The sequence below is a fragment of the Simochromis diagramma genome, unplaced genomic scaffold, assembly GCF_900408965.1.
Source record: "Simochromis diagramma unplaced genomic scaffold, fSimDia1.1 OVJJ01000061.1, whole genome shotgun sequence".
Lineage (NCBI taxonomy): Eukaryota > Metazoa > Chordata > Actinopteri > Cichliformes > Cichlidae > Simochromis > Simochromis diagramma.
In genome coordinates, this window is record NW_024386945.1 from 1,800,639 (window position 1) to 1,922,534 (window position 121,896).

Consider the following 121,896-nt stretch of genomic DNA (forward strand, 5'->3'; position numbering starts at 1 on the left):
CAATTCCAGGACGTCCAGAGTCAGGTGGGTTATCATAAAGAAGTTCATGGTGACATTAGTATAAAAAGATTACCTCCAGGCATTGGGGAAAAAAGGAGCGAGACTGTTTGTTTTTTTTGTTTTGTTTTAATTATGAGAACAGTAGAATATGACTTAAAAAAGGGTAATGTTTTTAATAATGCTCTCCCAAGTTCTTCAAACTATTTTTCAAAAGAATGCTGCCGTCAGCCCTATTCTTTCTGCACCTTCTCCTATCAGATTTTTCCTTTCTATTGAAATGCTTTGATTCAGCATTCTGCCAACAGCCAGCCTTTTTATCAGTGACCTTGTGTGGGTTACAGGCCTTGTGGAGGATGATGATCACGATCATCACCTGAATAACTGTCACCCTTCCCTTTGTGGTTGCATGTGCTGAACTAGTCTGAATTAAACAGTGTATTTCTAATGTCTGAATAATAATGTATACAAACATGCAACTTTTATCCAGCGCTGGATAAAGACCAGTATTCATAAATATTATAGTAACACTGTCTCCTTCTCTCTGGGTTTTGCACAGCTGTGACTGTTAGCTAGCTAATGAGCTAAAGTCAGCGATATAGATAACTGGGAAAAGTGAAAACTTCATGGTTCATGCTTCAAGGTATAGACAGGAAGAAATCATTCTGGGACTCTAATAAGTTCTTTACAAAACAGCAACACGTTAACCCCTACTGTTGAAGTTCCTGTATGAACTGAACAACTCTAAATTCAAGGAAAAGCTGAATTTGTTTTCTTTAAAGCTCAGATGGAACTTGATGGCCTGAACATTCTGACTGCATTGTGGACTTTGTCATGCTGGTACATGGAGAGAGGCACTGAGAACACGTGTGTGTGCACACACAGCATGTCTCTTCATGCTTGCTCTTCCCCTAGCCCAGTGGTTCCCAAACTTCTTTTGCTAGGCCCCCCTTTGTTTTACAAGAAAAATGTTCGCGCACACACACACACGCACGCACACACAAATGGCTCTGCGCCCACCCCCCCACCCCCTAGGCGGGCCCCACACCCCCTAGGCGGGCCCCACACCCCCTAGGCGGGCCCCACACTTTGGGAAGCTCTGCCCTAGCCTCTTGTGTCACTTAGTTTTGCCTTATTATCGTCTTATTTGTTGAAATTCTTGAAATGTAGAGTCTGTGAGCACAAGAAGAGGTTTTTGCTTGAAAAGTAACTGTGGCCTCTTTTTCAAAGGCTTCTCTAATATTTAACGGTCGTGAAATATGTCAAACTTTTCTTCTCCTCTTCACTTAGCTGCTGTTTACAGTTTAAAGTTGTCATCAGGACAAACACTTCTAATTATACTTTGCTCCTCATTTTCTTTAAAAGCAAGAGAAGACAGAACAGATCCAGTAAATCTTTAAGTTTGGTATAGTAATCTGTCTTGATCTATTTTTATTTGAATGTTTTATTCTGTGTTTTATTTATTTCTTATATGGGAGAAAGTCTTGCCAGCCTTGTGCTGAGGGCTGTGGTCACCCATCTGTTTTGCTCCAATAAACCCAAATTTCAGGGATACCTTCTTTAGATCTTATTCATATAACATTACTTAACAGTAAAGAAATCTTGTTGAAGTCACTTTATATGGTAGGATAAAGACCCTACAGTGTTAATCTAGGTCAAATGTTCACTTGGGTTCACTGATGAAGTAAATGCAATTTGGTGATCAAAGGTGAGTTGACTATATATGTATACTCTGTCATGGTTGGACAAACAAGGATGCAAACCACAACTTAACTGTTTGGCTGAGACAAAACAACAACAAGGCAGTGATCATAGCTTAAATGTACTCAGGATATTGTTAAATATGCAAATATTGTTAAATATTGTTACATTTTCTGTCAGTCTTTGCCAGGTATCCTGTTTGAAGAAAACACTTTGGAGCCTCTTGAATGCATGTTTATGAACATATTTGAAACTGATTTCAAGGAAGATAAAAATGCTAAGATTTTAAAGATTGCAAGTTACTTTGTTCATATATTGGCTGTTTGATCATTTTATGATGAGATGGATTGTGTCATTATATTTAAGTATAGTTTTTGAGGTGATGAGAGTAAAAGGATATTTAACTGTAATGTAGCAGCACTGTTATCTCAGATTAATTTAATTTTAAATTCAAGAATTTTCAAGTAAATCATGTTTTAATTATATAGAAATGTGTGGTTAAGGATATAAAGAAGTATTTTAAATGAGTTACAGTGAAAAGAAGTGTCTGTAAATGGTAATATAAACAGAATTTTCCATTTTTCTATTAACAGACATTTGTTATTAAAGGTAGTGAAAATATACTGTAAAATCTACAGAATTTTCCATTTTACCATTTACAGAATAGTCGTGAAGTTTTTCTACAGATTATTTTTTTTTTTTTAACAGTGTAATATGATGTGCCACTGGGACACATAGGAAGGGGAGTAAGCCAGAGCACTGTCAGGAGAAACCTGACATAACAAAGAGAAACCATATTTTTTCGATATTGGCCTCTCTTCAATGGCTCCCTGTTAAATACAGAATGAATCCAATTTAAAATCATTCTCACATACAAGATCTTGAATAATCATGCTACAAATTTCAGGTACTATAAGGTCCTCAAGATCTCACGAGAGCACTTTGCGCTGAGACTGCTGCTTCACTTGTGGCTCTTTGGATATTTGAAAGTACAATAGCAGGTCGACCTTTCAGCTTTCAGGCCTCTCTTCTGTGGAACCAGATTCCAGTTTAGATTGGAGAGTCGCCTTTTCTGTTTTAATTTTTTTTTTTTAAGTTTAAAACTTTCCTTTTAAATAAAACGTATAATTGGGGCAGGATCAGGTGACCCTGAACCCTCCTGTAGTTACACCGCAATACACCTAGGCTGCTGTGGTCTTCCCACGATGCTCTGTTTCTTCCTCACTAACCTCTTTTCTGTTTTTGTGCATTTATATAGCATCTTGTTGTTATTATTAATCTCTGGCTCTCTTCCACAGTGCAGCTTTTGTCCTGTCTTCCTTCTCTCACCCCCAACCGATTGTTTCCCCTTCATGAGCTTGGTTGTGCTCGCACTGTTGACAAACTAGTGGAGGAAAGTATTTTTATGGTGGATAAATTCTATAAAATTCTATTAAACAACAGTTGAATTCTTTAATTAATTGTGATTTGTAAGCATTTATAAAGTTAGTTTGTTAGATCATTGTTCCACAGAGTGGACCTCATGCAGCCCCTGTTTTATAGCAAGGAGTTTTACAAATAACATATGGACATGCTTGTTGCTATTTGTCTACTTAATGCGGTTTCCAGGGCTCCGTGAGAGCAGTAAAGGACCAGATGTTCCTTTGCACCATCTGAAGGTCACCGGCATCAGTCTAGTGGCGTTGGTTGTGATCGAGGGCAGATGTTCCCAGGGTTATCCATTCCATATGGCTGCCACTCGTCCACTGGCCTTTTCACAGCACAGCGCTTGTAAACACGCTTCAGTTTGCTGTTCTCTTTTTTTCTGACCCTGTAAAACATGTCCTAAATCCAATCACCTAGTCCCTTTAGAGGGGATGATGTTGATGAATGGAAATGTGTAGTGGTAGTAGTGACCTATAAGCCCCTATTGAGATTACAGGCAGGCAAGCAGCCAGCCAGCCAGGCCTGGTCAGACCACTGGGAAACGGCTAGAGCTTAAAGAGGGATTGTTTAGATAGACAATAGTGTCTACCTGGTTTTAATCCCCGCTCAGAAAGAGTACAGAGGATTGGCAGAGTTTAATAAATGAAAGTGCTCCTATAATCAGGATTTGCCAAAGTGCCCCTTTGTGTTAATCGGACATTTTTTACAGCATGGTTTTTGACATCTGCCACAGCAAGTGGTGTTAACCCTCTGCTGCCCCAGCTGTACGCAGCACATTTGCACCAGACTTCATGCAGAGAAAAGCAAAAAGGGAGAAGTAAGTAAAGTTACACCGTTTAGTGTTCATGCACATTTCTGTTCTGTTCTGTACTTTAAGAGATGGTACAGAAATGTTTCTTCATAGCATCTTTATTCAGCAATTGTTGTTTAAAAAAAAAAAAGCCTTATGCAGGTGTGTTGCAACATCCCTTTTTTTTTTTTTTTACCTTATAACGTATTCATATTTTATAGTGTGTCATAATGTACTTGCATATACTCTATAGGTTTTAGCCAGATTGCAGCCATCATGGCACAACCTCATTACTTACTTAGCAGAGGCTAATAGAATGGGGATGTGTAATTACTTCAGAGCTAAAATAGAAAGCTGCATTTTATTTAATTAAAGTTCAGCGCATCAGCAGTAAAGCATAATAAAATTGTTTTAAAATCAAGGATTACAACAGTAAATCCCAATGGGCCAGATGTGAGAATGGGAGGGGCCGCTGCATTCTGGGACCAGATTAAACAGAAAATCCCACAGGGCCGCACTGTCTTTTTCCTGCAGCTTAGGGGCTTGTGTGGATTCAACATGCTGTAATCCACCGATTAGCTGATATAATCACCTGTAAATACACCTTGGCCGGGACGTTACTCTCGGCCATTAGGCTCTGGTCTAATGCTCCACATGTTCGTCGGACCGTTTACTGTTGAGACGGGTCGGATTTCACCTCATCTGAACTTTCTGGGAATTTGAAGCAGACGGTCGGCCCAGACAGACAGCTGTACTCACTATGTGATCCAAATGAGTTCTCAGAAACTTAACTGGAAAATATAAATGCTCTTTGAATCCAAATTAAACCCAAACTAAGTAGAATATAAGTGGTTTGAAGCAGCATTGTAATTCTACTTTGTCTATTTGCTCAAAGCACATTTCAACACTGCATGCTAATACTTATAATTACAATAAATGTTAACATTTTACATTCAAAACTAGTTCAATATTTGTGCTTTGCCATTATATTTATGGTACTAAACCAAAGCTGAAGTTACAGGTGAAAAGGTAACGCTTACACGAACTTCAGAGAAAAGTAATTCACGCAGTAAATTTTGGCCTTGTGCTCTAATGGAGGTCGCTGGGCAGAAATGTCAGCACATGTTGGCAAGGCCAGAATAAGTCAAATAAACTTCAGTCTGTGACCTTTCTCCTGAGATGTTGCGTACGTTTTGGTTACGCAGCTGTCATAAAGATATGTTTTTGTCACTATATGATTTTATGAAATATTTAAAACATGAACGAAATTGATGTAATCAACTCTAAAGCAACTACAGCTTTGGGATAAATGTACAAGAGTCCCTTCTTAAATGTATTACTGTAGAAGTACAAAATAGTGTGACTGAATTTAACAGTGTGTTAAAAATAACTGGTCTCTAGAGATAATTTTACTTAGGTATTATAATTAATTAGCACTTCTATTTTTAAAAGTACTATCGTTTAAAAACATTTCAGAGTCAGATAACCTCTTAGTAAGTACTTTTATATTTCTGTTATTTGCTTTGAACAGTATTATTGCAGTGTGCCTGCAGTGCAGTATTTTTTGTAGTGTGTCGTTGCACTGTATATATTTAAGTTCTTACTTAATCTAAATATGCCAATACATCGTCTGCCACTGCTCTTACTCACTGCTCTGCTGATCTTATATCAAATAAGTTGATCTAATGAATTGCTGCCACACATGGTCAGGTCGGTCTGGTGTAATTTGCCCCTCAACGTTCTTTCGCCACCTGCTGTCTGTTCACGGTTAAGAACACAAGAGACGGGAACAGTCTGACCAGTTCATGTTGTTTTAATGCCATGCCGTTCAGATTCAGCCTCTCTCCTCAAATCACTCCATTACATTGGATTAAACCATTAAAAAGAGGGATTGTATCTGTATTTGAGCCTCTGTTGAATTATTATTTTGTAAGACACTTTATAGTCATTACTGAAAAAGGAAACACATTATTTTGGTTCATAGCACATTAATGCCTGGCAAGGAAAAAAAAATATTAAGACTAAATTGACCCAAAAAAAAAAGAGAAATCACAAAACACAGAAGCAAACAATATAAACAATATCTTATATATAAAACAAATGAGTCATAATAAATATTACATAAACACACAAAAAACTAAACACTTAACTTATTTGGTTTGGGCAACATTTTGAGTAAAGTCCGTAATTACTGATCTGAAAAGCCAAACATCAGTGTGAATGTTACGTTTGCTGTTTTTTTTTCCTTCCCCTTAAATCTCCCAGAGAACACCATTCATCTAAAATGAGAGTCACCACCCCAAACTTTTTATTTAGCCTCCTCTTTCTAGCAAGAAACACAATCACGTGTGCACTCCTTTTGTTTTTCCTATAAATCAGTTCCTGTGTGTGCTTGCAAGCCATCCAAGCCTTTATATAGTGCAGAAAATTCCACAAAACAGCTTTAGTCACCCATGTTCTGTCTATTTTTTAGGAATATCTTCTCACTAGTTCAACCTATAATCAAATAAAGAAGAATCAAGTCTTTATGAGCTGACATGCGATTGGCTGCTTTGGACTTGCTTTGCCTTTTTGCACTTTTATTTATTTAATAATTTTTTTTTGCTGGGAATCTACCAGCTCTACAAGTCTTCCATCTTTGTGTTTGTAATAGAACGGGAGCAATTTTGGTTCAGTCAGGATTGGACTCATAAGTCAAATGTAGACATTCATTCACAGTCACACACAGATGTCTTTACAGCAAACACGTACAAATAAAAATTCATTGTGACTGTAAATGTAAATTCACTCATTAGTGATTCTTCTACTTAACAAAGATAACTGTGCAATTTTTTTTTTTTAACTTTTCTGAAGCAAACCAGGACTAGTACAAGTATCAGGAGCTCGTCTTAGGCGCCGTTTTCTTATTCAGCCACGTGTAGAGAAGATTTTCAAGATTTAGTGTTCCCTCTTTTCACCTCAGGAGAAGGGAGAAGTGCAGGACTCGGCTCCACCTTTTCTCTGGTGTGGAGTGCAGTAATGAGGTCTTAAGGCCTCCGCCGGGATGCCTCCTGTCTGTAGGGGCTCCTTACGTACTCCGCCCAAAGTCCAACTTAAGGTTCCAGCCCCCATTAATGCTACTTCCATTGCAAAGTGCAAGCAGTTAATATCTCTCTGCCCCTCCCTCCCATTTGAGTAATTTGGAAACCAATGCAACAGCAAAATCAAAAACACAAATGGATTGCTATTGTTGTGATGTTAAAAAAAAGGGACAGTCATTGTCCAAAAAGCAACAGGAAGGGAGAGGGCAGGAAGAGAGCGAGTGCATTTGTGTGTTCAGTCCATCCTCATAAAATAGGGATTCTTCCTTGTAATGTCCATATGCCACCAGTCAGCATTTGGAAGAGCTGTTATACCTCCCTGGGGGGGAGAAAGGATAACATTAATACACACATACCTTTCAGGAAAAGTACCTAAAACAAAATTTAGGAGCATTTCCTCACTTCCTTCTTTGAGATCAAAAACACTCCTGTATGTATAATAAATATGCAGCTGAAAACAGAAGGGCACAAGGAGCCTGGCTCTGTGAGACTATCAGTATCCACCCGCAATACATGTATAACATTAAGTTTCTTCTCAAACTATCAGATTTTTTCTTATATAATAGAAGTAATGACTTACGATGCTGTCAGTGTGGAGTTCAGGACAAGAGTGGTGCGTATCCTGTACAGCTGAGCCAGCGTCAGCTTCTTGTGTTGGCCTGGAGATTTTCTCTTTTTGGGCGATGCCTCCCCTGAGTCACCGGCCGCTGCTGACTTGGCTTTCTTATCTAAGCAGGCAGAAGGAGTCACTTCCCCATCTGAGCTGTTGCTCTGAGAATCGTTATCCTCGCATTGTCCGTCGGGCGCCCCGTGGCCATGCCTGGCTTCCGCCCTCCTCAGGGTGGCACTGAGTTTGTCAGAGGGCAAGCTAATGCTCAAGCAATCGTCAGACTGGTCGAGGTCAGTGGAAAATAACTCCTTGTTTTCCACTGACGAGTTCTGCTCCAGCTCGGACATGCTCTTACTGTGCGACAGCTTTGACGTGTCCATGTCTCCGCACAGCGATTGGTCCTGCGTCTCAGAGCTGAGGGAGTGTGTGTGGGAGATGGGGTGGTTACCGTGAAAGTGTTGCAGGAGGTTGTCTTCGGAGCGGGATAGAGCCAGAGAGGACAACCCCAGGAGGCAATGGAGTCGGGGGTGTACATGAGGCCGCCGACGAGGTTTAGAGGACAGGACAACTGACACCTGAGACCCTAATGAAGCATCCTCCTCTTCTTCCTCTTCTTCATCCACTTCTTCTAATTCTGTCTCCTGACTCTCCCTGTCTCCTTCTTCCTCCTCAGTCTCCTCGCCTTCACTTTGGCCAGGCTGTGGCTGCAGTTCTCTTAGGAGGGATTCAGGGGAGAGGGTACCGTAGGCGCTGTCCATGGAAAGAGAGCGGCACTGGGGGTCCAGGTCCTCACTGTCTGGTCCCGTGCCCTGATTGTGCTCAGTGTAGATGGCAGAGTGGACTCTGAGTGGACTTGACGACTTCTGACCCACAGACCTGTCAGAAAGGGAACCCACAGCGCTATCCAAGTCTTTATTAGCGCTTTCCTGGAGGTTCATGTTGGAAGCAGGAATTTCTGAGTGCTCGCTGGGCTCATCAACATCCATCACTGATAGGGTCTCAGTGGAACCGTCTGATTGACTGAAAGGAGAGTTTTGGTTGAACGTTAGACTTAAAAAGCTCACCAGAAAGAGTGTAAGGAAAATATCAGAGAGTTCTATTCATGTTACAAAAGTGCAGCAGATTTTATTCTTTACACTTCAGTACCTTGAGTTTTGCTGATCCTTGTGACTCAGCAAAGGGGAACTTGTAGTGGAGTTGCTGCTCTCATCTTCCTCCTCCTCTTCTCCATCCCCCATACATCTCTTCTGACTGTCCTGCTGGCGGAGGAACTCCTCAGTGCGAAGCCTTTGGAGCTGGTTCTAAATTGAAAAGCACCATTTACATTAAATATGTAAATGACTGTAAAAATTAGTGCTTCTAAAGTAAAAATTAAAAAAAAAAAAAAAAACACACATAAAAATCTGATGTCTGGATGCTGTCCGATATTTTTTCTATAATAAAACATTGCTATCCTACCTGGACATTGCAGATTGCATCTATCCAACTTCGCCCCTGGGTGGCGCTGTTGGCTTGGAAAGTGTACGCTGCCACTGCACTCTTGAATTCATTGAGGTAGATGAGGATGAAAGAGCCTGTAGGAGACATAAAACGTGAAAAATTTAGTACTCTGTGGATTGAAAAGTCACCTATATAATTAAATAGCTTCTCAAAAGGTGAGAATTTCCTGGATTTTCTGCTTTATTAAAACAAAAAATATATATTATTCAGGAGTTAAAGTCAGTATTTGAGCACTCACCTGGGTCTTTGAGTTCCTTACAGATGACGTTGTGAATAAGGAGAGGCTGACGGATAATTTTGACTTTCTCCACTCTTTTCACCGGCTTAGTAATTAGCAGCAGGTCGGTGAACAGAAAACAATAGACCTCCATCTGTGGGGACAGTAAACTCATTTCAGTTATGGTAACTCTTGTAATGTTTTACACATCTGCAGTTTTTGTGAGATTTTACGTAACCGCAAAGGAAACATGAGAATCCACGTGTAATCTGAATATAAAGATAAGAGCTCATCGTGTGTTTCCAAGCAGTCACGCGAGTCAATCTTACCCTACTGTCTTTGCCCTCCTTCATCCTCAGCGCGCCCTCGAGATGCAGCTGTCGAGTCTCTTCCGGAGATACATCTCTCATGGGAGCCATGAGGTCAAAGTGGTTGTACTCCTTGAGGATCTGAGGGGGAAAAGATAAAGGCATGAAGCAGAGTTTGACATGAAGTCTAATTTTAGGGCACTGGGGTATTGTAAAGTGTTTCTTACCTTCTCCACTTCTTCACTGCTCCCCTCTACAGCCTCATAGCAGTCTATACGGGCAGAGATGGTGGCGAGCTTCTGTTGTTCTTGACGCTGTCGCATCTGGGAGTCTACGCTGTTGATAAAGCCCTCTACTGTGGCAACCTTAATTGGAAAACAATAACAAACGTACATTTGCATTCAGACCTCAGGCAGGGTGACAAGCAGTCAAAGCATATACTTTAGTGTAAATGAGAAAAACAGCACTTTCTAAATGTTTTCCAAGTTCTTACCATGCTGCTGACAATGTCACGGGTTGCTGGTTCATCTGTCTTCTTGAGAAGAATCTTCAGTAGGAGCGGGTATTTGGTCAGTCTCTGGTGAGGCTTTGCCAACATGTCGGCCAGCTTCAGACGGTTACACTGCTTATTGGTCTCTGCCCACTGAATTGAGTTAGACAAAAGCAGGAAGTCAGGCATCAGAAATGAGGAGAAAAGCCAAGGATGCGTTTTTGGGCATAGAGAGCATCTGGGATTATCGTAATGGTAAGAGAAACCTTACCGTGACGTAGGTCCTGAAGAGCTCATTGTCCCTGAGAAGCGTGCGCATGTACTCCATGCAACCCTCCTCCTCCATGCAATAACGGATGTAGGGCTTGAACATGGTGCCAAACTGAACCCACACACAGAAACAAAGACATGCGTCATATTTACTTCTGTCATCAGGAAAACAAAGACGTACTAGCTGCTAATTCACGTTTCTTATCCTATTTATGCTTAAAAATTGTGAAACAGCAAGGTTTTATGTTTACTGGCATCCAGTGCAGTGTACCTTTAACCCAACTAATCAGGTGAATTGATAAAACACCTAAACCTTTATATGAGTCATAGTTACATAATCAGTCACACTTTTATATTGAACATGTAGTTACATGGTAATTACATTATTTATTAAATATAAAACCCTGGATTTTTTGACTTTGGAAAGATGCACTCAATGCTTTAAAACAAGATAAAGTTTCTATACTATTTAAATTAACTAGATGTCTTTCTTTTTTGTTGTCTGGGGGTGCATGCAGGGTTTGGATTCTCTTTTGTTGCATCTGTGGAGTCTGAAACTAACCGTTCTGAAACCATCGTGAAGGTCAGTGGGGTCGAGCAGAGCCCGGGCTTGCCTAGCCTTCTTCAGGGCAGGCAGCATGACCTGGGTCCAAAGGGAGGTGTGGAGGCGGATGATCTCCTGAATATTGCTGAACAACTTGGCGGGCTCCACCTCCGTCAGCAGGCCGCTCTCCTGCAGGTTCAGCAGCCCACACAGGAACAACTGCAAGAAGGGAGACATAAAAAGAGCGTAAGCCCTGAATGTTACGACAGTAATCTGATGTAAGGCACTGCAGTTACGTCTAAACTTAAACTCCTTGTTTATTAGACAGCGATAAAGGCCCCACACTTTGTCAATGTCTAATGAAAAAGAGCTTCATTGTATGTCTTATCTTTTACACTACACAACCCTCTTCATCTTACACAGTATGCTATATATATATATATATATATATATATATATATATATATATATATATATATATATATATGCGTGAACAGACAACAAAAGCATTCTTTGCACTTACATCAGTGATGACTCTGAGTTTCTTTATGTAGGTAGCCTCTGTGTGCAGCAGCTCCCATATTGCTTCCTGCTGGTGGAACTGGCGTCTTGTCAGTGTCTGCGCACACACAGATTTTATTCATAAACATACACAATATTTATACGTTCCTCTCAACTGTTACAATATTGGCGTAAACTTCCTTTAGATTAGACATTTTAATCGCACCTCATTCCCATGTCAGAGTTTGGAGTACAACGATTACATCAGACATATAAGCTAAATACTAAAACTCCCCAACAATATTTCCTCAGAAACTGTTTACATATACAAACAAGTAAGAAATGAAATGACTTACAGGACAATTCCAAGAACTTTTAGTTATTAATAAATGAACAATTAACTAAATGTTCACTTTCAAAACAAATCAAGTTACTGATTGCTTAGAATAAGGATAAGTGGTACAACATGGTGTGAGCCTAACAAACCATTTTTTCACTTTACTCTTTAATTAAACACATCTTTATTATTTCTGCATACTTCCTTATGATTTCATGCTATAACGGTTGCTTATTGTCTTAAAAGTTCCACAGGAAATCTGTCACCCAACGCAACAAAAACAACAGTTGTTTCCTCGTGATGTTCTCATATTTTTCCACCGTAACTCACATCACCAACATTATTGTGTTTCAGCAATCAAGACAGTAATGTGTTCGGTGTAACTAACCATCAGAAGTACATTTACAGTACGAAAGACAGCGTATGTGTTGAGCAATAACCGCTAGCCCTGCTGATTGATCGTGGACTCGTTAACTCGTTAACATGTGCAACAACTCGGTGACTGCATGAGATGTGCGGCACAGAAATTCAGTTCCTTGTGGTAACATAATAGCGAAGTGCATTATAACCAGTATTTCAGGAAAAGAGGCTTCAGGTTGAGTGTAAGAATGATAGATATAAGGAAGTAAGAATTGTGCACACACCAGAAACCAGCATGCATGCAAGTAATGTCATGAATGAGAAAATTGTAATGCCAAACCATTCGTGGTTCAGCATTACACCACTGGAAGTTACAAATATCTGCATTGATTCTAGTAGGAAACTGATTTTTTTCCATTATGTCTGCGTATACACGACAAGACAAAAGTGGGTGTGTTTGTGTGGTTTGCTTATCTGCACTGTACCTCTGAGTTGTCCAGTAGCGTTTGCCAGCTGTCCTCTAGGGATAGGTCGATCTCCCCCTCCCCCTCCCCCTCCCAGGAGTCCTGGTGGAAGGAGAGCTGTCGTGGCACCTTTGGCAATCCAAACAATGTGTAGGTCTGGAGTTTGCTCTGGAGCTGCTCCAGTCGATCCACCTCCTGCGATCAGATAAAAAACAATTTCAAAAACAGATGTGACTATTTTGAACAGAAACATGAAGAGACGCAAAAGTAACTGTCCATTTGTGTGACTGTTTATTGTTACATTCAAACTGTAAGTAGAGAGGGGTCTGTGTATTATAAGCATACACAATCCCGTCCTTGCTGGCGCCGAGGCCGCTATTCAGGTCTTTGTTCAAGCTGGCAGGCCTTATGTAGTTATGAAAATGAGCTCCGTGCATTGAGACCATCTTAACAATAGGAGACGGGGAGTGGGGTGAGTGCTACAAAACAGTGGAAAGAAACGGAGCGGGAGGATTGTGCTTCTTGAAAACAGTCAACAAAAAGTCAGAAATGCATGGGGGGGAAAAAGATCCAAAGTTAGGACTTCTCGCTAAAGTTTGGTGTGAAAGCCGCTCAATGTTGTTTAACCCAACAATATGGAGGATGCCAAAGGTCCAGACCCAGGTGCAGGATCTCTGGCCCAGAGGGGATTTAAGGGGAACAAATAAATTGAAAAGGGATGGGCCCAGCAATGACAGGTGACTGACAGAAACTGTCTCCATTTGACATCTGCCACTGTTAAGGATGTGACCTCAGGGGATGAGATACAATGGAAGGCATGTTTGTGTGTGGGCGCGTGCCTGTCCTTCATTAGAATCAAAGTTGATTATCATTTTCAAAAACCTCTGATCCAGAAAGAGAAAGCCTTTGCTTAGGTTAACCTTGCGATCTTTAACGAGAGCTGAAAGGCAGACGGCGTTCCTTTTAAACAGAGCCAGGTTTACGCCTTCCCTATTTTCCATTCCTTATGATAAACTTGTTTATCAGCCATGTGATAAAAAGTTAAAAGTAGCAAATTTCCAGAAAGGATGGCGTTTTAAAAATCAAGATAAGAGTGGATAAAACTGAGTGCTAACAGAAGGCTTTTCCTCTACCTACTCATTTCCAGAGCTGCTGGGTGGAAAGTATGTGAGCCAACAAGTCAGGAGAACTTTGAAAGGAAATGACTTCACCAGGGCTCAAGGGGGATATGGCCTTCTGACCCCCTCCCACTGCTACTTGCTACTGTTCTGTTTGTTTTTTTAATGTTTTCTTAATCTCAGACATCGTCTGGGCAACAAGCCTGCCTCCTACAGCCCTTTATAGCCAAAAGAAAGTGCAGCACTTTCACTTGGAACAAGATTGCACTCGCTTCTGTGATCATGTGATCGCAACCCTGTCGGCATTACCTTGCCAAAAGACCCCGCTCCAGCGTTGGAACTGAAGAAGCCACTGAAGCGGCTGGCAGCACGGTTCTTCCAGCTGTCGGGCCCAGCCCCTACAGCAGGTAGAGAGCCACCGATCTGTCCCAGAGCATCTGGGGTTGGGATATTCGCCTCACCCAGAAACTCTGTTATGTTCTTCCTCCGTCGGGCCTGACCCTGCGAGACAGAGAGAACAGACAAAAATCAGTTACATGATAGACTGTAATAGGAGGGGAAAGGGAAAAAAAAGATCCAATGAGTGAATGAGGGGAATTATAACTGTTTCCAGCCAGACGCATCGAAAGAGACAATGACGAAATGATAGGACAAACAGGAAATCTGAAAGGGGAATTCTGAGCCAGGGATGACATCAACAGGACCGTTAAAACTATCCAAATGTCTGGACACAAACAGGAGAGGGAAGGACTGCCACTTCCTCGCTGTGTATGTTCACTGCATCACAAGGAGCAGGCGGGAGGTTGTTCCAAAAGAACAGACGGCCGAGTCTGGCCATTGTTCCCTGTCCATTGTTACCCTGTCAGCAGGCCCTGGCGTGCGCCCTCGCTCATGCAATCTCTGTACACTTTACGAGCAGCAGCAAAGCAAACAAACAGGGCCCACCTCAGTATCTGAGGAAGCAGTTGTTTTTGTCGTCGGAGTGTCAATGCTGAAGAATCTGCTGGTCAGGAGTCAGCAAGAGGCAGGACATCGACACCCCCCACACTTCAAACACAGCAAAAGGAACTCACATTCCTGGACACTGACACAGTTTCTGAAACTCGCCGTCCATTCCAGCGAAATTCTTTTACTCATCACCCCCCCCAGAAACACAAACAAGCCTACACAAACACAATGTGGTAAAAACACCAAGCTGCTGCACTGATGGATATCACAGATGCACTTTCCAATTCTTCTGGTCCAAAAGTGTCAGACTCGTGAAATTTCACAAAATAGTAAACAGCCAGTTTTAATTCATCACAGCCTAAAGTTTACTATTACAAATAACTGACATATAATTTGAGGACTATCAAATTTTAAAATGTACCACGGATTAAAGCAAACTAAGACTGCACTTGACTTTTACTTTAGGGGAAACTGCAGGAACAAGAAGACTAGATAAAAAGCCTTGATTACTTGTAAAATGTAAACGGTTTTCAAGATAAAGCAATGATAACGGCCTGTCACCATAAACGTTTCTAGCATGTATATGTTACACAATGGAATGTAAACTGAAGCTAAAAAATGAAAAACTCTGGCTGAAATGTTGCATTGTAAAGACTCATTTCAGGAGGGCCTTAATGGTACCACTTAACTACAATGAAGGTGCATAAGTGTCCTATACAGGGTTGCATAATGAGTAAGTAAATCTAAATTTTCAAGGGGCTTTTAGTCCTTTCATCTTTCAGGAGTTATTACCAAAGAGAGCAGTGACCTAACTGCAGAGTGACATCTTGGCTTTAAAACAAAAACTAAAGTGAAAGAGGGGAAAGGGACAAATTTGGAGGCGCTTTAGTTGAAAGGGAAACGAGCATGGAGCCATTTAGGGACTTTTTGTTGGTCCAACTGGTCAAGGACACAGGTGGTAGGAAGTGCCGAGTCCCCATGGTCAAACAGGGAAAATCTGAACCCTGTGCTACTGAGAGCGCACGACTGGTCAAACTGAAACCTGATTCATTTGTCTGACTTTGCTGTACGAGGCAATCAAAGAACAGGGTTTTATACATTTAAAGGAGGCTGTAATAATGGCAAAGAAAAGCAGCTAAAGTATTTCTACATATCAGATGGCATACATGAAGGAAACTTTGGATCAGAAATGAACACCGTGAACAGTTTAAAAACCTGTTTTTGAAGAAACCACTTTCATAAAGCCTCAAGGCCAGGAAGTTGTAATTATAACCACCAAGGGATAAATGCCATCAGCAGTTTCCCACCATATTAACAGTGCTCACCATTGAAGCCAGCGGCATGTCAAAAGTAACAAAAACCATCCTAATCCTTCAATTGGATTCATGGATCGCAGCCCATTCTGGAGCCAGCTGCTGCTCTCTGTCAACCTCTCGCCTCCTCTCTTTCCACTTCCACTGTGAAACACACATCCACGTCGTCCTCGCTGTTCAGTTCAGCCGATGCAAAGTCAGTCAAAGAAGTCGAGTGACAGCTACAACACTCCCACGTTATTTCACCATCAGAACTAGAACTTCAATAAGTCTGCAAACGCCTATTCCAGCTGACAGGATCCGGGTTACCCGCCACGTCCTGCAGAGTCCGATCGCAGCTTCTCTTTGAGCCGGGACGTATCTGTGTCCTGCCCTGCTGTTCCGACAGTCAGCGGTGAACCTACTCACTGAGGCGCCCAGCCTGCTTGCATTTCACACACGCACTGGCCAGAAGTCATAGCAACCAGGAGGATCCTGCCTCATTGTGTTGGGCAGGAAAGAGGAGGCACCAGAGGAGGCTGATCTGAATATTAGGAGGTGGAGCTTTTGCGGCAGCTTTCAGGGAGCTCCCTGGTTTGAACAAGCATCCTGGTACTTGTGGCGATGCCAAATGGTCTTTAGTCTCAACAGGCTGCTCTGAAGTACAAATAAACTATCAACTCCCTGCTTGTGAATCAGGCACACTTTGGTTTTCTTCCCTCCCCCAAAGGATTCACCCCCCGATTAGCCTTGCTTGTAGTGCAAGCAAATTGCAGTTTGGATACTTCGTTTTTTACTCTTATTTGGACGCAAAGCCATTATTCTTTGCCATCTTTAATCGCTGTTTTGCTTTAGAGATCCTTAAACAAGGCCAGGCAACGGAGTCAAAACAAGGAAAGAAATTCCCCAATAATGACAAAAAGGGAAATCCCCTTTGTTTACTTGCTTGTTTCAGCACATTCAAAATGCTGCTTATGCCAAGCAGATAAGCTCGAGCGGGCGCACAGCTTCTCAAAAAGAAAAGGCTCAGAACTTTCTAGATAAAGTAGATTAAGAGAGAATTAAGTCCAGAGATTGTTGGGGTTGTGTGAGTTTACATTAGCTATTTTTTTGTCAGTATCTCAGGATATTTGGGTTTTGGGCTAAAGATCAAACAAAAGTTGTAATTGGCACTTTGGCATACTGAATAAATCTAATCAGATTATTATAATTAGCATAACAAGATCTTGACTACAAGAACTATACAACAGTTGGTAACAACTCTAAACATTACAGTCAAAGAAATTATATTTATCTTAGTAATTACACTGCCCATTAGTCCTTCAGTCAGACCAAATATAGATGAGTCACAATAATAAAACCAACTAACATAGGTCTTCTTGTTACAACGCCTGCAACACAATGTTTTTTCTGGATTACTTTGAATCCTGGCACACACAATGGTTTGATGACACTCCCCAACAAGCACAGCTACACACCCTGCCATACTGCAAAACCTGGTGCTGGTTTGGTTCCCAAACTCTACAGACCCCAGCCATAACCTGCTACCAATAGGACTGAAAGGATCCAATAGCACCATCTTGGTACCAGACAACACAGACATATTCTGTGATCCTATGTTTTGGTGGCATAATGAGGACCTGGTGGCAAACATTAAGCCGCTCAACTCATTTCTGCCCAACTAATTATGTTTACAAGCTTTTCCTCGGGCCTACTGTGTAAACCTGACCTGAGCGGTCTCTGTTATAAAGCAACACAATTTGGGAACAGACTTGTTCAGCAGGTCTAGTGGGGGCCAGTCAGGTTAATGATATCAAGCACCGAGCTTGCCCACACAGCCTTATCTTATCACTGTAGTTTGTAGCATCAACCTTGGCCTGTAAAGAAGAACAATCATAAAATGGGAAGGGATTGTATTGAAGTAAGTGGTGACAAAGAGAAAAGTAGTGCCCCCCCCCCATTACTCACTGTGCCCCTGCAACTACCTTTATGCAACTGATAACAACTTCCCTTGATCAGGAAAGTTGATTAACGATGGGAAAAAGTGTGCACACTGACCTTCCTCAAAGCTTGAATACACACCAGCTTAAGCAGTAAAACACACATAACGTGTGCTTAACCAGGAAATTAAAGCTGAGAGAAACTCCACGTTAGTCAACACACATGTGCCAAATATTTGCCATTTTTTAAAAAAGCAATCATTTGATTAAAAAAATGACTCGATTATTTGTTCACTGCAGCTAAAAAACAAAAACATAATTTTTTTAGACAAAGAAAAGCAGTAAAAAAAATACTCATATCTTCCACTGCACTTTGACCGATCAACAGGCCTCTCACCTGACTCTCAGTTAATGTTGGTGTCGGTGGTTCAGGAATTTCCGTGTCCACATTCAGTAGGTCCCAGCTGCGCCAGGATGTAAGACGGACAAAACGAACCATTTTCCACAGGAAAAAAAATTTAATTAAATAAATAAGACCCCCGATTTGGGGGGGAAAAGGGTCCAGAGTAATCAGAAAAGCAGAGGCACTTCCAGTAAATTTAGGAATTCATTTCCAGGAAAGCACAGTCCTGACAACAGTGCAAGCAGAGTGAAGCATCACACTTTCTTCTCTTGCATAAGTCTCACTCTGTCTGCCTAAGCCTTCAGGTACTGTGTACTGAAGACCAAAGGTCACACAATCACAATTATAAAGGTGTGTGTGTCTGCCCTGCAGAAATCTCCTCCTCCGGGCATTAGGGGAAGTCCTTTGTCTTTCCAGCACACGAACACGCCTCCTCACCCTTCTCAGGTTTTGGCACCTCCCACACTATATGGGGAATTCATAATGGACTCTTAACAGCTAACATAATTACTGTAATTCTACAAAAGACATGAATCATCTAAAGTATTCACACAGAAAAATGAGCTAGTTTCAGCAGCTAATAGATCTAATAGGTCCAGATACACCATTACTGGGACTTTTTACAAATAATCTCAAGAAGCCACAAATGCTAACGATTAGTCTGAAATGTATTGATAGCTAAAATAGCCAATTTCCACTGGAGAATGACTAAAGATTATTTTTATTATCAGTGAATTTATCAATCGCTTCCTTGATTATTCACTTAACAAAATATCAGCGTCCTTATTGCGCACTAATAGGTCAAAAGGCAAAGCCATTGAAAAATAATTCATTATTCAGAGAGGAATTACAACTCAAATCTACAGTAAGATGTCTGTTTTTTAATAAGATATAAAGATATATAGTGATTAGTGATCTATTAGCTAGAGCTGATGTCACGAATGAAATGGCACCGTGTGCACGCAAGAGATCAAAGTCTAACATTCATACTTATCAGGTCAATCAGAGGCACTTCTCACCCTATTTTTTCAAACAAAGCGCTCATGTTTCTGTTCAGTTCTTAAGATCAATCCAGCAGTAATGACCCTGCGTGACCGCTGCTGATTGAAGCATTGTCATTCAGAATGATTTCTTTGTTAGATCAAAGCTGCCCAGTTTGCAAACTATCATACAGGTCAGACAGTGAAAGACGAGTCCTTGATGTGATAGTCTGAAACACAAGAGCACCACATTAACATCCACAGCTGTGTAACACGGGGACTGAAACGCACTGTATGACCTGATTTAAAAAGGAAATAAATAAAGACAATTGCTCCTGTCAGTTTCTCTTGCATTTCAAAACAAACGAAAGCGCACTGAGGGCACTGTATGAGTCGATTCCTGCAACACGAATACAGTAACAAAAAAACACTCTAAAGGTGACTAAAATGTGTAAAAATAAAAGGAGACATAACATTACTCCCAACTCTGTGTCATCAGCTGACAATTAGTCTGTCTACATTATCAAGTTTCTCAAGTCCTGAAGGCTTTTTTTGGCCTTTTGTTAGCTACAGCAATTCCAGAGTATTTTCCCAGCAACCCGTCTGTTATGAAACAACATTATCAACTGTGGCGGCATGGTGAATACCAGACTGTTACTCTTACAACCTTAAGACAAAGCTGGGAGTTTCTGTTCCTTTTGGAATTACTGTAACTACTAACTGTAAGTGAGCCAAACCTACGACACAAGATTTCCTTTCTTTATTTCCTTCCATCAGATAATAAAGCAACAAATCGTTTCACTCGAGAGGCTACAAAGCAATCTTCAAGAGTGGATATGAAACGTGAGGGTCACCAGCACTAATAAAAAATATCCTGTTTGAAATTAACAGATCAGATCAAGGTAATAGTCTCCACACACTCAATATAAAACTGTCACAATATCTAAAGTCAGCAAACACAACATGAGGCAGTGTAGTGGTTTACACATTCGCCTAACAAGCCCCTGGTTTGATCCCAGGAGGAGACGCAAATCCCTACAAACCAAAAATCTGACAAGTTAAACTACTCTCTGGGGCGAGCCCTTGTGAATAAGAGAGCTGCTTTCTCGAAACTCAAAGCCTCTGATGATTAAAAAGTGAGAACAGAAATGTAGTATGAGACAACGTGTGTCCAGCACATATAAGTATTAGTATTAATATTAATAAAATAAAGTATTTCAATGTGTTAATTACATTTCTTTCTGCAAAACTATGGTAGAAATGCAATTTTGTATGCCATAATGGATGCACAAAGGATATCTTTGAAATCCAAACTAGGATGCTGGTTTATATTTTGGATCGCTGCATCAATCATTTTCTTTTCTTAATAATTAGTCATCAGGCTGTGATGTGTTAAAGAATTATACAAAGAATTATAAAGCTCTAAAAACGTTGCTTTACACAGTTTTTTTCAATAGTGTCAGCCTTGCAGACTATGATAATTGCAGCTGTGGCTGCAAGCACAGAAGCCCAACACATCAGCTGTTCAAATATTATGTTTATGGAGCTCAGCCACTCAGGAGAGAGTTAAAGGACGCATTGCCTTAAAGGGAGAGGAGATAAATCGACTTAAGACAGTGAATAAACTGAGCTGCACCAAAGCGCACTACACAATAAATCAGGATTATTTTGATCTGTGAATCGTGTAAAACTACTCTAATAGAAGCTGGTAACAAAAACACGTAGCTGGTCATGAGCATAACAGGTTTCAAAACATCAAGTTTCACCAAAAATATTTACAAAGAGAAGCTAAACGTGTCAAATCTTAAATGAAAAGTGCTCGGATGTGGGACTGGTACATAAATTTCACCAGAAGCTCAGTGCCAGCTTTTTCTTCTGTGTCACAAAAGGATTACCAAATGTTTTTCCTAACGTGAGGGCAGAGTGCATTATGGGAGGCCAGAGCCCTAAAACACATATGGAGGATCCATTACCCAACACCAGCTCCCTTTGAAAGCTAACACAATCCAACTGCAAACTGTAAACCGAACCCCGACACTGGATTTGCGACCTCTTGATAAAAGAATAGTGTTTAAAGTTGAAAGATTTTTGAATTCTTTTATTCAGCCTGAATCACACCCAGTCAGAGGAGCAAGGCAAACTACCAGAGGTCAGCCGCTTCTGTGTTGTATTTACAGTTCTATAGCAACAAATGGACTTTATATTACAACGGTGAGAACACCAATCAGAGTTATCATCATCAATCATGTTTTTCTGACAGTGACAAGGTCCTGGAATATGGCTGCCTTATCTTTATGAGAGCTGTAAAAGTGAAAGATCTCAGGTTCTGTTGCAGGGAAAAGGGAAAACAAGCTTGTGACTCTGACTTTGCATCTCGAAGCTTCTGTTTAACAGTGAGAGAAACATTTAAACATTTTTTAAGTTTTCTTTTTGCTCAATTTTGATATCAATCTGGGCACTAACCCTTGGGATTAATAAGGTCACCTTACCAAATAAATGGAGAAGGGTCTCAGCTTCCAGAGATTTGAACTTAATAAAATTATGTAACTACAGTTTATCAAAAAAACCCAAAAAAACAAACCCTTATAAACACAAATGAATTAGCTGGACCTCGGGTCTTCTGCAGGTCAGAAGGCACCCTTAATCAAAGGGGATGTGGTGCAAAAGGTGCAAAGGGAGAAATAACTGGCAAATGGTGCAATTAAGTGCATCGCAGAGGTTGCATACAGGGCTATATGGAAACTATCAGCAGGGCTGGATTGCATCTTTCAGAATCAGCGTCATAAAACAATCATTCTCGATCACGAAAGCTATTTCTAGCCTATCACAAAAGTGCCAGGAACCATAATATAGGAACCATGTGATAATAAACATGAAACACCTCATTTAGACAAAAAGGCACAAGGAGGCTCCTCAGTGCTCAAACAAAGTTCCAAGCTACAGCTGACATAAAATACGGGCCACTAACCAAAGTGAATCACAGGGTTTCTTCCCTTTCTTCTAAATCATTAAACTGGCTTCCCATTTCCAGAAAATAGAACCCGTGATGCCGTGTCAGAACTGTTAGGAAAGATGAGGAAATGCTGACCACTCTGTTGCATCATTGTGTTTTAGCATTTGGGAAATAAGGAAACCAGTTCATGCAAATCTGAAACTGATTTCTCAGCATTCCTGCTAAATATAAGATTTCAGTTTCTCAGCAGGCTGGCGTCAGCTTCGCCATATTGTTCCTTTGATAATGCATCGAATGGCATCATTGTGGTTTTGCTAGGTCTAAAAACGTCTGAACAACAGCAGGTAATACATTTTTCTCAGAACTGTATATATTACAATTTTCAGCATCAGTTTTACCGTTACACGTGTGCAGGTGATACAGTGATAAACCCCCATATCAACACAACTAGATGGCCATCCACCTTCACCACCTTTGCTCTTTAGCCCACAGGTCGTGGCGCCCGTGATTTCTAAAAACCTCGGTCTATTTTACACCAGCTTGGACCCAGATAAGATGATCTTGTTTATACACTTTTTTTCTCTGCATAGTGAAGTCTGAACTGTGAACTCTAGGTACACCAAGAATTTGTGTTCACTGACAATGCTTTTCAGATGTGCTTCTGACACCATTCAGGGATTTCCATTATAGACTCAGGTCTGTTTTTAATTTGAAAGTTCTGCCCAAGGGGCTGAAGGTCAGAGTCATTCAGGGTCAGTTTTCATTTTTGTCCCTCATGTGAAAGGTTTTCCTTTTGGTACCTATTATAAAATATAAATAAAGAAATTCCCATATAGTCATGCCAATTAAAAAAAACAAACAAACTTTTTCTAAAGTTTCTAAACACTTTTTCCACTACTCAAGAGGAGTGTCTTAACATTTTGAGATAAACTACTGTGTCTTCTGGTAGAGCTATGCACTTTACTGCCACCCTGAGGACTGCACTGGGGTTGTCACTCTCATTACTCTTTCAAATTCAGCGTAAATAAGGCAGACGAGCATGAGCCCGCACCGTGGGTACTGAAGCTCGGTAGTAAGAGTCCTGTAAAGAACGCAAAATATTCCACTGTTCAACAGGTCAGACTGTATGACTAAAACTGGGTTCCTGAGCAACCTCCAGTGTTTATTTCACAGCTTGATGACTCGTCTTCATGACTTACCTTCACAGATTACCCATAAAACGCTTTAACCAAGCCTCTACCCGTTCTGCTGCCCAAGGCAACAATGACATCTGCTCACAGCGCGTATACGAACACACACAATCAAACTCGACTGGACGTGTCGACTTGCCTCTGGGATGATTAGCAACCAATGTTTGACGCAACTTAAATGACATCTGACAAAGCAAAACTGACTGAACTTGAGAAAACTACAAATGTAAACTACAGTACAAGTAGTATGTGACAAATCTTACTACACTGGTTCAGGATATGGGGTTACTCTCAACCAGTACACAAAGACATGCTACTAGACTGGAAAGTGATGACCACATTATGGGAAAACTTGAATATCTGCTTATAACAAACAAGCAAACACGACAGTACAAGTCACCACTCATACTATGTTGTTCAGAACATCAGTCAAAGCAATGTTATGGAGAGACTGCTTATAATAAGTTTTTTTTTTCTAAATAGCATCATCTAGAAAATCTTATTTAATTGTGTTATTTTCACTTTTAAGAGCAAATCAAGGCAGCGCAACCAGATACTGCACCAGATGATGCCGATTACAGTTTCAGTCATACAGACATATACAGAAATATCTGATCAGCCAATCACATGGCAGCAACTCAATACACAAAAACAAGTGCAACTTTTCTGAAAATTCCTTGTTGATGCCAGAGGCCAGCAGGATGACCAAACTGAGCTGATCAAGCTCATTACAAGAAAGGTAAGTAAGTAAGTAAAATTTATTTATAAAAAAAAAAAAAAAAAATAAAAAAATCACTAAGTGCTTTAGAACACAGGAAATGGAAATATAAAACAATATAACAGTAAATAAAACAGCAAATAAAACTATATAAAACTATAAAAACAGCATAAGAGGAAATTAATCAAATGCTTTTCTTCAGCTGTTTTTTAAAAGAATCAATGGAGTGAAGGGAGGCCAAAACTGGAGTGATATGAGATCTTCTCTTTGGTTGTAAGCACCGGGAATCTTCCCACATCCAAGAAGCTAATCTTCGGTACCTTCTCAGTCGCACCTGGACACCGGCCCTGGTTCCCCTACTACTTCTTTTCTTCGTGTTAAATCCCACCGATATGTACGGTAACATGCACTCAGGTGAGGAACACACAAAGGTTGGAGGGAAAAATTTCCTGTAACTGTCCCAGCTGTCAAAGTAGCTCTCCATTGAATCTTTGATATACAACAGTGTGCCCCGATCATAAGTATTGGTGGCAGAGACAAAATCAAAACACAGGACGGTAAAAATAATATTGCAAGTGACAATAGCGGCCAGTATAAAACTATACCAGCGAGCTGTACTAACGGCACAAGCGGCAAAGCCAAACACAGGCGCCATCTTGCTTCAACCACTCCCCTAGGTGCGAGTGAAGCTGAATCAGCTTCAGTCCGCACCAGGTGCCACTCCCGTCAGCTAAGAACAGGATAGTGAGGCGAAAATTCACACAGGCTCACCAAAGTGGCACAGTTTGGTACCAAGTGAAATACTACCTGATCATTGTTGCTGATCATGTCCATCCCTTTATGACCACAGTGCATCCATTCTTCTGATGGCTGCTTCCAACATTGTAACACAACATGTTGCAAAACTCAAATCATCTCGAACTGGTTTCTTGAACATGACCATGAGTTTACTGAACTCAAATCACCAGATGTCAGTCTGCTGGAGCACATTTGGGATGTGAAACTACTGCTACTACTAGCAAAGTGTACCTAATAAAGTAGCCAGTGTGTATATCTTAATATATTTATAATTTTCAGACTCTTGGCCAGACAAAATAGGCCACTGACCTCTCACCCAAACAACATTTTTTCTTTTAAAAGTGTCATTCGTGACCGTCACATCCACTCAAGGCATTCCCACATTTTTAAGCAGCGTCTGCATGCAATCACAGTTTAACACAACTCAGCTCTTTATGGGATTTGGGGACCTTTACTCTTCTCTGCAGAAGCTCCAGACAGAACGTGTTGGTACTTGTCTTTTAAGAACAAGACCCTTAATTGATGATCAGTCAGCTCTAAATTCAGAACAAGACAAGCTTTCCAAACAGAGACATGGAGCTAAGCTAATTTGCAACAGACAGTTGTTTCACGTGGCAAAAATCTGTGGTTGCAATTAGAAATAATAGCCTGACTTTGCCTGAAATGAAAAGCCCATTGTTTCAAAAAATCCAAAAGGTTCAGGGAGAAAAAATCTGCTACTGTTATTGTGAAGTATATCGAAAGTTTGGGACATGTCACAACATTGCATGGGTGGGTGTTTAGTGAGCAGCGTCGCTATCTGATTACATTATATTGCGTTCTGGGAAGCTGTTAGGAACATTTTTCATGATTTTTTACAGACTAAACAGTGTTTCAAGCAATAATCAAAAACATTTCACAGATTAAGGGAGGATTAGATACAGTGCCAGTGCTAAAGCCTGACTAATGTCTATTTGTGCTAAAAATCAAAGTTTGCATGCTGAAAACTGTTTCGAGAGCTACAGCAAGCACATTATTTGCCACAACTTGAACCCGATGACCGTCTGCACCATTTCCAAGCTGCGTGTTTGGCAGCCAAGTGGATCGGGATCCTGCAAGCCTCTATTGGCCTTTTAGCATCACTCATCAGTAACAAAACAGGCGCTTCCTGGTGCTGCAGGAAGAGCTGAAGTATAGCAGAGAGAGTTCCTGAGTGACTCATCATCATGTGAGATTCAAAGGTTCAGTCGGCAGTACGACGCGGCATGCACATGCATGCGTGTGTGCTCATAGATGCACGAAGAGCTGGCAGAAGATTTGACTCTGGCAGAAGGCTCAAATAGATGCCCAAGATTCTGCAGTGCCGATAACGCTAATGGAAGACAATGAGGTCATAATGAGATCATGATGAGATACTAGGAGGAGGAACCCATGGACAACAGAAACAGGTGATATGGAAAATGATAAAGCTTGTGGCGCAAAAACAAAACCAAAAAAAAGATGAAGGGCGTGTCTATGTGCAAAGTGTTGTTCACAGAGGTGGTGTTCGAATCTAATCGTTTTCAAAAATTAACCCGTTTGTCCCAAACGTAACTCACCAACAGATCTATGCTTTCGCGGCGTCCGAGAGATCCATGCTCCACCTTCTCACTGCCTGGCGCGAGGATGTAGGGGCTCTGGACTCCAGGCGGCTTCATGTTGGGCAGGCTGAGAGACCGCAAGTCCTTCACGCCCTGCTCCACCTTCAGCTCATCGCCTGGCCGAGCTACACACACACACACACACACACAAAAAAAAAAAAAAAAAAAAAAAAAAGGTCAAGCTGTGTGGAAGAAATACTGGAAAAGTCTTAAGTCATTATTTATCTTTTATAGCAGAAAAAATGCCAAAGAGTTTTCTCTTCAAACTGACTTTTGTTCTGAGTTTGGACTTTTTTTGAACTCCGACCAGCACCCAACAGAATGGGGTGTGATGGTTTTTCTTACATTTTTACAGCCTCTTAAAAACACAGTAAACGGGTTAATACAAATCAAATGTTGGGCTTAAATTAAACCTGCAGTAGTGTGTTTTTGGGTCACTTTGGGGCAGTGGAAACTTCTCACCTTTCAGGTAAATATCTTAGAAATCATGCAACAAAAACAAATATCCCTGGTGAAAGTGCGCAATTAAAGAGAAAACCTAAAACTAGTTCTAACTAAATTCATGTTAAAGCTCAGGAGAGACGGTGATTTAACTTCAAGTGTTTACAGGACCAGAACAACATAGATTCTCAGACTTCATGCGACCGAACAGCTGTGAACTGTTTACCTTTGACCTCTGTATATTTTTGAGACTGTATGTAACTCCAGTCTGTGGTCAAGAGGTGAGAGAGTGGGAGGGGACAATTTCAAAGAAGAGCAATTACTCGTGGTACTGGATCTCATTATGAGCGGCTCTAATGGGCCTTTCATCTAAAAGCGAAACAGCGGAGAAGGAGCCATTTCACCCAGTTCCCACCCTGGAAAAAATTAGGGAAAGTCTAAAGACTCATATCGCTGTTTAGTCAGTGAAATTTGTGAGAATTTTCATGAGACTTTTGGAACAAGATTGAACAGATCAGTGACACATTTTCCACGTGTAGTTTTAATCACTAGTATATTACAAAAGACGCAGTCCACTCCTTTTTCCTGCTTGTCAGAAACACGGGTGTGAGAGGAAACTGGCCAGCCTCATTCGTCTCGATTAACCATTGTTAAAAAGGTACAGAGGTAAGAACAGTGCAACGTCTAAAATACTGCTGCCGAGGACGAGACTGCTCGGTTTCTAGGAAAAACAACAAAAGCTCCACTTTTCCTGTGGGCCATTTCATTGTGCTATTGAAATTGATTTAAAGAGGTTTCTTACAGTCTTTTTTTTTTTGTCCAGCAACTGAATAACTGACCAAAAAAATATCCTAAACAAGCTGCGGACCTGCAGTTATGTCGGCTATTTTAAAGAAAAGAGGAAATAATTTGATTTGTTGATGAGATTTGCATGATCTTTATTTGTTTTACCGAATCTCATGCGATCAGCTCATGAATTTGAGACAAAATTCAATAGTCATTTACAGGTGAAGGGCTGCAAAATGCATCAAAAGAATGCATTTTCTGCAATTAAAGGGGAGACATTTGGCAACATTTGACTTTGTTCTGCTTATTATTGGGTTATTACAAAAAATAAATCAACCTGGGACAAAATTTTTACTGATTAGGATTTTAAAAGTATTGTACACGATGGATTTTGGTTGCTTCAGTCATATCACAGTGAAATAAAGCTTCTGCGTCTTTATGGGAAACGTATACTCAGGATTCGTGTCAGGGGTCACAGGAAATATGATGTGGAAAAATTACAGTATTGCTCTTTTGGCCTCTGTCGTGCTGATGATTAGTGGGTTTTTGTAGAGGATCTTCAAAATGAATCTTATAATTGAATACCATATTCTTCACTGCTCTTCCTGAACCTTCATCTGCCCTTAAACTCGCTCTGTGTTCAGGCCAGTTTCTCTTTGTAATAAAACACAGCCATAAATTTTAGTCTTGCATATCTAAAAAGATTTCATTGCTGAGAAGTTGTTTCATCTTCTGCAACAGTCGACAGCGATAAATCAGCCACAAGCGCTATTTGTACGAATCGTGACTCATAATTTGACATCACTTAAGTACTTGTTTGGTTTTACCTTTCACTTTGAGGTAGTGTCCTCCAAAACGGTAGGCCTCGAAGTTGAGGGACAGTGGCGTGTTAGACTGATCGAGGAACAAGTCCACCCGGGACAACTCAATGCCATTCCTTTCAAACACAGGACCTAGAACCTCTCTGGTAAGACGTGACGAAGAGAAATAAAATGTAACTGTCATATAAACTGTTTTTAAACACTTTTTAATTCAGTTTTTAACACAATGCTCACCGCAGTGTCTTCTTTTTCATAGCAGGTACAATTTCTGTTTTTATGTCCACATTGAGGTCAAACTTGAGGCTGAAGCACTCCTTACTGGGGTCCTGCAGGAAGAACAGAGGGACTGTGAGTTTACACAGGTGGGACGGGCTGTCCGGCTGTATGCAGGCTCTCAGCAGAGCCACAGGGGGGCTCCTTCATACTACACTGCCTGGCTCAGACAAAGAACAGCCTAGAAGGTGCTATCACGCCATATCTTGGTACAGAGAAAAATGGCAGCTGCTCTTTGTCTATATCATATAATCTTCCTGGACTCCTTCCAAGAACACAGCATGGGTTAAAGTGTTTGCATGACATCTTACATCAGTGTGTCGTCTCCGTGGTTTCTTTTTCACCAGCTTCATCCCCACTGTTTTACGCTCCCTGCAAAACAGTCAAACACATCATCACCCCTAACATGAAGCAGCACTTCAAAAAAGCCCAACATATGAGAAAGTGCCGTCTTCATCTGTCTGCATCACAAATTTTAATGAGATCTGACAGGCGACATGCTTTATGGCTCCAATTTATCCATTAGCATGCAGGGAATAAGAGAGGAAAAGAGGCAAGCAGGAGGAAAACTGGAACACTGGTATGACATAACAGAGGGTTACTGACCCACGGTCACTGCTCCCTTCATCCTCTTCCTCCAGGTCCGAGGGGGGGCTGGTCCGTGGGGGACAGGAGCGTGTGGATACGTTCCGAGCCAGGATGGAGGCTAAAGGTTAACAAATCACAGCAGTCATTCTCTGTGTTGTTTCACAACTAAGTTAACCTTTACTGTAACAAATTTTAATTTGCATTGTTAATAAACGGATAAGTGGTAGTTAATTCAACTTTTCTTAAAAGTTATTTACTGCAAAAGAATGAAAAGATCATTTTTCTGGTTTGTACAGGGCTGTCTGGATGATTATTGTAAAATTCTGCTCTCAGTCTATGTAAATGGTAACAGTTTTTACTTCAGATATAGAACAAAAACATAGCATCCTTCGACAAACAAGGAAGTTCAGTGACAGTTACCTGCAGTTCCTGCATTTCCACTACATCGTGGTTTCTTTTTGCAAAGACATATAAAACCAAACAAAACAAATCCCTACACTATAGATCACATAAATCACTGTTGTAACTTATTCATTCTTCCATTCACAGCACGTGTTAAAAACAATACAGATTCTCTTTTATATGGGCACGTTGCTCGGCCGTACATTTAAGGATGCATCCCTACAAATGTCCATTCAGTTCAATTTTATTTATATAGTGCCAAATCAGAACAACAGCTGCCTCAAGGTGCTTTGTACTGGGGTTGCACAGTTTCTACAAAATAACTGACTGGAACTTTGCTGGCACGATTGAAGCCAAAACTGTCTGCATAGAGTGGAAGACAAATTTTTACTTCAATAAAAGTAACAACGCTCACTCAAATGACAAAATGTGCAAATGTGGAATTTCGCGACAAACGCACGTTGAGCTGTGCAAGAGGAAAATGATTTACACGATCTGCCTTATTTAGACAATAACAACAACTCTGGGTCCTTGACATTTACGCAGCGATGGCCTGCAGCGTCATCCTGCAGCGTCATCCTGCTCAGGGAGGGATACCAAATAAAGAAATCATGCAAGTCTACCTTGAGGTTGCAAGTCAAATCGGGGGTGCCGGTCAAAGTGCATGTTGTCTGAATTCTCTGAATGGCAGCGTGAGTCACATGACTCACACAGGTGGAGGGGGCTTTTGCTATTCAGGTCTTGACAGTCTGGGTGGTGACAAACCTAAACACAGAAAGCAAAAGAGGGGGAAAAGAGAAAGTCAGAACAAAATAACTGCCAAGGACATAAAGTGTCTGCATTAAAATACAAAAACAATTTAAATGACTCGGTCAAAGTAAAAAGGGCAAAACAGTCACACACACTTGGAATAAACAGCTCCCTGCCTGACTATTGTTTCAGTTACAATTAAAATGACCACAGAAGCTGTTGTGGGCATTCCTGCGGTTTGGTGACTCCCACCTTCCCGCCATCTGTCCCTCAGCGGCATGACAACTAATTGAGTTAAAGTCAGTTTTACAGCACGTGTGCTGACATAGGACCAGCTTGCCCTGACCTAATCCTTACTGGTATCCCCAGAGGTGAAGCAACAAAACTGACCGCAGGTCAGCAACCGCAACACTTCCACAGGCCAGAGAGCTCAAGAAGCTCCATAGCTGATGCAACATGCAGCAGAAGGCTGCAGGATTAAAGGATCTCCTGGCCCAGACATATACACCCACCCCATGTCAACAATGGGCGGCGAAGCACTGGGGGAGCTCTCCGTGTACACCTCCTCACTCCACCCTGTGTCCCTCTCACCATCACCCACACCCGGCTCAGGAAGCGTGAATGTATGGGGAGATACAATGGAAGTCCCGCTAATGTACTTCCTGTCATTGTTTCCATGTACTCATGAGGAGCAGTGTGTCTGTGCAAGTGTGTGTAAATATGTGTGTATGTGCACAGCAGTGATTTGAGCACAAGCTAGACAGACTAGCTGATATGTAAACAACTATAGAAGGCAAGCGGTAGATGCCATACCCATTACATGAGCCTATTTTAGGCAATAATATGCACAAAAACAATACATCAATAAAGAAAGGAGTTTAAGAGGACAAAATAGACTCAGATTTAAGTACAATGTTCCCAGGCTTGGCGCTGTAGCCTTACATTGTGCAGATGGGACCTGAACTCTTTGAAAGTTGGCTCCATATCCAGATCAGCGGACACTGAAGAGCCCAGTAAACATTCAACGTGCCCCCTCTTTGGTCTGCTAATTCACAGTGCAGCCCTGTCAACCCACACTGACAAGCTGCCTTATTAATCCCCTCCTCTCAATGTCTAGCCAGATATAATCGCAGATTTTAAGGAGCAGATCGTAGAGCTGCAGGAGGACAGAAAGGGGGGAGGAAGGGAGTGAGCGGTAGGGTTAAGGAAGGGTGAGGAGTCCCGGTGAAGATATAAAGGCGAGGCAGGAAGGAAAAATAAAAAAGGTCCATCCAGAAGCTTTTCAGAAGTACAAAGCCCCCTAATCTTGCAGCCTAATTGGTGCCTGTGCTCTGTCAAAGCCATCTGACGGTCCTGCAGAGATTAAACAGCCCCATAAGCCAGGGTCTTCTTCTCATTTTCCTCTCCCCAGCTCTGTCGTTTCTGTCCTCTGCCACCACCAGCATAGACTCCTCCCTTCCTCCGATGCACTCATGGTCACTGTACCCAGACACAGCTTCAACCAGAGAAGATTTAAATAGAGACTACAGCGAGAAAAAGAGCAGTGAAGTTAATGAGAGAATGGCCTTTTGTACTGTAGTGAACAGACATGAGATTAAACAGCAATTCCAGTTAATTACAACTTGATTTTTATAGTTTGGGTTGTCATACTGAAACAACTGCAGATAGTCAAGCAGGTGTGTTGCTAAAGTTACAGACAGAAATGATGGTCATACCCATGAATAAAAGATTTCAGATGTAAAAACGCAGACATGGGTGCTGATATTCATATTAAAAGTCATCACATGAGCACTATTCAGTGATAAACATCGTGTAAATGGACCGACCTAGTTAGCAAATAGCCGTATCTGCAAGCATTGCTCACTTTGTGGTGACTGTGGTAAAGGAGGACTAAAAGAACAGCCAGAATCTGGGTTAGAACATTTCTCAATAACCACAGTCGATGACGTTCTGTAACTTGCAGGTACAGATAACTGCTGTGTCTCACATCTGACTCACTGACCTCACCTCACCACTCAACAGCTAGAAATAAGTGATAGAAAGTTGTTAAAACATCACATGCTTATGCTTCTCTGAAGTGAATGTCAGTGCACACACACGTGCGCATTTTTGAACAGCAGCGTCAAATATCTCATCGCACAGAGATGCTAAGTTCTCCATGAAGTGTGGAGACGCAAAGAGAACCACACCAGAGAAATACAAGCAAATCAGAAGCCATATTTAGACAATAAGATAGGTAGGCCCTCCACGCTATCAAGTCAGGGCGTTCACATTCCTGCAGGAACTAAAGCAGCTGGAAAAAAAAAAAAAAATCGGATGCTTTAGCCAAGATAAATGGTCCATCATAGGATGAACTAATGCCTCTCCTGGTGAACCAAAAAGAACCAACTGTTTAAAAAGTCAAATAAACCTAGAAAAGCCTGTAATCTCACAGTCATCACAAGATAGATTTAGCTATCAGAGATATGTAGCAGTTCAGGATATGTGCAGCAGAGATTTTTGCAATACTGAACATTCCTATCGGACAGTTATTCAGGTACAGCCTGACTTTTACGAAGCATTTCTGGATACGGATCAAAATGGAAAAAGGTGGAGGAGGGTACAAATGAAGTTGGAGGTGGCGGTGTGAGACAGCTGACAGGAAGCCGCGCATGCCTCGGACGGTGAACGTATGAGTGTGTGCGAGACAACATGTGTCATGTGAGTGCGTCGCGTGAGTCCCCTGCGTGCCTGCTCTCAGATCTGCCCGGATTAGTGGGGTAGTTTGGGGCGGCATGACTGCACATGAAAACGCTGAAAACACAAACACACACACACACAGCCCCAGCTTCGCCCCTTCCCCAACAGCTGAGAATACACACACAGGCCCCAGCAGCGGCCCCTTCACTTGGCTTACCAGATCCGATGCCACGTGGCACGCGCTTATGCATCCTTGCTTTCACACATCCTGCAGCTTGCCAATTCTCCCCACATGCATAATTGAACACACAAATACAGGCATGCCTGCTCAAAAGTTGTGTCATCGATGAGCTGCACAGCAGTTGTTCAGCTGTAATAAAGCTGTTTTTGTTTGAAAGAAGATGACTCAAGTCTCCTGAGGTGAATCAGGATTACCTCAACACAGTCGTCCATGCAGGGACACACAGTGAGGCTATATCCACACACATACACGACAGCTGAGGATTATTTTATTAAAGAAAAATTGCTTTACAGAACATTAGGCTACTTCACACAGTGACCTTAATGACATTACAGTGGGGAATGATTATCTTAAGTTTAAATTCAAATTACTTAAACATGATTTATAATTAAAAGATGAAACTTGTGGGTTTGGAGCCACATCAGCCAGGCAGTTTAATTTGGCTGCAAGCTCCTCACCACCACCACCACCAATAATTTTGGTATCCTGAGGACAATTTTATATAAGTGCGGACAGCTTGCCACATCCTCACAAGCTGGTAATAACGCTTAGTGCATCATATAATTCCGCACACAGAGAGAAAGGCAGCAGACCCAGATTACAGATCTGAGTGAGTGTGATACGAGGCCCATCCATCACAGGGCTGCTTTAAAGACAATCTGCTCAGTAATGCAAAAAGCCAAAGCTACACTCCTGCCTGTCTGCAACCTGACTTCAGTTCCCCCTCAAACCTTACTCAGCCTTCCTCCGGAACAGCTTGTCCTGCCAGAGAACACCTAGCGCTTATGTAATAGCACGCATCACTGTGTGCGCTTGCATCACGTTAAAGTTGGAGAAGAAGAGCAACGAGATATGGTTCCTCTCTGTGTGGTCTGAAAGAAGAGGGGGAAAAAAGACTAATCCTAGTTTTGTTCTGTAAGTGTCATTAGGAGGTAGAGTTTGATGGGAATTTATCAGCTATTCAGAAATGCTGAAAACTAAACCAATCTTACATTATAAATACAAAAAAGAAGAGTTACTTATTAGGTTGATAAGCTTAAAACTTGATAGAAGACTACACCAGTCTATCCGATTCATCTACAAAAACACACAAATCAGTGATTATCAGTGGTGCTAGAGTGATTGTTGTTTTTAATCACAGACCCTGGCCCAGTGTAACCCTGTTCAGGAATGTTTCATCCACTGCACAGTAGACAGCCCCGGATGGTTTGAATCGAAAGAGCTCAGAGAGGACACGTGCGCTGCTATAACCAAATGTCCTGTACGTTTGCCAAATCAGTCAGTTCTTCTTCATGTGCGGTGTCCCGGCGCTTGTAAAATCACAAGTACTCTTTGAAGTCGCTGAAAGTACAGATTTAATCCCACCCTTATTGTCGCCTGTCAGAGTTGACACCACACTTCAAAGGAGTTGAGCCAGCAAGTTGAGCTTTGTGCTTTGTCAGAATTGTTCTCACACAATGTGTTTTATTCTTACAAGGGAATCCTGTTTAAAATGTCTCATCGGCTGGTTTCGGACGCATACGTCTTGGTAACTTAAAGAGCAGCGCACAGGCGAGCTTTACCAGGGGAACCATGCATGACTGTCTTCAAGCATTCCTTGAGGCAGCCTCAAACAGGCTAGACCCAGTACAGACACAAGTTCAGAAGGAGTGCGTTAACCCCGAGGCAAAAGCGAAACATTTTTGTAACATAATAGGAATTTGTTACAAATAATAGGAAGTTGTGTTTTCTGATATTTTTCAATTGAAAGCAGGAGCACCGGTAACAGCTTCAAGAAGACATTTGGTAGACACCCAGAAGAAGAAATAAAAAGGAGACCCGTTATGCTTTTATTTTTTGTCATATATGCTTTTACAGGGCTAACACATGTGTTAGCCTTGGGTCTACGTGTTAGCCCTGCGACAGACTGGAGACCTGTCCAGGGTGTACCCTGCCTCTTGCCCTAAAACAGCTGGGATAGGCTCCAGCACCCACCACAACCCTGAAAAGGATAAGCAGAAGTGAATGGATGGATGGATATGCTTTTACAGTGGCGGATGCTCATATTAAAAATGGCCACAAACATTTGTTTTCAGGCAGTTTTTTTCCCCATTCTTGGCTCTGTCAAAGAGAAGGGATATTTCTAACATGCTTATCTCACACACACACAGCTCCGGCTATGGGCAGAAATCCTCGTCCCACCTGCTATTCAAACCATCTGTTGACGAGGCGCAGCCAATCAAAATAAAGCTGACTGAAAGCAGCAGTTTTTCTGGCATGCCACACATCAGATGACAGAAAAAAAGTTCACACCCTACACCACACAACTTTTAGAAATCATTAAATACAGTTTTAGGTTTTATTTTTTTTGTTTCATCCTTTCTTTTCACTCTTGTCATTGATGTCCCAGCTGCAGTGGCTTTATTTAATACAACTTAAATGGCTTGTTTTAGTCAGTGGATGAACTGAGGGGCAGTATCTTAAGGTGTTTAAGAATAAATCGACTGAGCTGGGAATATAAAAAGGATATAATAAGTCCCCTTTAATAAATGTTGTTTTACTTTTAGAGTGTGTGTATATTCCAGGGTGGATATGGACAGATGGGTTTATGTAATACATGTAAACGTTCTGCATCTGAGAGAAAAACATAGCTCCAAAAAGGAATAAAACATATTTTTTCATTGCCTATTCCTACACAACACTCTTCTACTGCACCGACAGACATGGCTGTATGTAACAGTGGTGCCCACACCCATAGAACAAACTCAACTCCCTATCATTGTTCAAAGTGGTTGTCATCAACCACCCCCCACCCCAGCCTGTCCACCACCACACACACACACTATAGAGAACATGGAATCAAAGGTAGCCTGAATCAACACAAAACACTGTATGCTTCATATAGAGTATAATGCATAACACTGTTTGTTTAAGTTGAATGTATTGTTCGAGGTCAAGCTTCTGTCAGACAGTGAAGGAGCTCACTGCACTCCAGTGTTTGTTGAGATTGCAGGTGACATCTATGTGCAGTGTGTTTAATTACACTCGCCAACTTTGATGCTTACCATCGTTCCACTCCCACAGAAGAAGCTGTGTTAAGGTCCTGTCTTGACATGCACGCATTGACTGATTTGGCAGCTGGTCGAGATTCTCCTCCGCAGTCAGTTATTTTAGCCTCAACACCGCTGCTCATCAGTTATGGAGCTGGTCTGGATAATCCTGCTACAAGTCAACCTCTCACCTTCTTCCAGCTGTGAACACCCCCACACTCCTGCCCCCCCCCTTTTTACAAAAACACGGAAGGAAAAATGCTCAAGTGCATCTCAATAAGCACACCTACGCACACAAATGATTGGTTAGCACCAGACCAGCAATAGTCATGCACAGTCTTGTTCGAATACTGCGACTGCATTTAAGTCAGTTAAACATCCAGACAGACTTTGGTCAGATGAACTCACACAGTCTAAAACATCAAACTAATTAAAGGTAACTCAGACACAAGAACACATCACCCGTGGTTCATAGTCTAAGGCTTAAAGGCAGATAACCACTGTCTGATTTTTTATAGTCAAATACACTTATGTACTAATGTTTGACCTGTCTGCATAAATACAAGACACTACACAAACACAAGGAAATGAAGTACATGGAGCTGCTGTACTTCAAACAAGCAGTTATTACATAATCTGAATCCTCTGCTGCTACTATGAGGGGATCCACTGGTTAATCAAAGATAACCGACTTGCCCCCTTTGTGGAACGGGTCACTGCAAATTAAAAAGTTTTTCTAAAGGATCATTTTATCCTGCTCCCATCTGCAGAGCAAGATGGTGTGAATAAGTCAACTGAACACCTATGGGAGATTTGGGAGCACTGGTTTATAATAGTTTGACTATTATCAAAACGCCAAGTGAGGAAAAATAGTGCTCCATCCCTCCCGTAGGGTTTGTGAGACTCGGAAAGGGAATCTGTGAGATCACCTATTGGGGAGGTCACCTATTGGTTTGTGAAGTCGTGCCTCTAAGACTCAACTGGAGCATTTCAGCCATTGTCATCTGCACCAGAGACTGAGGCAGAGGTGGATCTTTTTATCAAGCTGCGTTTCTTTTTCAGTACCTTTGTCTTAAGAGCCCCCTTTCATTGTCCTCTCGGGACTAAAGCACGCAGCCCCATAGGGCCTCCCTGTGTATGCTGGAGTGGGCCTACTTTCCTAAACATTACAGAGGTGCCATTAGCTGTGGCCCAGTAGGTGGGATTGAAAACAGCACAGAGTAAGGCTGCAGGAGATCAAAGAGGTAGCCTGGGCAGGCCAGGCCCACGTCTGATTTATTTTTCAATAAATAAACAATGCATCTGTTGAGGAGTGCCATTGGAGAGCCCCGCCGCCGCCGCTGCTGCTCCTTGGCTCGCTTTCTTCTGCTGCCATCTGTCCTCTGGCTAAGCAAAGGGGGCGGAGGAGGATAGCCAGGCCCCGTTTTTTTTACTGCGGCCCTTATGCAACACGACTGTCTGCCTGTCTGCACGCCTGTTCCTCATTAAGAGACTCTCCCTCACCGTGGTACAGTACAGTGCTGATGCCTTGCACACATATGGATTTACTCAAACAGAGGCACTTGTTGTGTTACATCTTTCCAAGAGAGAGCCCAAGTGTGTGTGTGTGTGTGTGTGTGTGTGTGTGTGTGTGTGTGTGTGTGTGTGTGTGTGTGTGTGTGTGTGTGAGAGAGAAAGAGAGAGCAAGAGCGAAACCGTGTGTTCACCAAACTTATGTATACTCATAAAAAGGCCGACAGTGGTAAATTCTGGTGATGGTACTCATTCATTAAACAAAGATCAAGTGCAAGCAGGAGAATCAGTTAACAAGGGATGATGTCATTCAAAGGCAAGTGGAAATAAAACAATAAAAGCAAAGATATACAGCCTAATGACCCCTACATGACATACTGCCGATTTAACCAGTGGACAGGTAAGAAGTGATCATTTATATTTTTACTGTGTTTGCAGTTTTACTACTTAAAACTAGTAACTGCCAGCAAATCAGCTGAATCATTTTTAATTCAGTTAACTGAAATTTTATCGGATGTAAGTACTTAGCTTCTCCATGCCAACGTTTTTAGGCACTTTTAAAAACCAGACAGCTGCCAAGGGTTTTCATCCACAGCAGAAAAGTTGAAGGTCATTTTAGGATCTTTGGATGGATGTTCACAAATTCTGTTTGCAATCCTTTTGAGAACAATGACACATTTTATAGAAAGGTTATGAGATTTCTAAAATGGTGATGGAAAAAAAGGGCCTTTTCTTCTGTTCTTTCTTTTAGATGTTGTAAAATACTATAAATAGCAGAAGACATCTATAGCTGCATGTTTCTGGGAAGAAGTAAAAGTTCTCATCAGCCGAAAGTCCCTGTAGGAGCAATAACGAATTAGCCTGTTCTCATTCCCAGAGCATCTGATACTGCCATTTTGTCAAACTCATGCTAGGGTCTATGCAATGAGGCACTGGTTTCATAGCAGAAGTGGGAAGGATCTCACCCCTAACTAGCATGCAGACACTCATAAAAGGAACCCTTGGCAGCACATTTAAGCTGGCCCAAAGTACTGATATTATGACACAGTATTTAGTTCCTAAATCTAACCAACCAGTGAAAGTGAAAGCAAAAGCAAATTACTATCCAGTGAGGGAAAATAAAAAGGATCAATGTGACATGATATGCCAACTCCTTCCTGACATACTAAGGAAATACCCTGCCGACATCTTCTAAATAAGAGTTTATTTGGCACTCTTTAAAATGAGACACTTATGTACGCCTCTGACATTCACACTGCCATTGGAAAATCTTTTGCAGATCTTTGTTACGCCAAAGATTTCTAAGAAAATAAAGAAATGTTAACTCCCACTGTTTGTGTATAGCACTCTCTTCGGGGCGATATAGACCAATTTGGAGTGGACGTCACGGTTACGACACTGCAGCTGCTTGGGCGGCGGAATAAAAGTAAAACAAACATGGCAAGATTCTCAGAATAAGAATTGGACATAAGACAGAAATGGCAAAAATCGTCTAGAATGCAATGAAAAGGAAAAATGCGGTGCTTGAGCAAAAAGTGGGGTAAACCCAGTGTACTGCAGGGTCAACACAGAGAGACACAATCACACCTAGGATCAATTTAGAATCACCAGTTTATTTACCAAGCATGTCTTTGGACACTGGGACGAGTGCTCGGAAAAAACATGCAAACTCCACCTTTAAACCAAATGGTTCACCTTGCGATATCGAACATTGTTCTCGTAAGAGCTCCATTAACAATAAAGTAAACAGTTTATTCAGTTTATCTTACGTTTGAGATAAAACTAGGAGTGCAGGCACAACAATCAACTGCAGGAATATGAAATGTTTGCTCAGCTATGGCAAGTACAGCAGATCTCAGATGAAGCAGGAAGTCTGTCTGTAAACTGTGGTGGTTGTTTACACCAGAGAGTTTGGGTAATCACTTTAACGTGTTTTCTCTTCAAAATAAGCTTGTATGATCATCTCGCTGACGTGCCCCCCCCCCCCTCCACTTTCACCACAAACTTTGTTTTGTCAATGCTCTTGTGTCAGATCGCCAGTTAGATTGATAAATAAAGTCTAAATTAAGCTGAATTACGCCAAAAGTAGACATTTCGCAATCTTTTTATCAGGGTCATTTAGATTCTCACTGCAGACTGGAGATACCAGTAACTGTATACAGTATTTCTTAACGTCATCCTCCTCTGCAAAGTGACACATGATGAACAAGGACTGGATTTTCCCAGATTACATATAGACATTTAGAATAAATGAGCCTATTCTGTATTACTAACACATGAACATCATTTATATTGCCACTACATGGAAAACATTTTTTTAAAGACCCAAGAAAAATTTATTTCTACTTCCTCTTATGGTAACAGATTAGATTAGAATGTATACAAATTATATTGGGTGCTGTTTCCATATATTCATTAACTATTCTGTGAATGACTGACTTGGGGATGCATCAACACGCTTTCCTTTATCATTTCCCCATATCACGTACAGCAGAGCACCAGACAAACCATCTAAAGGCGAAATGAGATCCAAAGCTTCATCTGTCAGCACACGGCTCTCCGAGTTTGCCACTGAAAGTAACAGACTCAGGAACAAACATGCTCACAGGAAATACAGCAACTCTTTTTTGGGGGTAAAACAGACAACGCATTCCAGAGAAAGTTATGTTTCAACATGCAATGAAGTTTGCCCAAGAAAAATATTACCTCCTCATTTTTTCACAGCTCATTTTACTAAAGCGCCCCCCCGCCAAGAAAACAAGAATGCCAGCACTACTTTTTTCATCTCCCTTACAGGCTGTATAAGTGAGCTAAACTGGCTGAAATCAAATTATCTGACTGTCTTCAGCGGAAACGCAGCTGACCCCAACTTCTGCTACTTGGTCAAATATTTACAGGAAACCCAGATGACACATGCTACTATCACTATGCTGTCAATGAGGAAAAAACAAAAAACACAATAAAATAAAACGCATGCCTCGTGAGAAGAAAAACACCAATAAATCCTCTCAGAGCTGAAGAACTAAATGACAGGCTCGACACCATTCACCATTCAAGACCATCAATACAACTTCATGAGAGAAAAACACCACTCACCAGCAGCTGCTCTCTCTCTGCTTGGACAAAGTCAAGTGTACTGACTGCTGTCTCAGTCAATGCTGGCTGACTATGACGTAACCAGCCTTCCGATCCATAGCTTCAGGGCAGTAGAAGAGAGCGGGATAGACAGGAGGGCGGTGAGCAAGACCAAAAAAGGAGGAAGCGAGAGGAGGGGGGGGGGGATTGGCTATTCCAAGTGAAATGAGAACTTTCAATGAATGCTGATTTGGATGCAAGATGTTCCGAATAAGACTTGGAAATTGATTATTTGGAAACCACTTCCAGTTTGGTATAAAGAATATGGAAAGGAGAGAACAGCGGTGGGTGCCAGGGTGTATACTGGTCTGTTGATATAAGAAGCAGATGTGAAATATGCAGACATACGAGGAAAAACAGACTTAAAGTGCTGGTCTGCACAGATGTAGATGATACCTACAGGCAGAAATAAGACAAGTACTGCCCAGAACGAAAACTGTAACTGAAGGTCTGCCCACTTTGAAGTCATTAATTCCTCATATCATTCATTTGTCAAGCAAAGAAGTCCAAAAACTACTCAAACGAGATAACTTTGCTTATTCCCATATAATGAATTCAACACATCGAGTTTATTTTGACTAGACAAAATAAACCATTAATTAAAAATCAGCCAGTGACAGCGATAATGTCCAGATAAAGCCCCACGTGAATTCAACTGCTAAAGCGGCGCATTTCTCCCAGCTGTTCTGGGATGAGTATTTCACAAACTTATCTAACAAAAAGGAAAACTTAAAAGCACCATCACCGCAAAATCTAAGAAAAACAATCTACGTTATCTTTACCTGCCATAGAAAAACTCCACGTCTCAGCAAAGGTAACAGATCGATATCTCCAACGTCCGATAGGCAGCAGGTGGTGAAAGTTTTAGTCCCAAAGTGAACTGAACTTGCTGTATAACTTAAGTTTTTCTAGTTCCTGAAATAATTCAGAGTTTCAGGGTGACGCTGTTAATATGACACACGGCTGGAGTGTGACAAAGCTGAGAGCCTCACTCTCTTTACTACAGCAGACACACAGACAGAAATAATCAACCCCACCCCATCTACTCATTCTCACCCAACAAGCTCACACACATCCAGGCTGACTCATGCAAACTCGCACTTAAAGTCGTCTTTTTCCCCCTGAGAAACGGATTGATTTTCCATCAGAAAAGCTGAGGTTTCACCATCGAACTAAACGAGCAAATTACAGAATAGCTGCGTCTTCGTGCCTAAGCTCAGCTCCACAGCTTGTTTTAGAACTTAATTTGAACTTTGACCCCACCGGAGCAGAAGGTCAGATGAGGGAGTTGAGTTTGGTTTCTTACCAAAGTGCTGACCAGGGGGAGGAAAAGGAAGTAAATCTGTCAACATTGCCATCGGCACACTTTTAAACCTACGTTCACGGCTCCCTGTTGCTCAGTCTGGATCAGTTTTAGGGAAAAAGGAGAAAAAAAAACAAAAAACAGATAATGATGAAGGAGACAGGAAATCAAAAACAAAACAACAAAGATATTCAGGTATCACACATTCTCCCAATTCTTTTTGTCATGTTTTAAAGTTGAGAAGTTTTTAAAGGGACGATCCCCTATGTTTATATGTCAAAGCCATGAGATCACTAGATGGCTCCTGTGAGTGCTCAGACTGGTGAACCACGTGTACAAGGTATCCTGTTACTCCCGAGAAACATCTGCGTGAAAAAAATAACCCGGATTACGTCACAGTGACATCAGCCGGTTTCACTCAACTCAAGTCTGAAGACGCATTTAAAACAAAGTCTGCAGCAGTCAACTGTTTACAGTAATTTTGCTAGTCAGTTTCAGTCTGTCGCTTTAGAGGAAAAGTGACAAATATTTGAGAAACAGTTTAGGAATTTCTGCTTGTTTTTATCTCACAGCATGAATTCTGGCCTGTTAAAATATGACTTGTGTCCAAACTAATTAACTATTTTTGGCAGCTCCCTTTTCACAAAGGACGGCCACAGCAGGTAGCATGTTTGGTTTGGCAGATTTTTACGTCTCATGCCTTTCCTGACACAACCCCAAAGGGATTTGGGTCTGCCTGGAATCAAACCAGGGATCTTTGGCTTGTTTAAACCACTTCACTGTGGAGCCTTTCCTTCTTAACTGATTAATTAATTAAAGGTAATCTGCAGATTAATAGGTGGCGCACTGGTGCAGTGTTTAGTACTGTCTCACAAGAAACCCTGGGTTCAAATCCACTGGCTAGCTGAGGCTTTCTGTGTGGATCTTTGTGGGTTTTCTCCAGATACTTTAACTTCCTCCCAAAGTCCAAAGTCAGGTTAGTTAGTGGGCTTAAGTTAATTGGTTATTCTAAATTGGCTGTCTTTCACTCTGTGTTAGACTGGCAGCGTGTCACCCCTGTTTCAGCTGGGGTACAGCTAAACTTGACAAACAGTTAAGAAAATAAATGGATGGAATCTGTGGATTAACAGCTGTGACGTGCTACTTTTTTTTGTGCCAGTTTTTTGTTTGTTGTTTCAAATCAACAAGTCCTCTCTTTGGCCTCTTAGGAGGAAAAAAGTCCCTGGTTCATTTTTATTTATTTTTTTTATTTTTTAAAGGTTTGGACTGCTGACATTTAGTGACCAAACAAATTATTAATAGTGTGCAATGAACAGTCATTACTTGTAGCCCTAGTTTGGTGCGGTATGTGTAGGAGGGTGAAGCCTTGTGTGGGCTTGTAGTGTAACAGCATGTGAGATTTACAGCCTAAATTTCCTGTTACAGTCTGTTGCGCTGACCACAAACACTCAGCCCACTACTCTCTGTTCTGTTGTCATTCAGGTTAATCTGAGATGAGCCATGTTTAAATCCCCCACAATTAGCCTGCTCGCAAAAAAAATTTCAAGACCCCTGAGGCTCAGGTGGGGGGGCACAAGAGAGGCAAGGGTAGACTTTGGTGAGGATCGAGTGGTCAAGTGGGTAGGTCACAATACACAAACTCCACCTCTTCTTCTCTCACAACTTCAAAACAAGGCGACCTGTTGAATCTTTATCATCTCCGCCACCCCCCGCTGTCAGCGTTAATCAGGGGGAGGCTATATTTAAGAGTGGATAGCAGAGATGCAATTACCCAGAAGGATTAGCCCCCCAGTGGCAGTGCCATTGTAGAGGGAGCGGACTTGAGTGGCCTTTCCTAGATGCCTACCCGTAGCATTAACCCTTCAATAACTGTAAGCCCCGATTTTATTTCTTTAAATCTTCAAGGCAGTTGCTAAATAAAGAGGACAAAGGAAGGGAAATGTGAGCATTAAGCTAACAAAGAAAAGCAAGTCAGCGAGAAGAAAAAAAAAAAAGACACGTAAGGAAAAAGATTAAAAGACAAATAATTCACTCATGATGCTGCTGGAAGTTCCAGTTTCGTGTCTGGCTTCAATTGAGAGCAAGCATTACATGCTTCCACAGCCATAATAACACACATTAAATTAGAGATTTTTCGAAGCTTATTATCGCCTCTCTAACTAAGCTGTGCTGACTGCCACTCTCAAAGCATTTCATTAAGCAGCGGTTGTTTACATTCTCAAAACACTCACAACCAATAATTAGCAGGATTTGCCTTGAGAAGACTCATCGCATGCAAGGGAGGTGTGGGGGTTGTTTTCCCATCCCATCTCTACACTCTAGGCTTTTTCCTAACGCTTTGAAGCTAGGCTAAATTGGTCAACCGTTTCCATAGGAGCGTCAGTCGGGTAGGTACCCTCTTCCTGTTATTCCCCAGTCCACTGCGATGGTGTTTCCTGACTGGGAACCTCTTGGATGGGATTGAACTGCTGTCCCTAATCCCCCTACACACACAAACTAGTGTTTGCACTTCCTGTGGAGACAATGTATGGACAGAGACACACAAGTCATTGTCCATCTTGTTTGTTTTTGCTGAATGTCCATCACGCTGATTTTCTTTCCACCGAGCCACGTCGACGGGCTTTTGCTTTTTTCCACATTTCACCGTCATCGCATCCATACTTTGAGTCTGTGTGAAAAATTAAGAATCAGCTGATTCTTTACAACCCATCTTCTCCTTTGTGCTCAAAGTGAATGGACCTCAGGAGCTAAAGTTATTTAATCAGTGTGATATTTTTTTGAAATGTGTTCTTCTCCATATTACGTCTTTATATTTTACAGACTATATTAGAAGGTTATTTTGATACAGAAGCTAGATGAATACTCCCGCATGGTGATATGATCCTTAAACATTTACCCCAAACACACCTTGATGTTTTCTCCATTGAATTACCAGAAAGTGGATCAAATATCCAAGATGATAATTATTGTTTCTGACATATCCTATTGCATCTGATATTGCTGCTCAGATTTGCAAATAAAGAACCTTTTTGCTTTAGACTGTGACACATGGGGTGGATGTAAAAGGTATCCAGTTGCAATTTTTAACAGATCTTGAACATGTTTTGAACTTCATGTGGATATCTCCTATACTTATGAAGTAATGAGGGCTTAAAATAGTAAAAAAAAAAAAAATGCAAAATTTAAAAGACACCTACGTAGTTTGAATATTTTTAGTTACAAGCCATCGTAGTATGAGGATAAAAATGTTCAGGTCTTTATTAAAGACACAAAAGGAATTGTACAAAATCAGGTAGTTCATATAGCTGTGATGGCTAACCAAATGGCTGTATCTGTTCATATAGCCATTTGGTAGAGACACTCCTTTGGTCATCCAGTCATTCATCCATCCAATTACTACCACTGGTCCAGGTCATGTTCCCAAGCCAGTTGAAAGAGACTCTCTAGCGTATTCTGCGTCTCGTGAGCATGTTCTGGATCTCCCCAGGGTGACTCATACCCAATAGGACACGCTTGAAACAACTGATCCAGGAGTCACCAGAGACACCCAAAACACATAGCCAAACCATCTCAACTGACTTCTTCTGATGTGGAGGACTCTAGTCTACTCTCCAAAACAATCACACCGTGGACTTTCACACTTGACATCTCATTCTTCCAGCCACTACCCTGAGCTAGTGACCAAAGGTGAGGGTAGGAACACAGACTGACACAAACCAAACATGATTTGCCATTTATTTGGAAAGCTGACATCATGAATGAAGTATAAGAGACAGATTACTAAAAAACAGCATGTTAACAAACAGTGATGCACTAGTGGGCGTGTTCAAAAATTGCAAAAATCGCACTTTCATTACTTCTTGTCAAAACAAGTAAAAGTTCCAGTTAAAGTGTAAAAAACAAAACCCAAACTAATTTACAAGTTCCAAGTAAAGAAGACAATGCAACAGTTGTGACTGTGGTCTTCCATTTCTCTGGAATTAGCTACATTCATACCTGATATTTCACTGCCAATCTTCAATAGTGGTAGGTGACAAGGGTCTGACGATAAAGACAGCATCAGAGTCTTTCTCTGGAACGAAACGTTTCACAGAGCTGGAAAAGTAGACACAGGCAAAAGAGCTGCTGATTGCCTTTTTGATGTAGGCTGCGTGTCTGTTTGAAGAAGACGGAGCTGTTGTAGCTTGCACCGTGGCAGGGATCCACGCAACAGTGTTACGCCATTGAAGAAAAATGTCCACATAATTGTGGGAATATCACTTTTGAGTAATAACCCATAACACAGAAGATATTATTGTGTTTAACAGGATAAGCGTGGTGTGCAACGTAACACAAAAGATTACTCTGAAGCAACAAAGATTATGATTTCAGTCTTTCTCAAGGTAGCAAAATCATTTCCAAGACTACTTAAAGTAATAGTGTTCACATCAAAAAGCCAATTGCGAATTAAAGTTATTATTTCACTAAAGCTTTCCACACTTTTTCCTTATTGTTGTGTTGGTTTTAATGTCTTCAAGCAGACTGGTCAATCATACAACAAACAGGATCCTAACAAAGAGATGATTAACAGTGAATCAAAACAAAACGTTTTAATGCAAGAGAGGGCCAGACAGTTTAATCCAGACTGTTCTTATAACTGAGACTTTACTGGATAGCACACCAAATCTCTGGTTTGAACTGTCAGATGTTTCCATTTTTTTTTACAGTTATATAGAGAGTATATGCAATAAATACCTATATTCCTAAGTTCAAGTTCCTTAAAACTGAATCTGCAAATACTACAGTGTGATGTTGGCACAGTGTTAAACTGTAGATCGGCGGTCCTCAACCCACGGACCAGCACCGATCTGTGGCTGCGGTGTGAAATTTATGGTTTTCAGGGTTTTTATCGTTAGTTTTTTAAATCATTTTTATCGTTTCCCTGGGTCTTTTCCCGTCTGTTATGAATAAATATTTTTTGTACCAGTACTGGTTTTATTTTGTTGTATTTATCCGCGACACCTTAAAGGCTGGTCCGCGGAAATATTGTCGGACATAAACCAGTCCGTGGTGCAAAAAATGTTGGGGACCGCTAGACTAGAAGAACGTGATAAGAAGTTGACATAGTGCAAAAAAGCTCAGATGTTGCAGGGTTGCTGTTTCTCACCAATAAGCTCCAGTCAGTGGCTTTTCTTTGTGGAATTCTAGGTTCTTGTCATATCTACGTGGGTCCTCTGGATGGGGTTAGATTAATGCCTTTCTCTGGGTTAGCATTGTGTTACACTGGCAACCTGTCCAGGGTGTCCCTGTCTCTAAGCCTATGGCAGCTGGGATAGGCTCCAGACCACCCAATCCAAACTGAAATGGATACATGGAATAAAATAGATGGATAAATAAGTTCAGGAAATTTAATTTAATAAAATTTAGGGGGTTTTAGACATGATGCCTTTAAGGCTGCAAAAGTACAAGGTGCTACATTATCCTTACTACTCATCCCATTGCACCATGACATTAATTATTATCCTCCATAATTTGAGCTTTTTAGAGTTCTCAGTAACACCCAGTAAACCGCACATATCAACAAGTGCCCTGTTGCATGACACTATTGTATGTAAATGTACATCATGAATGATGTAAGCAGGCAGCATTAGCTACACACTGCGTAGCCATGCCTCGACTAGTATTTCAGTAAGCAATTGTGATTAAGAAACCTTTGCATTGCAGCACAGCATAATTTATAGCTGGTAAAAATCAGTACTGTTTGAGTGGGCCACACTAGTTGATGAAGTAATTTGGAGAGCTAGCCAATTACCACCAATTAGTGTTAGAGAGCTAGATAATGTTAGTCACCTAACTGTAGCTTAGCCAAGCTGTGTGAATTTGGTGAGTTTATAGCATTAGTTAATAAGGTCGTCTAGTAAAAGTTGATTTTTACCAATTACATCACAATCTTAACAACGAAAATTGCTTTAGCAGTAAAAAAGTAGAGGTATAGTGATTCTGAACAGCATCAGTGTATTCATCTCTGAATGTAAAGCATGGACTAAAAAGCTAATTACGACCATAGTTTTCCAGTACTAAGCTTCATATTGAAATGTAATTAGGCAACATTTCCTCAGCTCCTGTAATGTTCAATTCACTCTGGAATAACCAAAGCATTTTAGACCACCATTTCAATCAATGTTCTCTCGTTACTTCATAGAGTAAACTTTCCAAGAACCTAACGTTTATATAGCTGAGGTCACATCCTTTTCAAGACTTTAATGTCTAAATTACAATACAAGCTGTGAAGAATATTGATGAACATAATGTATGTTGTGTCCAGAGATAAATCACCATCAGCAGCTCTCTATTGAAGATACTGGAAGAAGCTGCATGACGTGAAAAAAGGCAAATATACACAGCCATTTTTCCCCATTTTCTAACATTAACTGGAAATTCCTAAAAGACCCAATGAATCCAGAAAAATGAGCAGAAGAAGTGGATAGTATGAATGTAGAACGGCTGTTTTAGAGTCCATGCATGCTGAATGAGCTTTCAGAAAAAGTTGTGAATCCTCCCAGGCTGAAGATCCAAGAACAATTAGGCAAGTGGTGAGTTGTTAGAGAAAATATGCTGCCTTTTTCAGATGTTGGGTATGTAATACTGCTGGCTTCACTAATCATACGATGGTGTCCTGTTATTTAGACATACCGTAGGTTCCTTTTAAGTTATGAGCAGAAGATTTATTGCCTTTATGGCCACAGTTATTGTCAGTACCCGCTTTATTTAGCTTGGTTCTTTCATCAATGTCACAAAGAGTGACTCTCTTGGAGTATTAACTTTGTTCGCTTTTCTTATTTGTCTTTCTTCATTGGTTTGCCTCACGTGTTTGTTTTCAGTGTTTTGAGATACTTTTTTAAAAATGTCATTATATACACATTGCTGTTCAACACATCTTCTAGTGAATTAAACTCACAAAGATGCATGTGGGAGGATGTGCCTGTTTGGTAATGTTACTATATGTAGTTCAGACTTGTCCTTTACTGAAAGCAAACATTACTGTCCCATAGCAAGACTGCAGTTGTGCCTCTTCCAACAAGAACAAGACTGCTCATTCATACAGCTGACACACTGAGATTAATGAAAGGAGGGTATGTCTGAAAGGGGCTTATGACACCTAGAACCGAAGCCATTTCTACCAGGAAATAATGCCTAATACCCTTCACCCTAGATCCCCCTCAAAGATACAGAAAGTAGGCATCCAGCCAAATGAACGTGTTTACTTAGCAGCCTCGGCAGGTCCCTGTCAGTGTCGGTTAAGTGTGACTTTTCAACTGAGCAGTTCAGTGGAACAGAAAGCAAGGTCAAATCTGAAGATCCACTGTGTCTGTGCTTATAAAAGAAGAAACATTCGTGACAAAATGAACTGATAGCCGCTAAAAAGAAAAACAGACTGAATGAGTCAGCTGCGAGTAATAAGGTGATTCTGTCTAAGTATATCGCATAAGACTGTGACTAATAAAAATTAATTACCATTAAACATAAGCAAAGGATTGCTCATAAAACATAAAAGAGTGGGAACAAAAGAGGGAAAAGAGAAATTTTTTTTATAAAAATGGAAGCCAGCCAGAAACATGAGTGATTAAATGAGATGTACTCCACATGTCCAAATACAGAGCAACTTTAACTGTGTGCACATTAAACTGACTAAAGAAAATGGATATTACATTGACGTTATTCAGATATTAGGTTTATAGAAATAGAAAAAAAAAAGCTGTTGGTGCCAGTTCTCCAGCTGGAGGCATTAACAATTCAAGAAGAAGAAGGTGCAACAAATTAATGCAACTATGAGAGTTTCCAATCTCTCTAAAACGATGAAAAACAGGGTAAAATACAGCACTGATGTTAGTTTCGTGTAATTATTTCAATAAGGTTCCTATATCATCATGAGTCAGGACAGAGGGAATTCTTCCACTGCATTTAAAATGATTCATACATCTTTTTACGTCTAGACGTTATCAGCAAATCTATTGCCACTTTTCCTAATATTTGGTTTAACTAAGAAGTCCCATTGAGATCAAAATCCCTGTTACAGAAGCCTTCCAAGGGAGCAGTCATATAAACTCACTTCTACTTCAATTCAACAATAAATAAAAGCACACTTTAGTTTCGATCTTGCTGAGAATTATTTCATGTCCTAGCTGCTTAAAAAAAATGATGCCGTTTACCCAGATCTGTCCAAACCTGGAGCACATTAAAAAGCAACTATTTGGAAGAGAGTAGCTGGAGACACAAGCATACAGAGAGAAGCTGAAAGTTCACACAATGCACGTACAGAGACCGAGGGGGATCCAGCTGACTTAAACATTTCCTCATCCTTTGTGCTTCTGTCAATTTCCACTTTCTACACATTATCCCTGTGCCTCCAGCTGTTTGGACTGGGAGGGGCCCGTTGGCAAAGCAACCCACGCCTTGCGAGTCATCTTGTCTGGTCATGTCAATCCTGAAGGAGGGAGGGAGGGAAATAAAGGGGACCGGTGGGATAGAAGCGAAGGAGGAGGGGGATAATAAACTCCTCTCTGTCTGTACCTCAATCCAGCAAGCAAGCTCAGACTAGCAGTGAGCACTAACCAGCACGCACTACCGTATCCCACCACCTCAATCGAGAACCCACTCTGTAACATTATCTTTCAGACAGACACCTGCAGACGGATTTCAAATCCCTCTGACTTAAGGAAACCAAAAGTATCCAAACACGCCAGCAAAAAACCCGTGGAAACACATGTGTTGGGCCATTTAAAATCCTTTTAGGAACCTTTAGGAGCTCTGCTTTTCAACGTGGTGGCACAGCTGAGCTACAGCAGCACAAGTACAGGATGACACCTGGTGTGATTCCAGTAAATTATGGCCCAGGTGGACTCATTCAAGTCCCAGCCAGTCATGCTGCGACTAGAAGTGACACAGCCTCGCCAGGGAGCTGATATATAGCAGGAGGAGACTAAAGGCAAGCCTGCCTGGGAATAAAACAGCTGAAAAAGAGCATTACAAGTCCAAGACTCGCTTTCTCTCTCTATGCATTTGTGCCTGCAGTGTAGCTTGTTGCCAAGCTGCCGACATATCAAAGAGATGATTGGGAGTCATTTCAAAAACTCTTAAAGTGAAATATAAAAGTTTAATGTGTTTTTTTTTATTTAGTAAAAAAATGCTTTCTTTGATGTGTCTAAATCGGTTTCGTGGGTGGAGTGGGTAAAAGTCGAGGGATATATTTATGCTCAAATTCTTCTGAGAAATGTGGCTCTCGCTAGTCAGACTGAGCTTTGGAGGAGAATAAGCAGCAGCAGACCTGGAGGTCAGGGCGGCCATGAAATGCCCCCTGCTGCTTAAAGCTTGTTACAGACAATACAAGTTCTACTATTGAGCAACAGCTGTGAGCATGAATAATATCACAACATCTTCCAGTACACAACAAAAATGATTTTTCATGATCTGGAAACCAAAAAATGTAAAATGACTCACCCTCAATGTTCTTAAGTTAAAGTATACAGTTACCAGAAGCGTTAGGAATTGTGACATCTTGGGTTATCCGCTCCTCACTAGAGCAGAAACAGGCAGTGTAGGATCGAGGTGCAAGAATAACACCAGTGACTCACTTAAAACAATATTTTCAATGAATGTCTTTCATTTGAAACCATTCACTTGCTACTCATTATACAGCCAACAGGTGGCTTTTAGAGGCTTGATTTTAATGTGTCTAGTATATAGAGTACTATATATTTACAAAACCTGTTTTTATGATGGTACAAGATTGAATCAAACAGATGCAACGCATTTCTTTTGCCTTAAGATAAAGTCTGTAGATATTTTACATGTAGATATTGCACACTTTGCAGGTAGTTTCTTCCACTTTTTCCATTAAGCACATTTAAGTCTTTCAATATAATGAACTCTTGTTAATATTTACACTTTGAAAGTGGAATTATTACATATTAGCAGTAAAACAGAAATACAATTCAAGTGCACTTATTGACTGCAGAGTCCATCTCTGCTTTATTCACGAACAGGAGTTAATATGGGTGTAGTACTGTATACACTGTACAGACTTCAAAAACCCCTCAAAGCAAAGTGTCTTGATGCATGCTCAATCATCCAGGTAAGTAAATCCCAAAAGGTTGATTCTGTTGATCTGGATGTAGCGCTTTCAGTGGGAGAAACGTTTCGTCACTCATCCAAGTGATCGCTTCAGTCTCAGCTGACTGGAAGTTTCCCCAATCTTATAAACAGTACATTCCACAATGACTGAAACTAGCACCACTGAAGCAGCAATGGGCTGGGTGGTCAGTTGATAATTAATATGCAAATTCTCATTGATCCACCACTACTGATCAAGGTCCATTGATCAAAGACTGCTGATCAATGGCCATGAGTACCATTCACAGAGAGTTGGGGAATGGCTGCAATCACAGCATTACTGAAAGATGGTAAAAGATGTACCCTTAGGCCCCCTCCTCGATTGAGAGATGGTCTTTCCCTTTTCACGTAAATGGCCTCCTTGACTCCGCACTCAAACCAGCGTTCCTCCCTGTCCAGGATGTGCACATCCTCATCAATGGTCTTTGATCAATGGGCCTTGATCAGTAGTGGTTGATCAATGGTCATGAGAATTTGCATATTAACGATCAAGGAACTGACCTCCCAGCCCATTGTATATTCAGTGGTGCTAGTTTCAGTCATTGTGCAATGTACCGTTTATAAGATTGGTGAAACCTGCAGTCAGCTGAGACACTAATAAGCAAAATACCAAATTAACACAAAAAACTAAAACTTGAATTCATCTTCAAAATAAAAGAAAAGAAAAAACAAAACAAAAAACCCATCAGATTATAGATTCAGTGATTTCAAATTTCATTGGTCTGTTTGCACAATTAACTGCACAGCAAGCCATATTTTTTTTAGCTGCTGTATTAAAAGGACTCAAAGTCACAAAGACTACAAACAAACATGGTCAAAAGGTCCTGCAAATCAAATTAGTTAACCTAAAGTCACAAAGCAGAGAGCGACTGGAAACCATTTAACAGTCTGTGCTATTAAAAAAAAAAAAAAGTAATTTGAAAGGGTGAAATTAGCTGCTAGTAAGCACAGAAACAAAAAAATATATTCTAGGCTGTAACTACACATGGGAGTCTACAGGTTTGATTTGCTTTTGGAGATGAGCATCGGAGGAACTGCAGTGTGAACACTTGTGTTGGATTCATTTTTTAGTCCGTCACTTGAAAATACACAAATAATTGAATTATTTTTAAGTTTATATGAAGAAGTTTAGTAACATCTGAATGTTTAATGGAGCTTAGCGATCTGAAGAAGGTGATAACTGTTTGAAACACAATGTAAATAAAAGCCTCTGTGTTACCTAAAAAGACCGTACACCTTGTATCTGCCGTCAGCCTTGTTCTCCTCCCGTCTGTCCCAGTCCGCACTGGGATACAAGCCCTTCTATAATCTCCTTACATAATAACGTCAAGCCTGACCCTGACCAAGGAGAAAGCCTCCTGCCTCATTTACAACTCGGCACACAAATCCTAAAAACAGGACAGACTTTGTCATGCAAGAGGGGCCAGACAGTCTGAAGTGATTTTGTCTTTAAGGAAAAGTGGATTTTGGAGACTTATGTGGGGAGAAAGGAAAGAGACAGTGTGAATAGTTCAGGTTAAGCACTTTGTATCTTTCTTCTTTCCCCCCACTTCATTATTCTCAGTTGCCATGGAGAAAAACTATATATAACTCGTCTCTCTATCTCTCTCTCCAGAGGCCTGCCTGAATTCAAAATCTTTTCTCCGTGTCATCTTCCTTTTCCATTGTTTCCACAGAGAGGACAGTAGGAGACAACATCTCATTTCAATAGGAAATCTGTCTAATGCCCAGCTTTAGCGGCAGGAGGGAGACGTCAGGGCAGAGCAGACAAACCAAAACAAACCAGAGTTAGCGAGTGACCAGCCAGACACTATGGCGGTTTCCCTTGGTCTTCTGGCCAGACTCCCATTTTCAGAAACCAGTGGCTTCAAAGGAATAATTCATTTCACAGTCTGGTGGCCAGACACAGAGCCCCAAGACTCACGCCACTTTTAACACCTAAAGAAGAAGAAAAGCAGATTTCCCACTCTGCTTCGCCTTTCGCAGTACTGTACCACAACAGCATTTTGTCAGGCTAAATCTAATTAAATTCATACACTCAGGCCAAGAGGAGTTAGTCAGGGTTTGTGCCTTTTCATTACAAAGTTTTTTAATTTGTAGTTTAAGACATTGGACGTCTTACTAATCACATCCCGTGTAGCTTCGCTCAGAATGTCACACAAAAGCTTTTACTTCTCTGACATCTGTATTAAAATCCCACCAGGTTAACTTTGGTTAAGGTTAGGCGCAAAAAAGATTTGTTTCAGGTTGAGGAATGTTCACGGTCTGAGTTAAAATAAGTACTTGTTAAAGATGGGGAAACGTGTGGTGGTTAAAATTACCGGTTTGTTAATGTTAGAGGACCTTCGTCATCATGGTTAAAATAATAGCTTCTTGGTTAAGGTTAGAAAAAAAACAACCATTATCATTATGGTTTAAAGAAACCCATCTGACTGTCAGAAGGAAGTGGAATGCAAACAGCGGTCTCTATGTCCAAGTCAGGCTTTTTGGTGATTCATCCATCCGCCCCAAGTACTTCCTTTACTGTGAGTGTAGCATGGAACTAAGTTTGTTTTTAGTCCCAAAAGATAAAGTCAAGACCTGACACCACTCCTGTCCAGCTGTCTGTTATAGAACTACATCAACACAAGTGGATGGCTAAACTTTGCTCTGTACACCTGCCAGCATCTGTAAGGCTCAGTCATCAACTCCATTTCATGCACAATCCATACAGTAAATAAAGAGTCAATTGTCGCCATCTTGCTCCACATTCATAGGATAGCGATATGCCAGGATACAGCTACATGTACGCAGTCTCAAGTCTGTTTTCTTTGTGCAGATATAAACCCACATATGGAGTTTTCAAAAAGCTTTACCTCGACAAGAGTTTTTCCAAAACGCCATCTTCAGTAATCTTCAGTATTCACTTTTCATTGAAAAGGCCAAAATGCATACAAATAGCTATGTTCAGCAAAATACCTTCATAAATGTGGCCATAGCGTTCATTACAAGCTAAATCTGCGTGAAACCATTCCCTCCTTTATGGGCCTTTTTGACTCTAGTGGGACCATACATTTTAAAATGAGAATTGTGTTGAACGCAGTAGGATAAGAAACCAGTAACTTTAGTGTTTACTGAGGTCATAGTTAGGGAAACAAGGGCTAATTTTGACTATTTCTTTTTGGAATCAGAGTACTCGCCCCCTGCTGGACATAAGAAATAATGCAGGTATATGGCATTTTGGTATCTTTCATCATTTTGTTTTTTCCTCATTAAACTCCAAGACAAAAATTTAATAAGCACATTATATATAACATCAACCTGCTGATGACTTTAAATTTACTCACAAATGTACACGGGTGTAAAACCAGGTGACATGGACGCATAACGCTGAAGGTAATAAATAATAGTAAGCTTGTTAGACTTCATGAAAATATTGTAAAAACCTAACATTACAAACAAATTGTGATGGCTACTGTTAGCTAAATCAAAACACCTCAATATAGTCATATAGTAACCTGATTAATTTTTGTGTCTGCGGACATGATTTTCCATCACTGTTTCTGACTCGGCTGTTGGACGATGTGGCAGTAGTGTGGATCTTTTCTTCCATCACGCTGGAAACCAGGATTTTTACGCTTGAATTGCTTGAAATAATTTTAATTGTGTTATTATCATTTAACTGCTTAAAACTAACTGGTGGCCAGTTCAGAGCTTGTATGGACTTTGTGCTAAAGTCCAATTAATGTAAGGAATAAATAATATGATGCTCTGCATTCACACATAGACATTACCAGGAGGAGCTGCAGTTTGGGTATAAAAACTGCATTCCCTGCAGCCTGTCCTTGCAGACATAGACCTTGCCCCAGTTAGTTAACGGACTTACGCCAATAATCATTTTTATACCATCTCACTGCAAGTGAAATGTGTCCATGCACAGCCTTTCAAGCCTTAAGGATCTTACCTTAGAGGCCCTCCGCCGCTCAGGACACTCGGGATGTTGGCACACCACCCCATCGTCCTCCTGGACGGGCTTCTCATCTGAAACAGAACACACGGGTCAGTTTGACTTCCCTCTGTATCACTAAAAACACCAAACCAGCCACCCAGCCAGCAGCACGTCCATTAACACACCTTTCTTGGTAAAGTTTTAAAAACGTACTGCAGACAGCGAGACTAAAAGTCGCTGCCTGTGTTTACATAAGGATGGAGCGACTACGAGCACAAGAAACACACAGTAATAGAGACCTAGAAGCCACGTAATAAAAAAAATGGAAGAAAGAAAAAAGAAAAAGAACTTCGGCTACAGAGATTTCATGAAGGGAAGGTAAACAGAGGGAAGAGGGTGGGGTGTGTTTTTGGGAGGAGATCAGAGAGAAATGACAAGAACAGACAGGAAGAAAATGGAGCAAATGAGAGGAAGCCCCAATCTGGGTTTTGTACAAAAGTGCACTCATCATGGGCAAGCTCGCAGCACTCTGCTGCACAATAACAAATCACTGTTGTCAAATAAACTTCTAAAGTCTACTTACTAGCTGGCTATCGCTACACCGGGGGGCACGATAAAAGGCAGTGTTTACATCTACATCTCCTACATGTACACACACGATAAAAATATCATAACAGAGGCCCTGAGCACACCAATATTTATCTGACCGTTTAATGAGAAAAGCAGAGAATACATGTGAAGAAAGGAGAAAGTAAAAGCCAGGAGGGTAAAACAGAAGGAGCCTCGCTCCAAAAGATCTGCAGTTTCCACACATGACAGGACTTTTTAGTAAAACTTTCACTAATAATCTAGTCTCTATTTTTGCACCAATAAAATAACATTAAACAGAGGAGGACTGGTGCTAGGAAATGAAGTCACTTAGTGGCTGAACTCAAGGTCAAATTTAAAACACCAATTTGTCATCACAGAAACGAGGCCCTGCTCACAGCCCGCAGACAGAAACGAGTCACCTTGAGTCATCCACTTGGCTGCAGCTGCAATCACAGGTAAAGGGTGCTGGTGAGGAAGACGGAAAAACATTGTAATTGGTGCATACCACTGAGCCAGAGGTTTCCCAGCTGGGACGGGAAGGGTCAACCTGTGTGCAGTCAAGTTACTCAACAGTGGACTCGGGGTTTAGAGTCATGTTAGCAGCTTGGTGAGACTGTCCCAAGGTCCTCAGGATAAAATGCTCATGTCTATAGGTCATATTTATATGTTCAGTTCACATATAGCACGCAAAGCCCTGATAAGAAAAACTTAATTTTTATAAGTATCTGGTCAGAAAACAGTTTTTAATATATTGTAATAGGTTTTTGTGATAATTTTTTTTCAGCAGAGCAACAAAACGTCCCAACCAGAAATGCACTATGTGCCTCAACTTTTTCCCCTCTTGGATGCCCAATAGGGGTCAACCTTGTTTCTCTTATAGGAACTCTGTCATATTCTGTCATATTTCTGGCCTGCTTCCAGAACAAAAAGTGATCACCTTAGTAGGGATATCCTTGGAAAAACCCCAAACCTATTCTAATGGTCATTTGTGATAGATACCAAGCTGTCTTGTTATTAAAGGTACAAGGGAGGTCCTCACATGTCATCTTTAAGGAGCAAAGAGTTAAAAACTTGAGCAACAAGGACATACTGTAACGACGCAACGCAGGGATAGCTCAGTAGGTAGAGTGGTTGCCCCATGATCGGAAGGTCGGGGGTTCGACTCCACTGAACAGCTACCCTGAGGTACCCCTGAGCAAGGTACCGTCCCTACACACTGCTCCCCGGGCGCTGCATTGGTGGCTGCCCATTGCTTCACTGGGTGAATGGGTTAAATGCAGAGGAGTAATTTCCCTACGGGGACTAACGCATACACATCAAACATTAACATTAAAGTAGATCTGACACAAATATGTACAAAAAATTCATGATATTCTATTAAAAACACTGCTGAGATGCTCTAAAGCTAAAATCATCCATTTTAACCCTAAACAAAGTCAGGATGTCAGTAATGAGACATGAAGATTGGCCTTCTGGGGACACCAAATGTGTGTAAAAAATTATGCCAGTACACCTAAACTGTTGAAATTACTTGTTTAGACGGTAAACAACAGTAAACAACTAATCTAAACAACAGTTTAGATGTTGAAAGAGTGACCCAAACACCTTCACGACCCTTAAAGCCATTTAAAGTGATAGAGCAGAGGCCTAGCCTGTTTTGTAAAGCTTCCACCACCTTCTGGGAAAAAAAAGAAGAAAATGGGCCTCTCCTGTGTGTCTGCTGTGCTGGGAGCAGGCCGAGACGCGCTCTCAGCTCTGACAGTGGCCTCTGCCAGCGGGCCTCAGGTTAATGTTTCCCTCGGGGTTTACAAGCAGCAGGCTACAGAGGGAGCCTCCAGCTTTTATGGAGAGTTTCCCAAAGAGGAAGAGCAGTCTTTACCACAGCGAGAGTTTACAGTCGTCCACAAAACAAATGTTACTTGGCTTATCGGTGTGATCTCAGATGTCAATGCAGGGAGGTGAAGCAGTAAACACACAAAATCCAAAGTGGACCTAAACATTTGGACACTGGTTATGGTTTAAAAAATAAATTAATAAATAAAAATAAACTTGGTTGGCCAACCACAACTTAAGGGAAAGGGTCTATACACAACATTTAGTGTCATACTCAAGATCTTTTTGCAGCCTGTAAATGTATTCTTCATGGTTTAACTGTGCCAGTTGCAAAAGTGGTTTTTTGGCCACATTTTCCAGCTCCACCAATGAGAAAGATCCAAAAAACAAAAGGCCACTGTATTTTTTGTGGTCAGCATCCATAAGCATACTGAAACCATTTTCACACATGAACTACAGCCAGGCAAATCAGGTGTGCTGGTGTACTGTCCAAAAGTGATCTTTCATCACATTTATCATAAAACAAACTATCTGCATGAGTCACATTCTCACTTTTGGATACACTTTTGGTTTAGGCAAAGGACACACATTCACTTTGTAGGCATCACGACAATAACCCGGGCTACTCTACCATGGTATAGCGAGCATGACACACACCTTGTACGTGTGTGCTGCCAGGTTAAAGACAGCTAGTTGAGTTTTCCCATGTACATATGTGAAAGCAGCTAGACAGTGAGGGATTCACTCTCAGTTTCTAGACATAAAGTTGGTCGGTGTAGGGAAACAATTTAATACTCGTGACTTATGTAGCGCTATCCACATGTATAACGCTAACTGCTAATTGTGCAGTGGTGCTGCATACGTGCACCTCACAGGAGGAAAGGAAGGAAGGAAGGAGAGAGACACAGGGAAGTCTCCCCTTCCTAGCATGAAGAAAAATTCAAGTATATACACTAGTGGTAACACACCGAATTATATTAAGCTCGTTTACATGCAGAGATAAATGAAAAGAATTACAATTTCTTTACATTTTGCTTACAAGGAGCTAGATATTCTTGTATTGTACAGCACGTGGCAAAAGTATCATTTGTTCCCATTTATTTAGCTGAATCAATTAAAAATGCCAAAGATAAAGCAGTTTGTCAGATATAAAATAGCATTTTTGCACCAACAAGGTTATTTCCAAAGAGCTATTAGCCAAAAAACCTGCCATATCTTACCATGTCATGCAGCATGTCATGCAGCATGCAGCATAGAAATAAAGGAAATTAGACAAGTGGGGGAGAAAAGACGAAGTAGCAGGCCTAAAAAAACTATAGCAGATGAACTCTTAACTGTAAATCATGTCAAAAGAAACAAAGGAAAGAATTCCACAAAGAGCCGACACAGGACCTGAGAAAAGTTAAGGGAAAAGAAACCAGGATAACTAGAACTGGAGTCTAATCATTGCATAAATTCTGTTGACACAGATTTTATCCAAATTTGAAATGTTGGGTTCAAATCTACTTTCAGATTTGAATTCAACATACAAAACCATCTAGAAATCATCTTACTGGCAACGGTGTAATTTATTACTGCCTTCTAGATAATCACAGCACAGAACAGTAATAAAGAAATGTGCAGAAATGTTAGCAAAGCTGCGATGAAAGGTACGTTTCTTGATTTGACACAATGCAACTGGCCAACAGTAACACTGCCACAACAAAAGGAACACAACACATGAATGCAGCTTTATGGATGGCTTTCTCTCGCCTTGATTTCGACCCACAATATAGCATTTCAGTGCTAAGCTCTCCTCTCCTTAGCCCTCTTCCTCATGACCATCCTTCCTTTTATCGTATAATCACACCATTATGTGCCAAACCTCCATCTTCTCTCCTACTTGCTCACATCTTGCTGACTCTCCCTCTTTCTCTCTCTGATGAACTGGAATTTCTGAACTCAGCACTGCTGATTAAGCCAAAAGCAAACACGAGCACACACCATACACGCACACACGTGACAGCAGACAATGAGCTCGCACACTAAAGAGACAGGGGTGCATCCCATCCACACAGCTCTCCGCCGGCCTGCTCACCGCAGAGAGACAATGCCCGAGGCAAAGAAACATTAGGTATCCAAACCAGCCCCATAAATAAGCCCAAAGCAGCCGAGGCCAGATTTAATCATGCACACTAGTCTGCCTGTCCTTATTCTGCGATGAGAATGATGCATCTATGAATATGATGTTCCAACACTTCAACAGTCTCTTCACTTCTCCACCAAATGTAGACGCTTGCTACAAGCCCAGGCAAATGTCAGTCTTTCTGTACCATCATATACTGAACACCTCATAATTCTGGACTGCTGTTCAGACCAATAATAGCAAAATGAATAAAGTCTGAGAATTTATAATTTCCACACTTTTATTTATAAAGGAGACAAGATTAACTGAAGGTAAGTATAATCATTGGTTGCAGCCTTTTCACTGGCTCGCTGGTTAGGTTTAAAAAAAAAAAAAGAGCACACTACGTGTTTACTATGTATGAATCTCCAGGTTGACCCAGTATATCAAAAAAATATTTATTAATTTATTTATCTATTTATTTTTTGCAAAACACATTACCATATTACCATTAGCACAATGGGAGCCTACACAACTGCACTGCCACAGGCTGTCACTCTGCCATCTGGTATACCTCTGACTCACACACAGAAATTGATCTCGCAGCAGTGCTGTTCTTGTTTTGCACTGCAGAGCTCGTTAGCTTCTGGTGATGCGAGTATAGATGGAAATGCATAAGATCATTCAAACTAAACCATGTCTGGCTGCTTAGCTTACCTTCTTGATACTTTTTTTCCTCCACAGTGCATGAGAAAATACGCAGTTATGGTGAGAATTAAGAGCCGAATTTTGGAATTGTTAGAATAGTTAAAGGTATGGGTACAGATGGGTATGTAGGCATTGTCCAAATCCACTAAAGACCTGCAGGATAGTCTAACATTAAACTCTTATGACATGGAGAAGTGGCTAATACACTGCAGGGAGATACTACACAGTGGATCTGCCAGTTGTAAACACTAACTATATTCATTATAACCTTTAGCTGCCCCAATCAGTCAGTTAAATATTAAATATGTCGCACTTTAATGAATAGTGCAATTCAAAGAACTGGCAAGACAAAGTGAAATGCAATGAAATAAAACAAATGCAATAATAACAAATTTGAAATAAAAAGATATTGCTGTAATGTCCACATGCACTCTTTGGCTTTAGCGTAAACTCAAACCCTACTACAGACTGTAAGCTGCTTAGGCTGACTGCTAATATTAGCAGATTATAAACACGCCATTTAATCCATTCATTGCTTTGGCACTTGTGTTTTGTCTTTTATTCGCAAACAAAAATGCACATCAACTTCCAAGTGTATTAGATTAAACAGAGAAATCCAAAGCCACAGGCTACTGTCCCAAACAACCTATGAGAGGACCAAGGCTGCTCAGGGAGGAGGGTTTTTTACAAATGGTCAGTGACCCCAGCACACCTCAGTTGCAGGATAAAGATTTGGTCTGAGATGAAACTCTCAGCAAGTTCAGCCACCACTCGATCACGCCTCACTCTGTTCACTAGTCTCTTCTTCACCATGAGGTGGGCAGAGACAGAGCTGGGCGCGCGTTTAACCGTAAGCCTTCGGCACAATTTCACAAGGAATCTCAAGAATGCTTCGTGCTGCCTTCTGTTTGGTGCGGTCGCATCATGGTACATGGAGAAAGGGTGAGACTTGTGTTTGCGTTTGCACAGACTTTGGCTCCTCTCTTCGTCTTCACATATTGTTTTTGAGAGACTTTAACGGCCTCCTCTACTCCCACACCCCCTCGTGTAACGCAACACACCCCTCTCTGCCAGGAGATAGATATGAAAGCACTCCTGGGAGACAAACACAGATGGCAGACAGGTGGATGCCATACGGGCAGGGAAAGTTGGCATAGAGACGGACATATCAGCACCCGTGGCGCAGCAGACAGAAAAGTTGGGCGATTGAAGCCAGAGCTGTGGAGATGAGTCGCTAATAGTTAATGCTATTAGCATAAATTCCATCCATCTCCCAAATTAAGTGTAGATATGAAAAAAATTAAGGAAAGGACGGGTTTAAAAAGTGCAATAGTGCTGCTTTATTACTGCTATAGTGCATATTAGCTATTTTGGTGACTGCTTGACCACATAGTTTATTGATGCAGCACTAAATGATAAGAGCAATATCACCCTCATCTGTATGGCCAAATAAAACTTACGGAGCTGGAACCAGGAGGCAGTTAGCTTTCATTACCATAAAGTTTGGAATCAGGGGGCCAGCTAATCTGGCTCTGTCCAAGTAAAGCAAAACCTCCCTGCAGTCCTTAGAAAAAAGGATTAAGACAACAAACAGAAGTTTTGCAGGGAGTTATGTGCTGGGCTGTTTCTCGGTCAGGACCAGTTGCAAGTCTGATTTATCAGGTTGGAGAAAACAGAAACGCTGGTATCAGTCTCTCAATCTCCCACCTTGGGCCTAATCACTAAACCCTCATAGACTTAATGGAAGTCACAGCTGTAGTGCTTGAATGGGTGCATTAATGAGGGCTCCACATGGGACATACAATCAGTACAAACAGTGTTTAACAGTTGCCTTTTTAGGACTTTATATTTTGGGTCTATTAATAGCATTCTGCCTATGACTGTCAAGTGGCTATGCATTTTAGCAAACTACAGCTAAGATGAATATTATGTAAATCCAGCCTGTTCTCATCGTAGATCATACACGGCTGTTCTGTCAATGTCACCTCAGAGGAGACCGCAGAGTGTCCTCGGCTTACGTGTTAGGAGATCTGTTTCACTATTGATCAAAGCCATAGTGAAACAGATCTGGTTTCTTGCTCAGGACTTCTAAGTGTTGCTTTTTAAATGCACCGAGTACCATCAAAAATATTTTTTCAATGCAACAGCATTAATGAAGGGACATAACTAAACCCAATTTACAATTTTAACTTCAAACCTAACCAAAGTAAGTAAGCAAAGGTGAACAGCAGGAAACCGTAAAGCTCCCATGCACCACAGACTCCTGGTCGACAGTGGTGTTTGAGTCCATTTCCACCCCTCCTGCCTCCTGAGGCCTTGATTATACTTCTGCTGCAGACACAGACAGCTGGAGACACTACAGCTGAGGAGTCATTCCTGTTATACTTCTTATGCTTCTACTTCTAAAGTCTGCTGTCTGGGGTGCGTGCATAGTTGTTGCTGCACTGTAATGAACATTCTTAGTGGACAGGTGCACAGTCACAAAAAACAAAACTGGTAAGCTCGTGGACACCAGCACCTTCTGGCGGCATCGGTATTTTACCTCTGGGAGTGAGAACAGATCGGTAAATCCTATTTAAACATTAAAACTCTGCAAAGGCAGAGCAGCAGCAAAGTAACCAGATGACGTCATTTATAGATATAATATTAGAGCATCACAAGTTTCCTTGCGATGAGACTGTTCGAGAAGTCTGCAAATATGTAGACTCACAGAAAGACACATAATGGTTTCGACAGTATGACAATAGGATACAACCGAGTGAGAATCCACATGGCAGGAACACACCAAGGTCTGAGAGTCCATAAGTGGGGAGACTGGGATTGGTCGAATCCTCTCATTCAGCTCCCAGACAGAAGATTAAGCTATTTTTAAAAGGCTACCAGACAAGAAATCACTTAAAAGAAAAAAATAGAAAAGGAGAATACAAAAATTCTTTTTTAGAAATAATTGCTTAATGTCCACACTACCTTTTATTTCAAACACTCATTCTCACTCCCAGGGGCTTGTGGTCCGTAAATAACGACCCCCTCCATTATTACTAAAGCCCAACTATTTTCCTGTTCCTCTACAGGTGGATTGGGTTTGGGTCTGGTAAGCATCCCTTAAATCACGAGCAGGTTGCAGCTGTTTCCAATGCTGAGGCTTCAGTGGCACTGGGGGCAGAACACAGGCTTTCTTCTTAATGTTGTTTTACCCCAGTGGCGGTAAAAACCCACACATGTGCATCGCACACTCTCCCACCCTTTCCCTCCGTCGTTCTCCCTCCTCCACCACATCTGCACAAACCCGAGGTCGCCATGCATAAAACTGAAAACCGCAGGACAGCAAGTGTAAACTGTTCCGCAGAAGAGTGGAGGAAGCAATCAACAGTTTTCAATTTACAAGATGTGGAAAAATACAAATATCTGATTAACTGTGCTGAGTCATTTCACAGTTATTTAATAGCAATGAACAAAAGCACCGTTCTCCAGCCTCTCCATGCGTATCCAAAGGTCTAGGTGACTTTTGCGTTAAAGTAGAAAACTCACAACCCTGTCACAATTTTTAAGAGGCATCATGAGGGGATTACTGCATAGCTCAGATTTTTGGGGGCATTTATGTCAGAAAGTACAGTAATTGGTACAAGTGCAAGATATTATTATTGTGACCTCTTTGTGTCAGGCTTTTCTTTTATGGACTTTATTGGTGCTTAACTTTCAGCAAAACACAGGCATGTTCTGCTGTTACTGGAACTCGTGTCTGAGTATGACCTGAGGAATGCCAGTGTGCACTTAGCACAGTGTACGAGAAGCACATGTTGGGATAAACCAATGATTTTAGAAGCCTCAATTATGACTCACTTAAGAAAATTTTTAAAAAGTCTGCAATTAAAATAACAAAAACTACTCCTAATTTGTTCAGAACACTGCTTATGTTACAAAAAGGCCAAAATAGCTTTCATTATCCAATTTTTGCCCACAATTGTAGCTGATAAATTACCACATGATCAGATGTGTTACATAATATATACTGTGATTGTGTAACTGGGTTCATGACTAGCTCTAGATTCCCCCTCAGCACTAAAGTCAAAGTCTTTCCAGAAGCCAGTCAGAAACCATCTTGGTAACGCCACCGGTCAGTAATTTTGAAGCTCATTTCCAAGTGAAGGGAAAGTTTAAATTCAATAGTTACTGTAACAAAACAACTGCAATCAAACATTTTAAAGGCTTTGTGACTTTGCCAGAAATAAGGTTTTAAAGCTTTGAGGCTAAAGTGTAACACAATCATCCATCGACGGAGATATTTGGTGTGGGGAAAAAGTTCATGAAAGTTTTGAATTTAAGTCCTTTTGATGGCGCAAACAGACCAAAGAGTTGCACACAGAGAGGCTAAACAGCAACATCATAAATAAAATTGCGCCTAGCTATCTTACTGATCTTCTCAGCCTGTATATTCCTAGTAGAGCACTGAGATCATCAGGCCAAGGCTGAAGACCAGAGGGGACCATCCTTTCGCTTCAGTTGCACCTAACCTCTGGGTACAATCTCCCACGAGCTAGTCGCGTGTCTGATTCGATGCAGACTTTTTGAATCCTTGAATACTTATCTATTCGGTTCAGCCTTCCCGGCTATCTAGAGCACGCTTCTTGTAAGTGTACGCTCATGCAACCCCCTTTTCTTCTGTTTTGTTGAACAATGTTTTGTATTGATTTTACCTTTGAAGTTTTATTTTGATATCTGCTTACCTTGTATGCTTGGTTAATCAATGCTTTCCACCTGCTAGCTCATTTGCATTTGTATTTTGCTGCTGCTTTTTACTGGATGTTATGAAGCACTTTGGTGTACCTCTGGGTTTAAATGTGCTATGCCAATAAAGTTGTATTGTATTGTAACAGATGATTTATCTTCAGCAGTACCAAACGCGGCTTATTTTGCTTTATTAAAGAAGCTATACATCCAACTATTTATTTATTATTGTAGTTTTTTTATTACTGATTCTTTTACACAGCACCTATAGAGTTAAAAAAGTTGGTTGTTCTCCTGAAATTTAACTTTGTGGCAATTTTGTACATATTTACACATCTCTCAGGACAGACTGTAATAATCAGGTGATCCCGTTTACGTCTGACATTGTCATCAACTTCAGCTGAACTGAGCAAATGTTAGCATGCGAAACATCAGCGTGTTAGCACTGTAACAAAGAACCTCTTAATACGGTGACATTAGTGTAAAAGTCGAGCACCGCTGTGCCGTGGTACAGCTTCACAGAGTTGCCAGCACAATTAGATTCTTGGTCATATTTCAACCGCTGCAAATATGTCAAAAAAACAGATCCGGTGTTCTGACAAACCACCCTACTTTGGCAAAACATCCTACCGTAAGTAGTTTATGCACATTTCTGCTGTCACAGAGTCATTCTAGCACAAATTTAAGTAGGTATGATGGTCTGTCACTTAACTTTGCCCATCAGAGTATGGCTGTAGCTCATACTCAAAGCCAGGACGGTTTGCCACTTCATTTTACCCGTTAAAGTATGCTTGTAGGTCTTATTAACAATGCTAGGATGATTTGCCACTTAATTTTAGCTGTTAAAGTATGCTTCTAGCTCATATTCACAAAGTTAGGACGGTTTGCCACTTAATTTTGTGTTGTGCGCATGCGCAGAAACAACGGGTAGGACGGTTTGCCAGGTAGGATGGATTCCCAGAACACTGGATAGATAAGATAATCCATGGAAATGATTGAATTCTGGATTCAAGTTTGTTTTTTTTCCTTCCATTTTGGTGAATGTAACAATATCCTAAAGCTGACAGCTAACATACAGTTGAGAATGTTTTCAGTAGAAGCTCAGGACTTAATTACAGAAATGGAGAAAAAAAGAAAGTAAGGATCACAGCCTGACTGTACCCTTCTTGGCTCCTCTCTTCTCTCTTTCGTCTGCCAAACAGGTCTGCCTCAGCAGGCAGACTGACTAAAAAGCAGTGCGATTTCCAAAAGGCTGGCTGGCAAAGAGGACAGGATGAAGAACATTCCTCCACAGCCGTGTGTTATCACTTCCCTTTCACTAATGGCGTAAATCGGGAGGGGCGAGAGAAGGGACACAGCGGAAAGCAAGTGCCCCTGTGCCACTTCAAAAAAAAAAAAAAAAAAAAAAAAAGGCACCGAGTGGAGACAGGGGAGGATTTCAGTGCTGTTACGCACTTCTTCCATGGTAAATATTTCATCTGTGAAGCTGGTCTCATCCGCTCTTTCCCTCTTGTCTACCTCATGTGAGGCTGTCTTCATGCCAGGTCACTGAGTGCTTTCCACGGAAGAACAGAGCAATGGAAAAAAAAAAAAAAGCCTTTCCATAATGGGGATAAAATACTTCACTCAAAATGAAAGTGATCTTTTTTTTTTCTTGCAGAAAAGTTACATAAAACATTGCAGAGTTATTTCTTATGAATGTTAAAGGATCACTTGATCATATCAGTGAAATACGGATGCGACTTAGTGGACACGCTCTGAACTGCGCATGGTCCATTTCTTTTTTCCTTCATAATGAATAATGCTCATCTTATAAGCAAAGGAATTTCCTTTTATTTTTAATTAACTAATTAGCATGAAAGACTGTATTTGAGCCTAAATGTCACCAGTCTGGTGGGGTTTTTCTCAGCAGACACATACTGGACACATTAAGATTCGTAAACTTGAGCGCGCGTGAAGATTTTAGCGTTTGGCTCTCAGACGTGCACACAACAAACACGTTCTATATCAAAGCGAGCCAGCATTCACACCGTCACTATTAAGGCTGGTTCCAAAAAGCAGCTTTGAGTTTTGCAGTCTTAAAGAAAGCAGATCAGATCAGGGACAGACAATTTGTAATAATCTGTAATCTAGTACATTTTGAAGTGTACAAAGACATTTGCCCTGTGGTGATTAGTGAAATGGGCCTGGTTAATTCATTTCTGTGGCATCTCAATCTTTTAAATAATCCAAAGTAAAACAAATAAAAACCAATGCAATGCTCATCCTTGTGTTGTTGTGCAGAAAACCAGACACACAAACACTAATCCAAAAGTTAAGTCAGGTGACCTGGTTCCTCAGCTTACCACACAGATCATGGATGACGTCCAGGGATGAAGACCAGGAGTAGCGCTCCATTAACCCTTCGCTGAAAGGAGATGGCAAAGCCTCCAACTCGTACGCGCCACGCTTCTTCCAGTAGAGGAACATTGTGACTTCTTCGACAAGCAAATATTTTACAGGAATGAATATAATTTAGCCTTTTGCCCATACTTTGCTTGTGAAATTGAAAAGTCTGAGCAGCCCATGGCCCCTTCCCCCACTGAACAATTATCTGAAGCTCTGCAGACAATTATTACTCCCTTTTCTTTGACCATTTTTAAAGACAAAGCCTGCCAGCCAACTCTGCTTTCAACTTTGCCAACTGCCAATATGTTCATCTGTAATCTCCACCTGCACGATTACCTCATCCAGCTTGCGCTTGCTAAAACTTGCTTTGAACCTCCTGTCTAAGTCTGATCCTACTTCACAGCGAGTCCAAGTGAGCAAATGCACTTCCTTCGAGTACAATTATATTTCCAGAGGACAACAGTATCAATTCTGTAACTGCAACAAACTTTTTATCATTTAAAAATAAGCAACATTTAATACTGCATCTGATCCCACAAAGCAAAGACCAATAAATGTCTCTGAACCTTCTGTTCACTGCATCGTCCTGTTGATCCTGTAGGTTTTTAGATTCTCTGCTAATCATCCACTTAAAGCCGCCCACCAGGAGCTGTCAAGCACCAAATGCTGTCCTCTTCTAATCCATTTATCCAAGCTTTTCCCAACTAAATTACAGACAACCAACTGCTAAAAAGGGTGTTGCTCATCTCATCTCATCTCTAGGAGCAAGTTTCCTTTGCCGTCGCCTTCCCTGAGGTTTGACTTTATCCATGACAAAGTTTCTCAAACTGTGCAAAGTTGGTGTGTGAGGCAAGCTGCTCATGTTAAAGCCCTGTGTAGGATCTCCTGGAGATAGGGGGGCTTTCTGCCCACTCCATCAGACAAGTGTTTTATTCATGCAGAGGTGAGTTGCATGCTGGGACGGGCAATGTGGGCCAATGGCTTTTGGACTGGGTGACACAAAGATCTCTTTTAGGCCTCCTCCTACATCCAGAGCGGACTTTCTTTATGTTTTGCTCAAACTGTAAAAGGCTGACATTTTTCTGCATTGATTAGTGCCCGCGCCCTTTATGTCTCCTGAAAGATTTATTAGTTTTTATGAATGCACCAGCTCTGTGGAGCATGAGCTCAGATATTTCTGAGGAGGTAGAACGCACACATCAGCCTCTCGGAAATGAGCAAAAGGAGTCCAGTTGCAAAACGCTCGAGTGAAACAACGCACTCCGATCCTCTAATATCTTGGAAAAACAGCTGAAGGGTTAAACCAACATGCAGTTAGATATCAAATCAAGACATAATATTTTCCAGGGTTGCTTAAAGGTTGATGCACTGCTATTATGCATCTAAAATGGGAGAAGAAATACTGTGAGAATGTGCTGCGCCGGCCGGGGGAAGGGAGGGACGTTGTCACACATAGCGACCCACATGTCCAATTTTGGGATAAGAAATTAGAGGGTAGGATGGGAGCTGGTTTTCTGCTCAGCGCTGGGCTTTGCAGACATATGGTAATAATCTGAAGCAGCTTTGAGCACGCAGCTTCCCTTTTAATGAAGAGTGCAGTCGTGCAGCATGAGAACTGGGAAGCAAATACAAGGGCCAATTTCCACCTACTACAGAAACAAAGCGGAAAGCAGATGAGATATTAGCCTCGCTTTCATCATCATCCATCAGCTCAGCTTTTAATAAAAAGACACTTCTTTAGTCCTATCAAGAACAGAAAATACCTGCTCAGGTATGGCACCAATACTGACATTAGAATGCTTTTTGGGCTGATCTCATACACAGAATATTTGTGTGTAATTTAGAATCTAGAAATGGTTTCTGTACAGTGAAAACACATTTTCAGAGGCTGGGCAGGTGTTTGCTGGCAGACTGTGCATGTTCAGGTCCAGTCAAAGTTTAATCCCTATGAAAAGACTTTTGGTACAGGTAACTTTGGGTTTTGTGGGAAGAGTCTGATCAGTTTGACTGCACATGTTTTTGAGCAGGCTTTTGTTGCATGCAGGTGCACACGCACAATCTTAAAACCAAAGGGTGATCTGAACCTTTTTTTATTAGCACGTTTTAATTTAGCTACATTCATAAACAATGACTGGCACAGGGAACAGGAACCAGTCTTCAACCGTTATCTGGGATCCAGATATCCTGGCCACTGCCTTCAGAGGCTACGATTGGAGACGAGTCCAATAGTGACCAAAATGCAAGGGAATCTGTATTTTCTACCAAGATTACACAGCCTGATTTATGTATAATTTGCCAAGGTTTGACAAAGGTTTCCATTCACAAATAGGTATTCCAGCAGTTTGCATTGCTCTTTCAAGAAGTAGCCTCGAGTACTAAAAACCACCAGCATCCCTGCCTCTTAAACACTCATTTCTGATCTCCACACTCCTACTCCCCCCAAAAAAGTCAAGTCACAAGTTCAAGCTAAAAATAAACCTGATGTAATCGCTATAAAATAATCAGGATTATTTCTTTAGACTTAACAAAGAATCTCAGAAAAACAGAAGACATTATGCAACTGTTTTTATAAGCTCAGCGGCTCTGCCCCTGGCTTTTTAAGCAGAACATTCATGTATAACATCCGTGGACTAGGTGTTACAAATCTGCATTCCCATCTGCTTGAGTGATTCTCACCCATCTTAAAATAAACACCACACAAAACATGGCTGAAAATGAAGGATTTCGAACAGCTGATCTGGATATCAATCGTTCCATCTGATAAATGTAAACTTTTTAGGGCAGAAATCTTGATGCCAGTGCAAAGTTTCGAAGTGTGCGTCTCTCAGCAATGCAATGATGAATGGCAGTCCTCAACCAGTCTCTGGTACTGTAAAGATAACAGCAGAAGGAGCAGTAGTATGATGACAGCCCTATTATTGCAAAGAAATATGTTGATCTTATCATCCAGGATATTGTAAGGAACAGTTTGACCCTGACTGACACTTGTTATGCTCAGAGTTTGATAAGAACTTTGCATCATATCTGCCTGATAAGTAGCTACAGCCAGGAGATGGTCAGCATAATAAACGACAAAGGTCTGCTTCTGTCCAAAAGTAAAGGGAAAAAGAGCATTTCCATAGCTCACTAATTAACACTACTTGACAGATTGAGGTTTGTCTCTGTGCTTTGCTGGAAACCCTTCTATTGCAGTGCAAAGTGAGCCTTCACAATAAAATCCCTAAAAAGAAATATACACATGCAACAAGGGAACAAAGATTCCTTTTACACTATTGTGGTGACAGAAGTATCTATATTTTCATATGTATGTAAAAAACAAACTGGGTTTCTAAAACATATCAGGCAGTAAAAGGTTAATTTCTTCCTGTTTACAGTCTTTATGCAAAGCTATGCTAACAGCTTCTACACTCACTCGCTACTTTGTTAGGTACACCTGTTCAACAGGCGTGTGATTGGCTGATCAGATATTCAGCCAATCACACGGCAGCAACTCATTGCATTTAGGCAGGGAGTCACTCAAGATGATCCGCTGAAGATCAAACAGAACATCAGAATAAGGAAGAAAGGCGATTTAAGTAAATGTGGTGCTAGACTCCCTGATCTCAGTATTTCACCAACTGCTGATCTCTAGCTGGTTGTGTCAAAGGAGAATGTTCAGAGTTTTTCAGGCTAATAGGAAAGCAGCCACAACCCAAATAACAATTTGTTACCACCAAGGTATGCAAAACAACATCTCTGACGCAAATTGGCCACAGCAGCAGAAGACCACACCGCTGCCACTGTCAGCTAAAAACAAAAAGAAGCTTCAGTTCACATGGGCTCACCCAAATTGGACAACAGAAGAATGGAAAAACATTCTCTAATGTGACGAGTCTCAATTTCTGCTGCAACATTTGGATGATAGGGTCAGAACTTGGTGTAAAAAGGCCATAAAAGCATGGGTAAAACCCGTTTTTGCATCAACAGTTCAAGCTGATCATAGTGTAATGGTTTTCTTAGCACATCTTAGCACCAACATTTAAATGCAACAGCCTATCAGAGTTTTGCTGTCCATCCCTTTATGACCACCTTCATGGCCTTTATACACAAATCTTCTGATGGCTGCTGTCCTTTTATAAAGATAATCTCAGACTGGTTCCTCGAACATGACAATGAGTTCTCAAATGGTCTTTGCAGTCACAATATCTCAATGCAACAGAGCACCTTGTGGATATGGTACAATGAGAGATTTGCATCATGGATGTGCAGCTGACAAATCTGCATCAACCGTGTGATGCCATCATGTCAACATGCACCAAAATCTCTGAGGAATGTTTCCAGCACCTTGTACCATGAAAAATTAAGGCAGTTCTAAATGGGGTCCAATCTGGTACTTGCAAGGTATACCTAATAAAATGTCTATTGAGTGCATTTGGTTTATATACACCATGCAGGAAGTCCCTAGCAGTAAGAACATTTTCTAAATGCCTCAGTAGTCATTTAATCCAGTACAGCACTGCTTGCAAACCTTTAAGTTAACACACTAATTAGAGGTGATATTACTACAAATATTAATGTTAATTCAGCTACCTCCAACTAATCGTAGTAGGATAAGACAAAAATAGCAAGCAAAACATCCTAGTGTGTCAAGCCTGAATGAACTGGCTGCTCAACAGGATCACACTCACTAAAGTATTAATGGTGTGTTGAGGAACGAGTGAGCGAGTGGCTGCAGTATGACAAGACTGTAAATGAGACTTTTGGACTGTGAGCAGTAAGGGGGGAAAAAAGTGTGTAAGTCTGAGTGTTGACAGAGGGAGTGCAGTTGAAGGCTTGTGCGTGCCCATGTGGAGGAGGTTGGGGGTTATATTTAGCAAGGTGGCCCATCAAACAGGCTGAGGTTAACCTCTCACCAGCAAACTAAGAGCAGTTAAAGACGTCTCTGTGTGAATGCTCAAAAAAAGAAGAAAATACAAATGATTTAGTTTCTGCCTCACCGAAAAGCAACTTCCAGCAAGACTATCCATTTCTGTTGGATGGATTAATACATTTTTAAGGAAAAGCAGCACATATTAATGTGCACATCAAACCTGCCGAGATACGTTTCAGGGTATGTATCACTCACCTGTCTTTTGCAAGAGGCACATTTCCATTCTATCCAGAGCCTGAGACACATTTCTCTACTCTTTGGATACAATTTATCTGGCTACTGTGCTTTGCACGATGCACACCACCTGCTTTGACTCCATTTTTTATATTTTATTACTTTTGTGCTTCTGTGCTTTATAAGATTTGAAGGAACTTTTTTTGTTTTTAATATATAACCAATCACACATAGGTTGTGCCAAAGGATGATGATCTCAGAGACTTCGCATTAAATCAATATTTTTGGACTCACCCATCCAAGTCATGGTTGGACGGGAGCCTAACCCAGCTGTCACCGGGCAAAAGGTGGGCCCAGTCCAGACAGGTCACCAATCTATCCCAGGGTTAATAATTCAATGTGCTTTCTGTAATGTCGTGCCGGCACTCATAACACGGACAGACACGCACACAAAATTTCCTTTGCACATGTCTCCACTCTTTGAAATCAACATCAATCCATCGTCATCATCTCAAAATGAGAGAAAAGTGAAGGGTATTTTTGACTGTTGTTTTGACTGTAAATTAGAGTCAACTATGGCTTTGCACACACGCACGCTACTCTCCTCCGCTTTTTATTTCATCATGTGTGTTTTGTTGGTGAAAGACTCAGCTGTGTGTGGGGAAGGTGCGGTGAAGGGTGGAGGCGAGACAGATGAGCCGTTTTACACATTTGTACAGGTTGAACAAGCAAACGGAGGCACAGGCGGAAATATATGTAAAAGTTAAAAAACAAAACAAAACACCATGAAAGTGACTTATTGGTTATTGGCAGTCTCGCAGAGGGATCACAGGACTATTGGACTATGGAGAAGATCACCACAACATATTGTCTGTTTTCATTTCCTTTCGTCTTCAACTAAATGAAAACAAATTACATTTCTTTATCCATCATTACTGCTGTCAGTTTGCCAGTTGGGCACCATTTGTCTGGCTACTCTGCTTTTAGCTCTTCAGTCGCTGTTGAAAGACAGCAGCCTCTGCAGGGCCTGCAGCTCTGTTAGACTGTGCTATGAGCTAAATGCACATGTCGCTATGCTAATATGCCAACAACACTAAGGTGTTTAAGAGTATAATTCAGGTGAGAAATAAAAAAACGCATTTGTCGAGTGTAACACAGCCTGCAAATATCGGGTTGTGAGTATTATTACACCTCTTCTGCATTTCAGGCCATTCTCAACAAATCTCTTTGATTCTGTAGTATTTGTTTAACGAGTCAAGATATATGAAGAGGTCACCTTAATTTTAGGCTGCGATTTAGAAAGAGAAAACACCAGTTAACTTACTTATAATTCAGTGCTAATTAGAACTGACAGGAATAGAAACAGATATCAACCACACTGGGCTGATTGTTCAGTCTGTCAGAGTCATATGCTTAATCAGTTCCTTTTATCTGCCATGTTTTTCTGGCCTGGTCTTTTTGGCAGTCGTGCATTGCAGAGCAATGATGTCAAACTGGTAGCAGACCTGAGAAACAGGCGTGCCTTTTTTCCAAGCCTAACTCTTTGACTCAGAGATGTAAACCTGTCTTAGCGCAGCCTATACACAGAAATCTGATAAGGAATCAGTAACAAAATCAACATGGACAGAGATGTTATTATTCTTTGTGGATGCTTGATTAAAAGTATTGGACAAAATAAAGTGCTGAGTCACACTACTGCTTGATAAAAAGTCAGGAGGCCCACCAAAGTTATTACAGTTCACCTTGAAGGAGGAACATTAATGTGCAGACAAAATTTATTGACACTGTATTCTGTGGTTGAGCTCAGCCTTGCAGAGTCATTCTTCCCCTAGAAACTGTAAAAGTGTCAAGATCTTTAAATAGTTCATAAAGTATTTCAGTGTAGGGCATGAAGGACTTTATAAGGCACCAAGACGGGGCGACACCTGAGACCTGATAAGAGAGAGGGTTGAAAAACAACAATTAAAAAAAACAAACAAAAAAACCAGCCAACTTGTTTATAATACAATCTGACTGTTGATTCAATACATGTAGATTTTGTATTCCAGTGGCCAATGAAATTAAAGTAAATTTAGATAAAGCTTTAAAGTCCCAGTAATTCACCACAGAGGCTCATCTGCCTCCATCTCACCGTATACCTTATATCAGCGGTCCCCAACCCCCAGGCCCACCGGATCGTTTGGTACCGGGCCGCGAGAGTTGAGGCTTGGGCGTTTATGGTTTTCAGGGTTTTTAAATCGGAATTTCTTTAATCATTCTTAGCATTAACTAAGTATTCCCGGGTCTTTCCCCCCTTATAATGAATAAATCTTGCAACTTATTTACAGCTGGGCTCGTCAGGCACTCTTTTTGGCTGCAGTGGTTGTTATTATATTTACATGCTTCCATCTCCCGTTTCTGCTCGGTGACAGCTCGTACTTTTCCACTCTCCCTTTTCTCCCTCCCTCGCTCACAGACACATAACGGGTATGGCGGTCCATTCTCCCTGCAGCACGGACTACACTGCCCATGAGACTACATTCTTTATAGGGCTATGCCTGTAACACTCTGCCTATTGCCTTCATATTAAATAATTTTTGTGAATAAGTTTTACAAATATTTCTTCACGTCATTATGCGGGCTGCAAGTAAGGGTGAGATGGGCCGCGAGATTGAGACACAGACATTAGAGCCTCTTAATGTGTGTTTTGTTTGGGTTTCCACCAGCATGGAAACCAAAAATAGAGAGGGCATAGCCTTGTGAGACAGGAAAATACTGCCGTGTAATCCATTCATTTCAAAAAGTAACTGTATTCTGAATGCCACCTTTTTAAATGGTAACTGTAACAGAATACAATTACTCATATTTTGTATTTTAAACAGGAAACGGCGGTACATGTACTCCGTTACTCCCCAACACTGCTCACTACCTTTCCCTTCTATCACAAATCGAAATGAAAACAAACCCAAACACAAATTATTTTGACCTTGCTTGAGCGCTATCATCAAGTCTTCATACACCTGAATGAGAGAAGTGAACGAGTACCTGAATTTGAAACACGAGTCGATTTTACCACATGTCTTCTGAAGATATCAAAAGCGCTGATATAAAACCTCAGAAGCTGAGGTAGAGGGGCCATCCCCAGCGAGTGAGTCATGATGAGACATGGTGTAATTTAACAGTCCATCCTTAAACCAGCAGCTCAGAGGGACAAACAACCACTCTTCAGCTTGTTGATATGAATAATCCCATAATTGAAACAATCTGGTTGAAATTGCAGAGGGGGTCTACGGTTGAGAAGCCAATAACAGAGTCAACGGGAATCAAAAACACTTATTCTTGAAAAGTACAGTTATTGTCATGGGGAAGGCTGCAATGCACATAAACAGTCATTTAAGCAGGGTGGAGGTTACACGTGTGGAAGGACACATTTAGAGATAAACATTTGCAGTTATGTTTCTGGTTAAAGAAGGTGTGTGTGTGTGTACGTGTATGCGTGCACATGTGTGTGACCTTTACATAGGCCCTCTAATTATCTGCTGCACAGTTTGAAGTGAGCGAGCGCACTGTTGGTCTATTTACAACATGATGAGGCCCTGACAGCGTGGAAGGGCTTTTGATCACATTAGCTGCCTTTATTTGTTTGAAGTTGGCAAAGTGATGCGGAGCGTGAATTTACAAAACAAGACTTCAATCCAACGCTGACCAACGGGGCAGATTTCATATGCAAACTGAATGAAAATGCAAAGCGGAGGCCAACAGCTTGTGCTCTGTGTGACGATGCAAAACTGCATGGACAGACTACCCCTGAAGGCAACGATCAGTGCACCAACCGAATTGTGAGCCTAACAAACCTGCTTCTGACTGAGCGTAAGAAGGGAAGCGTATCAGCTTCTGTTCGTCATTCATCATTTAAAAGTGCTCCAATGTGAAAAGCTCTGTGAGAGAACAGAGGGGAAAAATAAGCCCTTAGCTGACAGCAGGTTTATGACAATGACTTGATCTGTGGCTATAAACAAAAACACTGACACTGCAGTAAAGTGTGCAAGGCCACAACACCTGCTCAGTGTGCATACTGTGAGTTTCCCTTATGCCTCTTAAAGCACCTGAAATCAATGTTTTTTACATTTACAATAGATCACGACTTAAAGGCAAAGGCTTTGTTGTCATCAGCTCATCAAGCGCTCACAGCAAGAATTAGAAATGCTAAGCATTTAAGAAAAATTCTGGTTCCACAAAGTGACACAATGACTGCTTTTGTTATGACAGTGTTGCATTTTGCAAGTTTTTAGGAAAAAACAAAGCATTAAAACACAAAAAAAGAACAGTAAATGCACTGAGGACTAAAAGCTAGTGGAGAAGATAATGTGGAAATGACACACTGTCTATTACCAGAGGAAGAACAAGAGCAAAGACTTCAAAGGGGAATCCCCTGCAAAAGAAATAGGGCAGTAGAACCACAACGGTCAAATATGTGGAAAATCTGATGGTTGTACATGAAATGAGAAAAGTTTTGGGTCACAGGACCTTCATGAACTCCCCTGCTGTGGGTAAATCAACAAGCAAGAAGTGGAGTGCAGAAATAATTAGATGCAAGGAAGGAAATACATTTTCTGTCAGACACAGGGAAGGGAAAGATTGCATAAGTGAGCTATTGTTTTTCAGTACAGTCTGCAATGCAGATCACATTCAACTAGAGACAAAAGCTAACTGTGTTTACCAATATTTACTGTAGTACCAAAAGAGGTCAACTTGCAGTCATTGCATTTTAGCAAAAAAAAGCCCAAAAACTTTTATACGTTAAAAGAAAAAAAAATACTAGGGTGAGCTGGAGCAACACACAAGAAATTTGAATGATTATGTTTCTGCAACTGAAGGAAAGAAAGAAAATAAGCAGAGCAAACCGTGACTCAAAATGGCATCAGGAGAAGACATGAATGCAGAGAGGGAAAAGGAGAAAGGAAATCACACTGGAACAACAGAAAGACAGTTTGGAAAAGGAAGTTTAAACTGTAACAAGCCACGAGCCAGACAAACACTAATACGCACTCGCGCACACACTAACACACACCGTGGCACATGCACGCGACTTTCAAAGGTCTGGTCAGGCTCCAGATGTTCCCTGAGAGCTCTGCAGCTCAACATCGGGTCCATTTAGCTGCTATTCTAGACCCATTTATTATGCTAAAGATGTTCTGATTTAGATTCACGTCTGAGCACTTCCTGGGCAAACGTCATCTGCCAGCAGAGCTCATTTGATATGATCAAAAGCACCATTACAGCTGTTAAAGGAGGCTATTGGTAAGATATATTTTCTTGCCATTTTAAAGGTGAAGAAAAAAAAACTGTCATACATCTTCTCATGAGCCTGCATGGGCAGCGACTTCTTGAGGGCTTATTTCATAAAGGAAATTACAGAATCCATCTGTAGATGAAGATCATGCGGCATGATAAAAAGCCCCAAAGTGTCTAGTGTTCTGTCAATGGCTGCAAAAGAATGGCCTCATCTTGGAAAGCCACAGGGCCGCCAAGTCCTTAAAGTACTCAGAAGAAGATAGTTTCATCATCTGTAATTTCTAATTGATCGTGAGATATGATTAAACACGGCTACTAAAAATACTGTTTCCACTGCTGTTCAGCATTAACGTGCAAACCTCAGCTCTGAAGTCTGTAAATCACTGAAACCACTTAAGTGGACAAAGCAGCTGGTGAATTATTCTGTAACCTTAATGAAGTGATTAAATTTAAAGAAACTGAAGTAGAAATTGGACACACCTCTGTCTCGAGGATTTGTGGCTCTAACAAGAAAACATTTACAGGCATTTTTCCACTAATTTCAAATATTAAATAGACTTGATGATTAATAGGGGTCGGAATCAGAGAGTAACTCATAATACAACACTATCACAATGTGTTATCCATCCAAGTGGCTACCACAGACTAAAGTCTAACCAACTTGAACAGCCTTTGCTGTTTGTGGACACAGGTCTTTACCCCTTGGAAGCCTACTTGGAGTAACCTTTGAAGCTTGCACCAGAAGTTTGCACCAGAAGTTTGCACCAGAAGTTTGCACCAGAAGTTTGCACCAGAAGTTTGCACCAGAAGTTTGCACCAGAAGTTAGCGAGGGTGGTCTCTGCCCATGCAGCTACCCTTGGAAATACATGGAAACTGTTCTTATGGCCATCGTACGACATTTCATATATATACTCAGATGTCAAACCTCGTCATTAAGGGTACAGGCGAGGTCGTCAGATATTGCTTTTATGAGTGGAAGAGGTAAATTTCAGCCTCTGACCTCTGACATCAGTGAACATCACCGATATGGCTGTACCGATAGTAGTCTGACATGAACCAAACAAATTAGGCTCAATCGACTGAAAATAAAGGCATGCGAAGACCACACTTCTACATTTACAGTCAAGCTTTGCATGAAAAGCACATGATGCTGTAATACTACGAAGCATTAAACCAATATGTCCTTCCCACGGTTGACATCTTTTGGGATGGATTTGACATCCCAGCAGTGAATAAGTGCACACAGCAGAGATATTTCTTCAGTTTTTGTTTTGTTGTGGACGACAGAGACCAGACTAGACATCTGGCCCCAGATTAGACCAGTGTGTTTAAGACAGACTTAAGACTCCGGTGGCCTGGAACACTGAAGGGTTCCAGACTCAACCAATTAAGGCTGCTAAACTTTAACTCCGTGCATACTTCGCTTACTGCATGAACCCATGAACTGCAAACAGTGTACATGAACATGTAAAGTCTATAAAGGAGAGGGAGAGCGAGAGAGAGCTAAACTCCAAGGACATCAATCTGATAAGTCTTCAAAGCTAGAAGAGTCAAGTATTCATTTTATATGGTTTCCATCAATAAAAGCTCAACGAGAAACTAATTTGCAGTTTACCTGAGTGTGAGAAACAGTTAGATAAACTCATACTGCTAGAAAGGTCGTTGCACGTCTAAATTATGAGCAGGAAAGAGTGGAGGAGTGCATGAAAAAAAGAACTGCTGTAAATTGTACTGTCTGGAGATTTACAAGAGGTAATATCCATCATCTGAGTGTATACTGAGTTGTCCCAAGATCCTTTATCAGGTGCATAACTTCAGATCAGAGTGTACTGTCCTGTCTGACTGAAATATTCCTGCCTCCAGCTGGGATAATTGCTCAGGTCACTTGCCAAATCCAGCCATTGACTTTGATGACTGGAGGAAAACATGACACAAAGAACTGCTGCCTGACGATCAAAGCCATGAGAGCTCCTCTCTTCCCCTTCCTTTGTGACTTCTTAAAGACAAACTCACAGTGAATCACACAAAAATAAGCATGCTGATCACTCTGAGGTGGTGACTTATCCAACATTATCCAGCTGCAGACTGAGCAGCCGCTCGAATATTAAGATGGTGATCAGTCAGTAGCTGACTTCATGAATTTTTACTTACTCAGGCGTAATCTGAGACCAAGCCAGCTCCTTGGTGGCGATTTGTGCAGAACTGAATTCATGGTCCACTTGTTTGGCACCATCTAAACATACAATCCTTCTCGAAATCCTCTCCCGCACCAACTCCAGCTCCTCGCAGGTCCGTCTGTCGGTGTGGAAGGCTCAGCGCTGATCAGCCAGAAAAATGTTTAATTAGCACATTTTCATTTTCCTCTCATTCCCACGGTCGACCTCCTCTAAAACGCAGTGCGCTCACACTGGAGGATCTGCTCGGCGGCGAGCACAATGCTGTTCATATCACGGCGAATGCGCGGAAAAGAGTGGCAAAAAGCATCCCTCGGTGCACACGAACTAAAGTTAACGCTGGTCTAACTAGTGAAGCACAGCTGCAGGTTGGACTGTGCTCTAAATGACCTGTTGCTGTGTGCACGCGTGAAAGGAAAAAAAATCTTCCCAGCGTTCACCGAGCAACGTCTGTTGGTGAAGCTCGATCGGTGCAGGAGTGGGATTACGAGGAAAAACCGTCCCCTGGTCTTTAAAGCTGCAGCTCAGTGGATGGATTTTCTTCTTAACGAAACTTTACACAACGCTCGGGTGAAGTTGGATTGTCCGCAGTCTCCTCCGGCCGCCTTCTCTGTTCAGACACCGGTTCTCGTCCATTCATTCATGGAACCTGGATCCACAAAGACCCAGTGCAGTTTCTCTCTCTCTCAAGTGGCGCAACGCCACCGCTGCTGCTGGAGGCGCCAGAGACACACATGCAGTCAACAGCAGCACAGAGCAGAGGTTCATTCACGCTTTCAGTAAACTTGTCACATGTAAACAGTGAACACGAAACAGCATCAGGTGTTGGCTCCACCTTGAAAACGGCAGGTGACGAGAAAGGAGAGCGGAAATCCCTGGGACATCCCAACCCAACAAAGGCTACACCTTTCTATAGTGGGCCCTCCAGTTAATGTTGTGCCTGCGAAACCTTCTGTTTTTTATCAGAGGCGTTTCCAGTTTTGGGGTGTTTTTTTTAATAGGGGTGCGCCTAAAACAAAGCAGCACTGGGTGGTGGGGCAAAGGAAATGAAGTAAAGTCGGTGTAGACAACACTGGGCAAGGTTTTCTGACTCATACGCAGCCTTGTGTCCTTATACAGATGGTATTATTTAAAAAAAAAAAAAAAAAAGGTGGTGCATAAGACCTCAGACAACTTTATGTATTAAAACCGTTTTACAAAACTATAAAACAAGTAGCCTATTAAATAAAAGCCACAGTAACAGTTTAGCATTAAAATGTACTCAAATAAGCTAAAGTAACTTAGGTAAAAGTAATTGTTTTGGAGCACATGTACGTTACATCACTATTGATTTATTAATGTGTATATCGAATTAATGTTGCAACTAGAAACTATTTTATTTACTTATATACTTAAATGTAGCTTTATTTATATTAAGCCAGCATCAGTAGTACCAGAGCTTTAAAATACATGATGTGAACTACAAAGTACATTATTTCCAATAAGAATGCTGTGGAATAGAAGCGGAAGGTAATAGAGAACTTCTTAATGTACAAGTACATTAAAACAGTACTTCTGTAAAGTATTACATCACATTTTGCTCACTGGTTCTATCTATGCTCTCTTCCAATGGCAGTGGGCGTTGCAGGATTAACTGTCCTTGCATCACTGTACTCTAATGCAGTAACAGTGGTGGTGAGTTGGGGCACCAGGTCAGTTAGCGTTAATTTTAGTGCTCCCTGGGACATAAACACTGCTTCTATGGAATCACCAGTTAAATAGATGATAGAGAAACTTTTAAAAAGTCTGCTGATTGCAGCAGTGAATATTTTTCTATTAATATCAATACAGATATCGAGTGACATGATGAAGACTATTAAAGACTATTAAATGTACCAAAACTAAGTAGACATCAAGTATTCATGCTAGCTACTGTGAAAATCAATGTAATCAAACAGTCTAAAGAATCTGTAATTGCATGCATGTTTACATTGAATGTGAACAACACTGTCTCTACATTGTTGTTGTTGTTGCAGGAAGAAGATGAACATCACATAAAGAGTGAGGCACGGATTTTTTTGTGAGGAAAAATACAGCAACGAAAACAGGATTTGTGCACAGCTTTGCCTTTTGGCAGGTGTCCTCGATACTTTTCTGGTTGATGTTCCAAGTTTTAACCAGATCAAGAACCTCACCAACTCTGCCAAACCCACCATAGGAACCAAAAAAAAAAACAGCTCACATGTTCCATTAAAACAAAAACTAAAATTTTTATACTTAACTGGACTGCCAAATGTTTTCCCTTTAAAAGTAATGAGGTGGTGTGCAAAATGTAGACAATATCGGGAAAATATGACAATTTCAATTACTCAAAGGTCAGGCTGGTGTAATAATAGCCTGTGATATGTTTCTATTTGATTTTTGATTGAAATTGAAATTTTGGAGGATTTAGTTTTTGGGGGACGGGGCACCAAAGAGGAAAGACATCAGTAGTGATCTTATAGAAACGTTGCTGCCATCAAACCTGAGAAGAGTTATAAACTCATTTCCAAATAATTTTTAGCTCATCATTATTCACAAGTGAAAAATATTCAAGACAGTTGACAATCACAGCAAACTCACCACAGTGTCAGAACATACAATGCTCGGAGAAACTGTATAAATCCCAAGCGCTACATCTCAGACTCTTTGGGCCTTTATCAGCATGTTAAATGTTAATGTTCATGACAACAGAATTAGAAAAAGACTGAATGAGTATGGCTAGTTCGGGAGGGTTACCAAAACAAGCCATACTGCCATGTTCTTTAAAGAGAATATGGCAGGACAGCTTAAGTTTGAAAAATTACATCTGAACAAACCACAAGATTCTGGAGCAGCGTCCTCATTTTGGACATATTTGACCAAAGTGGAGATGTTTGGACACAATGCACTGCACCAACCAAACACAGCACATTTGCACCTCATAACAACTGTCAAGCTCGATGGTGGCCTGATGATTTGGGCTTGTTTTGCAGCCACATGACATGGGCACCTTGCAGTCACTTTGAGTCAACCATGAGCTCGTCTGTGTACCAAAGTATTCTAGAGTTAAATATGAGACCATCTGCTTGCCAGCTAAAGCTTGGCCAAAATTGGTAATGCAAGAGGATAACGATCCCAAGCACAGCAGCAAACCTACATCTGAAAAAGAAAAAGTCAAGGTGTTGCAATGGCAAAGTCAAAGTTCAACATGATTAAGATACTGTGGTGGGACCTTAAGAGAGCTGTTCATAAACAAATACCCGCAAACCTCAGGGAACTGAGGCAACATTGTAAAGACTGGGCCAAAATTTCTCCACAATGCTGTGAGAGAGGGATAAAGTCATACAGAAAACAAATACTTCAATTACTGCTAATGAATCATGGGTACACTTAGTTTATTCACACACCAGTTCTGCATTTTGGCTTTTGCAAATAAAAAAAATGGCATAATTATTAACATATTTAAACTTTTGATAGAACAAATTGATTTTTATTATGTCCTGATATGCAAAACCTTAGAACTGAAAAAGGGGATTGCATCTATGTTATCTTAAATCACATTTCTGGTTTATTTGTTTTTTGAGATGAGTGACATGTGCACTACTGATGAGACTTTTCATGCATTTAAATGTACTCTGAACTGAAATATATCCCACCAGTTTCATGTAGACTGCCTAGTGGCACATCTACAGTGGGCTCTGGGTTGCATGAGGTCTAGAGGAAAACATCTGACGTGACAAAGCCAAAACAATGACTCTGCCAAAATGTAGCTGTGCTGCGTTTGTGCGCTCCCACCCTCAAATAAAGAGGCGGGCAACAGTGAACAAAGACGAGCGAGGGGGCAGAAAGGGGATGTTAAAACAGCCCACTTAACAAATGAGCAATTCTCCACTGTGTGACCGGTTGTTTACGGCCGAGTCCTTACAGTCCTCCAGTTCTTCCACAGAGATAAGATAAAGGTCAGCCTTCGTGCAGCAGCATCTCGGTCCAGCGATCTTCTTCCTTAATCTTAATTTGCATCGTAAATTCATTACGAAACATTATAGTTTAACAGAATTACAATCTTATTACAGGCTAGAGTTCTGCTGTTCAAAACAAAGTGGCAACATAATTGTCTGCTGCCCCCTTGAGGGGAAAAAGTCAAACATCTAGAAACAACAAGCTCTTTATTTTCATCCCACACAGGTCAACATAAGGAACTGTAAACAAAACCTCTTGAATGGCCTTAAGTAACAAATGCAAAAAAGGGCAATAAAAATGGAGACACTTCTGTAAAGGCTTTGATTGGTGTACAAACAACACGGGCATTGTCCTTGTTGGGTTTTCTTTGCAACTTCAACTGAGCTCACGTGAAAGACGTCTTCATAACTGCATCCTGTCCTCTTCTTTATTTTTTTGTTGAATGGAAGGGAAAACAACACGGAAAGCGCCGGCGGTGGATACTTTATAACAAAACAGCTGCCAACATGGAAAACTACTTGTCTGGATCAGGCAAAATACTGCACACAGTGATAAATTAAATTGCTATTAAACCATTTGAACTCTACATGGATATATGATTATGATATTTAAATATCAAAGCAGCTGTAACAACCACCATTCACGATGCTCTAAATAGCTGGTGAAGGTAAGAACCACATAGTCTGGAAACAAACTTGCTTCACGTTTATTATCTGGCAGGCATTTAAGATTTGGAATGTCATCCACAAAAAACAAAAAAAAGAAGAAAAAGAACCATCAAACGAAAGCTTTGACTATAACGTGTCGTGTTATTTTACTGTCCATGTGAGAGAAAACACCTAAGCGCCTTCACAGCATCAAACAAACATACAGTTTCAGGTTCCAAGATATGGCGAGGGCTCTCAAAAAAAGAACTCCAGTAAGGTCAGAGTATGAACCTTAAAACAAAAGTAAGAAGTGTCCCACCTCAACCTCAGTTCTGTACATTCAAAGGCCAGCGCTGACTGATGGGGAAATGTAAAGGGCAATAAAATGCTGCAGAAATGTCACTGCATCCCCACTTGACTGGGCCTCGTCATTCCCTTGAAGACTCGCAGCTTTCCTGCTCCAGTGAGATCAAAACTGTAGTCTGTAGTAATATAGGGCATCTCCCCATCAATGCCCGGCTGAAATAGAAACAAAGACACTACACGTCACAATAGAACAGTAATGTCATCTTTAGATATAGTTATACACAACGGAGAACTTTGGAACTCTGAATGTAAATAAATGTAAATAAAAACAGAATGCAACTGATTTTATTCACAACAAATCAAAGACAAACATATCAAATGTTTAAACTGATACATTTTACTATTTGATGAAAAACTGTTTTTTAAATCTGATTTTTAAATTTATTGGCAGCAACAGATCTCAAAAGAAACTGGGACGGATGAACAAAAGTTTGGAAAAGTAAGTAACACTAAAAAGAAACAGCTGCAGCAAAACTGTAAAGACGTAAAACATCTCATCATCTACATGCCTGTGATAGTCGGACCCTCAGGAAGCAGTGCATTAAATAAAAAAGGAAGACATAATTCTGTCAAGGAAATCACTACGTGGGCTTGGACACTTCTAGGAATCACTGTATGTGAACACAGTTCACTGTGCCATCCAGGTTAAAGCTCCATTATGCAAAGAAGAAGCCATATGTGAACGTGATCGATCAATGTCACCATCTTCTCTCATTTAAAATGGACTAATGGAAAAGTGCGTCAGATGAACCAAATTTTGGCTTTTTTGGAGGGGGGAAAACATGAATGCCAAGTCCTCAGGTACCGCCTGGGTTGTTATTAGTGCTCCCTTAAAGAGCCTTCATCTCTAATGCTATAGAGGTGCACTTGTGCCTAGAGATGAAACAGCCTGCACATCTGGAAAGGCAACACCAGTGCTGCAAGGTCCATACAGGTTTTAGAGCAACACATGAGCCCTTTCAGATGGTATCATTTTAAGGTGGGGGGGCCTGCATGTTCCAACAACACAATGCTTATTAACTGCATCTATTATAACGACATGGCTTTAAAGTAGAACAGTCTGAAGTGACTTTTCAGCAACTGAAAACATTTTTGATAACATGAAAACAAAATGAAAAACATGAAAAAGGATCTAACCTGTGTTGTGAAGATACAGGAAGGCATTGAAATTGCTCCCAAGAGGAGACAGTTGACTTTACGAAGAACTGACGGATCTACAGGTGTCAGCAGGAAGTACAGACCCCGTGCCATGTCAATACCTCGGAGGAGCCCTGGAAGACAGTATCAAGTAAATATAACGACATATAACGACTCTTTAATTCTCAAATTGTCAAATGGATTTGGGTGCCCTGGTCTATTACATCTAATAAATGTGTTTCTTTATTCCCGATCTTAAGAATTGAATCTGGCGCTGAAACTTCAGTTTATGGAATAAAGTCTTCACTGCATAATCTCCAAAACATTTTGAGCTCTTCACAAATATTTTTATTTCCTTCCTTCCTAGACTTTTTGGACCCCCCCCCCCAGATTAAATATAAACTTATTTTTCTGAAAACCAGTTTATTGTGGCAGTAACAATAACTTCAGCTTTTTTAAAAAAAAGATATCAGCAACATACATTTTTAACTTGATAAAAATGTTTCAGTCAATGAGGAAGTAAAGCCAAAGTCAACACAATAACTCAGAAAGGACACTTACCAAATCCCACACATGGGCAGATGGGTGCCTGGGAAAGGAAGACTGGACCTCCCTTGCTTGCTACTTTTTCTGCCAGGCAGCAGAGTCCTACCAGACTACCACTGGAAGCATGAAACATGTGCGAGGGCACCACGTCGCAGTGGGTAACACCTAACGCAATCACTGTGTGTGGAACCTGTGGATTTAGCAAGAAAATTGTTAGGTGGTTGCTTAATAAATATAAAAACATCTTTAAAAACAACAGTTTGCAGTTTAAGGAGGTTTAAACCAAAACTGGAGCATAGACAGCCATTTCTCCCTGATTTAAATGTCATGAATTGTATTCATATATGTATAGACTGTGATCAGAGAGTCATGTGCTTCTTGTGTACCTGGTATGGTGTGAGGCTGTGCAGAGGTCTGACTGGTCCAGGATCCGGACACTGCAGCTGACTCAGATAGGCCAGGAGAGACAGATTTCTCTGCTCATTACTACGCTGGTGTTTCCTGTCAAATGCAGCGATATGAGATGTAGCCATGAGTCTGGAATAATGTTTTTACACCAGTATATTAATAATGGTGGTGCAGTGGTGTACTTACGCTGTTCCTTGACTCCCAACTCCTTGAAACTCTGCTTGTATACTAATGTGACTGTAGATTCTTGGGGGGCTGTGGCTTTCTGTAAACTCATCCAGAGCGGTCTGGGCGGGTGGGTGAGTCTGAAAGCCATCTGCCGTTCTCAGAAAGTCTGGAGTGAGGGCGGGGCACTGATTGACACCACTGTGACTGAGCTGGACAACATGGGAAACTGGGAAGAAGCGGATCATGTCAACCAGCAGCTTGAATCCAAATCCTGTGAACAGACACACATTTAGAAATTTTTTTTATTATTAGTGTATTTAAATTCTCCTACATTGTTTCACTGATGTCACAGAAGGCAGCTCACACTGACCTTTGACCCAGCCCATGGTGTTGATAATAATCGGAGCCTCTCTGGTCTGGGATCTTCTGCACCATAAGGATTTAAGAGATTCCATATATCGATCCAGGTCTGAGTTGCATGATGACTGACCGTAGTAGATCATGTGGTCTGGAGTCTGCTGATGAGTGAAAGGAGGACCTGCAAAGAAGATCATTATACGTCTTTTAACCCACTCTTACTAATCAAGTAGGAGTCAGAAATGAAGAAAACACTATAGAGGCTGGTTCTGCCGGAGGTTTCTTCCTGTTAAAAGGGAGTTTTCCTTCCCATTGTCGCCAAAGTGCCTGCTCATAGGGGATCATATGATTGTTGGGTTTCTCGCTGTATGTATTATTGTAGGGTCTACCTTACAATATAAAGCGCCTTGAGGCGACTGTTTATTTGGCACTATGTAAATAAAACTGAATTGAATTGAACTATAGAGGCATAATTCTACACAAAACCCACCATAAAATAACAATTTTGACATCACATTTTGAATCACACATGATCCTCACATGTTACATAGGTTTAAAAGAAGCTGAAAGGCTAACACTTTTACTCTTAGACACAGGTGGACTGGCTGTGTCAGTTTCCAATCTTTAATCTAAGGTAACCAAGGAATGGCTCTTCCAACACATTGTTGTTAATAATTTAGCCCCAGTTGTAAAGATGTAAAGATTTTGAACATATAATGAGGATTGAAACATACCTAAAAGGGGTTCTCTGACAGTGAGGAGAGACAGGCAACCAGCAGGGGTGAATTCTGTTTGACCGAGGTCACCTTCCAAATAGTCGACACTAGCAGTGCTGAAGGAAAACAAAACATATCGTTATTCTCCACTTTAAATGACCCACAGAGATGTTTGTAGGCTGTAAAGACCCTTGTGTAAATGTGAACCAAAGCAAACTAAACATTACAATAAAGAGAGAGGACCAGAGCAGGACCAATGACATAGTGAACAGGACATTATAAAAACTGTAGTTAGTGAGAAACTTACTAATTCAGCAAGGTGTTAATGAGCACGCGAATAAATGTTGACTTTCCAACATTCTTGGTCCCGCACACCAGGATAACAGGACAGCCATCTACGTCTCCTGTCAATGAAAAACATGTCAGGTTTTCATGAAAGCAACCAAAGTGAGCATTTTGTTTTGGTATGTTCTTATCACATAAACGTCTGTGGTTCGATTCAGTTACAGAACAATTCTGCAGCACTCCTACTAAGAGTGAAGAGCAAAACTTACACTGACTATTATATTCTGTTTTTCTGCTGATCACTGTTAAACCAACACAATAACCGTGACTGGTAATTCTCAGCAACTGACCAACTTACTGTTAAAGCCCTCAGAGTGTGAAACACTTTCTACTGAAGTCAGTTAAGTTACATTTGGTATCTGTTAAGTTCTTATATAAACTCTTTTAGGAGCACTGATAACTAAACCTCCTTGTTTTGAACTAGTAAATGGAGCGGTTCTTACAGAGTGCTTTTCTATCCTGAGCGCTAAAAGTGCTTTGCACAACTTCACCCAGTCGCACACGCACTTTCTTCTACACTGTTTCTAAGTGTTTCCTATCGAACATTCACACACATAAATGATTATGATACAATGAACTTTATTCAGTACTGTTCTGTGTGTGTGTGTGTGTAAGGGTTACAAAATAAATAAATTTAGCCCTGTAGCATAAAAGTGACTCGTGTATAATTTGGCACATCTGAAAGTGGGTTACCTTTGCACACACTGACTAATGTGTTGAGAGCATGTCTGTAGCTCTTCGACATTTTCAGCCCTTCAATGTAGCTGTCGAGAGGAATCATACCCAAACCGTTGAGTGGAGTGTCAAGAACAGCTGACATGAGTTCAGTCTACAAACAAGCAGGAGAAGCTTTTCAGATTCTGCATGTAAATTATGTTGAAATTTGTCTGCTTTGTGTGAACATATCTGCCACCTTACCATTGGGAGGTTGAACAATTCGCTGAGATCTGGAAAGCTGGAAAGAAACCGTGTCATAGGCGTCTCGATGGGCTCCAGCAGGATGATGGATGAATTTGTCGTTATGCTTTTTAACAGCTTCTTTCGCGATGCTGTTAAAAATGCATATTCACAGCAATTAAAAGTCAGAAAAACACATTCTAATACTATATATTCAGCATTTAACTGAGAGAGCTATATCAGTCTCCGTGTTTTATGATACATATGCCTTTATTAAAACTTCCTTTCACAGAAAATAACGCAGAAAAAGATGCTCAGATTAAATCAGAATCATCACAGTTTCTGTTTAAAATCATATGTGTACATGTCACAATTGTTACAATTTATTTACAGTTTAGTCACCATGTTTTTATACACCACTTTGCATTTAATCATTAGTTATTATTAATCTATGGCTCTCTCCCATAGCATGTCTTTTATACGGTCTTCTTCCCCTATTAACCAACTGGTCATGGCAGATGGCTGCCCCTCGCTGAGCCTGATTCTGCTTGTTTCTTCTTCTTAAAGATGAGTTTTCTTTTCAACTGTCACCAAGTGCTTGCTCATAGGGAGGGTTATCTGCTTGTTAAGGATTTCTCTCTTTTATTGTAGGGGCTTTACCTTGCAATATAAAGAGCCTTGAGGTGACTGTTGTTGTGTTATGGGGTTATATAACGTTATAGCTGCACAAACTACAGTTTTACTGTTTTCACACATTTTCATCACTAGTCTGTCTCATATTTATGACTCAAACAATAAGCACTCAAGAGTAAACATCCTCTTTTAGTGTGAGTGTGCACAGAAACTGAAGCAGAAAGCCTGGGCTAATGGAGAAAGTCGATGACCACTTTTTTAGAAATGTTTCACAGGACACCCTTTAGCTCATCTTCTATTGTTTACATTTCACTTAAGACAGTCTGCGAACATGCATTGCAGTGAAACAGGTGGGGTAAAGAAATTATAATTATTATCATATAATTATTAGCTTAAAAAATCCAGACTTTGCAAAGAGAAATAAGGTCCAGCTAAGTAGAATTCACAGTATTTTTGCCTATATAATATGAACTCTAACCAATCAGACTTCCTAGTGCTATATTTTAACTGGAAAAACCAATACAAATGCCTAACTTCAAACATAAAAGAAAAAGTGTGCTGCTCACCTTGTGGAAGATACTTTTGGAGGATGTGTGATGCCTCGTTTCTACTTTCCAACGCTCTGATGCTTTCTAATCCTCTAATACTCAGTGGACAATGTGATGCTGGGGAGAAAAGCGAATATGACTGCTGACCCTCTTCGATGGTAAATCCCATAACTTCTACACGACCATAAAGACAGGTCAGAAGGCACTTCCCGCGGAAACACAGCGTCTGCAGGTAAGACATGTTTAATCACAGAAATTAAATGACATCAGATTAAACATCTACACGTCCAACTAAAAATCAACTGACGCATACCTGATCCTTCTGCATGACAAGTACTGTGCGGTTCTCTCGATCGTCTCTCTGCGCACAGTGATGCAGAGCCTCTCCCTCCAATCTACCTCTCCGGACATCCTCAGTGTTATCTGAGGTCTCCATACCATTCCCATGCACTGACTGGGAATACTCCTTCCAGTCCTGTGAGTCATCTGAGTCATTGTCCATGGTAAACACTGAGCTTCCATTAGCCTGAGCATGTGTCTTCTTAATTCCAGACTCAGAAGAGCTATTCTTGTGGTTAGAGACAGACTTCACTTTATTTTTCAGCCTCTTGACAGATGGTTTTTTCCTTACAGACTCCTGGTGCTCCTTCACCATGCTGATCACCACAGGGCTAGAGTTTACATTAGAGAAACTGACGGGAGGTCTGCACCGTTTTCCCTTCGCATCTTTCCACTTGTGAGATTTATGTTTTACCTCTGCGTGTTTGTTCACTTTCATGATTGTCAGCAGTCAATTAGGTAAAAGAAAAATGAAAAGGTGAACCTGCAAAGAAAAGGATGCACTTCATCAACTTAAGAATAAAGAATGGAAACAAAGCATTTACACTCAAGCAATCATTAGTTTAGTTCTGTGGAACCCATCTAGTTTACTTAAAGAGCAACTTTATTTCATGGCATTTAACCTTTGCACAGAGATTTTTATTGTAATAATATGATAATTATTATAATAATATTCAGTTATTTTTAATAAGTGTTCATCTATCCCGATGCCTGGGTATTTGTGCGTTGAAACTGTTGCAGTCAAGCTCCCTCTATGGTGTTAAACATCAGTGTTAGCTTCCATCACAGGTAGCAGACAGTTTATGCTTAAGCTGAATTGTCTGCTTATATCTTATTGAGTTCAGTTAAATCCACAAAGAGCAGCAAATGTCAGAGGAGCAGTGGTGCAGGTCAGCTGATCACAACACGCAGAGGAGCTGGTGAGTGAAAGGAGAATGGTGGCTAAGCTGCCATCCCTGCTGGACAACATCTCCCACGCCATGCAGGAGACTCACAGCACTGAGCAGCTCCTTCAGTGGTAGGCTGCGGCTCCCACATGATAAAGGTTATCTTATCTTAAACAAATCTACTCAAGCTCACAACACATGTTTTTGCATGTGTTATTCCTAAGGGACATTTTTTCCCCAATGTTGTAGGCGATATTAGGGTTTTTTTTTGTTTTGTTTTGTTTTTTACATTTAATCTAACTTGAGTATTTTTCACCTCTTGGAGTCATTTTATAAGACTCTTAGAGTCTTTATAAGACAGTAAGACTGTTTTTATTATGTTTATTTTAATTTTAAAATGACAAGGCATAGAAATTTACATCAACACTCCATCATTTAAGATTAAGTCATGCAGGCTCAGTTTCATATGCAGGTTTACAGCATTTATTCCATAGACCAGAAAACCATACTAAACAAACATTGAAGGCCACTTACAAAAACCCACATGCAGGCTCAAAAGCCCATGAACACAGCTGCACTACTTCAGGTTACTCTTTGTTTACGTTATTCTTTTAAAATTGTGTTTACAGTTTCAGCTGCTGTAACACAGGAACTACTCCACGTTTGTGATGAATACAGTACATCTTCTCTTAGATTAAATAATCCTGCTTATAGTCTTGTTTTAACATATCCGTTAGCCAGAGCTAGCTTTCTTTTCCAGCCACAGCTCAATATAAATGAAAATTAAAGCCAAATATGTCGGTTTTCCACAATCTCTCAAAATGTGAACAGAGCAATGAATAAAATCACCTTCACGCAGTATGACAAGAATGCAACCTCAATTTTAAACTTGGGCTGAAGTTATCAAGACTTCACTAACACCGCCTCAAAAACTAGCATTAGCTGCTAGCTAACGTTGTTGCTTCCCGAGAAAACACTGCTTTAAAACAGATGGCACAAAGCTGTAGTTATAATCCCTGTGCCTTGGCTGTGAACATGCACAAGTAATGTTTATAATTATCTTAAGAGACACTAAAGAGCTGGTCACTTGTTATTGCAACGGTGCTAACAGGCTAATACTTACATGTGTGAGCCGCAGATAGACGCTGAGTCCGGATGGTCAACTATGACTTTACCCGAAGTGTTATTATCTGCTAAAAGAAGCGTCTAACAACTTAATTAACTTTTTTTAGTTTTTTTCCCCCCCCAATACGTCGATAATATTACATACAAATGGAGCCACGAGTAAGAATATGGTTAGTCTCAGATTGTGATTAATCTAATCGTTAATATTTTAACATTGTACGACATAAAACATTCCCGGAGTGCGGTCGCATAAACAGCGTCACATCCTGTTTCACTTCGCACTTTTTAGGGGCCTACAAGAAACGAAAACAAGGTGCACGAAGCTAGGTTTTTCTGTTTTATCACTCTGGCTCATGTGACGCCCGGATCGTGTGCAGGTTACAGAGAGGCCCGCCGTGTTTACTGAGTTTTTAATCGAAAATTCAAACGCGAACTGAAGCTGTCTGTTGGACAGCGCGCTAAGGGAGCGTCTTTAAAGAGATGTGCTAGGAACTAAACGTGGAAGTGCAAAGTGGGTGAGAGTTTGCAATTATTTCACGAATGCTTTTTCGAATATGAACACTGAAAATGCACTAGGGTATGTTTAGACTTTATTTTAAAGGCAGCTCAATAAATGTTGTAAATATAAGGACAATAATTTAAATCTAATAATTATTTAATTTGTCCATCTAATATTAAGAGCGATGCTCAGTACATACTTTAAAGTACAGGTTGGGCCATTTATATGGATATACCGTAATAACATGGGAATGGTTGGTGATATTAAAGTCCTGTTTGTGGCACATTAGTATATGTGAGGGGGCAAACTCCTCAAGATGGGTGGTGACCATGGTGGCCATTTAGAAGTCGGCCATCTTGGATACAACTTTTGTTTTTTCAATAGGAAGAGGGCCATGTGACACATCAAACTTATTGGTAATGTCACAAGAAAAACAATGGGGTGCAGGGGTGCAGGGCTCGCAAAATTTCAGGGACTCTTCAGTTTTTGGTAGCCCAAAATAAATTTAAGTAGCCCAAAAAAAGAAAAAAATTTGATTGATGTTTTGTTTCCTGTACAATATTATACATTAAAGTAATATTAAAGTAATATTGTAACGGAAACAAAACATTAATCAAAAATAGTTGAAACACAAATTACACCATTGTATAAAAATTACAATCATCAACTCAAATACTTGGTTCTAATTGAACAGAAATTTCTATGAACTTGTAAGAACTGTGTAGAACATGAATCCGTCTGTGTCAGATCCTGAATTTGAAATTTCCACTGAAGTTTTTGATTTGATTTTGATTTTATTGATTAGCATTCAAATTCAAATCTCAGTGAAAACAGTGAAAAAAAAAACAAAAAAACAGTGAAAACAGAACAAAAATCTACCATAAAGAAAGAAAGCATGAGACAAGGCTAATCAAAAGGTATTGGCTGAAGCATTTGCTTATTACGCCAACCCTTTTCACAAAATATCTTTTTGTATGCAGCTCCTGTACACAGGGCTTGAAGAAAACAATAAAACAAAGCAAAAACCAAACAAACAAACAAACAAACAAACAAACAAAAAAAAACAAAGAAAAAAAAACTTTCCACCTTAGATAAGTAACTACATCAAAGCAAAAGAATCAAGAGGTTGTTTTTGTTTTTTTTCTCCTTTTTGCTCTTTTCATTCTTGATTTATATATTTTTCTATTACTCTATTTTTAAACATGTTTTTAAACAAGGAAAATGAACTACACCTTTTTAAATCACTGTCACGGGTAAGAGACAAGTGGAACCAAGATCGAGGCCATTTGCTTTTTGAAGTTTGCAAAGACTGCTAAATTTTGCCAGGGGTAGTTCACTCTTTGCAACATAGTACGCTGTTCTAAACAGATTTTTCGGGTTTATTTTTAGTATGTTATTTGCAATTGGTGTTTGTTCTGGGAAAGATATTGCAGAATGAGCAATAATGCATTTCTTGCATTTCTCATGGGTTCTAATGGGATGTCGGGCTAGCGATTTTGCGAGCCCTGCACATGTACCACATATTCATAGCATCTAGTAAAGACAGGGGTAAAGATGACAATAATGAACTAAACCACAATCAGAAACATCAGGGTGGATAAAGATGTAATTAGTGTTGGAAAATTAATGACACCAACCTCTCCCACAGGGGAATTGTAGAAAAGGGGAGAGTCCAAAGTGGTACCCCAAATTTATAGGGTTGTACCAAAGAAGAAGAAGAAGAAAAGGATGAGGAGGGGCTCTAACTGATAATGAAGTTAACTACAGGCTTGGAGGTCCTAAAAGTCAGGTATAAAAGTAACAGTGTGGGGTTTTGAACACATTTTGTGTAATTATAACAATATGTAATTTATGACCCGGTTACACATTCAAATGTCTTTTTTTGACCTCACACGCACACTTGATTCTTCAGTCAGTGCAAATACAGTACTGTGCAAAAGTCTTAGGTTACCTCTCCTTTAAATTTTGCTATGAAAATGAGAAAAAGATGCTAAGGGTTATTGAATGAGGAAATACAGGCTATAAGGCAAAAACAGAGTTTTTACAGTTCTGTTCTATAACATAGCTCGAACTCTCATAGGCAGCTTTCTTGACATTTTTATTAAGTAGTTTTCAGTTTTCAATTACGACACGAAAGAGCTGATAGATACAGAAAAAGGTTCAGATATCTCCGTACCCCACTTAGCTTGCATAGTTTGATGTGAATACCAAAAATCCTAATTACATATGCAACGACCCCTCTGCTTTGCAATTTAACAAACAGCTGATGGTTCACTTTGTCAAATGCTTTGGGCGCATCTAAAAAGCACATAAAACTGATGTGTTCTGTCCCTATATTTGTATATATATTTATGTATAGATCAGTATTACTCTTAAAACCAACTTGATTATCAGTTGTTGTTATATGCTTTTGAAATCTGTGTTCAAACACTTTACAAACTACATTTGCCAAGGCAGTTGGTCTCTAATTATCAATACCAGAAATCTTCCCACTTTTATCTTTCACTACTGGCACTAATATAAATGATAACATGGCATCAGGTAAAATACCATCAGTTTAAAATCCTGTAAAGCACATTTAGAGTGACATGTGGACTTTTTGACTAGGTGCTCTGCTGGTAATTTGTCTAAACCACACGCTTTGTTTGATGCGTCTCATTTACCAGCCATCTACATTGAAGCAGTAGGGATGTCTGCAGCAGAGAGCAACCATGCGCAACGTGTCCTGTCTGCCCTGAACCAGCAGAGGGCAGTGGGCAGGTTTTGTGATGCATCATTGAATGTGGGAGACGGGGTAGTGTTCCTTGCTCATCGCAACATCCTCGCCTGCTTCACTGAACTCCTCCAGCAGTCAAACGTGCCTTCTGCAACAGAGTTCTGCCTGCAGGGATGCCCCAGTGATGGCTTGGAGCTGCTCCTAAACTTTGTCTACACCGGAGAGCTGAAGTTGGATCCTCACAACCTGGACAGAGTCCAGCAGGCAGCAGCCAGCCTGTGCGTACCAGAGGCACTCACACGCTGTCAGCAGTTCAAGGAGACCTCTAAGGAGCCTGTGCCTGTCAAGCGTAAAAGAGGTAGACCTAGAAAGTCTGCCTCAGACATCACGAAATACGAGCCCACCATTGATACTGCTGCAGCCAGTTTTACCACTGCTGCCACTACTACAGCAACCACCACACGCTCTGGCCGAGTAGTGAAGAGCTCCAGGCGACTTGTGACTATCGATGAGAGCCCTACAACTGAAAACGAGTTGGCCCCGCCTCTTCCTGTGGAGAAAGAAGTTGGTGATGCAGTTGTTGAGGAAAATCAAAACTCAGCTGGTGAAACTGAGGTAGAATACAATAACATAAGCATGAAAAATTATTTCAACGACGGGGCATTTGTGCGGATAATAATGAGTGTGTTTTTAAAGAGGAATATAGATGTTTTTATTACACCTGTCTTGCAGGTAACGGAGCTGCAGATTAACGACAATGTTATTAGCCAGGTAAGTGGGGGAGTGGAAGCAGAAGACGATAATGATGACGTGGGTATTCCGGAGGAGATTCCCGAAGACACAGATGAGGAGTATGTGCCTGCTACTAAGCCCGCTTCCTCAACCACATCCCCGTCTACGGCGACTGGACAGAAATGCAAGGCCCAGAGTCAAAAAAACAAAAACAAGAATGGTCAGACGATGGAGGACGATTCTAAGAAGGCCTCCGTGCAGTGTTCCATCTGCTTGAAAGCCTTCAAGAGCAAATACTACCTCAAGATTCACAACAGGTACAGGGTGTCACCTTTTTTTTTTCTTTCCAAATGCTCTTAAAAGAGTAAACTAATATCTCATCTCCACAGGAGGCATACAGGGGAGAAGCCCTTCGGTTGTCTTAAATGTGGAAGACGGTACTACAGGAAGGAGAACCTTTTGATACACGAGATGAGAGACTGTTCTAGTGCGCTGGTGAGTAAAGAAAATCACCCTTTCACGCTTTCTCCAACCCTCACTATGAAGAATCCTCAGTGTTTTTACTTTTATAATTCCAGACGTACACCTGCCTCATTTGTTCTACTACATTTAACACAAAAGAAGCGCTACGATTGCATACTGTCACCCACACAGGAGAAATGCCCCACAAGGTACAGCATACACCTAACAAAAAGCGTAACTGAGTATGTCACAAACCTGAAGTGAATATGAAGAATGTCTTCGTCACATTTTGCAGTGTTCAACATGTCCTGAACAATTTATGTACAAGAAAAACTTGACAGTTCATATGATGAAGGTGCACGGTTACCCCAAACCACATGCAGTAAGTACCTACAGTCAGCAGCACCTTCAGTATGTCATTTCAAACTCACGTTAACCCAAATTTTGGGGATTTATGTTTTGATTGTGTTGCTGTGTTTCTAGTGTTCCCAGTGTCCCAAAACCTTCTTAACTCGTGCGGAGCTGCGTGTGCACGAAGCCGCCAAACACCGTGGAGAAAAGCCGTTTGTGTGCGAGGAGTGTGGCCATCGGGCATCTAGTAGAAACGGCCTGCAGATGCATATCAAAGCTATCCACAGGTTGGAGAGCATGTTTTCTGTGAATTTCCTCTTGAGGATGAATAAAAGTGTAAACGACATAAAGTTTTAATGAAAACTATTTTAAGTCTGTTTTGTTCTTGCTCACAGAAATGAGCGCCCTTTTGTCTGTAACTCGTGTGGCCACGCCTTCTCCCAAAAGAACAACCTCAACATGCATCTGCGTATACACAGTGGCGAGAGGCCATACCAGTGTCACCTCTGCGGGAAAACCTTTAGGACACAAGGTAACAGCCATATTCTCTGCACATAAGCACTTTATTCACCTTGTATCCACCCCTGTGACACATTTAGAATCAGTAATTTGCCTAAAAGAAGCAAAAGAAAGATCTCATGCATCTCAAACTAAGACCCTACTTGCTCTGAGGTAATGCTGTGCCACCCAAACGTCCCTACATTACTATCGATGGGGTCCGGTGTGTTTTGTGCTTCTAAGAGCAATCACTTAGCCTTTTTGCTGCCTTTGCAAACTTTCACTTTAACTGCAGATATTGTGATTTGTGTTAATCTCTGTATTTCACTGCCAGCCAGTCTGGATAAACACCACCGGACTCACACCGGCGAGCGGCCCTTCGGCTGTGATGTCTGTGAGCAGCGCTTCACAGAGAAAGGCGCTCTTCTCCGACACAAGGCCAGCAAGCACGAGGAAGGCCGCCCCCACTGCTGTCACATCTGCGGTAAAACTTTCAAAGGTCAGGTGCTGATTCTACAATAAATTTGTTGTTACTCATGACCTGTGCCCTGATGAATGAAGCGCTGCTAATGAAAGAATCACTGGTGAAGTGATTTCTTCTTTATTTTCTGGTCGTTCTTTTCTCCTTCAGCGAGGGAGCAGCTGCGTGTCCACCTGCGTCGTCATAAAGGCATGAGGAAGTTTGAGTGTGTAGACTGCGGCTACAAGTTCACTCGACAGGTTGGTTCCAACACAGTTTCTACATCTTCAGCAAGCTCATTTTGCAGAGCCCTAATCTCACCCACCACAGGATTTATTATACACCCGAGTGTTTTAGTTTTAACCCTAATTTAACTTCAGGAAATGTGACTGAATCATAGTGGGAAGACAAAGAGATGAATAAAAGTGTAAAAGACTTAAAATAGTTTTCATTAAAACTTTAAGTCTGTTTTGTTCTTGCTCACAGATGGAGGTGGTTTTATTGTAGGATGTCTCCCATGCCAATTTTCATCACCATTCTGCTATTCACGCCAGATGGGACTAAAATCCATAATCTCCATCTAAGAAGGCGAGTGGCACATGTATTAGCCACTCAGGCTACTGTGGATAGGGAGTGAGTGGACACAAATGTCAACTTTCAGGGGCACGCTTATGTGAATGTGCCTGAGTGAATTTAGTGTGTCCTAATTCAGACTGTTTGCTTTGTGGTGTGATATTGGTCTATAACTGCTATTTCATACAAACAAGATTTTTTAGAAAAGAAATAAAAAAGATAAAAGCAAGTTTCAAAAAGTGCAAAGCAAAGTTCTTTGGTCATAAATATGAAAACTGGTAAAAATTTATAACTGAAGCTTTTATATAATGAAAAAAATAATCCATCTCTTTAGTTGTCATCAAAGTTCCAGGTAATTAAATTAATTACTTTTATATTATTTTTTGTAATCATTTCAGGTCTGTATCACTTGCATGGTAATTTGCGCACTGTCCCCATATTCAGACCCTTCTAATCTTTAATGTCATTCAGCAAGAATCACTAGTTTGTGGGCTTTTTTATGTCTGGCTATGACAGCTATATATTATATCTATCTTTCTAACGGGTTTATGTTTTTGTGTGACATTTTACAATTATTGGACTCTACTAAACTAAGTTTGCATGAGACACAGTTAAACATAATCTTCTTTATCTTATACTGGGTCTTTAGAGTCCCTTTCCCCTCCCTTTAGGCCAACTTTCTACTGAATGTCTGACCCTGCCACCAGGTGTTTGGGTGGGTCTTCTGTGGTCACAGCCAGGAGCTGTGTGGCTGAGACGACCATATTAAGAATGTGTAGAGTCTGAACTTTTCACTTACAGGGATATTTGTATAAACTTGACTGTAGACCAACATGACTATACTGTATATCTATAATTTTTGTGTTCTTTTTGAAGCATTCCCTCACTTGCATCATGTTAGGTCATTACCCAACTCTCACATTTTTACATTTCCTCTTCAGGCACATCTGCGGCGTCACATTCAAATTCACAAGCGCACTGAGAACTACAACCCGCGGCAGAGGAAGCTGAGGAATGTGATTGTGCAAGATGTGGATGGAAGTCCGGTCGAGACCGAAGCTCCCAAATCGGAGGAGGCCTCGCTGATCTGTGATGGGTCCACTCAGGAGTCCACAAACCGAGGAGCTGAATCCTCAACAGGTCTCACCTCTGGCTGCATCGTGAGGGTTGTGATTGAGTCGAGTGATGCGGTGATGGAGGAGGTTATTTCTAACCAGAACTTGGGAGAGGTCGAATCCACGCAGACTTTTCCTGTGTTGCAGCAAACACAGCTGGTTACTGAGCCCTATGAGTCCACGATAGACATGGAGGGAATTGTTGAGAATTTGTCAGAGAGCAAGACCTGAAGCGAGCAAGTGTGCAAAACAACAAGTCTGCTTCTGCTTCCACGCATGCAAGAAAAGCAGATTCATGCACTCTGTAGTTTACACAGTAATTCAATTGCACGTTTTTAAATGCTGTTTGAATGTAAAATGTTATTTTCCACCTTGTTAAGACAGGTTTTGTCAGTGTGCTTACAGCAGCTGGAGCTCGGTGTCACCTTACATTGCTGATTAAAGGAGAACGTTTTCCGTGCATTTTCTTACTTTTGGTTACAATGTGGTTACAGTGTAACAAATGTAGTAGTTCAGTGTTTTTTTATTACGGTTCCTCCAGGTGGTGGTTTTGTACTGGACTGCATTGTGTTTCAGGGTGTTTCTAATATTCTTTGAAATAGAAGAGTTGCAGAGCAGTAAAATTGCACAAGTGTGTAAAAAAAGTAAAGGCAGTTACAAGGTGGATGAGTGCTAACAACCAATCATGAATGTAAACATCCATCCATCCATCCATCCATCTTCATCCGCTTTATCCGAGGCCGGGTCGCGGGGGCAGCAGCCTAAGCAAAGGGAGGGGCTCAGAGTAGAGCAGCTGCTGCTCCACATCGAAAGGAGCCAGCTGAGGTGGTTCGGGCATCTGACAAGGATGCCCCCTGGGTGAGGTGTTCCAGGCATGTCCCACCGGGAAGAGGCCCCGGGGCAGACCCAGGACACGCTGGAGAGATTATATCTCTCGGCTGGCCTGGGAACGCCTTGGTGTTCCCCCGGATAAGCTGGAGGAGGTGGCTGGGGAGAGGGAGGTCTGGGCCTCTTTGCTTAGGCTGAATGTAAACAATGAATGTAAAATTATTTAATCTTTGATGGGTTTATTTTAACCTGGTGTCTTTCATATTAATGTGGCTCTATGGGCCATGCTCATTTTGCAGGTTCCATCTCCACTGGAATAGAAAATGGTCCTTAAAAACAATGTGGACAGTGATTTGTCAACAAAACATTATTATACACGTTATATTATATAGTTGTGGCTTACCTTTTCGTGTGAATTTAACACAAAAAGTGTGAAAACTAAGAATTGCTGGGATCCACCGATTGGGTCGATATGATGTGCCTTTTGTGCCAGAGAAACAATGAAATGCCCTCTAAAAAACTAAAAACTTTAACCACAAGGTGGCAGTATTTTACCAGAGCTTTAGTGCTGTTGTCTATTCCAAAAAGCGTTGAATTGTTTTATGTACTTTTGGAATTATTTTGTAATTTTTACAAATCCAATATTTCTATGTTAGTTTAAAACAAACCAAAACAAACTGCTTAGGGAATTTCATTGAGCTACTAAAGTAACCAAGTAAGACGGTAACACCAACTTGACTATTTTGCGCAATGTTGGATTACACATTACACTGACTCACTGCACCATCTTGTGGTTCAAACTGGTATTACGGTCACATTTCAAGACGTCGACGGAACAGTTTATATTCAGTCTTTTTGGGTGTAACATCATAACTGTTGCTCATTTTGAAGAGTTTAATTCCTTTAATAATGTTTTAAATGTTTTTTATGAAACATTTTTTGTTGCAAAAATGATCCTTATCACATGGTTTCTGAACATTTAGCCAGAGTAAAACATTTAGAGAACAACAAATACCTGAAAAGTTCCCTGCAACTTTCCAAACCGTTATGTTTTTTCACGTTTACGTTTAAATGTTTGATTAAAATACTTGTGTTTGTTCCCTTCACAATAAGCAAAAGGTATCACAACAGGTAAAAGGCAAATTTTTGAGCAATTTATGTTAAATATTTGTCCCAAATCTCTGCAATGATGGTAGGGACTGCAAAGTCATAATGGCCACATACAGCAACTGCTGCCAGATAGAAGAATACCAAATTTCACCTGAAGGAAATGGTTGCAAAACATTTCTTAGATTTATATTATATATTTGGTGACAAACTCGTCAGGATAAATTCTAGAGCACCTTTGATGTCTACTGGCCAAATTAATTTGTTTTCCCTGATGCAACAGGTGCAGATTGTTTTTAAAATGTCACACAGGTTAATAATATTTCTTGAGATGTGCTTTTATGTTTTAGTGAGCTTGTGTTTATTTCAGTCTTTTGAAGCTACTGTCAACTGTTTCACTGAAATATTTGCTGCAACCTTGCTGAGAGCAAATCATTGTGACTCAGCAGAATAAACTACGTCAGACCCTGCCTGCAGTTTAATTCATAGTAGCCACCGTGGAAACAGTGTACAAACACAGCAAATAAGGTTAAGAATATACTGTATTTACAAACCTGTTCAACATCACAGACTGAACACTGAAAACAATGGTGTAATGACAACAGCATGGAAACACACAAATATACTACTTCAAACGAAGCAAAAATATATCCTACTCGACAACAAACTGAGATTTTTTTTGCACTTCCAGTTGTAACTGACGACTCATCACCAGCGTTTACGAAGAGCCACTGATCTTTTTGCAGCTGATAGGCAGGAACTTCAGAAGCAATCACAGCACAAATAGATCCATAAATAAGAAAACAGTATAACAGTGAAAACATTAAAACGTTAAACATTAAATGAAATACATTAAAAAAAAAAAAAAAAACTTCATGCATGGTTATAGAGGCTGATATAGCCCTGTTTAAGAGTCTAGAGTGTCATGAGGACATGCCGTGCAGCCCAAGAATCACTAAAAACAGAATCAACTCAGTGCAAGTTAACATCACATGCAGCCAACTTGAAATTCTACTATGATGATTTCTCAGCACACAGATTCCTCCGGGTAAGGATTAACATTTTAACCATACGGCTGTATGCCTGTTTAGTTCTGGATATCAATTTTTGATTTTGGAATGCAAACAGATTCTTGTGGTTTCTGTTAAAATATTTGGCTTTTACTTGTTAAAGAAATAATCCACTCAGAGCAAAACTGCTGCAAAACCAGAGATATGTTGTTTGTATTCCTCTCCTCACCCAAGCCTACGTCACCCATAATGCAGATTGTCTGCCAGTAGCAGCTAATGTAGCCTCGAGCTGCAGGCCTCTAGGAAGAGATGAGCAGCAGCTTCAGAGTTTTATTAAGCTCACTTACTTGTAGATTTACTTCATTTTAAAACTTCTTCATGTCTTCAAGCTTAACTGTTACTGCCATTTAATCGTGTTTCTCGCAGCACCCTCTCAACTGTTTTATTCACATTTTGTGATCTGACTTTAATTTAGCAGATTTCGCTTTTAACTTTCACTTTTCTATGTTCATAAATGAAAAACAAAACAAACACCAACAGAAACTCATAAGTAACACACTGAACACAGAAATGTCCACACGCAGACACACCTCACCCTGTAGGAGATAACTCCCATCCACTGTGTAGTTGACATCAGCAGATAGTTCCCATAGAAAAGCTAAAGTTGATGCACACTGTGTGGACCTGTCTGATAACTCACCACATCTGTTTCAATTCTTAAGTGTGGTTTTGGCCACTGAAAATAATCTCCACTATAACTACAGTTCATGCATGGATGCTGGATACAGTGCCAACACAACAGGTCACATATAAACGCAGCTAGCACGATCTTACTCACTGGTTTACATACACCACCACTGGAACGTCAAGTTTAGCGAAGACACCCTGCTTTACCAGCTAATTTACTATAAACAGAACCATATTTTAGAAAATGCTGTACTGAAAGAAAAATAAAACAAGGAACTGAGACCATTAACTAGTCAGTTAAGTGTTTACTGATGCAATAAAGTTGAGAATTTGCATCATTTCCTTTTATGCACAGCCACAGCTGATAAATGCCTGACACGCCCACCTTCAATGCAAAAATTCCCCCGTTTTAATCTTTCTAATTTGAATTTTACTTTCAGTTGGTAATAATCTCAAAATGTATAAGCCAATGGTGAGTCCAAGCTCAAGGCCAGTAAGGCATTACTGACCAGCAGGAACTTTAACGGATACAACTTAGAAGTGACCCTGCACCATAATCCAGTTCTTCTTCACACCTGTATATGGCTCTCGCCAACCACTCAACAGGAGCTTTCTGGTCTCCAGCTGTAAGGGTAGTTAGGACCCCCATCACAATCTGGCACACCAGAATGATAACCTCTTTAAATATTTATTTTATCCAACAAACAGTCTAAAGCTGAATGTTTACAATGTGAATAAATATATAAATACAAAAAAAGCACAGCTAAAGCTGAAACCATTGACATTTAACCTATTATAAAAATAGTTCCATCGATCAACTACATAATAAATTCATTATTTCAGCACTAACTCAAAGTGGTTTCTCTTGTATAACCAAAATAAACTGCATGCCTGGTTATTAAGCCACAAAACCAGCAGCTCTCTAGAGCTTTTGTACAGAGCCCCCCGAGAATGCAATCCGTGTAGTGGATAATGCAGTCCACTGGGGATACAAGGAGCCAAATGTTTATACAATATATCCATGCATAGACAATTTCTCACACATATACTGGTAAAAGATGAATGTGGATTCCAGGCATATATCAAAAATCATGAGGAGGAGATTAAATTTGACCAATGCTGCCAAGATGTTTTACAGGTAAATTCATTATTGTGTAAGTGCTATAAATTCACAGCTGTGTGTAGTGTTTTCTGACAGAGACAAAGAGGTTTAGCGAGAGCTGGGTTGCCACTAGTATTAATATGCAAATAATCTCAAAAGGTGGTGAATGTGGTGAAACGACTTGGAAGTTGTGCACAAAACAATCAGGTGAGTATAGAAAATAACAGGTATGCATTTCTGTAGTGCGTAAACATTACTTCACTCTAATCTGCAGAAGCTTATGGATGTTTTTCTTAGCGTTGCTGACGTAACTTAGACTTTTCCCCCTGTGGGATAAATAAAATATCTGTGTGCATCTATCCATCTGGCTCCAGGCCTTTCTGTCCAGTCAACAGACTAAGACTAGCTCAGTCTTCTTTTCTGACTTTGACAGCTTTAGCAAAGCGATGAGGTAAATTCACAGTACACTGAGGGCACGATGAGGGAGAACATGGTCAATGGGGGTTTCGAGGTTTCGAGATCAGTGTGCCGCGTTCAGATCCTGATTCTGGTTCTGGTTGAGGTTATTGAGATTGTGGAGCGCGTGGTGTCGGTGATGCCGGTGCAGGAGAATGCCGTTTGACTCGGGTATGTCAGTGGGTTCGAATGCGCTCGACACCAGGGGCATGAACTGCCGGAAAATGCTGACGCTGCCATGCCAGAAGGTCGGCTGAGGTAATCGTCCAGCAAGACTCCAAGTGCGGGTGGCCGGGTCGTAGGCTTCTACGACATCGGACAGCTCAAACGTATTGTCGTAACCACCAGACACGTACAATTTAGCCCCCAGGGCCGCCACACTGCCTCCAACATGGACCTGAAAAAGAAAACAAAATTTTTAAGCATGTATTTTTGCTATAATTCATAATAATTTATACATCTAACAATAACAATAAAAAGCAGCCAGACAGACAGACATAGACAATTTTTATTTTTTTTCTTTGTGTAGCCTTTGATTCATTATTGTATATAATAAGTTGATTTTTTTTTTTTTTCAATTCAACGAAAACAAAAAATGCTTATTTAAAAGAAGCATCATATGTGTCCCACACTAACGACTGCCCTGAACATACTGTATGTACAACCACTTTCTCAACATATTGTCATGAGAGAAATATTGCTTTTCTTTGAAAAAAGTAACAGATATATTATTAAACGTATATTCCTGAGATCACAAATACAAAGCTAAAAAACTAAATGAACTAGTGGAAGATAAGGCGTTGTACACTCTCTCTAATTATCTAATTTGTTTCTCTGGCAAGCCAGTCAATTTGTGATAAGGTGTGGTTGTCCTAAACTGAAATTGGAGGTGAGAAATGTGGATACGTTTATTTTTATTCATGCATTTATTATCATGTTGTAACTGACTTAGTTTGAGTGACATTTGTGCTCTTCTGCCTAAGGACAGGGATCAGATCACAATGATTGCTATTGGAGCACATAAGCACCTGGTGTGAAATACTAACCTGGGTCATCGGACTAATTTTGTCCCACTTGTTCTTTTGAGGATTATAAACATCAACTTCAGCTGAGTCATCCCTGCAAATAGAAAGAAACTCAAGTCAAAGAGCTGCCAAAGCAACAAAACAATCTCAGCTTCAAATCTAACAACCCAGTCAAAACATGTTTATTTCTCTTTCATATGTAAAGACCAACCTCATCAACAGTCAGTAGCAAATTGATGTAATATTTGTTATATTAAATAACAAATGCAGAGCCCAAAGAACTAAATTGATCTTTCAACATGAAAGAACTGGATAGAAAAGATCAACACTAGTGTGTTCATGTGGTCCAGTGTCCCTCATTCTGTGAAAGTCTAAATCGGGTGGCACCGGGGTCGTTTTAGGTCATTGGCCGCAAGCAGCACAATTTGATCTCAAGTGGGCAGGGCAAGTAAAATCATTGCACAAGAGCTCATATAAAAAAAAAAAAAAATCTCCTGAAAACAATGAAAACTCAATGAAAAAAAGGGATTTCAGATTACTTCTCTGCAACTTTGACCCTTTTTAAAAACCATTTATTAGACCCTTCAGGAGTATGCTTAACACTGTTGCTGTTAGCACATGTGGAAGAACGACTCAGATCCTTTACACATAAATCGTAAGGTAAGTATTTAAGATAAAAATGAAAAACAAGAGCAGTTTGAATTAAGTGCATTTAAATATAAATATACATTTACATAACTCAGGTTTTCAAGTAAAAATTACATTTCCCTTGAAGATAAAGTAGACGAATATAAAGAATACAGCTAAGTCTCCTCCTAAACAAATTACTTAAGCGAATGTACTTAATTACATTCTGTCCCTGGTGTTTACGGTTTTAAAACTATAGTCTAAATGCAAAAAGTAAATTAAAGATGTAAGAAACAACTGGAAAAGATTCTACCTCACCTGACAAAGTAGATGAGGCCATTTAGGGTAACAGTTTTCGGTGTGAAGGACCACGGAGGCAGCTGTCCACAGTTGACCATGGTCCAGCGGTTGGTGTCTGCATCGTAGCTCTGGATGACCATGGTGTCCTCACCGGTCAGAGAGCCGATGGCATACAGGCGTCCGCTGCATGCGGTGGTGGAGCAGTTATCCATCGGATGCAGCATGGCTGGCAGGGCCTCCCAGCAGTCCAGAGCCTGATCGTAACGCTCTGTGCTGTCCGAAGCCACCACATACAGCTGGCCCTTCAGGATGCAGGAGCTGTGATATTCACGAGCCTTCAGCATGGGTGACACTTCTGTCCATTCGTTCACGCTGGACTTGTAGCGCCACACACCGTCATAGAGGCGGGAGCCATCAGAGCCACCTAAAGGACACAGATATGTGTCTTCTTGGTTAGAAATGGTCAGAAATATCATGAAATTGCACATATTTGCCAAATGCATTAATGAAGATTCATTGCATCTGCTGTAGATGAAAGCTGATTATCCTTATGGACCCCACAGAAGTCCATTTTGAGCCAGGGAAAACCCCTGAAGTTAAATTTGATACAACCTAAACAGCCACGGTTAGGAAATCAGTGGTGTGGGATTTTATTTCTAAATTAGTGTACAAGGCAGTAATTTTGAAGGTCTTTATCACCAGCCAAGGAGGTAATGTGATTGATCTGGTTGGCCTGAATGTTAGCAGCATTACTCAGAGAGGTCGTTGCAGATATGAATGAAAGATTTTACCAGAGGTCCGACTATTAAGTGAACCTTTGGATATGACCCAGACCTGGTTCTGCATCCATTAATTTTTGGGAGGACTCTTCCAAAAAGACAGAGCCAAATAAACATTTCATAACATATCTGCACAAATACAAATTAAACTGGAAGACATTTTCATCTGTCAAGAAAAGATCTGTCTCAGTGGACAGTCTCAAAGTGCTCTTGTTTTGTATAGAAGCTTTGCTTTAAGTCTGGAAATCCCATTTTAAAAGTCACCATCTGGAATCACCAGACTGTGAAAATTACAGCATCTTCTAAACAACTCCTCTTAGTACGTTTAATTAAAGAAAGTGTATCAAATGTTAGGAACAGTAAATCCGCTTGACAACATTATGCAATCATATACGGCTGTTATTTCTGCCACTGACGCATGAGGTAACACTGCTAACTTTGTAGCCCACCATCAGAATCTTGTAGGAGTCACAAGCCTAAAGTGAAGGTCTATGATGATTTCTCAAGAAGATTTCTCACTGTTCAGACATGCTCAGTTACTGGTAATGATGGTGATGATAAAGATAACACCACTGCTGTTCTGTCAGCACACTGTGTCCTGACTCACTTCTCCTTGTTCACACAAAGTCAGTAGCCGTAGAGACTGCAGTTTATTAATAAACAGCAGATGATATTTTTCTCAAATCATGAAAGACCAGGAACAGCAAAATCAAAACAACAACCTCCATAATGCTAGAGCTGAGGCTTCTAAATACAAATGGTGATGTCACAATGGTTATGGCTATGGGCAAATAAAATGCTTGCCAATATCTATCCATTTTATGGTTAAGATGACTCAAATCTGTAAAAACCATGGTAACCAACCATGGTGTCAAACTGGACTGTGATTTTAAGCAAGATAAACAAGATAAAGATATATATTTATATTTAATGTGAGTTTTTACCAGTTGAGGCTTTAATACAAGGTCAAATCTGGGTTATATTTTAAAGTTTTTGAACATTTTATTGATGCTTTTATCATCTGGACTATTGTAACACAATTTATGTTGGCCTTAGCAATGCTTTATTATTTGCTTTTAAAACCTTTAATGTCACTGAGGTTAGTGGACCAGCTCCTCCTGCTAGTCCCCCCAAAACAGAGGCAATCATCCCCAAACCGTGGAATCATTTCCCTGCCCATGTTAGGATGTCCAGCTAGTTGCCTGTTTTTAAAATGCATCATAAAACAATTTTTTACTCAATAGCTTTTAACTGAGTATGAAAATGGTGTGTTCTAATGTTGTATTGAATGATTTATTGTTTTGTTGTGGTGTTTTGGTGTTTTTGTACAGCATTTTTTCAAACACTGTTGTTTTTAAAAAAGTGCTAAATAAAACTGGATTGGACTGGATCAACATCACAGCCTTACTTTTAATGTCTTCAGATAGCTTACCTGTGACATACATATCATTTCCGAGTGCTGCTATGCTGTAGCCTCCTCCCAGGTGGTCGGGGAATTCAGCCAGGTAGCGCCACTGTCCAGTATGAGGGTTGTAACAGTCCACTGTGACCAGCTCATCACAGTCCTGGTCGCAGCCTCCGACCACCACCAGGATTTCTGCCAATCCCGTGGACGGCCGAGGCCGCATGCGATGACAAGGTCTGTCGTGACGGTCGTATTCACAGGACTGGAAGCTACGCGCTTCATTCACCATACGGAGACAGGTAGGTGAAAGGTAGACAAGTGGGTCGCTCTCCACATGGGCCAACAGGAAGAACCTCCTGACAAAGGGGAGTCGGACTTGCTGGAGGAGCTCGGGCCAATAGTGTAGTCGTCGCTGGAGATCAGCCTTCACCCAACGCACTGCAATTTGATAAACTGTCTCCTCCTTGTCCACACAAAGCTCATCATCCGACACAAACTCAAGGAGGCGTTTCCATGGCAAGCGTTCAAAGTCTGTCCCTTTAGCTAGCTCCATTATGTTTTTGAGGACAAAACGCCGCGCGCTGGCTGCCAGCTCTTTGCAAGCATAGGCCTCTGCAAAGTCCTGGATTTCTAAACAGTTGGAAACATCCAACCGCTGCTCCAGAAAAGCACAACATGCCTCTTTGACTGAGGGGAACTGAAACAGATCGGCCGTCTTCAGCAGCAGGTCCACGTTATCCTGAGTGACGGTGATCCGTCCTGTGTAACAGAAGTCCACCAGCAGACCTAAGAGCTCACCTGACACCTCGTGTAAAACAACCCGGTCCATAACACTCTCCCTGAGTGTCCCTGCAAACATAGCCCGGAAGTAGGTGCTGGCAGCGGCCAACACCGTGCGATGACAGTGGAACTCACGCCCCTCGGCACATAAAGTCACATCGAAAAACTTTCGTTCGGCACGCAGTTCGTGAATTCCTCGAAGCAGGTTGAAGGCGTGGGCCGTGTCGAAAAAAGGCAAGGTGGAAGGCTGTGTCTGCAACACTGGCTTTTCCATTTCTCCTCTTTTAGGGTCTCTCTTTTTCCAATGGCCGATCTCAAAACTCTGTTTTCATCTGAAACAGATCAACACAAGAAATGTAAGTCAAATCTCACTCAAAACACCACAAAGGGCTGCAGTTTTTAAGCCCTTTGGTCAAAAACTATATATAAAAAAAAAACCAACAACAACAGTTTTCTATAAGTTCATTTTTAAGAAAAGACTATCCGTCAACACAGGAAACTTGTTGCACATCACTTTACAAGTTGGTCACTAACAGACATTCCAGCCTCCAGTTACCAAGGGAATCCTCTAATGTATTTACCACCTTCTCATACATTTATGTCCTGTGCTCTCTTAGATAATAACTTTATTCACCTTAAAGTTGTGAATAATTTAACTTGGGACCCACCTACTGTCAGCTGTTATTTCACCCATCACCTCTTGAAGCCACTGACCGTCACTGACTATATAGCCTGTGGCTGCCATGCCACTGTTAGTCGTTTCCTGTGTGGCCCCTTAAGATATTTCGTTTTTAGTCGTGTGTGACCAAGAGAAACAAATTTTCACGAGTGTGGAACTGCAGGTAATGCAGATAATCATTCCATTTCCACAAAATTACAACAACTTGTAACACAAATAGTTCTTACACCCTAATTTCAGTTACCTAATAATGTTTTGCTCAACTTTCCATTTGTTTGCAAGACTACAAGTTTCCTCTGCTGTTTCTGGAAGTTATTATCATACCCAGACAGGGTTCAGATGTGAAGTTGAAGGCTTGTAAATTTGACTACTAGCTAAAAATGTAAGTCAATGGATGAGAAAGGAACCCACTCAAAACACACACACACACACACACACACACACACAGTATCAAAGGAACGGCACAAATATACAAAATCTGAATCTTTTGCTCCCTCGGACAGGAACATTTTCAGGCTAACTGGTTCAGAATATTTTTGTTGCTCTAAATTACAACACTGACATTAGCTGCTCTGTGTGAAATATACAGTCCCGAGTTAGACAGGAAAGATGTTGACGTTAGGGTAGAAAAATAAAATACAGCCTAAAGGAAAAACTGTAAGCCCTGTAGTGAAGCTCACAAGTTTTATCCCCTAATCTCCCCTATAGGAAGCATTTTAGGGATGAAATTTCCCCCTAATTTCAAAACCCCCTACGGAGAAGATGAAAAGGATCTTTGAGATGTTTGCACGATGAATATGTACATTAAAAAAAAAAGTTACTAGTCATCTGACTAATCGCTGCAGTATACCAGTGTCAAGCATAGACAAACACTTAGCTGTCTATACTGATAAATTTAGTACTGGCTTTGACATTAAATGACATTCGGTGAAACTTCACCGTTATAGAAAACTGGTAAAAAATTAGTCATTCCCACAACAAGACAAGCAAATCTCTATAATACACAGTGATCATTACAGAAATAATACAGTCATATGTGAGCACACCAATTATAATAATCAATGTAAAGTTTTTAGCTCAAATATATTCTTCTCCTACCTGATGAGCCTCCAGGCAACGTTTCACAAGCAAAGCGACAGAATTCAACGTCTAGAAAGCACGACAGCAAAGCTCAGCATGACTCTGAATACGAACAGCTCCTTAACTGTGTTTAAGACCGAGAGCCTGGCTGAGGTTGGGGTTTATAAATACACCAGCAGTGTCCATTTTCAGAGAAGGGTGGGGGGGGAAACACCTAACATGCAGTGGGCTGACGCTGTGGGGAGAGTGTAACCACCCCCCCTCCACACTGGTATGTCTCTGTGGTCAGTCAGTCTTTGAGAGAAAAGCCAGCTGAGCCTGGGCCTCCTCCAAACCTGGAGCACAGCAGCAGACCAAAACACAGCTTCCTCTCCTAATACCTAAAAAATTTCTTAGCAAAGCAGCAAAGAATCACAGATCTGCTTGGATCACAGGACAAGACCCTCTGCTAGAAACATACTCGTAGTATGCGGGTCAGACAAACGACATAAATTGCGTAGTTTGGATAAAATTCAAAACACTTCCACTGACTTTACATATGGAAACTGCTAAATTAAAATGGTGATGTCATGCTGTCTTCAGTATTACATTTAAAGCAGTACAGCTTTAAAGAGATCCTACCGGATTCTGGAGTTTTTAAAGCAATGTCCGAATTTGGCTTGTAAATTTGTTCGCATTAGTCTGTCCTCAAAAATTCCACTCTTAACTAAAAAAGAAGCTTCAGTGGCATGATCATTACTTCTCCACAACGCAAAGCCCCCAATTTTTTTTTGTGCCATTCAAAAGTACCAATATTTTGGCTATCCCGGATAGCTTGGGCCAGATATTTGTTTGATCCTGACTCAAAAATCTAAAGTGGAAATTGTGAACAGATCTATGCTACCAATTCATTCAGTTAAACGTCATATTGCTCTGTGTTTATTACGTCATATGCCAGCAGCAGTGAAAATGAATTGCTAGATGAAAAACTTAAAGAAAGGGTTCTGGAAATACTACAGTAGTTTTGTTGCTTGACCACCAGGACATCACCCGCTGCCTCAAGCTGACCACTTTCACCATCGCCATCTTAGCTTACACTTTACAGCTACAAGATGAGTCTGACTGAGATAGAAGAACAAGGTAAGGGTTAATATTTTAGGAAAAATATCAACCACTCTCAGATTTCATTTGCTGTTTTTTTTGCTTATGAACTTTTTTCACATTTACTAAAACAGTGGATTGCCAGCGGGAAAGAAAGCAGCATTTAAATAATGTATTTATGATTTGGACTCGTGATCAAAGGGCAATTTGAAGGCAACATATTGGCCTCTAAATCACTACAGACCAAGGAATTGATTAAGAAAATCATCAGAATGTAAGTCTTAACTGAAAATAATAGCTAGTACCAGGCTTGGTCAGAGATAAAATAACAAAAATAAAAATCTCCTAACATGGATGTATTAGATGTTTTTTTATACTGTTCGAAGAAACACGAGATAGTCTATCCATCAAATTGTGACTCTGGAAAAACAGATTAAACATTAAACAGATTAAATTCTGATATAAACATATGGTAACAAATTCCTGCATCTCCTCTGCAGCTGCTTCCTGAGAAGTACAGTTTAACCCGTACCAGCATTGAATTTCAGTTATACAGTCCTATTAAATCACCAGGAGAACAAGACCAGATGGTAGGGTGGTTAATAGAAACCTGCATTAAATCTCATGCAAGATTCTTGTCAGTATTTGGAGATAATCATTCCTTCTCTAAACACACAGGTATCTCCTTACAGAGATTTGTTTAAAGGTTGTAATAAAGCCCCTATTCCTCTGGCCAAAGGATTTAGCTCACATTCAACACCAGGGTTCAACAATGCAGAGGTCCAAATAGCTCTGCGAGGGATCAAACTCCTCTCCTGAAGGGCAGGCAGGGCCTCACAACTCAGCCTGCACTGAGAAAACACATGTCCCTAACTTCTGTGTAAGTGATTGTCATTATGTTTGAAGAGATTACGGCATTTTCTTCCAACAAACTGATGGGCTTTCATTTCACTCAGTCGTGAAACGATTTATTACTCCCACTGTCTCTACTACAAAGACTGAAAATCTAACATTCAGATCTCCCACTTAAACAACTACAAATACTTTGTTCTGCTAAGTGGAAAGAGGTGAAACTGAAAATGTACACACATATTTACCTGAAATATTTTACCTTACTAAACATACAGTAAGGCACAAATAGATTTAAATAGTACAGTGCAAAAGTCTTTCGCCACCCCTAATTTATTTATATTTTGCTAAGAAAATGGGAAAGATGTGCAGTGAAACCAAAGAGCATCTTTGAGTTACAGCAGACAAAACACTAAATGCAACCACAAAAATATTTTAAATGAAGTAGAGGGCTCAACAAAATAAAAGATGCTGAAAGTTAACTTGAAAAAGTTCAATAAAGCAAACATACCGCCCCCTCCAAAACACAAGGCTTACTAAATGTAGAATGCAGACTATTGAGCAACTTATACTCAGTGTGTTTACCAACAGCCCAAGAATAGCTGACAGAAATGTGTAGTCCGTAGGGAGGCAAACAGCCGAGGTGTGGAAACAATCTTAATGCTATGAGTAAAGACCACAGAGAGACCAGTCCACCGCCCTAAAGCCCCCCTGCCCTTGTGAACCAGTCAGGTTTTAGACAGAACCACAGCACTGAAACTGCTCTGACCAAAGTGTTTAATGACATATATCTGAATACAGACAGTGGAAAATGTCAGTATTAGTTTTACTGGATCTCAGTGCAGCATTTGATACAAATGACCACAACATATTACTCAAACCACTGGAGAACTGGGCAGGTCTTTCAGGAAGTGTACTAAACTGGTTCAAAACATACTTAGAAAACAGGAAATACTTTGTATCAATAGGTAACTTCACATCTGAGCAGACAAGTATCACATGTGGAGTTCCCCAAGGTTCCATCTTGGGACCCCCTCTGTTTAACATTTACATGCTCCCACTGGCACAGATTATAAAGAACAACAAAATAAACTATCATAGCTATGCAGATGACACACAAATATATATCACAATGTCACCAGGAGACCGAGGCCCTGTACAGGCTGTTGGTAAATGCATTGAGGAAATTAATGACTGGTTGTGCCACAATTTTCTCCAGCTAAACAAAAACAAAACTAAAGAAATAGTCTTTTGGGCCAAAGAAAAACGATTACAGGCCTCCAGAGAACTTCAATCTATACACCTAAAAACGACAAACCAGGAGAGAAATTTGGGTGTAGTGACGGATGCAGACCTAAACTTAGAAAAACACATTAAGACAATAACAAAGTCAGCTTACTATCACCTCAAGAATATATCAAGGATAAAAGATCTGATGTCTCAACAGGACCTGGAAAAACTAGTCCATGCATTCATCTTCAGTAGGCTTGATTACTGTAACAGCATTCTTACAGGTCTGCCTAAAAAAAAAAAAAAAAAAAAAAAAAAAAATATAAATCAGTCAGACAAGTACAGCTCATTCAGAACTCTGCTGCTCGAGTCCTCACTAAGACCAAAAAAGTGGACCACATCAGTCCAGCTCTGAGGTCTTTACACTGGCTGCCTGTCCGTCAGAGGATAGACTTTAAAGTTCTGATGCTGGTCTATAAAGCTCTGAATGGTTTAGGACCAAAATACATCAGTGACCTCCTGACCCAGTATGAACCTTCCAGATCCCTCAGCTCATCTGGATCCAGTTTTTTATCAGTTCCCAGAGTCAGAACCAGACACGGAGAAGCATTTGAATAAAACACCAAAGCCACACTTTTAAGCTTAAATTTCAAAACTTACATTTTAACTACTGATTTTATCTCGTTCTTTCGGTCACTATCCAAAATAACAAGATCGCGGGGTGGCTGGCCTCTCCCTTAAAGATAGGGTGAGAAGTTCAGCCATCCGGGAGGGGCTCAGTAGAGCCGCTGCTCCTCCACATTGAAAGGAGCCAGCTGAGGTGGTTTGGGCATCTGACAAAGATGCCTCCTGGGCGCCTCCTGGGTGAGGTGTTCCGGACATGTCCCACCGGGAGGAGGCCCCGGGGCAGACCCAGGACACGCTGGAGAGATTATATCTCTCGTCTGGCCTGGGAACGCCTTGGTGTTGCCCCGGATAAGCTAGAGTAGGTGGCTGGGTAGAGGGAGATCTGGGCTTCTCTGCTTAGGCTGCTGCCCCCGCGACCCGGCCCCGGATAAAGTGGAAGAAGATGGATGGATAAAACTAAACTCATGAACTAAAGTTATAACAACAAATGATAATAATGTTTGTCAAAAGCTATGCTAAAAATGCAGGACGGCTGACATATTTAATAAATGTATCATATCTATTCCTTCAAATGGTTGTTCTCGTATCCAGGAGACATGTATCTTCAGACAAACAATTAGAACAACTGTAAATAGAAACTCTGAGGTTACTTTGACATCTAAATGAACCCAGTACACTGAATCAGAGTTCAAACATCCTGTAATGAGGCACAGAAACCACAGCCATAATAGCAGCTCTGTGAGACTGTACTGCACAGGTCTACTTTGAGCTAAATCATATCAGCTTGCGTGGCTGGTATGAGGTTTAACATGTTCACCATCCTTCATTTGCAAATGAGCAACAAAAACAAACATATTTTGGAAGGAGATGAATAAATTAGTTTTCCCAGATCTTAAACCCAAATAGCAAAGAAAACTTTTAGGCTTAGTATCGGTGCAACAAGATTAGTACAAGCAATCTTAAGGGGACTACTACATCACCTAAGTAACAATAAAAGCATGCTGGTTGAAAAAGAAGACAGTGGCAATAAAATAAAGAATTAATAATTAACTAAAAGAGCCAGAAAAGCCATTATCACTATCACAAAACTAAGTAATGCAGAGCAAAACGCAGAAGCTGGTTGAAATAGCAGTAAGTCACAATCTTAACCCACAAACACACAGTTGAGATATTGCCAAGAGAATAGCACTCTATCATCAGAACTCTCCTCTGACTGGCAATAAGCACTCCAACCCTAATTGGTGATGGAAATCAGCTGCACAGATGGTGGAGCGTGAAAACAGACACACCCACACAGGTAAAACCTGGGGAGGCCTGCTAGAGCTGCAACACAGACTAAGCAGATTTCTTGGCAATCTATCCAACAAATATCAAGACATTTTATTTGATGCACAGGATCAACTGGTCCATTGTTTGTTCAATATAGTTTCATGAGACAAAGCTCTTATTGGACATTTGCCGTTGTTACTTTAATACGAAAATTCGACATTAATAGTCTTTTAGGATTGATTCATTAATTTTGGCAGCAGCAGAAACAGACAGAAAAATGGGCATCTCTGGACCTTAGCATACACGGGTAGTTACTACTTATTTCATGTTTATATTTATAGAATGCCTTCTTGGAGTGTGCTGACAAGTCAAAAAAGATGTCTTTGTAGCTGCATTTTGCTGAATAGATGAGCAAAAAGATTACATATTGTAGCTCAATCACCAATTCATCTTCTGTTTATCTGGGTCACAGGGGAACCAGTCTAAAGCTACCTTTAAGCTATATTATGTGTTTAACTGTTTCGTATTTTTCCCATAGCACAATTTCATCATCCGTTTCGTGAAATCAGCCACTCTACTGCAGATACACACATCCATGTTTGTGATTAGTCAGATGCTAATGCAAGCACTGCACCTTTTCATGTGAACATGCAGTTAACCCTGGGGTAACTTAGCGAGTTTATAACCAGCTCCGCGTGACTGCTTATCCCGACAGCCGATGTTGAGGTAAGTGATTCCAGATAACAGAAAGATACCCTGGGTATGGTGAACTCGTTTTGTAGTACAGACAGTACATAATGTAGTACATAACAATATTCAGGTTCATGCAGTTTCAGCCAGAACCTGGCAGGATAACAACCACACAAAGACAGCTTCCCTCTCTCTGCTGCTGCTCCAGGCTGTTGAGGCAAAGGCAAACATCAGAGTGGAGTGACATGAAAGTCTTGGGTTGTCCACAGCTGAGGCTGTGTTGGCCTTAAAAAGGCAAACACCACTACTCCTCTACAGAGGAGGGCCAGCATGAAGCTACTAGAAGGATTAACATTTAGATGCAGGATATTATGAGACTTAATGGATTCTTGTATGTTGCTGCAGCAGAAACTGATCTAAACAGAGTGGTTTCACTCTTGAAATTACACAATTACAAGACAACATGTTTTAACCAACAAAAAGCATCTAATTACCTTTGCTTTTCAGTGACATAGGTCATTAAATATGCCAGAGATATGTTTTTGGTTTGCTTATTTGTTTTATTCCCCAGATGAAAAAACTCACTCATCCTCACATTTATACATACAGCCAAATTATAATTACCAAATTAATCAAACCTGTATTCGGACTCCTTAGAAAATCCACAGAGAGAGAATCACTAGCTGACCAGCAAAACATTTCACGACCCTGAACTTCTTCATGTCAGGTGACATAGCTAACCACTACACTTCCCACAAAACAGTTAATAACCATTTCAAATATAATAGTCAAATTTCATGATGAGATCATTAGAAGTCCCTTTAGAAATTATGTCCATGAAGAATGGATTGGTGCAACTTCAGCAGTGACCCTGATGTTATACGAAGAACAGAACACAGAACGCGTTTAGTTTACAACTAAAGTTATGATCGCTGATTGTTGTGGCTGTGTTGTGTTCACCATTTGGGCATAACATGAGACATGACTCCTGGATTAAAGGACACATCTTATTTTATTGAGCATGTTACAGATTATCTGTGCATGCAAAATTTATTATCATCTTATAAAATACGACGCAACTTTAAAGATTAGACTTACCAGCAACTATATTTTAAATGTACAGTTATACCAGTCCTTTTATGTCTCTATTTTTCCACTAATGTGCCCTGCAAGTGGCACTTTCAGTGAAAGAATCCATCTGTTGCCAAATGAATAATCAAGGCATTATTCATTAACTTGTGCAGGGAACAGTGGGAATGAGTTTAAGTGCCATGCAGAACATTTGTTTCTGCATTATGACTCAGCCTTTACTGGCAGGAATGACTTCTCCAAATAATGTTCTTTCATCTGTTCCCTCGAATTCGTGCTCCTGTAATAAAACTTGCACAAACACTTTTATCACTCAGCTCGTGCAGCCATACATGTCCACATTACTGAGCACAGTGAGGCTTTAGTCCTGAAAAGCTTAGCAGGAAAAAAATGTTCCCTCCTCCCTCTCATAAGCCGTGCTTGGTCCAAGATAATATTCAAATGGTCTAGATAATGTTCAGCCACAGTTCAGATACACTGACAGGTCCAGAATAGGGTCGATAACAACTAAAGCAAACCTATTAACATAATGGGAAAATACACTGATGGAAACTGTTAGCAACTTCTGTGTAGCCAATTACTTTCATGTATTGACTTGTTTATGTTGTTAAAAAGCATTTTCATTAGCATGTGGTGTTTATAACAATACATAAGCTGCATGCAGAACGCTATTTGAATGCGAAAGCTCCCATTTTAAACAGTCAACACCGCCTGCGATCATCAAAGTAAAGTCATATTTATACGAACGACATTTTTCCAACGTTACAGCTAACGTTGGGCTGCCCGCCGCTCGGAACAAGTAACTGTCGTGAAAAGCAGGCTGGCTCAGTTTTAGACAACTTACCGATATGTGTCGTCAACGGGTGGTGATGATTTTACAGGGTGTAACGCCCGAACATCTTAGAAATAGAGCCGAAATTAAAGTTTGACGCTGCTGATCTATCTGGCCTCCTCTGCGCCATGACAGCCTGTACCGTAATGAATGCTGCCTTCAAGTGCTGTCGTAAAAAAGGGCTTCGAACGCAACACCAGGGAAATCTTCCACACGAGACGAGACGCTATAATAAAAAAAATAAAATAAATGTTTATTGTTTTACTGAATTGTACATATAAGGATTCTTAACAAATAAACATTATTTTCTGGGGCATGTACAAATAAAATTCTCATCACAAAATCTGAAGAATAGAATAGAATAGAATAGAATAGAATAGAATAGAATAGCCCTTTATTGTCATAGTAC

The 121,896-nt window shown here is 40.7% G+C and overlaps 4 protein-coding genes and 1 long non-coding RNA gene across 15 annotated transcripts; 2 read left to right on the plus strand and 3 right to left on the minus strand.

Moving 5' to 3' along the window:
* Nucleotides 1-5,708: 5,708 nt before the first annotated feature.
* On the minus strand, nucleotides 5,709-82,318 carry plekhg5b (pleckstrin homology domain containing, family G (with RhoGef domain) member 5b). Of its 7 annotated transcripts, XM_040038086.1 has the most exons (21): nucleotides 81,449-82,318; nucleotides 56,606-56,682; nucleotides 30,488-30,629; nucleotides 29,481-29,580; nucleotides 29,186-29,246; nucleotides 28,836-28,927; nucleotides 28,608-28,744; nucleotides 26,512-26,678; nucleotides 14,022-14,213; nucleotides 12,616-12,789; nucleotides 11,456-11,551; nucleotides 10,951-11,151; nucleotides 10,390-10,500; nucleotides 10,122-10,271; nucleotides 9,856-9,993; nucleotides 9,650-9,769; nucleotides 9,342-9,474; nucleotides 9,062-9,177; nucleotides 8,750-8,904; nucleotides 7,574-8,623; nucleotides 5,709-7,312 (listed from the first exon to the last, which is right to left on the minus strand). In XM_040038086.1, the coding sequence occupies exons 1-21, from the start codon at nucleotides 81,528-81,530 to the stop codon at nucleotides 7,303-7,305; spliced, it is 3,504 nt and encodes a 1,167-aa protein (XP_039894020.1). In that variant the 5' UTR covers nucleotides 81,531-82,318; the 3' UTR covers nucleotides 5,709-7,302. The 7 variants fall into 7 exon arrangements, with proteins under 7 accessions (XP_039894020.1, XP_039894023.1, XP_039894024.1 ...); XM_040038089.1 differs by lacking the exons at nucleotides 56,606-56,682; nucleotides 81,449-82,318 and adding an exon at nucleotides 41,993-42,619; XM_040038090.1 differs by lacking the exons at nucleotides 56,606-56,682; nucleotides 81,449-82,318 and adding an exon at nucleotides 41,172-41,968.
* LOC120737418 lies at nucleotides 11,067-18,443 on the plus strand. The gene is made up of 2 exons (XR_005696737.1): nucleotides 11,067-11,178; nucleotides 13,742-18,443. It is a non-coding gene; the product is annotated as an uncharacterized LOC120737418 (long non-coding RNA).
* A 3,302-nt stretch (nucleotides 82,319-85,620) lies between the features above and the next one.
* On the minus strand, nucleotides 85,621-94,854 carry nol9 (nucleolar protein 9). The gene is made up of 13 exons (XM_040038101.1): nucleotides 94,549-94,854; nucleotides 92,513-93,022; nucleotides 92,218-92,425; nucleotides 91,040-91,170; nucleotides 90,815-90,950; nucleotides 90,084-90,180; nucleotides 89,795-89,892; nucleotides 89,074-89,241; nucleotides 88,722-88,974; nucleotides 88,514-88,628; nucleotides 88,143-88,317; nucleotides 87,582-87,715; nucleotides 85,621-86,597 (listed from the first exon to the last, which is right to left on the minus strand). The coding sequence occupies exons 2-13, from the start codon at nucleotides 92,975-92,977 to the stop codon at nucleotides 86,478-86,480; spliced, it is 2,100 nt and encodes a 699-aa protein (XP_039894035.1). The 5' UTR covers nucleotides 92,978-93,022; nucleotides 94,549-94,854; the 3' UTR covers nucleotides 85,621-86,477.
* An 86-nt stretch (nucleotides 94,855-94,940) lies between these two features.
* zbtb48 (zinc finger and BTB domain containing 48) lies at nucleotides 94,941-102,600 on the plus strand. Of its 3 annotated transcripts, none has more exons than XM_040038097.1 (11): nucleotides 94,941-95,061; nucleotides 97,716-98,380; nucleotides 98,498-98,814; nucleotides 98,887-98,992; nucleotides 99,076-99,168; nucleotides 99,255-99,341; nucleotides 99,443-99,597; nucleotides 99,706-99,842; nucleotides 100,143-100,307; nucleotides 100,440-100,528; nucleotides 101,783-102,600. In XM_040038097.1, exons 2-11 carry the CDS (start codon nucleotides 97,739-97,741, stop codon nucleotides 102,185-102,187), a joined length of 2,196 nt encoding a protein of 731 aa, XP_039894031.1. In that variant the 5' UTR covers nucleotides 94,941-95,061; nucleotides 97,716-97,738; the 3' UTR covers nucleotides 102,188-102,600. The 3 variants fall into 3 exon arrangements, with proteins under 3 accessions (XP_039894031.1, XP_039894033.1, XP_039894032.1); XM_040038099.1 differs by lacking the exon at nucleotides 101,783-102,600 and adding an exon at nucleotides 100,755-101,748; XM_040038098.1 differs by having other exon boundaries at nucleotides 94,945-95,065.
* A 1,815-nt stretch (nucleotides 102,601-104,415) lies between these two features.
* klhl21 (kelch-like family member 21) lies at nucleotides 104,416-121,648 on the minus strand. Of its 3 annotated transcripts, none has more exons than XM_040038102.1 (5): nucleotides 121,500-121,648; nucleotides 111,310-112,394; nucleotides 109,117-109,522; nucleotides 108,193-108,265; nucleotides 104,416-107,543 (listed from the first exon to the last, which is right to left on the minus strand). In XM_040038102.1, the coding sequence occupies exons 2-5, from the start codon at nucleotides 112,334-112,336 to the stop codon at nucleotides 107,211-107,213; spliced, it is 1,839 nt and encodes a 612-aa protein (XP_039894036.1). In that variant the 5' UTR covers nucleotides 112,337-112,394; nucleotides 121,500-121,648; the 3' UTR covers nucleotides 104,416-107,210. The 3 variants fall into 3 exon arrangements, with proteins under 3 accessions (XP_039894036.1, XP_039894038.1, XP_039894037.1); XM_040038104.1 differs by lacking the exon at nucleotides 121,500-121,648 and adding an exon at nucleotides 118,761-121,479; XM_040038103.1 differs by lacking the exon at nucleotides 121,500-121,648 and adding an exon at nucleotides 113,840-115,987.
* Between the last annotated feature and the right edge of the window lie 248 nt (nucleotides 121,649-121,896).

Coding starts and splice junctions, on each gene's coding strand:
- nol9 (XM_040038101.1), bottom strand. CDS start 92,977: ATGAAAGTGAACAAACACGCAGAGGTAAAACATAAATCTCACAAGTGG. Junction 90,951..91,039: donor AATTGTTCAACCTCCCAATG/GTAAGGTGGCAG, acceptor GCTTGTTTGTAG/ACTGAACTCATGTCAGCTGT. Junction 88,975..89,073: donor CACCATGGGCTGGGTCAAAG/GTCAGTGTGAGC, acceptor GTCTGTTCACAG/GATTTGGATTCAAGCTGCTG.
- plekhg5b (XM_040038086.1), bottom strand. CDS start 81,530: ATGGTGCCAAACAAGTGGACCATGAATTCAGTTCTGCACAAATCGCCA. Junction 12,790..14,021: donor GAGCGGGGTCTTTTGGCAAG/GTAATGCCGACA, acceptor ATCTGATCGCAG/GAGGTGGATCGACTGGAGCA. Junction 8,905..9,061: donor ATGCAATCTGCAATGTCCAG/GTAGGATAGCAA, acceptor TTTTCAATTTAG/AACCAGCTCCAAAGGCTTCG.
- zbtb48 (XM_040038097.1), top strand. CDS start 97,739: ATGTCTGCAGCAGAGAGCAACCATGCGCAACGTGTCCTGTCTGCCCTG. Junction 99,843..100,142: donor GAAAACCTTTAGGACACAAG/GTAACAGCCATA, acceptor TTTCACTGCCAG/CCAGTCTGGATAAACACCAC. Junction 100,308..100,439: donor CTGCGGTAAAACTTTCAAAG/GTCAGGTGCTGA, acceptor TTTCTCCTTCAG/CGAGGGAGCAGCTGCGTGTC.
- klhl21 (XM_040038102.1), bottom strand. CDS start 112,336: ATGGAAAAGCCAGTGTTGCAGACACAGCCTTCCACCTTGCCTTTTTTC. Junction 108,266..109,116: donor GGCCTCATCTACTTTGTCAG/GTGAGGTAGAAT, acceptor TTCTATTTGCAG/GGATGACTCAGCTGAAGTTG. Junction 107,544..108,192: donor AAATTAGTCCGATGACCCAG/GTTAGTATTTCA, acceptor TTTCTTTTTCAG/GTCCATGTTGGAGGCAGTGT.